Source organism: Pseudopipra pipra, chromosome Z (genome assembly GCF_036250125.1).
Source record: "Pseudopipra pipra isolate bDixPip1 chromosome Z, bDixPip1.hap1, whole genome shotgun sequence".
Lineage (NCBI taxonomy): Eukaryota > Metazoa > Chordata > Aves > Passeriformes > Pipridae > Pseudopipra > Pseudopipra pipra.
In genome coordinates, this window is record NC_087581.1 from 30,772,677 (window position 1) to 30,885,112 (window position 112,436).

A 112,436-nucleotide genomic window follows, 5' to 3' on the forward strand; every position below is an offset into this window, starting at 1 on the left:
AATTGTCCCACTGGTGATAGTCAGATGTCTTCCTATGTGAAGGGCTAACAACATTGAGGATAGAATTATAAATCAACATTTACCCCATAAGTCATGGCACACATTACAAATCATGCATCACACTATCAAAAAATCTGCCTCTAGTGAATTGGCAGTAAGGCTTGAAGAATAATTAATAAGAAGTCCAGATTTCCCAGGTTGTAATGATTTTGCTTTGATCAGTCTACCTTCCCATGACTTTAATGCTTGTATCATATGAACAATTGATCACTTGATTTTTATGGAAGTAGTTGCCAGCGGTTACATTTGTTGTGGTTCCCATCTATCACTATCATTATTCTTTGATGTGACTATTTTTTAAGCAATTACGTGTCTATTGAGTGCTGAGTTACTGTTGTAAAGCTAAATGTATCATATGAGTTATAAATAATTACTGGTATAGTTTGTCTTCCTACATACTTGGAACATATGTACATTTTTAAGGTTAACTGACATAATTTTGTCTTAGAGAAAGTACATACAAAAGTAATCAGGGGCAGTTTTAACAGTGGGACTGGAGAATTTTCATGTCACTGGATCAGTTTTGCAAATGATCAGTGTGAATGGTTAACCTTCAACAACTGGACAGGTACATGAATTATCAGTGGAGATGCTCTAGGAACCTGCAGTACCCAAAAACCAGAATCTCTTCTACTTAACCAGCAGTAGATACTGCAGGTGCCTATAGTGGAGTTTTTACTTTACGGAGTGCTGTCAAAATAGTGTGCAAGTCTTTACGTTCAATATACACGGTACACAGAAGCCACAATTGAGAGGAAGGGCCCCATTGATTTTTCCGGTAAGAATTCTTTTTTTTTTATTCTTAGCTCTCAGAGAAACAAGTTATTAGCTATCAGTAAAGGTTGCAGGATGTTTGAACTCTGCTTTTTAGTGGCAAGAAAGCGAGATTAATGGGAGTCTAGTATATCTCTGCTGACAAGAATCCCATTTCCATTTTTGCTTTTAAAGGAAAGCACCGCATTTCTCGTAATTTGCAGCACAGCCATCAGCTAGATACAAAGAAGAGAATATATATTCAGCACCCCTTCTGAGCTATGGCATCCTGGTTGTCACACTTAATGGTAACTGAGCATGCAAAAGCGCTGCACTGCTGTGTTTGTTGAGTAGTTAGATGCAGACTTCAGTATACTGGAACTTCATAAACCACCCACTCCACCCTCCAATTAACCCACATGTTGACTTTGCAATCTCTTCCTGGGCTTCTGTCTTGCATGTTTTTCCCCTGCTGCAGATAGTTTCACAGAAATCTCTGTTGAAAAAGGGTCAACCTCTGTGTCCTTGTTCAAACAGCTCCTCCCCAGTGAAGCTTGCCTTTGGGAGCTGTGGGCTGTGGGGAGGGAAACATTGCACAAACCATTCTGTGTCTCTACTGATTTGTGTGCACAGAGTGTAACACAGACTTCTATTTGCCCTGAAATCTTGTTTGCCACCTTTTGATTCATTGTGCAATGATTAATTTCCTCATTTTCTTTTCCCAGTCCACACTTACCAGCACTGATAAGAGACTGCACAAAGCCTTTTAGCCTATGTGTAAATTAGTGCTTAACTCCTAGGCTCCCATATTTTGTAGAATCATAGAAGATCTCAAGTTGGAAGGGACCCATAAGGATCACTGAGTCCAAATCCCTGCTCCTCACAGGACAACATAAAGCTAATCTGTGTCATCAAGAGCAGAATTCAGATGCTTTCTTGCGAACTGCAGAGGAGTTCCCGAGAACTAGTATAAGTTCTAGTAAGCAATTCTTGGACTGCCATACCTAGGAACAGAAAAGGTGGAATGGAAGGGAAGAATGTAATTGTTAGGAAGTGGATGAAGTGTGGTTCAGGCTAATTAAGGCTTACTGGTGCATTCATGGCCTCAACAGCCCTCTTAGGAGTATTGGAGTAGTAGTGGTGAGTGCTGCCAGGAGAAGGAAACATTTGAGACTGTTGTGGCAGTAAAAGCAAAGAGTTGGGAAGAAGTAAAGTGATGCATTTGGGAAGTGCTGTGGAAGGCAGGCAGTAGGAGATACGGATGGAAGACAACCTCATGCTGAGAGCCCGCAATCTTCAGTTGCTCAACTTCTTGTTATAAAAGAGCATCAGTGAGATACTAAATGAAACACCACCATAAAGTTTTTGGCTATTCCACACTGGACATCTCCTGTGCCTGACTTTGATCTGAAAAGATTATCCCTTTTCTGTGCCAGGGTATTCTGCAGAAATACAGTGTCTAGCAGGATGATCAAGGTCTAAAGCAAAGTTGACAGTTTCTGAACTTGTTTCACTGACAGCACAACACACAAGTTAAAAAAAAAAGAAAAAAGAAAATAAAAAAGAATCCATCTTCAGTCAGGTTTCCTTATTTCCATACATGTTTTCCACAGTCACCCTCTGCACTAATTTTAGACCCATAAAACAATGGAAGGAAAATTGTACATATTTACAAAGGAAATATTGTACATTGGGCAGTAGGCAAGCTTTTGCAGCCTCCCCAGATTCTGAGTCACAAAGGGGATATCCAAATTTGCCATTCTTCAGAACCCCCTTTGTTGTTTGAGTACAGCTTCCCTGACATTGCCTGAGCCTGAAATTTTACTCTCTCCTAAAATAGTGTTGTTGATACCACCTAATAAATCCCCACAGCTTGATATATCTGTGTGATCTGCTTAACGACTGTCTTGATATATCTGTGTGATCTGCTTAACGACTGTCTTGATAAAGCTTCTCTTACTGCATCTTTTAATGCAGTTACCTTTAATCAGAGAGTAAAATGGCCTCAGAGTACCAAACTTCTGGACTATTTTAATTTCCTGTTATAATTGAATAGGTATAACCCAAGCTCTTCAGGCCTTATTTATAGTAGTTATAGTGGTGCACTTCCTTCCGTGGGGAAAAGATACATACACTGGCAAAAGGGTTGTTTTGCTCTTACAGCCTTTACCAGTTCCTGGAATTCAATAGCTTTACTCACTTTTAGGCCAGTATGACCATGGCTTTAGACCCTGGGTCAACCTCAGTGAAAGAGAGCTAAGCTAATTCAAATTACTTTGCTTATGATGTGGATAGAGCATACACAGACAGCTACAGTTATCCTGCAGAAACTTGTTTTGTCTATCTAGGGACTCCTCTGTCTGCCAGCACAGTTGTCAGAGAGGTGTGTGATGTTTTTTCCCCATACTCTTAACCAGCATCTCTCTGCCAGTAAAACATCCAAGTTTAGACTAGCTGTAGTGTGAATGCAGCTGTATCAGTGAATGTTGTTTCTGTATTAGAAAAGAACAGTATTGTACCATTGTAAGTACCTTTATCGTCACACTTATATAAGGGACTGTATCAGCATAAGCACTTTGGTACAAGTGAGAATTAGGCCATTTATCTATTATACACCCCACTGCTGATGAAAGGGCCTGGTTACAATCAGCTCTGAACCTCTCAGGAAAAACTGCAGGATCTGGTGACTGAGACAAGTTTATATATCACTGGAGAGATTCACAGTGTCATGCAGTTTTAGTGGTGGTTTTGAAAAAATGCATAGGAGTGAAATACTTAAAAAAAAAATAAAAATCCAACCGTTACCACAGCAATCTGATGGGGCTAGTACATGTTTCCTGGCTGGTGGCATCACCCTTGTTTGCAGGGTTTGTTGGGCTGGCCAAGTTTTTTTGGTCTTGATAATCCATGCAGTTCTTAATAAGATATAATTCTGTGACCACTTCAAAGCTTGGGTTTTTTTAGCTGCAGACAAGGCTACACCTAGATTTCATGCATTTTATTTTGAATAAGATTATTCAAGAGAAAAAAGGGCTCAGTTTAGAAAACACTGGAGTGAAAGAAGAGCATGACAAAATGAAGAGACATGCATTAGAATTTTAATAGCTTGCTTATGAAATTATGGCCCTGTAGTGTCCGAATACCTTTTCATCTTATGTCCCTTACCAGTTGTTGAGGGGCACATCATGTATGTGTTTTTTATTCAGACTGTGAGAGATTGCATAGGATTTTACTAATCATTCTGTGTAGCCCACTGTTGAGTGGGAACTGTTTTCTCCATTTTCTGGGGAATTCCAGAAGTACATTTTCAGAATTGTTTCCTGTGCAAGACAGTTGAGACAAACATGCAGATATCTGCCAAGAACTAGAGTTGTCCAAGATTTTTCCTTTACCTAAGAACCTCAAGCCCTTGAGCTTGAAGAGTGTTCTGGCAAGGACATGACTTTGTATTTAGTCTGGTTTCAGTAAGATGTGGAGAAGCTAAAGGAGGCAATGTATCTGTGCGTGTCAACGCTCATAAGACAAACTATATAGAAAGAAGGTGCTTGCAGCAGTAGTACCTGCCACCCTCAGAACAAGATTTCTAAGCTTTTCCTACTACCTAATGTATAGACTCTAATGGTGATGCTTCTGCTACTGCCTGAGGCACCCCACCCTCCCCTATCCGTACACAAAAGATTGAAATACTACCTTTTATTGTTAGGAATCATCCATTCTTTTAATATAAATGCTTTGCAACATGCCAGTGTAGGCTTCTGGGAAAATGTTAAAACAGATTGACCCTTGTCTCTCTCAAGCAACAGTAAATTGTTCTGGATGGGCAATAACAGAGTTTAAAGGCAAAGACTGCCATTTATCTGAGCTGGCAAAATTTCTGTCATAGTCTGGGATGAAGCCAGACACATCCTAACCTGAAACAGGAGAAGCCTGAGAAAGCATTTACTTGTCTTTCCTGACTCTGACTATGGAAGTGCATGGCAGGCTCCCACCTCAGCACCCCACATCAGGCTGTGAGGTGGCCAGGCATGTTCTTGCTTTGCTCACAAAACTAACATAAAGCAAATCTACCAGGAGAGTTAAAGCAAAGTGAGAAGCTGAAATGGAATTACTAGTGTTTCAGTTGGGTTTTTTGCTGGTTTATTTTTATAAGAAAAATACAACTGTATAGTTCTCCTTCTTAGATGGACCAAAACCAAATGATGAAGCCTCTGTGATTCTTTTTCTCAGAAAAGAAACTCTGTCCAGCATGTACAACAGACTAAGCAAGTTGTCTCTGGATGTCTCTTCTCATGAATTCAAAACACTTCTGCCCTATGTTACATAAACTTGCTATGAAGCAAAGCCTAGGCTCTTCCTAGGCTTTGATAAGTGCATGAAGGAGCAGGACACCCTGTATTTCTGGTACTGTTCTTGGCACCCAGGTGGGTCTCAGCTCAAGCATATGCTGATAATCCATCACTAAAAAAAGGCAGGTAATAAAACACTGAGAGCAAGCTTCCATGTCTCCCTCTTCCACCTCCAGGTCTTTGCACAAATGGCTCTTTTTGTAGGAGCAGAGTTTTAGAGGCCGTGTTGTTCCAGCCTTTTGAATCTCAACATCCTGTATGTCCTTTGAAATGTTCTTTCTTACAGCTTCCAGCCTGTTTCTATCAGCAGATTTGGTGTCGGAATATGCTCTTTGAGTGTCAGTAAATATGACCTATCTGAACTTTCAAGATGAGTATTTGTTTTATCTTGAGTTCTCCAGTCAGCTTTTCTACTCTAAACCCATTTCTCAGGGGATGAAGTGAAAAAAGCAGCAGCTAGTTTCTGTAAATGTCTGCTGGAATTGGTTTGAGGAATTTGGAAAAATTTGGGGGATTTGAATATAAAGGGTACAGTGTGTTTTCTGCTTTTGATTTTTCTGCCTCTGCCTTCATCTATAATTTGTGGGATCACAGTTAAATCATGTTATGCCACTGACAATTTTGTATGGTGTAATCATTCCTGATTGCTGTCTCTGCCCTTTGGTAGCTGGTTTCTTTCTTCAGTACAGCTCCCTTGAGAAACCACAATAAAAATTAAAAAAAAAAAAAAAAAAAAGAGTATCAGCAAGACATTTTATTTTCATCTGTGAATGTTTGAGTAAAACAGGGGAACAGGTGTCCCATGAAAAATGAAGCTACATGATACTGAGACAAGTTTATATGTCACCTTGTCATCTTTTTTACTGATTTCTCCCAAAGCAACAGAAACTTGCCTTCATCAGCAAGTCTTAAGAAGCATTGGTTCCTGGAAGGGAAACAGTGTACATTCTAGTGAGGCTTTGCCTCACCATGAAGGACATGAAGGCATGATTCACATGAAATCTGTTCTGTTTCTGCGTTGTACCACATGAACCTCTCTTGAGCTCCTGCCAGGCCCTAGCACATGTGCCTTGCTGGTGCTAGTTGCTCTCAGTGTCCCTGAGTGGACAGGTTGTGAAGAAGCCTGTGCACCCCTACAGACAGTTCATTCTGCCAGTTCTGTCCTAGGGTCGCCTCAAACAGGCAACAAGGAAACTGTTCTCTGAACAGAATGTTGTTCACAGGGTTAATGAAAGTCCATGTTGTGGCCTGGCTCTGGAAATGTCAGTTGAGGCTAGCTGGCTTGGAAATATTGGGAAGCTCCCTCCACTCGGCCATAGGCCCTCAGACTCAACTGCATTGCACTCCTTATCCAGATACCTGCATCTTCAGGGACAGAAAATCAGTAGACAGTACCATCCCAGAGACATCAGTGTTTGCTACTTTAGAGGCATTGCTTAGAACACACAAGCAGTGTTGCAGTAGGGGTTTTACAAAGGCATAGTGTCAGGTAGGATTTCACTGCAGATGGGTTTTAACAATTAGTGCAGAACATCTGGCTCTGAGAGAACAAAACACAGCGTATGACATCTTTTTGGTTCAGTTTCTACAAAATGGTGAGCTGTGTGGGAGGTCTTTTCAACTGTACTTTTAAACAAAGTCATTCTGGCCAGTCAGCTTGGTGATACTATCACCTGGTTGATTCTTCCTGAGAGTAACCATCTCTTCAGGCTCAGCTGATTTAATCCAATAAGTCATTAGCTGACACATTTGTGAGACAGGACTGTGAGCAATGATGAGAGAGAACTGAATGATAGCTTACTGTTAGTAGCTTACAGGCACCGGCTTACAATCTTATGTAGTTCATTAACACAGAAAAAGGGAGCCAAAGCTGCTGAAGGTCACTATTACAGAGCATTTCTCAGCAGCTTTCTGTGTGGAATCTGTATGATTTTATTTCTTCCTACCCTCCTTCCAGTGCTATGATTGTGGTCCATAAAACAAATGGCAGAAGTATATTTTAAAAGCATTTGTTTCCAAGCATATATATTGATACCCACAAGCAAAGAAACAAGAAAAATGGAAGAAATTGAAGTAATAAACAAACATGAAAAGTTAGGTTAATTTTCACGTGTTTATAAGTCAGAATCATTACACAGCTTTTCCCTGTATGCCTTTGGGATCATTCGTGTAACGAAAAAAGCTGAGATGTCTCCTCATGAGCTTATTTCGAGATTTAGGTTTGGTTTGGTTTGGTTTTTTACTATGGAGGTTCTATATTCTTTGCATTTAACTTTTGAGCATTTTCAACCACAGTAAGTTCTTCTTGTAAATTGCATCTTGCATCCCTTCTCAGATCTATTAACTGTACTATAAGGCAATATGAATAACGAGTTTTTCAAAGAATGTGTTATCTAAATTAACCCCACACCATTAAATTTGTTTTATTATGCTAGTGCCTGTTACCATACACAAATTCTACTGTAAATGTAGGCCTTTACATATGACATATCTGATCATTAATATCTCTGTGCAGTAATTCCCATTTGTAGAAAGAATGAGATCTAACTGTCCTCTGTAATTTTTTTTTTATTAAGAGAATTAAAGTCTGAATAGGACTACAGTAATTACCCTAAAATCTGATATTTTGAAGATGACTGACTGATATATGAAGCTCTTATATCTAGAGACCATGGGGAATTTATTTTGATTCATACTGTTTAGAAGGATAAACCTTCTTTCTTGCAGTTGAACTGTACCTTATTTCTCAGAAAACACATTAGCGTAAAGACCTCAAAGGTGAAATTTGTTTTACATCTTTTCAGCTTTAGTGTCCAGTGTTTGTGTTGATTGCCTCTCCAGACAACAGAAAAATAGGCATTGCAGGCTGACATGTCTGAGAATGATGGGCTCTCTCACATCAAGGGCCATCTGTCTCCCCCCATTGACTATAGAGGGGACCTAAACAATTAGTTGAGAGAGAACAGATCTTTATAAAAAAATAATATTAAAGTAAATGCCACACCAAATGCTAGTGTGGAGATGTGCCATCAGCTCTCTAATGATTATTGCTTACATATCACATTTTAATTTTTTATAAGAATAGCTTGCCACCACAAACACTTGCCTGTACCCTTACTATATCAAATTGGCACTTAAGTAAATGAGAACTCTCCTCCTTGTGGTATATCCTAAAAGATAGTGACCCTGTGGAGTTCCTAATCTTTCACAATCTTACATCAACTTCTTTTAATCTCCTTAATAAGACAGATTTTCCAAGTCATCTGTCATCTCTGCTGAAATAGAAAGAATCTGAAAATAATCCTGCAGAAAGACCCTTAAAGATTGTTTGGACCTTCTTGGTTTTTTTCAGAGTATGTTCATCCCTTCCTCAAGACAGAGCGTTTGTCACTCCTAACAGAAATTTTCATTGCCTGTTAAAGTTTCTAGAGGTGGACACTTCTCCTTTGGATTCCATAACCAAGCCATACTAGAGCCTCACTGTTTTTCTTAGCAGAAAGTTTTCCTTAAGATTTACTCTTCCTTGTTGTGGCTGCACTTTAGAATCCATTGCTACAGCCTTTGTAGTCTTTCACTCCTGGGGTATGGAACAGTAGTGGTTTTCTCAACACCATATACAGTACAACCTTTACTTTTTCCCCCTTCCCTTGTTTCACAGAAGTGCAAAAAATCACGAGTATTTGGTCTCTTTGTGTTGTTGTTTGACTTTTTCTTAACCTCTATGCAGAGTATATGTGTTACCTGACAGTAAGTCTCCCTGTTAATCTGAAACTGAGGAAAAACCAAGGAATACACGGGTAAAACAATTCTCCTAACTTTGTGATAGATAAAGCAAGACTAAGGGTTCTTAATAAGAAAAGGGGTGCTGAAAAAGTAATCACCAGACTAAATATATAAATGAAAGGCATGGATATAGGAAAAGCATTCCGCTCATGGGTTGAAGTCTGATTTCTCCAGATTAGAAAAGATTGTAGCCGTTGACAGGCTATTGTTCTTTACAAATACGCAATCTGCTGAGACAGGAAGGTGAGGAGATGGATAGTTAAGTTTTAACTTGCATGCAAACCAGTGCCAGGACAAACAAGTTTTCTGGATCATTTCCTAACAAGGAATCAGGATATTATTTTTCTTCAGGGAAATATTAATAAGAGAAGACTGCTGAATTAATCTCAGCATGTTATACACAATGCCACAAACCTCCAGAGTTGACACAATCCACTGAAAATGATGTCTTATTCAGCAGAGAAAATGCTTGACTATAGCAAACTAACATGCATTTACACTATTAGGCTTATCTTTCTGCAGCTGCGTGTGGTATAAATGGAAATTAAATGTTTTATAGGGATTTAGGTGAGTATCCTTTTTACTGTGCTTCTTCTGAGCGGTCTACCAGCTGCAACTGAATATAGAAGAACATAGTAGCTCCTCAAGTCCAAAATTTATCTTGTGAAAAGAGATCTTATTGTAGTTATGAATCTGCAAGTTCTCCCATTCCCTTATACCTTCAGCCTACATGTATACTCTCATGGGACAGAGTCTTCCAGAGTGATGCTGGACACCCTGTGCATGTATCATACAAACACATAAATGAAAAAGGTGATGCTTGGTACAACTGGAAGCATCTTGAAGTGAACCTGTATGTTAATAAATATGAAATCTTTGTAACAGCTCTACAGTAAGACCCTACATTCTTGATACTCAGTTTAAATCTGAATGAGAATGCTGACTGTAAGTGCTCCTGTGAAATATTAGGTTTTTAATTATTTGGAGACTCAAACCAGACATGCTAGAAAGAACACAGGACCAAGTGTTATGAAGTTGTGTACACAGAAAGCCTGCTCTCAAATTCTTTCAAGTTTAGAGAAAGATAAAATAATCTTTTATTGCATTTTTGCTTCTTCTTCTGAGTCCTCATTTTCTTCTGTTTGTCCCTGCTGCAGTGTTATTTGTGAGTCTGTTTCATTACAAGGGTCATCATGATTGAATACCATCATAACCCCCTTCTTTAGAGCATGCAGAAAACACAGAGCCTGCAGTAGCCATGACCAGACATCTCTATTTCTGAAACAATTTTTGGCTGAAGCCTACATCCAAATATTCTCTGGTTGAAAAGCATTCTTATATGACAGATGACTGATTGACCATGAAGAGTCATACAGCAGATAGCTCAATCCACTGAAAACAATTGTACGGTCAAAGAACAAAGTTATAAGGGCATGGAGAAAAAATATTTTCTTTTGCTACTGAAAATGAATTTTATTCCAATAATATCAGTATGAGAGCAAATGAAGGCTGATGAGAAGGCAGAGAGCAGAAGTAGGTAAAGCTGCAGTACAAAATTAATTAATGAAAAATTAGGTCACACCTTTATTATGTTAGAATTATATATTTGTGTTATAAATGCACTTATAATACAAAAGTTTAAATATTAAAATTAGTTTATATTAAAAGGTCATACTAGCAAATGATGAATTTAGGTGGAACTGACTCCTCATACACGCAGGTTCCAGAGTTACAAACTCAGTTAATCCTCAATACTGTGGCTACCGACACTGGATTTTATCAGTCTCTTGAGTGCATTCATAGGCCTTAACTGCCTAGGCCAGCCTTACCTGGGGTCTCCACACACACTCTGCTCTTGCAGCTAGGTGCCTCTTTTAAGGCCATGTCAGAGATTTAGTCCCTGCTGCCATTAAGTTGCAGGAGCACTGATCTCTAACTCAGCCAAAGCCCAGCCTAGCAGTGGATCCCCCTGATCTTGATCTGCAAATTGTTAGACTTGTCTTGTTACTGTGGACTTGCTCCATTATTTTCTTGCCCTGGATTGCCCTCATCAAATCTGGTCCTGATCCTCATCTGTGCATTTACTTCCTGACTTGACCTCAGATCTGCTGTACCACCATGAACTCACCCAGTAATCTGGATCCTTTACTGACTTTGGCTACCACCTCTGAGTCTCTGCTGTTCATCTTGCTTGGGCAGTGTGGGGGCTGGGCTCTGAGACCCTGCCATTCTTGTACTGTGCTCAGTTCCTGGCTCCTCTTCCCTTAGGGTGCAGCCAGTCCTCACTGTACCTTGAGAGGTCTATCCAGAGCACTGTTACCACTGTTGCTTTTTCAAATAACTCTGTTCAAATTACAGGAAAATTCAAACTATCTACACTACATTTCAAAGACCTTCCAAAAGGAGGTGATTTCAATCTCATTTCTTCATAAAGTACTGTGTAGACTTTATTGCAGAATATTTTAGTGATTGGTAATAAATTGAAATACTCCAATACAGAATAATTCTGTATTCTTATTAGCTCATATGGGGCTTAAAACCAGTACATCCTAACTCTTGGGATGAGTATGCCGCTAGGTGATATGAAAACGGGAAATCTGTTTCCCAAAGTGGTTTTACGTGGTCCTGATGAATCAGTTTAATGGAATTACCTTAGATCTCTAGCAGTATGTTGTGTTGTGCAAACTTGACATCACAGGTCTTCCGTATTAATAAGGCTCTAGGTGTCAGCTCAGTATTTTAGTGTGAAGACCTCTCTATGCAGCTATATTAATGCGTGTGTTTACCAAAGGCAGTCACAGGGACCTGCTTGCTGAGATGTACGTTCTTCGCTAACAGGTCTGATGCAGAGAGTGGTACATGAAGGAGAGCTTCCTGTGGGAGCTCAAAGATCCTCATAAAGTCTGTCATGAGTGAATGCTCCTCATTCCCTCATCGTAAGTGAATAGAAGTTTTATTCATATGTCCCAAAGAATGTAGCTTTAGAGATAGTTTTCCTGTGTGACTTAAAAGTTAGATTTATTTGGTAAAACATTTCCAAAATATCCTGCAAGGACGGAAAGTTAAATAACTGAAGCAGAGGCCTGAACAAACTAAAATCCAGTTTGCCATTGTTTTAAGGAATGAATGAAAAAATAAAGGCCCTCTGAAGTTTTATTAGATCTCAAACAACTCTGGGATTGCAGACAGTTTGTCGTGGTTTGTTTTTTAAAAATAAAATTGGTTGAATTACTGTCTATGCAATTCCTCTACAGTCCATGGTTCAAGTTTCATTGAGCTAGAATTAGACTATGGAAGGACCCAAAAAAATGCATTAAATAAATGCAAATATATATGCATTACATAAATTCAATAAATACATTCAATAAATGCAATATATATTCATTCTTTGCCCATATTTGGCATTATTAAGGATGTAACTGGTATGTAAATACCTAAATTTGAGAAGCTGGGGTTTGGCTGCAAATTTTGTACTGATTAATAGCCCAAATATATAAATTTGTTTCTGCCTGTAATGCAGCCCAGTTCTTTTAGTTAGAGTCCTACAGCTTTATTCTTTCCTATACCTGTGATACCAAGAACTATGCTGGTAGGATGACACAAATTGCTCAAATGAAAAGAGGGAGATTAAACTGACAGCTGTCTACTGGGAAGTAGTTGAGCAAATGACTGACTGTAGTTGAAAAAGAAATTTTGATACAGAAACATGACAACGTAGTCAGTCTCTTTGAACAGGGAAAAAAAAGCTGGGCTGTTCCCTGAATAGTGTCTGACTATATTGCGAGTACTCAAGTATGACTCTGAAAGCTGTGGCTTCAGCAAGCACAAAGTGATCACAAAATAAATAAAGACATGAAAATTCCCACACACGCAGGCAGAGCAGGGAAAATAGAAAGGGATAAACACTGAATTCATTTAGTTGCTTGCAAATAAAAGTCAGTGTCACGGCTAAGAACAACATGAGCCTTGGATTGTTTTTTCAAGTAGGTGAGGTAGTTGTTTGGTTAGAACGAGAAGAGAAGTAGTGGTTGGAATCAACGTGTCTCAAGAAATAAGCTAGACTTTGAGAAAGCTTGTGCCTTACTTAAGTCTCCCTTCAGTCTGAAGCCTTAAGTCCTTATTTTATGGTCATTACTGGAAACTCCTAAATTTAAGTACTTGAGACTAGTAATTATCCAAATTCATTTAGGCCAATAGCAGTTCCATGGACTTCAGCAAGCTTGGGGTCGTGTCCTTAACGAGAATACTTAGTTGCTATGTATATGTACACAATAAATATGCAATACATATGTAAGGCATGCACTTCTACAGAATAAAGCTACATATTACATACAGACTTTCCCTGTCTACTAAGCATTACAAAAGGTGTTTGAGCATGCCATTTCTCTTTTTTATTTTTTTCCTAAGGCAACCTGTTTCAGATATGAATAATCACGTTTTTGCAAGTTAACGATTACACAGTGAGTTATTAACTTTAAACACCCTTCATTCCTGAAAGCTAGTGGTAGAGACTTTTTAGGTTGGGGCAACTCCTCTTACATAAGAGTTTTTCTGCCAAGTTATTGCCTCAGAGAGTCTTAACGTTGTAGGTGAATGCTTACAGAGGGATCTCTCCTCCTCACACAACAAGGGCTACTGGGGAGCTTAGATGCCCAGCATATGGAAAAGTAGGAAAAAGGCAGTCTTGCACTTGATAAAACCAAAGAAAAACATCTCCAAAAAGAACAGGGAAAAGGAAACCAAATGCTGACTGGTAATCCTGCCTCCTGTGGAGTCTTCCTCCCTCATACTGCTTCCAGCATAAGCAGAGATCTCTTGACACCTAAGCAGAAGCTTAGGAACACCTGGCTAGCTCTCAAGGGTAAGTCTCAACTTGTCTATGAGTTCACTAGAAAAACACTAGCATGTTGTTCTTTTTCCACCTGATTTTCCTTTGCAGTTTGCCTAGATAGGTTCTGGTCAGTGCAGTTTCTGCTTCTCAGACATTCTACCAAACGCTGATATGCTTGGCTTGCAACTTAAAGTGCCAAGTTAAGCAGCTGTCCTGAAGGTCTTGGGCTCCCTTGGGTGCCTGAGGTTTCTATGTCCTTGCAAAAAGAATAGAGAAAATTACATAAATACACACTTCTTTATTTTTCTCTTTTCACTGGTTTGCTGTGGACAGCATGTACTAGCTAACAAGTTCTGCCCTTTGCTATTGTTATCCTAAATTAGTACTCTTTGGTCAGGTAATTAGATCAGGCAACTAGAGGGTTCTGTTGTTAGGCTCCCATTTAATGTGTATTTAGATTATGGGCAGCCTAAAAAGACTACTGTGGGTGTTTGGTTAGATTCATACAATAGGGTTCAGAACTACTCAGTCAAATTAACTTTTTTCCCTCCAGGCAGGAAAAAATTTTAAGGATGTTCAAGAGAGAGGAAAGTGGGGGGTTTCTCACTACACTGTAGTCAGACTATTAAGGAGTGGTGTCTATGAATGAACTTAGAGAAAGGTGAGAATTATTACAGAAGAAAACTGCTTTGGCCCTAAAAAAGAGGTGTGAGCAAAAAAGCTTTCAGACATTGGCTTGCTTCTCGCTCCCACTGGAGTAAGTGAGAATGCCTGTAATTGATTTCAAAGGGAGAAAACCATGCCAGCATTTGCACAGAAATGCTATTTTTTATATACTTCAATACATGGGACCAAAGTTCTGGCCCTTCTGTAGCTTATGTAATGGAGTAATCTCCAAGGAAAGGGAAAATTGGCTGCTATATAGATGTGGAAACATTCATTAATCACTGGATCAGCACTCTAAACATTTCCTGTTTATATCCAGAGTGACACTTTAAATGACATTGCCAGCTTCAATTTGGCATCAATGTCTTATTTTGTAAAAACAAGCTGTTATCAAATTTAACAGAAATAGAACAGTTTCCATGAAGAAAAGGATTCTGAATGGCCTTTGGTTTAGATCTTGCTTTAGAAAACAAACCTTCTTCAAAAGTTGTGATCAACTCACCTCAAACTGAAAAACTGAAGGGAATCTCATTAAAAAAAAAAAAAAATTTGAATGTGTTCTCTATTGTCCACTTCATGAGGAAAACAAAAATGAATTATTATAGAAATTTGCAATTGACTGGCTCGGCTAACAGTAAATGAGCCTGTGATGGATGTCTCTCTAAAAAGAAACTGCAGCTGTACTGCTCACACACCCAGAAACATCCGTTCTGCTTCTCTCTGTTTGTCACTCATGTTCTTTCAGAATTGCCATGATCAACAGTTCTCTCTGTCTCCCACCCCACTCCACTCCCCACTCCCCTAGACCTAAACCTACCTCCTTTTTCTCATCAGGACCCAAATAACACACAGATTTTTCATGTATTTCGGACCACTGCATATAAACAGATTTTGTGGGAGACAGAGGGGCAGAAGGAATAGGGGAAGAAGAAAAAGCATCTGAAAGCCAAACCTTCTAAATATTCCATTTCTATCAGTTGTCTTCAGCATGACAGGGCCAGGCTTCTCAGGCTAAATGTGTACCAGGGGTTTTCTATATTAGGAAACAAAAAGCATTTTTGGCACCAAGTTTAACTGGTACAGGACTGTGTCTATGCTGTTAAGCAGTTTTGCCCTGCAAAACAGGTTGGCTGTATCCAGACCACTAGTTTGACTGATTCCTGGAAGCATACCCGGGAATTGTTTGGGAGAGCCCTACTTGGCTTCAAGCTAAAGCCATACCCCACTATGCAGCTGCTTGAACACTTGAATAGGGAAGGCAGTCGGTTGATAATGTGCACACAAGTTTCCTGGATCTGCTTAGTTTACTAGTATAAAGATAACCTAATTGTCCTCTGGACTGTAACCACTGAGGACACTACACCAAAAGAAAAAGTGCAATAAAGTGTAAATTATAAAATATTCTGGGTTCCAGGATCTCTCTGTGGTAATCAGAAAGTTTCATCTTTACAGTCTAATGTATGTCCTCTTCCCCATACACGACTAGCCAGGTAAGAACCTATATTGTAGGATGTTAGGGGGGTAGTGGAAAGCTCTGTATTCCCTAGGGCACATGTGGCTTATAAAGGAAGAAGAAAAAGCATTTATCAGAGAATATAGTGAAGCAATGCATCCAGCCTACAAATTTTTCCCTTGCCTATGTGTCTCAGCCATCACATCAACGCACAGAAATGCCACTCCCAAACGTCAGACTCCCATATCTCTCAGCCTTTGGAAAACAGGTGGATGAGTAATTTACCTAAGACACAGCTGGCTAAAATATAGTAAATACTAGAACACTATGTCTGTTCCTACTTCTTATCTATTCTGCTGTTTCAGCAGATGAAAGAAACAGGCTTTAAAGGCATATAAACTGCTGATGAAAGTGTGAGTTTCTTGTGATCTTTTGTGTGAAGCAATGGTGAATCTCAGAGTTTGGCTTGCAAGGTAAAAATCTCTAGCAATCTCAGCAGAAAATTATTGATGCTCCAATGTCTTGCATTTCTAGATAAGTCATAAACATTTCAATAAGGAAGGCTGGCTGTATTTTAACCCAGGAAATTCTATTCAGTGGGTTGTACCAAAAGAGGCTACAGAATAACCTAATCTAGTAATAACTTGTGAAGTGTTTTTAAGCTCAGGTCCCAGGATATGGCCAGCAGAAGAACTATGAGACTTTGGCTTTCTGTTTGAGCTGTCCTGACATACATTACCCACAACAAAACATTTGGCCTTTGCCTCTACAACACTGCCTTGTTCTGTGGCAGGGCCAAGAATGTAGGAATGTGGCTCCCAGCCAAGCTGGTGGGGAGAGAATGCCCTCGACCTGGAGGATTCCAGCTCTCTCCACGTCTGCATCTTTTATCCAGCCCTTTATGCCGTTTGAAGTGGGTGCTTCTCCGTGCTGCCCACAGCTGCTGTTCTCCCTCCCGCATCTGCCATTCTCACACTCCCAGCCTGGGTGGCCATGCTGGGTTTGTTCATTGCGGGCTGGCCAGGATGTGGCTATTGAAAGGGCAAATGTGGGGAAGGCCAGAGCTTGGCTATATGTGCATAATAGCAAGTCAGACAGTGTTCACAGGCTGAGAATACCACAGTGTTTGAGCTAAGGGAAGCTCTTTGTTTGCTTTTCCTTGCACTAGTGACTTGGTTACTGCAGCCTAATAGAAGGCTCTTTATTTTATTTTATGCTCTGTGAACCTGACCCATCACAAATCAATTGCAGAAAGCTTATAGGTTCTTCCTTCCTGATCCTCTCAGGAAGAGCAGCTGAGAATAATTCATGATGAATAAATCTGATAGTTCCCAGAAGACTGTATTCAGTGAGCTTGAAGTTCTTCCTTCTGCTTCTCAGTAAAAGAGAACTCTCACTAAAAGAGGGAGTCAAGTTTCAGATGAGTTAGTGGTAGTAGAAGAACAGAAGTTCTACACTTCATCTTCACCAGTGGATAATTTCTGACTGCTCCTCTGATGTACTCTGTAACTTTGGGAAGCATCATCACCAGGGTCCTTCCAAGAGGTAAAATAAATAATAGCTGCAATGCAGCAGGACTCTCGACTCCTGCTTGACACTGAACTTCACAGTGCTCCCTGGCATCTGAATGTACCAATTTCTAGAAAGTTTAGGATTAAAGAATTGAGTAGTTTATTCTGTTGTAAAGACAGGAACTATTGCAAATTTGTCCTGTGGCTCTGGGTCCAGATATTAAAATTGACTGAGGCTCACCTCTAATTCTAAACTCAGTAATAGTCTACAGAGAAATTAAATTAATCAGCAAGAATTTAAATTAAATCTTTTTCCAAATCCTGTTTATATTCTTTGCTGTAATCATATTTTCATTGGGCCAGCAAATGACAACATTGTAAGAACATTGTGCTAGATAAACCACTTCAAAATCAGAAAGAAATTGCAAACACTGAACTGGCAGAGAAGACAACACTGGAGATTGCCCAAATGGTGCCATAGTGTTTGCAGACTTTGCAGGGAGACAATAAGAGGCAATACAAGGGGATAGTTCTGGAGGCAGGGTGTTTGTTCAGGACACGGAGAATCACAGCCTCTGAGATTTCAGTTTCATGTGCTTTATTTAAGGCCATGTTTAACAAAGCACAGAAGTATCTAAAGAGTCAGGTTGATACCTTTGGGATTTCAGATGGGAGTTGGGGATGTGAGTGCTTTTGAGACCTAATTAGTCACCATTCTGCTATTTTGAATGCTGTAAGACTCGGGTTTCTCAAAAACACTTGTCTTCACAAAAGGGGTGAAACCATTAAACTTGAGGGATGCCCAAGTAGTCTCCATTCCCATTCACACTGGTGGGGGTATGGAGATCCTGTCCTCTGCCTCAGTGTTCCCTGGAGTCATTACTTAAAAACCCTATATCTGAAGGTAAACTTTGACCTACATGAGATTGCTCCAACAAGTGATGGTTTGTTGCCAGCTTTTTAATTTCCTTTCCCCCTTGCAAGGGTGTTGTGATGCATAATTTGAGTTTGAAAATTACTCTGTCAGGAAAGTACTCTGACAAGCAATATGTTGTGCACTGCAGAGTTTGGGTTTAGGCCAAAGAGACAGAAAAGAAGCAGGAAGAAGGCCATATTATATTTGCTCCTCTTTATTTCTGGATCCATGCAGAATGCAGCTGGATGGGCTCAGAAATCTCCATATGTTGGAGAACCTGGGAATAGGGTTCACTGGTGCTCGTGAAACTGTATTATAAATTTTTCTCATGCCATTGACTCTTGTAGGTCCAACACATTTAGTGCCTGCAAACAACAGTGAAGTTGAAGCTGAATAACACAAATTTAAGAGATGCCTCTAGGTATCAAGAGTGGCTAAGACCTAGCACCCTCACCTGTATAGATATATGTGGCTGAAATGAGTGGATTAATTTCCAAAGCACAGGAAATGGTAGTTAGTTCACTACGAACCACTGTTACCGTACAGCAGAGGAAATACGAACGTTTGTGTAAGGAGAATACACAGCAAACACAGTGTCCACAGCAAACAGCCCCTGACTCACTATATGGTTATTAGCTAACTTCTTTAACCTAAAATTTCCTCTTAGTAAAGGGAGAACGTTGGAAGTTTGGAGTTTGTACATTCTTGCATTGTTTATCAGGACTTATAAGGAGGTGTGCTACAATTCCCTATGGAGCATGGACATCCAAGGACTGGCTGCTTTTTGATGCTAATTGAAACACTTGGTCCTGCTTTGACTTTGTCCCTAGCCAGTCCCACTAACTGACTGCAAGGAGAGAGCTGCTGCTAGCAGTTGAACCTTCTGCTTTTGCTAGCAGGCATGAAGTTGGAGGGCTTGGGCAAGAGAGGGAAGCCTGATTTGTTGCCTTTTTTTCTCAGCTTTGAAGAACCCGTGCTATGATTTGTAGCACATATGGTCCCTTTATAAAGAAAAATCTTCTTCGGCAGCAAATCAGAGGGGAAAGGGTTTATACATGGGGACTAACACATACAGACATGTATGTTATCTCAGAATTAAATTGTGTGTGTGTATGGATGTGCATGTGTGTGACTATGTACACATAGAAAAGCAAGAGTGTGACATGCCTACACCAGGAAAAGCTGAGAGGAATTCATAGCTATCTATAATACAGATTTCCACAGCTGAGCTAGTCACTCCACACTTCCTTACTGTCAGTGGTGAGAAATAAGCACTTAGCAGAGCACAATTCATCTTATCATCTGAAATAAATCACCTTTTTAAAAGGCTGTTTCTCTCCATTATCTGTAAATAAGCATAGGGCAACATCTTCAGCTGCAGAGTTCTATGTTGCAGAGGTGTAGCATGAAGTGAGATTAATCCCACCTTTCCTGTCTGAGCTCTCCAGAGCATTCCACATGCAGTTTACCATATTATATATTGCTTACAGTGCTCTTTGTGTGACCCAACTGCTCACTTGGCAAAGTTAATGAGTAAACCTGATCTGAATCCAGCTGAGAATTATAACAGATTTTTCCAGACATTTTTTCCAGTATTTATTATAGTGGCTTGTGCTTTCTTAAATACAGTCTTCAGTCTAAGAAAACTTCAGGTTATGGAGGGTTCCTTTTAAATTATTTGTTTATTGAATTAGATTATAATAGATTATAATAGATTACACAAACAGTACTGTTGGCACAATAAAGAGGGCTCTGCACCATGCCATGGGACAAGAGGCAGGAATCTCTTAAGCCATTAGTTCTGCTAAAATTTGTGTTAAGAGAGAAAGCGTGAAGGACTGGTTTGGCAGATAGTTGTTACAAGGTGAATGAATTTACCTCATCTGTAAAATGGCCAGAGTGGATACCTGACTCCTGCATACACAGCTGGATAGAATGTTAGAGGGCACCCACTAGGAGGAATTAAATAAACTGTGTATTGTAAATGTTCACGCTTCAGTAGCATCTACATTAATCCTAGTTTTGCACGACATAATGGTTGCCCACGGCAGCATGGGCTTGGAACTAGATGGCCTTTAAGGTCTTTTCCAATCCAAACCATTCTGTGGTTCTGTGATTCTATAAGGTGATCTCTGAGATGCTTAGTTCGGGTTCAAATTATACAGAGAAAATGTCAAATGACACCAGCCTGGTTATACATGCTTTGTTTATTCATACATAGAGATAATGATATAAGTGAAACACAGGGATTTCCTAAGGTGTACCCAGATTCACTGTACCTAGCTTCAGATGCTGGGATGTTCAAGTCAAAAGTGTAACTGTTTTAGCTCACTGTGGAGTTAGTGGAGAAAGAGAAAGGGCACTTGCAGAGACTGACTCAGATTTGGATTTAAATTGCTCTCCATTTAAATTCTCTCCCCTGATGATAGAAGGATCGGAAAATAATTCACCTCATGTAGGTGCTCCGGTTAAAAGGATGAACATAGGTGCTACTTCCGTTAGCATCTTATCAGTCACTGTATGGCATTCATAGGGTCCACAGCAAGTCCATAATAAGATCTGCATTTAGTATGTCAAAGGAAGAGCATATTTTTCCCTGGTTACTCAAGCACAAGTTGTCAGTTGCTGCGTTTGCTAATAATCTCAAAATCTCGTGCCTGAGAGTGCTGACAGAGGCATACGTGGTGCAGATCTTGGACTGTACTAGAGAGAACAGTACTTACAAATAGTTCATTAACTCCACTTGCATTAGGTACTTACACAGCGGATGTTTACTGGCTGTCTTGGCTGGAGTTGTAATAGCAAGTGGTTGCTAGGAGGCAGGAATGGATTAATCCTAAACAGAGAGGAAGGCGAGAGAATCAGCTTTTGAAAGGACAAGAAAGATGACCTCCGGAAACCACAGGCCTGTCAGTTGCACTTCAGGACCTGGTAAAGTTATGGAGAAGATTATTCTAGGAGGTATTGAAAAGCACCTGAAGGACAGCACAGTCATCAGTCACAGCCAGCACAGCTTCATGAGACGAAAGTCTTGCTTTTGGAGAGCACTACTGTCTGCAGTGCTGGAGAGTAGACCACTGAATCAGAGACTGGAAGGCACTTTAACCATCCCTTCCACTACTGAAATTAACTAAGAGGGAATTCTAGAAACTCTACCTCTCTCACCCGATTTGTGACGGAAAGTAGGGTTTCAATGACACCATAGGGTGCTCTTTGCTATTCCTGAAAATAAAAAGCCCTGTGCAAGAGCTGTTAGAACCACTAAGGTGATTAAGGGATTAGAGCATCTCCCCTGTTAGGACAGGATGATAGAGCTGGGGGTGTTCAGCATGGAGAAAGGAAGGGTCAGGGAGGGATCTCATCAATGTGTATAAATACCTGAAGGGAGGCTGTAAAGAAGGCGGAGCCAGGCTCTTTCCAGGGGTACCCAGTGACAGGATGAGAGGCAATGGGCACAAACTGAAACATAGGAGTCTCCTGCTCAACATCAGGAATTATTTCACTGCTTTACTGTGAGGTTGGCTGAGCACAGGAACAGGTGCCCCAGAGAGGTGGTGGAGTTTTTAGCCTTGGAGACACTAACAGTCTGCATGGTCCATGTAATTCTACATGGTCAAACTGGTGACCTGCTTGAGCAGAGGAGTTGGACCAGATGACCAGGTCACTTCCAACCTCAGCCATTCTGAGATTTCATGTATGTTGGCCTGGAGAGCAACTGTGGGTCTGTGGTTGTCAAAGTTCAGGGAAAGGAAGCTGCCCCTGCATATATAAGAGGATGTTACTGGGGAAGATATCACCTCCATCTTATCTTTGGGTGTCACTGTCCTTGCAAGCAGTTGCAGAATTAACACAGAATGGCAGCAGTAATATTTGCAGGAGGATTTTGGGTCTGTGGACCAAGCTGAGCCATATGCTTCCTACGCCAAAAGCATAGCCGAGAAAAATCGTTTCATTGTTCTTGATACTTGTTTGCACACTAGGGAATAGGCTTACTTTGGCTTCTTTCCATCTCTGGGACCCAGCTGCCAGCAACCTGGTTTGGATCTAGCTGACCTACTGTTTATTTTTTATTTTAAATATCATAGACCCAGCAGATTAAAAAAAAGGAAAGAAGGCTAATTTCACTACAAGGATGAATGAGGGTTAAGTAAATTTTCTTTCATATGTGGTGTGTTCATACCATGTGTGTTTGATAAACGTCTGGCCTATATCTCCTTACAAAGTCAAAAAGAGAAATCCCGTGCATGTAAGTGCCTCCTCTTTCTCAGAAGTGGCAGCCTGTGACCCAGGACACATAGCAGTAAGAAGTCCTGCTGGCTTTTGCAAGGAACATTAGATCCTTTCCATAGCCTTTCCCTTGCAAATTCATCAGACAAATAATGAGCCATAATTCTGCTTACGTGATAGGAAAGAATAGCTTTCATGAAACTTTCAATTACATTGATGTTCTATTTGTTTAGACTCAACAGGGAAATTACCTAGGGATAAATCACTTTGGGGTTCCTGTTATGAGGGTGTAAGGGTTTTCTTACTAAGCAGAAGCAGAGTAAATGTGGTGGAACATCTCAGATGTCTAACTCTGCAAGCGGTGGACCCAAATGATCCTGGCACAGCACAGCATACTTCTCCTTTCACAGTCAGTTGCTCTCAGAAGTTACAGTTTTCATTCTCCTCAATCATAACTACATCCTTTGCTACAATAGGATCTTTTCAGCATGATACACGTGCGGCTTCCCAAATTGTATTCAAAGACCTTCCCAAGAGTTGTGGTAGGGTTCCCTAACATGGAAAGTGTGTTTGAAGAGTGGGTAGAAAATTAAAAACTTATGTGGTCCAGAGTCCTCTGTTTTCATACCTTATCCTGTTTATACATATATATATATATATAAAGTGTGCCAAATCTGGTCTCTCTGTATGAACTGACCACTATATAGTTACTACGACTTTTATAGGATAAACACTTCCTGTTGATATTTTAAAGAATACAAAGACAGGCTTAAAATAATGTACCAGCCCAACAAGTTCTTTAAATAGCACAGGAAATATTATGAACTCTGAGTCCGCCAGCAACAGCACAGGAAAAGGAGAGACAGAGATCAGATAAGACTTTGGTAACAGGAATGGTAGTGGGATAATTTATTCCTCCAGAGTTTATCACATGCTTGACTCTGATACAGGTAGACTATCACTAATAAAGAAGGTATTCTACCATGATGTGTTAGACTCTCTTAATTATGGAGTTGTTTCTGTGGCAACAGACAGAAACCATGTTTACCTTGGTTTTGATGGCTTGTATATTTTTAATGGTATGCTTCCAGAGAAATAAGGAGAAAATGAACAGTGACTTGTAGAAAAGAGCAAAGTGGGAAAATTGTCCTGCTGTCTTGCTTGAACACATTAACTGCTGGACAGAAAACCTCTTGCTATCAGCTGCCATGCTGGGGTACAGTTCTACAACTAGAATAGTATTCCACATTGGAGCGTCGGGGGGGGGAGGGGGGGAGGAAGGGATGGAGGAAGGGGTGGGGCTGAAGGAGGTGGTGGAGAGGTGAGAAGGGAGGGGGAACCTTAGTCTTATTGTTGGTACTTTGCTGCTATTAGCAGTTACTGCAGAGTTTGTCTCTCTCTCCTTTGTCTGCTGATTTATGTGGGTATGCTGCACAGAATTAGTTGATAATCTCATTATAGCTAATCCTGTTTACTACTACAAAGGAGACTGGCAGAGCTCTCTTGTTTTCTTATTTCTCTTTTCCTTTAGTTATTTCAGAGATACTCTCTAGAAAGCATGGACTTTCCGAGTGAATGCTTATCCAGTTTACTGGCCTTAACTCCAGACTCATCAAATTCAGTAAATTCTGCCCTATCCCTTTCGGTAAATATTTTCTTTGAGTTGAATATCATATAAATATTCACTATAGCTCTTCTTATGTTCAGTTCAAATAATTGCACTATTCTGAAGCAATTAAAGATTCTCAAATGATATTTTGGGTTTACATTATCTTTTATGCCTTTAAAAGGTGATCTCACAAGGTTTCTTTATGGGCAGTGAAGTAAAGAAGACTAAAAGCTGAAATTGCCTACACATATTTCAGTACTTGAATACTAAGGTGCTTAATAAGGTAAATTCATTTAGTTCAGGATATTTCTAAAGTGTAGGGAATGACAACTATATTTTTGGTGACTAGAAGCTCTTAATGAGGTTACTAAAAGCATGACATACAAGCATTAGAAGCATGGACACAGTAAACATAAATCTAAACAGCCATGGTAAAGCAAGATCAGAACCATAACTACATCTACCTATTTACCTTTTTAAGTGCTAAATGTAGTCAACAATTGACTTGAAGATTTGCACATATGGGCTTCATATTTTTTGTTTTACCTATTTAGTGCTAGTGAAAATTCCTAAGGAAAATGAAGACTTTATCCTCATTTCTATAGCCTAGACAGTGAATAAACCCACTTCCTGAGTTTGTTTTATTCAGATAATCCTATTCTGAAGTGATGACTTTTAAAAGTACTTCAGTTTTCACTATTTAGAATAATAGGTTTTGAAGGTAAAGAAGGCTCACAAAATTTCATAATGATTACATTTATAAAGTTTCAAAGCTATATTACAGTTAGTTATACTGTAATTCTTCATCATTAGTTGTCATAGAATTTCTGCGCTAAATGGGGCAAGAGTTGTAGGAGAAAGTAATGTCACATTTTGATTCAGCTTGGAAAAAGCAGATAAGCTTTCTGGGAATGAAACAAGAATAGTTCCACTCAAAAATCTTACCTTAAAAATGTTGGACAAAGAAATATGTAATAAGACTATTTGCAGTTTAAATACTACATGTGTCTTAGTTATATATTGTACATGAGAAAACAATTTCAGCATAATTACACACAAACTGCAGTTCCAGTAACTTTCAGCATCCGGTATCTCAAGACTGCCTACCCAGAACTGCCACACAAGGCAATAAGCATTGCTCATCATTATTTTTCACTCAGCAACATGTTGAGTCTTTGATCAGGATCCACTAAACAGATAATCTCCACCAGGAGAGTTCTCAGTTGAAACAGGAATGATCATAGAATTGTGACAATGCAGAATCTCACTGGCAGGGAGGAGGAAAAAAATCTCAACACAGCCTCTGAAGTCTCAGCACTTAAATTTATGAGAACAATGAACCCTATATATTGGGGTCTGGATTTCAGTACCATGATACCAATAGGAGCTTCCGAGTCAGTTGCTATGTAACTGTCTAGCTGCTTAAAATCGCTGTACTTGACTTCCTGCCTTTAAAATTTCTGAAATTTCTACCATTAGGCCTCTCCATTGGGCTTCATTCAGAAGTCAGACAACAAGAGGAGGTCCCTGTAAAGGGAAGAACTGGTTTTACATCCCTGGTCCAAATCATTTAAAGAAGAAAGAATTTAAATGGAGTCCTGCCATCCCCCAGCTGAGCTCTCCAGTCACAGCCCTCTGAAGTAGATATTTTAGACTGCTCAAGTTTTTCTTCTCATAAAATGCTGAAATATCTGTTTGGAGGAGGGACAGGAATCATAGAACTTCAAAATTTTGTCCTTAACATCAAGAGACAGAAGCAGTTCTCTCTTTCTTGCCCAAAGAGTATTTCAAAATTTTGTATGGAGAGGGTAACTTCTACAGGAGAAATGGAGGACAATTGCCCCATTTGACATAGGAAAAATCTCCTCTCATATTTGAAGCAGAAGAGATCCCTGATCACAGTCTGAGTGCTTTAATTAACAGGCTATTAAGTTACTAATGGAGACTTTTATTTTTTCATGAGAACAGCTGATCTGGACACAAATGGATCCAGATGTGATACTGATTTACAGAAATTGGAGGTACAGACACACAGACTCCCCAGTCATGTAATAGGGAACACATCCCACTAAATGGTGCCAGTGTGGGGAAGAGGGAGGCTGTGACCAATGCTGTCAATACTCTTACTCTGCCCCTCAGGCAGTTCCAAGCTCCAATACTCCTGACCCTCTGTCAAGTACTGGACCTCCAGTTCTTGGTTTGTCACATGCAAAAGATGTTGGTTGTTTAACCAAAGCCTGTTATTCTGTTTAGTTGAGGAAGGAATTACACATTTACAATGATGAGCATTGTAGTAGTATTGATCATCAGTGATATTCTCAAAAATTTACAGCTGTGGAAGCATATAAAACAGAGCCAAGACCTAATTTCTGTGCTAGTGTCTTGCTCTTTTTCTCTACTTGTCTGTTGCCCTATAGAAATGATTCTTAAACAGAGGCCAGATTTGCAATCAAGTATATCCTGTGGTTCTATTACAGTATAATAATTTCCAATAAGAATCCATTAGAAATGCACCTATTAAAATGGCATAGGAAGCATTCCGAGTACTTACCCATTTCAGAATTTTCCTCAGTTTCACTTGTTTCTCTCCTTTGAACTCTGAAAGCTTTTATATAGCAGAATGTGAGTAAAGCATGTTTTCTGTGTACTTCAGGATGTTGGCATGTCAGGTAAAGTGTTTTTGAGACAGCTGCTCTTCCTTCTGCTGCCCTCTTGCTAATACCAGCCTGTATACCCCATCTCTGTTTGCTTTTACCTGTAGCAGTCTTGCCAAACTCTTCACAGTTGGGCAGTTCAGGATTTGAGCCAAGGAAACACTTGAATATCCTCTGCAGTTCAAGCCTGGGAGACAAACAAATGGAGAAGCTCTTCATGTGCAACTTTGGAGTGTAACTTGGTTCAGGCTACTGAGTGCTCTGTAGCAGAACTTTGTAAAGTCTTCTACATTGCAGAGAACCATTATTAGTTTTGAGATAATGACTCAACAGAGCATTTCAGAATAAAGCTATCGTTTAACTTTATTCTTAAATCCATCTGTGTTCAACAGAGAAGCTAAATAGCCACTGTAGTTAAAATTTGCTTATATAATTTGCTGAATCAATCCTTTACAAGCAGCCTGATTTGACTTCACATTGCTTCACTTCCTACTCCATTGTAGCTATGATCCTGGCATCTCAATAGCAGGAAAATATGGCTGTACTCTAGTAATACAAACAAGGAAATTTGAGATGAAAACATTCTTAGGAGAAATTCTAAGTCACGGTTTCCTTTTATTAGTTAAATTGGACCTACAGTGGCAATACTACCATGCAGATATGCATAGTCAGACAGATATACAGAAAGATACCCAGAGAAAGGGCATTCATGCTTTTTGCTTAACAGGCCACATAGGGATTTTTTTGCTTTACAGGAATTCCCACAGACTTCTAGACGCGACATTGTTGAGAGCATGCTGTCTCTTGCCTAAACAATTTCAATTGATTTTATTAAGAAAAAGGAATATTGGAGTTACATCTGCTGTAAAAGACAATGTGCCTCTTTCTTATTCTGACATAATAAGCGCTGACAGAAAAGAGCGTGAAAATGTATCTTCTGTGATATGTCTCAAGGTCTCTGACAGATGCATTCAGTACTGTGTTTGGGCTGTAATTTTCAAGGAGAACAAGGGCACAGGTACTCAAATTCTCTGTGAATTATGGCCTTTGTTCTTTAGGTACCTTTGAAGCTTAAATTTACTGTTCCATTCTGAGCTGCAAGAAATATCCTCTGCTGCACGGTAATCCTAACCAGGCATACAAGGAACATTGTTCCCAGGATAGGAGTGCTCCAAACTCTGGTGCATCAAATATGGCATGACATGCATGGGATTTCCTGTTAATGAAGTTTATGAAATCCATGTTTGTTTACTCAAATAAGACAATCGACAGTTTAGTTGAAATAAACTTCATGGTGAGTGGTGCCATGGTCATGAAAAGAGGAGACATCATTTGGAGGTGGTCCTTAAGGGATCTACCAAATGGAGGGAAAGATGTCCACGACTTCTTAGGAAGGAGTGTCACTGTTTTTCCTAGCAATAAGGGTCAGAAAAAGGAATAAAGTCAAGGAGAATGAGATTATGCCTCTCCATATCTCAACTGATATATTATCAATTCACTAATACGATATTCTCAACTTTTATAGCTTTGAAGGAGAAACAAAGAAAACTGTCTGTATTTCAAACCAGTGGAGCATCCAGAACATTAGGAATGTAAAAATGTGTTCCCATCAAAGAAATACCTAACAACTTGTAAGATTAATTCTGCACTGATTGTGGTAATAGTCTTCAAGATTATTGCAAAGTGTAGTACCAAATTATGGTGGATGGCCCCAGTATGAAAGTAGTAAAGGAAGATGTTGAAGACAGTGAGAGGATCTAATGTTAATCGTGTAACAATTAACAATAACATAAGATTAATTGGTTTTGTTACAGTTGTTCTTAATAAAAATGTTCTCAAGCATATCCATTTATCTACCAAGCTGTTGCTAGTAATCAAATTGTGCATTTGGTTTCAAGAGGCAAACCAAAGATCAGAAGCATAAGAGTTGATCAGAGAGTGATAGCATAAAAGTGACAAGAAAAATCAGTAGACAAGTTACAGATATAACACAGCATCCTGGAGGTATCTGTAAGACAAACTGGAGTAGATAGGAATCAAAAATGGTCTTCAGGAGATATGATGGCAGACTGAATAAAAGAAGGTAATTTAGGAGAATTCTAAGTGTAAGGACAAAGGAGCATTGAAAGAGCTCATAGGAAAATAACTGGAGACAGGCATGCAACAATGAGAATACAACTCCCAGGCTGGTCCAAAAGGAGCAAGAGGAAAATGCATATAATATGGGAGTATTTTATGAGAGCTACAACACATGGAGACAAGAAGATCAACTGTAAGTATGATAGCACGAATGCAGTTAGGGACAGAGGGAGGAAGGGAGGTCTTTAATGGCTTTCTTACTATAGAGATGTTACAGATAGCTGCGCTGTTTGAGGAAGACAAACTTATAAGAGATTTAAAAGGGAGTTTGAACTGTCAGCAAGAACAAAGATCAAAATTTGGGGAATTTTAGAACTGCATTACTGAAACTAGAGAGATGACAGAAAAGACTGTGTGGGATAGTGGGATAGGATAGCTTAAAGACTATGCAAACTGACTTTTTTAGACTGCAAATAGTTTTTATCCAGCATTTTTTAATAAGTTTTGAAATAAATAAATAATAAGTATCACAAAACTTCCTGCTCATTATGCTTTATAAGTTCCCATTTGTGACATTGTATATACCCATCCCTTACACAGAAGATAGAACAGCTGAGTAGCAATGTGGTTTCTGGAAAACAGGAATGGGAGCACACAGAAAGACTGACTTTGTTTTCTTAAGATGTCCTGGGTGTCACAGCACAGCTATAAAATTTTCTGGAGAAGGGAAAATTGGGTGATCTTCACCAGTCCCCTCTGATGTTACTAGTAATTTTAGTGCTTATAGAAGAAAGAAAATAACATACAAATGATAATTGGACACTTAAGGAAGTAAAAAGAAAAATGAGACTTAAGATAAATCAAGATAAATCCAACTATTGTCTTTAATCTGAAAAGAGTATTTTAGACAAGCTTCTCTGCAGTTGATAACTGTAGATACCAAAACATTGGTAGCTGAAGTACCTCAGAGCACTGACAATCAGAATGTCAGTGAGAACACTGATATTAAAACCAGTCTGAAGAGGTAAATGTATTAGGAACATGTGTTTCTTCTTTAAAATCAGAAGACCAGAGTTCAGGATATACCAGACCATTTTTAATGTATTTTGTTTTACACAGAAGTGACACTTGGTCATTATCAAAAGGACAAACAAACTAAATAACTTAAAAAACAAAATACTGTTCAGGGATGTGCGGGTAAGATTTAATTACGAATGATGGGGGGGGGGCAATAAAAAACATGAATAGCAAATTAGTCTCCATAGCTTCTGTGGTCAAAGTGTGTGGTTAGAATGACACAAGACAGTCCAAGAAGCATCTGGGTAAAGTCCTTCCACTGCTGTTTGAGGCTGGTCAATCAAAAGGAAGCAAAGTGGAAACACCAAGTTGAAACTATGTTCTTAATACACATGACCAGCTACACGAAAAACATGAACTAACAGAAGGAGTTTGGGGCAAATTAAGAAGTCATGAGTCATTATGCTCTCTAAAGCCATGAAGCGGATAAGGAAGCAAGTATGTGAGAATGAAGTGGACCACCAGCAGAGCCTCACGCCTTGCAGGCGTACCCACATGCAATAAGAGACAGGCGTGTAACAGACGAGTACGTTGCGATTATGGTCTGCCAAATGGTGAGCAAACCAAACTGTAAGCCATATCACCATTTACATCATTCCCGAGTTTACTCATCTAGGTCTCAAAATAAACAAAAGAGAAGCCTTATCTTTTAAGCGGTTCTACTTCAGCTTAAACAGAAGTTTGAACATATTCCATGAGTCCAAAGAGATGCGGGGAATGTCCAGCTGCCGCTAATGCCGGTGCCTCTGAGGCAAAAGTGAGCTGGGCTGTAGGTGCTTATCATGCACACTGTACTGCTGGGCTGGCCACACACACGGTATTGAAAGTAACAACAAAAACTGAGATGCACCTCACTGCTCATTTGTAAAATGCTGCAGAACCTGCGTGAGGAGCTCATCTGCCCAGAATTATCAAGCAGCCTGTGGGTTTCAAGACAGATTTAACCGCCATTATGAAGGAAAAAATCTTTCCCACTTATTTTCTGGAGACTCTATCTTTTTGCCTAAGCACTTGAGAATACACATACTGCTGCCCTGAAATACACAGCAGAGAATAATAATGATCCTGGTTCCTGCATTTAAAACATTATCCCTGGACCCAAATGATACCTCAGTAGCAATATGAACTATTACAAAAGAAGTTACATTGAAGTTTTCCTAAAACAATCATGCCACATTCCTGAAATTGGGAAAAATGGGAATTTTTTTTCCTTGAAGAGCATGAGTAAATTTTGGATGCTCATGCTTAAGGATGCTTCCCAATGTATCTAAAGCAGGAATGCATAAACTGTCCTTATCCACTCCAACACAGCTAATCACTATGGATTACCAAGCCCTTTATTCTGTATTATTTCACGGAACCACTGAAGAAAGTGTCACCTTGGAAATCTAGAGAAGGGTATTTCCCTCCTCTAAATGATTTTATAAAAGAATTATTTTTAACTTAGCTTTCTGCTAAGTTCTATCTACAATTGAAAACAGAAGCAAAAGATACACTAATGCCTTCTGGAAAGAGTTGGAGGCACAGAGGGAAGAGAAATTATTTTACAAATATCTTTCAGATTTCAAGACAGAATGCATCTAATGTGACTATAAAAGCTGAAATGAAGTTAAATCCCTATTTTAAGAATACAAAACCAACTTGGGCTGAGTCACCAGGGACAAAAAAGTAACCACAAAGTTTGCGCACAGTCTATACAGTGAGCTTGACATGATTTCCAAAACCTTTAATTTCTGTTGGTTAGGGCAACTAAGCACATCCTTTAAACAAAATGCTGTGTTTTTGCAAAGTTTATGCTTTGCAAAAATGAAAAAGTCACTGAAGGCATTAACTCTTCAGTGCTGTACAAATGTGGGAAGGATGTGTACTGCTGAAAAGCTTGCACACAGATCACCTTGGAAATAAGTGTCTGAACTATGGACCTCGGCTGCAAAGAACCTTTTGAAGAGAAGGAATATTTCACAGAACAGTTGCTTTTATAGTTTAGAGCTTCTATTTTGGTTGTATTTCAAGATACAAAATGATGGAGTACATATTATGTTATTTATTTCATAAAAATTAGGTGCCTTATTTTTACCAGACAACCCTGAGCCCTGGTGGGAGCCATGGCCACAGACTGTTATCATCAATGAATCACTAAAATTTCTCTTTGTGCAACTTTTGTCACCTACTGTGAACACATCACGCTTACTATGCAGGTACTTATCCAAATTAATATATCTATATTAGTGAAGAAAGATTTCTGGCCTCAGAGTCCAAGCAGCTTATCTAAAGCTTACTGGATTCAAAGGGAGCTTTTCCATGATGAAGATTTGAACAAAGTCTTTGGAATTAACATGAAATCCTGAAGAGAATTGTTGCTGTTCTTAAAGACATATTTTATTGGTGTCAGTCTGGTGTCAATGCCTTCTGTGGAAGCAGACTGATGAGAAAGCCATCATTACATAAAATATTTTCTGAGTTACTCTGCATAAAAAGAAGAAAACAAAAAATCTACTATAATAGCCTTCTAAAAAGAATAAATTACACTTAAGTGGGTTTTGCTTTACATGTGATGATATGAACTTGCTTGTCAGAATGATAGAAATGAAAATGAATAAAAAGTGTAATAAAAAATCTGGTGCCTGTAAACATCAGTGGAAATTCTCATCAGATTCTCACCTAATTGCCTGAGCCATCAGTGTGTTATCCCTTCTCTTTACAAGGGGAATGAAAACCTTTTCCAGATATTGCAGGGAAGCCTGTATAAGTTTTTCTGCACAACTCAACAAGACAGTGCGAACTGAAAGTTATATTTCAGCATTTTTTAGTTGGAATTATTCAGAGTATACATTATATTTCCAGTGCCATAGTTACTTCAAAGTGTAAGTACAGCTCTCTCTTGTACAGACTGAAAAGAAAATAGTGATGTAAAATGTTCTACACATTTGGTAGGGAACTGTATATACATAAGGCAGGTAATTCCTGAAACATTGTGCATTACACAAGCAATAGATGTCTTTTTTTTTTTACCCCTTCTGTGAAAGCCAAGTCATTCTGTAGAAAGATTTCAGGTCTTATCAAGCAGGAAAAAGAAGCAGTAATTGAAGCACTTTCATAGACTAATGGGAACCTGGTTTCTGGTCATGCTTAGAGGGCTATTTATGTGGAACAGTAACTGGATTCAGTGCATGCACAGTCCTTGGAGCAGGGGTTAGTATTCAGATCTCCCCTTCTCTTGATTAGTACTCAACTTAAAACATTAAAAATGTCATTCTCATAATCTCCCTTTTTTTTTAGTAGGGATCTGGAGAAAACCGTGTTTTTCTTGTTTTGTGTTGGCTATCTTTAGGCATCTTTTGCAATGAGAACACTGACCTAAGGCAGTTCCTTGCACTCAGTGCTCAGAGAATCAGTTATGAAAGCCAAATGCTCAAGGGTGAGGCAATGTGTGACTTTGAAGTGCCTAAGAAAGAAGCAGATATTGGAAGCTGGACTTTCCAAAAGTTCGTTCAAAGTCTGTTCTAGCCTCAGTTCTGTTTATCTGTCAGTAGGCACGGGAAAATAGCTCACGGCATCTGGAACAGAGTAATTTCCTGCGAGCTAATATTCAAAATTGTAAACCTACATTCATACAATGTTATTACATGATGACTCGCTTACTTACAAAGTACTGTCTGTTAAGGATAAGACTGACAGAAAATTATACAGATGCTGTTTAGAGTGCAGGAGGAAATATGCTGAAATAAGTCATTATTTGGCCATTATCTGTGTAATGCAGAGGCCAAAAATGTTGAAAACAGATTATTTCTCCCTGTGTATATTGAGGAAGAAAAGGTTACTCGAGGTTTTCTATGCATTTGGCTCAAAGATGCTGCAATATGAGAACATGAGATTTGTTAGGGAAATCCTATGTGACTCCTCTACAGCATCTAACCAAGTAAACAAGAAGTGAGCTGGAACTTTCTGTACAAGGGCTTTTACTGGAATCATTTGGAAGCTTTTGAATATACTCAGGCTTCCTCAGAAGGTTCCCTCTTGTATTAGATGTACCGCTGTAGGCATTATCAAACAAATGAACTTTGAGCAACTTGAGATTTTGGACTTCAGAAAAGGTTTTTCATCCCCTCATGAGTTCAAGATCATGTTTGCATTGTGATTTCTTTGTGAGTTGATAGATTTTGCAAAATGTGCTCTACACTTCTATTTTTAAGAGTAAAGAAATATTATAAACATCATTTAATAAATCTTTGATCATAAAAAATCTTGCTGATACTCTTCATGTATGATATGAGTGTCTTTAAAAGGCTTCTTTTTGCTTATCTCCACATGTGGCTTTTCAGGCACTCAAACTAACATCTGTTTGTGTTACTAAATCTAAAATGACTCAAACCTTCCTATCGTATTCTAAGCCTTCATCTATGAAGATCACCAGTGTATTTCTATACTTGACTCCAATGAAAAGCACATGGGCTCACTGAATGCTGAATGCTCAAGTCTGTCACAATAAAATTATGTTTCTCAGGATAAGTCAGCGGTGATATGTTCTTAAAAATTCACAAGCAGAAGACGTAAAGAAAAGGATTACTGCTGAAAAAATAAAAAAGGTGACCAAAGCACATCAGCTCATTCTTATAAATGATTTTTAGCCTGCATTTTGCACTGAAATTTCCAGAGGTTCATCAAGATTTGCACAGTTTCTGTAACAGAATAGGGACATTAAATTATGTTTTTAGAGTAATTAAAAATACACATTCCTTGTTCCCACATGAGAGGGATTGTATTCAGAACTTGGTGACAGGTGCGTTTGGGTGGTTTTGCTCCTCTTTTGTTCTCTCTCTGTTTCTTCTCACTTAGTTTTCTCATGCAACCATTTCCACATTAAGATCCTCAGAGGGAGGATCTTAACCCAGAACTATTGGTTTTTGCCTGCAGAAACAAATATCAGCAGTGGGTACCCACCACCTTTAAAATTTATCTCCTTGTCTTTACGGTGATTATGCCTGTTTGGCTATGCTCAGTGACAAAAACATGCCAGAATTTGGTAACCACTGGGTTTGTAAATCTCTGGCCATTGTCCTCAGAGTAATCTTTCACCTTTACACTCAACCACTAGAGCTCCATGCTTTCCACTAATTTCTAATACAGAAATCACCTGTGAAAATTATTTCTCATGTCATATATGCTGACACTTCTAAATCGTTTAAGTGAAGCAGGGTAAACCCCAAACCACTTCAAATCTTCATACTTATACAAGACTTTTCTGTAGATGAAGACTTGACACTGTATTTAAGTTTTCAGGTTGGTTGCCTGCTCTTTAGGCTATGGTAGTAACCATTCCGGAAAAAAGTGAAACGTAACTTTGGACATTGAGCACCTTTTTAGTATTCAGTAGTTATATTTTGTAACCAAATGTTTCTATCTCGTATTGGCCTTTTTAGCCACCAGCGCGCCGGTAACAAACGCGGGTAGAGCCTTCCCCAAATCTGCCTTCACGAAGCCTAGCCGAGTTATATTTTATATCTAGGATATTCCTACAATGCACATATTCTATCATTCTGAGTAGTTTTTTATGAACCTTACAAGTAATACTTTCTCTTGTGTCCCCCATTTCATTTGAGCAACTAACAAAATGCAGGCTGTTGTAGATGATTCATATTCAGAGAAGAAGGTAGTGACAGAGTCAGACCTTTTGTGATGTATTCTAGTTTACTTGCAACGAACCTAGTAAGCCTGGATCCCTGAGCACATCAGCCTCTAAGAGCTGGATTCTATTCCACTGCTTGTAAGTGCCTGTTTTCAGCCAGAATGCACAGGATCTCTCATCTCACTTTCTATTGCTCATGACAAGTGCTTCTGCAGTGACATCTGCTATTTCCATGCTACTTTCTCTTCCTGCTTATTCATTTGTTTTTTGGCTATATAGACCTTCACAAATATGTATCAGAAGGATCTTCCTGACAAGAGTTTGGTGTAGAGAAAACATATCTTGGTTTAAACTACTTTCTGCTGGTTTTTTTCACAAAATACCATAAGATTCACATATTCCCTGGACAAATTTGGGTTTCAGTTCTGATATTCTGAACCAGTGAGAAAATGGTTAAATGTCTTAAGGATACTGGAATACCCCAAAACAGTCCTGTGACTTCACTTGGAAACAAAGAAGACAGTCTTTTATATGTCTTTTGCAAACCTGAGAGATCAATGCCAAAAGATGTGCTTTGTAGTGATTCCAAGCTCCTGTCATCAAAATCATGTCAAGAGGATCACACTCCAGAGAGCATCGGGGAGGTAGAGACTGCTGATGCCTAAGGCAGCTCTACTTACTTTCTTTTCCCTAGGTGTGGATCTGCACAACTTTTCTTGCTTTTCAGAAGCCATCAGGACCTCAGATTTTGCTGGATAAATAGTCATATAAAAATAGTGTAATGGAGGTCCTTTTCTGCTCATGGGATGCCACAGATTCTTCATTATCTAAATAATTTTGGATTATTTAAATGCTATAGATTCACTCTTCAGACCTGATTAGGCCTAAATAGATTGTGAAGATCACAAAAAACACAGACTGGAAAAGTAAAAATCTGTGGATTATACTCCCTTGATAGAGTATTTGTTGACTCTCTGAGTTTTGTAAAACCAAACTGAATAAGTTTATAATAATAAATCAAAAGAATACAGAAAATGTACCAGCCTGGAACAAATGAAAAACTAATTTTTATTAAAAAAATGACATGCAATTTGGATATTGATTGCACATAGATTAGTCAGCAATTAATACTAATTTATGAAGATTATTCAGGAGCTGCCCAATGTTTTGCCTAAAAAAAGTTTTCATGCACAAAATCATTCCTCAAGAAAAAGCAAAATGTATCAGTTTTGAAAGTTGTAAAGATTATTCAGTGTTGCATTAATTTCAAAAGCAAAATTGCAAAATCACAAATTGTGTTAATTACATTTGTTTGCAAGAGCAAGTATTAACACCCATCCTTTAAACATCATTAATTGGCTTTTAGGAATAAAATTATGGGGAAAGAATGAGTCATAGCGGTAAAGTATCAATCTTTCTAATGATAATGTCACTACAGTCATCCTCTCTGCTCCACTTCTTTTTCAGAAAGAGCTTTGTGAGGGCACAGGTCTTATGGTAGAGAGTTCAATTCTTTTCTCTCTAGAACTGACAGTAGAGGTTTGCACAGGCTTGATCTCCTCCTGCACACACCAAAGAGAAGGGATTCGTGCTCACTTTGCCAAGCCAGATTTGATATTAAACATTCATGCTAATAAATATGGAGCTGGCTTATGTCCTTTAATAAAACTTAACAGCTACATAGCTTTATCTTTTCAAAGTGCTGGAAGCTGCAAACGACTAGCTAAACACAAAGATAACCCTTCCCTTCTAATCTTTAGAGTCCCATGCTTCCCATTTGTTTCCAGTACAGAGATTTCCTGTGAAAGTTATTTCTCGGTACAGTGCTGCAATTAAAAGAGAAAATTTAAGGCATCTCTAGGAGGCTGTTTAGTGGGTTGGTTCTGCAGCTTGTGGTTTATCTTGAAAGATTAGAGTAGCATCACATCTGACCAGTGAATGCTGCAGTATGCAATGAGGGCTAGTTCTCTGGAAATTTCTGTGATACTTGGAGCCACAGACTGTAGCCCTTCATGAGAAAGTGCTGGAGTAATGTTTAACAAGGTTCAGAATAATAAACAAAAGAGCAAAGGAGAGGGGAAGGGAGAACAAAAAAAAAAAAAAAAAAAGAAAAAGAAAAAGAAAAAAACCCCACAACTAACCAGAATAAGGGGTTAGAGAGTCAAAAGCATTTGACTAGCTGTAGCAAGACATTTTTTAATGTTTGAGGTGAGACTTTTCCCCAGATTTTCTCTTCTAAAACTGAAATGCTTGTTTCTGGGTTTGTCTGAGACTGTGCTGAGTAGCTGCCATTGGAAGCAGACCTTATTTTTGTACTACTTCTTACCAGCTGTGGGAACCCATCCCACAGGTGAACTGGTACAAATTCTCCCCGAAGCCTTTGGTACACTCCCTCTTTCTGAAGTCAGAGCCAGCTTCACTACCAGGACAGACTTCACATCCAAATACAATAATAACAGCAGCTTGCAGTCTCTCTGGCAACCACTTCTTGCCAAAAAAAGCAATGATTTATGCAACCACTGTCATCTGTGGAGCACATAAGGTTATCTTCTAATACCAGAATCTCGCTCTGGAGCTGTGTGCATGGGAGCTGTGAGATGCTTGCTCTGGTATCGCTGCAGGACAGTGCTGCTCTGTACTCCCAGCTCAAAACAGTATAACCAGCACTTAATACCCGAGAGTCACCTTTTCTCACTGCTGCAAAGCTTTGTTTGGCACATACCAATGGCTGTAACTCCTGCCTCCTCTGAATGTGGAAAGCAAGGGACAAGTTTTTGCCACTTGGACCCCAGAGAAAAGCTTGTTACTGGCACAGCTTATGGTAAACTGTAGAAGCGGGAACTTCAGCAAGTCTTTCTGCCCAGGCTTTCTCTCCAGCGGGTGGGAGGAGTCAGGCTATTCTCAAGTAGCTCAACACAAAGAGTTGTGTTCCCGTGAAGTCCGGGAAAGCGGTAGGATTGCACAAGACAGTTGTCAAGGTTGCTGCTTATAATACGGGACAGGGTGAATCATAGTGTGACTGTCATGGGTAAATACAAATTTCTTCCCAACTTCCTCAGAAAGCCTCACTGTTGTGTGTGAAAAATGCATCGCTTCTGCACCTGAATACAACCAAAAAAAGCATGCCCTGGAGCAGGGACCAGAAGTTTGCTCCTCCTGCTCTCTACCCAGGCACTACTCCCCGCACACTCCTGCTCCAGCCTTTTCTGCCTCCTCAATATCCCCGTTGGTTTTCAAGTGATGTCATGCTTAAAATCAGAGTGGACAGCGCCCTCTGGCCTAAGGAGGTGGCCAGAGCACCCTGCGGGCAAGGAAAACAGCCTTTGGAGCATCCTTGCCCATTGAACCCCATCTCTTCCACTTCCCAGACAATCCTTTAAAGCCTGTATGTACATATATGATGGCATTTGTTGTTTCTACCATGAGTCTACAGAAAAAGAAATTTCCCTGGTGTTTAAATCCAAGAGAGGGTTTCAGGGCCACAGATGCCAGCTGGGGAGCCCTGAGTAGTACTGTTGAGTAGGTAGTGCAAGATGGAACACAAAAGATTGATGTTAATGCCATCAGGTTCAAAGTCAGGAGAGGCTCTATCTTAAAGTGCCTTCACGCAGTGTCTATATTCTTCATCTTACACATTGAGACTTTCAGTCTTCTTTGGTATCATTTTGCCTTATTACAGGCAAGAGAGGGAAGACTTGCATGTAAGGCCAGGGATCTGGAACAAGGCATGGTGGAATTGCTGCGCATTAAAAAATGTGAGGCAACAAAACCTCAGCTTACAGAGCTGTGTAGGAAAGCAAAAACTGAGAAAACAAATGAAACAACAGGAATTTCCTTTTGGCTCAGCAGGTTGCTTCCTGTGAGCCTTTTCCCCTGTTCACTAGATGCCTAAATGGATTTGTTATATATTTTAGGTTCAGCAAAGAGTGTGTCAGGGCCTTGACTTTAAAGTTCACAATTTTCCTGTAAGTGAAGAACTAGCAGCCTGTCCAAGTATGAGGAACATCAAAATGCTGAGTGCTGCAGTGCTCATAATTTATGCGTGTTCTGCTCCAGTCTGAATTCCATAGAAGCACCAGGTATAAAACAGGGAAAAGGCACAGGCTGAAGAGGCCTTCAGCACTTGGAGATTGCAACAGCTAGCATGCCAAATCCAAACACCCTTACTGGGGCTTCACTGAAGTACCTCTAAAATTGCAATTAGGAGCCTAATAAAAGCTTCTTGCAAGTATGTTCTCCTGAAAGCCAGACATTCCTCCCAGGGAAGACAGTTTCCTTGTTCCAGTGGATATCCAAATGACATAGTTATAGAGTTTTGGGGAGGCTGTGTGTTCCTCTCATGCTAAAATGTGGGCTCACAAAGAGCAGAGTCCAGATGATCTTTGGAATTAGGGACACAGCTCAGCTCCCACAACTGTCACTGTGTTGCTTCAGACAACGCACAGAAGGCGAATTCCCTCTTTTCCCTCAGGTTTCTACTGTCAGTTCATCCTGGCTATTGCAAGTGTGTTTGAGTCCCCAACTATGCCTGAAATACTCCAATACAGTGGCTAAGGCACATAGCCGAAGGTTGAACTCACCACATCTACCAGATTAAGGACAGCCTAGATCCCAGGACTGTGGTTTGACATACAGTAGGAGTGCTCCCCCTGGGATGTCTAATCCAGCCCTATAGCCCTTTAAACTTTGCCTTTAGCTGTTTATTCCTACCTCCTACCAGCCTTCCAGTGGCTCAATATTTGTATTCAGTGTAACTCACAGCAGGGAAACTATTCAGTCAAAAAATACCTTGAGGGGAGGTTAATTTTAAAAAAGAAAACAACCACCAAACCAAAAAGGAATTGTTTCCTCAATCTGTCTTACTGTGTGGATGTATGCAAAGATTTATATTAACACAATACAGGATCCTCTAGAATCACAGAGTAAGAGACTTGATGGAGGCTGAAGTTCATACTCATGAAAAGTACCTGCCAAACCTCATCTAGGCTAATACGTGCACTAATTCAGCCTCATGCACTCACAGAATCTGTCTCAAGAATGTGCTGTGCAGCCTCCCAGGTGTGCAGGGAGCACAGAATAGAGACAAGTGTGAATGTGAATCCGTTTCAGCTCAGTGCTGACAAATGAGGTTCTGTGACACCAGGATGATTGTTCTCTGCATCTCCTGTGACCCCAGTGGGGAATGAAGCTGCCTAGACATCCAGCTTGGTAAAGAATGGGAACAAGACAGAGCATGCTCAGTCGAACTATTTTCAGCGTGTACATACATTTCTGGTGTCTCCAGTGTCCATACGTGTTCTAAAAAGTGTTTTACAGAAAATTGTTTTCTGCTCGAAGAAACTTAAATTTACAGCCCCCATGGTAAAACAAATCATGCCCTCTGTGGGCAGCTCCTTTGGCTTTACCAGGCTTGTGCAAAGGCAAATTAAGATTGCCAACAGTCTTCAAACTACTGAAAGCAAAAGTGCTTGTTACACCAGAAGGGAGGATGTAAGGATGTAAGGATGTATGCCGATATGTAATTGAAACAATACTACACTGTTGGTAGACACATTTTTGTATAAAAATAAAAGCCAAACAGAGGACAAAAATAGATGCACCTTGATGGAAACTCCTGGAGTGGATACAGAATTTGCTGCAATATTTAACCTCATGCAAACAATCACCTGCTTTTATGAAAATGTCTTTCAACCTGACTTCCAAATATGCTAGAATTATCTGCTTTACTGGAGTTAGCATTTCTGTTTGTATATAAAGAGAGATCTTTTATCAGCCTACAAGAGAACTGTGGTTAACCAAGGCAAACGAAAAACACCCAAAACCAATATTTCTACAGGCAGGCCCAGAAAGGACAAAGTTGCTTCTAATAGCTGGATTTGCCCATCATATACTCCAAGGCCACACCTTGATGTATCTTATTTGCGTATTGTTTAATACTATAGCATCCCAATCTCTGATGCAGTGTGTTAAGCAGTATTGAAATTCACATATGAAAAATGAGATGGAAAGACTGACAGGAGGAATGCTATGAACCATGTAAATACAGAACTTCGTATGCTTCTGAAAAGCATTTGTTATATGTCCACCTCCTCTCTTATCTGAGCTGTCATTGTCTTACTGCTTCTATGCTGATGCACAGAAATTTGCTTCCAAGCAATGAGTGGGCTAACAGCTCTGCCCAGGGATAGTATGGGAGAAGTAATTTCATCCCTTGGATACAGTTCAGTGGGGAGAGAGGGTATTGCTGCCTGGAAACTTTGTGCAGTGAGAACTCTGAAAATTCTAGCCACTTATTCAGGATTCACTGAAACTGACAGCTCAGCTTGAGTTACATGAATTCTGGTTGAATGGCTCCTGCTGATGTGGAGATCAGCTCTGGAGTGCATGTGAAGTTCATAACAGCTTAGGGTACTTAAAATTCATCCAACATTCATCAGACATGTTCAGGCCTTGGACGGATACACAGAAAATCTGAAGCAACTTACTAAGCCCTGTAATACAGGGGACATTTCTTGGTGAGATCTCTTAGAAATAGATAAAGCATGGCAATATCTAGCTGATAAATTAGTGATCAGAGAAGTGTAACTGATGGGAATGGCACTGCATTGGAAAGAGCCAACACAGCAGTGGCAAAAGCTGTGAAATAAGGAGCATAGTTGAAAGTTGCACAGAACAGGGTAGTATGTTTGAATGTGATACACTGATGCTGGGGAGCCAATGGAGGGCCTTGCAATATTACGAGCATATGAATGCTCAAGATGTTCGCAGTATCTTTTATTTTCAGATTTCCATGTTTTTGTGGCTATTACAAAAACAAATGAGTTTCTGACTCTTGGAAATTCTCTTTTTTGTGATGCAATTTGGCTCTTTCACTATCGTACAAAGTAAGCCTCTTCAGCTTCATATCCATGAGTCAGACTTAGTTCTAGGACTGATTTCACTAACTCTTCCGCAATCAGCAGGCTTGTTACCATTTGTTGGTGTTTCTTCAGAAATGTGTATTTAGCTTCATTTCTTTCCAAGAACTACTCTGTATCTTATTTCACTGTCTCAAAGACTGACCTCTCATGCTACTGTATAAGACTTAGCAATGTGATGCATCCATCACATGATGATTAAGCATGTGCTGCCCTTTACACTGCCAGTTTAATCACCTGTGGGATGGCACAAGTGCCTAGGTTGAAAAATGGGCCTGCAGCTGTTAATCAGTTTACAACATGCAGATTGTTTTAGCAGAGGATCTTTAGCAGCAAGTCCCATTTCAGGCATTAGTTCACTGTAGCTACTGTAGACATTTGTAACTGAGATATTAAGACTCATCTGAATGAAATACAAATGAAAATGCCTCCTTGTGGTAGCATCAGAAGCCACACTAGAGCAAGGGTGGAAAGAATGAGCATTAATGGACATGATGGCCATGAACGATTGCAGTCAAATCAAGGAATGGTGAGGAGTGTGCTGTTTACATCAAGATCATAAGACAAGACCAAAAGTTCAGTTCCCTTGCTCTAAATAACCATAGCATAGGCAACTTGTCACCCCTCCAAAACCATGTCTGATAATATGGCCTCAGATAACATCTTCCCAAGACGAAGACAAACAGTAGCCATAAAGATGTGAAAATAAGCAAAAAAAGGCAACAGACAGAAATTTTTCCAAAGGTTCTGTAAGGCAAGGAAAGGTCAGAAGCAAAATCATTACATAACAACTACTTGTTTCAGGAAGATATAAAAGGCCTGTTCAAAAGAATTGTTTGTTGTTGCCAGTCAAGACAGACCCAATGCACTTTATGAAGACTTAACAGTTGGTACCCCTTGTCCTCTGTTTTACAGACAAATGACCCTGGTCAGACACAAATATCTTAACACTTGGCAATGTGTGGCAATGCAATCCATCTCCTATCATCTCTGTTCTGCCTGGGAAAAGCTTCACCTTCACTGTTGACCATAAGAGTCTTATTAGTGGTAGTGAATCCAGTATTTCAACATCATGCATTTCCCAGGCATCTGAGGTACGGTTTTTTTCCAGCGGAAGGATTGCAAGTGCCTTGAATTTAATTGGTTTTGGCAAGTAGTGTTTTTCTTTCCATTTATTTTTAAATTCATGGCACTATCAAAGTTAGTTCAGGTCAGTAGATCAAAGTCCTTCATCGCTTCTCCCTGCAAATGCAAAAACCACAATAGACAGCATGGTTTTCCTTCAGATGAGGGAGACCAGGCAAGTTTTTGAAGCCCTTTAGCAATATATTGCCAACCTGTCCCTGAGTTCACCAGCATAGGTCCCTAATGATGAAGAAAATTCTCTGTATTTGAAAAATATTAATTACCAAGAGTTTGTCTGGAGCCAGCAACCTCATTTCAAAGAAAAGCTCTGCACCAACTTGACAACACAGGGATGCTTCCAATGAGACTTTATAGGAAAGAACAGTTGTTTTGTGAGTACCAAAATACTTGCACTGTCCACAGTACTCAAGGTTATTCGTGGCATGAACGGAGGTTACTCCTGCGTTTATCACAGCCCATGTGAGTTTTGTTATTGGCTTTCTGAATACATTCAGTCAGAACAAAATTTGCTTTGTTGATTCTATTATATAATCCTTTTTTTTCTAAGAAAACAGGAATAGATAGTCCATAAAATCAACCATTGGCAGACCTTTGCTGGCACTACTACATATTCACAATCTCTGTTTTTTTGTAAATGCTGGTAGAAGTACTACCTTTCACACTTCTGGTTAAACTGTATGGTTTGTAAAATGTGCGCACAACTTCTCAGCAAAGGAAGTTCTCTAATATTCTTTATTGCCTGGAGGAAAGTGGGTGCCAAATACAACTGTGAAATGGGAAACAATGCACAAAGGAAAAGTTCCAGAACATCAACACATCCGTTCCTTTTCCCTGCCATAAATAACCAACACACCCTTAAATACAAGACTAAATGGCTCCAGGAAACACTCATTAATGAAAACGTCCTAGCTGGGCTTCTCACTTTCATTTGGAATTTACATGCCTCAAGAAGTTTTTTCTGACCTAGACAGCAGATCTGTTGTTCTCTAAGTAATACTAAGCCCTGAGACAGACTAAGATAAACTCAAGCTAGCCTACTCTCCGTAGAGATTAAAACCTTCCTCTTTCACTGTCCAAAATATTAATGCTGAAAGGCACAGCCCTGCTGCTGTTGACATCAACAACAAGATCCTACACTGAGTATATAAAGACACAGTTGTGCATTACAGACCTTCAGTTTTCTGGAAAACTGAGATAAGGCGGGAAGTAAAATAAATGGTCTGCATATATGTCCTATGTGCAGATAAATTTCATAATAAAGTAGAGCAGCTATGATATTTTATGGGGAAGGTGTCATGATTAGATTGGATGCATGGATAGCATACTTCCTGCAGATCAGAAGTAGTGGTGTAACTAGGCCAGTCTTTTGCCTAGTCTAGGGGATATTTATATTAAAATTAGCATATTTCACTGTATAAAAAAGAGATAACTGATACCACTTGTAGTCTTCTCACCTTGAAACTTGTGCTATATAGTCTTGTTTTAAACAGTATCAGATCTAAAAAGTTTCTTAACTTTCAACTGAGTCATTAAAAATTGAGTCATCAATACAATATCAAAATCTTAAAATAACTTCATGAACTACCCCTACCTCTGATTTCTCCTGGCAGCTTCTTCTAATTTCACAATCACGTTTTCCTGCTTAAAAAAAATGCAAACACCCCCAATTCCTGTATGGGATGTCTGTAAATCACAGGGAAGCTACCTTACTATTTAAAAAGAAAAAAATAGTAAAAATGCTTAAGTTTGTGATCCAGAAAATTTTCCAAATCTTCCACAACTACTGATGGCACCATATACATGATGGTACCATATATAGGGCCTTCTAACAAGTACAATGTCTGTGAGCCTTTACTAAAGTTGAAATAACAGGAGCTGCAGAAAAGAAAGGTGATACAATTTCATGTAATGTTTTCAATGCCTTTGAAAAAAGTCCTTGTATCATCTGTGGGTCTATAATCCACGGCACATGTGCATTCTGCATCTCCTGAGCCTTGGACGCAGACTCTAGGGAAGGCAACAGGCTTCAGTTAGTGAGATCTGGAAATGGAGAAAGGCAGAGGCAGTCCTCTCTTGGACAAGGGTGTACAATGCAATGTCCACTTTCTTCCCAAGCTTCATGGTGCCATGAGTATTCCCAGTTTCATTGTGATCTGGCTGCTGTGGCATGGAAATAGGGTAGGAGGCCTTCTAGGCTTGAATGGGAACTAAATAGAAAGATTTTCTTAGGTAACTGGCATATCAAACCTCTTTGTGCCTGGAGTGAAGTCTAGACCACAAAATTAGCCATCCAGCAGACCTTTTCAGGGGTGAGAGATTTGGCATTGTGAAATGCTGACTGATGTGCTGGAAAGGCAACTGCTTAAACCTACTAAATAGAAGATGCCTAATAGGATCTTCTCTTAAAGTCTGTCCATCAGTGGAGTTAAGAGTGTTTCAATGTGCATCAAGAGAAGACACCACGTTGTGCTCGGGATTCACAGCCTAGGGCTTTTCTTCAAATCATGTTTAAAAAAATCCAAGAATGGTATGTGGATAAGGAGACTCAATCCTTCTTGAGGTGATGCAGGCCAACCCAAAGACAAGTCTCAGCGTTCAAGGTCTGAAGTCAAGAGTGTCCTTGAGCCAGAACAGATCTGAAGTCACATATCTTGATGTATGACCCAACCACAAGGTTCATAAGATGCAATTCTGTTTGCACAAGCAAAAACACTGGAAAGAGGAGGAAACGGGGGCAGATTTCTTCTCTACAAAATAAACTGTATTCACTTAGACCAGGCCAGCTATATGCAGGACAGCAGGACAATGTGGATTTGGGGACCTGTAATCATCTACTGATCCAAGATGGAACGCAAGTCTGGCCCAGGATTTTCATACAATGCAGTTCCCTGTAATATGGGTTCTGAGACAATCAATCTGCAGCAACTTGGAAGCCACAGCAGGAAAACCTAGGCAGAAAAACGCAAGGAAAATCCAGCAGTTACTTTTTCTCCCCATTCTCCTGTGGTTGACTCGGGCACAAGAGAGGAGCCACAAGCTTGCCAACTGTACTGATTTTATGGGTCTCGTGGCATATTTTTTTTTTAATTGCTAGACTCTTGAGACTGTGGGATTGTGAAGATTTCAAGTTTAATTTAAAAGAGAGGCTGGCATGCAACTGTTGTGGCTTCCATGAAATGCTGGAGGTCAAGCCCTAGACCTCAAAAACTAGAGGCAAATACAAAAATAAAATTAGTCAAGAAGGGCCTGGGTCTGAAGGGCTAGGCCCACTGCGTCAAACCCTGGAGGGCTGGCAGCGCTGGAGGCATTCAAGACACTTTTCTAAGAATAATATCTGACCGTGTCACAGAGAGAACCTGAAAGGCTCAGATCATATCCGTGACTTCACCTTCCCCCGCAGGGCGCTCGCCACAGCCCGCCGGGGACCCAGCCACGCCACCGAGTGTCCCCAGCAGCTCAGTCCCCACCACACCCCGGCGACACGACTAACGGGGCCCTGCAGCCCAGGGCAGCTCCGACCCGGCAGCACCGGGGCTGCAGCAACGACAGGGCCGGGCCGGGCCGGGCCAGGCGACGGGAGCCGGCGGTGCCCGGGGCAGGGCCGGGGGCGGCGGCGGGCGGTGCACAGCGCAGGCTCCGCCCGCGGGCAGCCCGCCAGCCCCGCTCCTCTATCCCTCACTCCCTCCCTCCCTCCTTCTCCTTCCCTCCTTCCCTCCCTCCCTCCCTCCGCGGCTGCATCCCTCCTTCCTGTCGGCGCTGCGCACTGCTGCCCGCCGGAGCTGGGCCGCCGGGAACGCGCACAGCCCCCGCACCCCGCGGAATGCGGCCGCCACAGGGCACGGCGAGGTGGCGGCGGGTGAGTGCCAGGACCCGCTTGCACCTGGGAGGGGGCGGCCCGAGGGGCGCAGTGATGGATGTTCCCTCCATCCCTCCCTCCCTCTGCCCGCCCCGGGGAGGTGCCAGCCGGGAGGGGCGGCGGGGGGTATCTGGCGGCGGGGATTTTCGGAGACCCTGAGCTCGCCTTGCTGGTGTCCTGCGGCTCGGGACTCGGTCGGGGCTGGGGACAGGTGGGGGCGGGGGCGGGGGCGCGGTCGGAGCCGGTGCGGGCGCGGAGCGGGGCAGACCCTCCCCCGAGGGCGCCGAGGGCGCCGGGAGAGACCGGCGGCTCCTCTCCGCCGCTGCTCAGAGCCTGCGACTTAAATAGAGGCTGTGTTTTGTCAACAGCTCATTCTGCTGGCCGGCAGGTTGGCTGGTTCAAGGACTGAGCGGCGGGTAAATACTATTTATGCCTCTTTCTGTGATTTTATTTTATTTTATTCTATTTTATTTTATTTTGAATAAGCAGCACCCTTTTGAAAAATGGGACCTTGGGAGGACAATCCAGAGTCCCTTCTGCGTTTGGGGAGCATCCAGACATGCTGGGCGCCTCGCTGCGCACTGGCTGTGCAAGGACTCCGACGCAGTGGAGACACAGCTTGCTGTGTCTGTTTTGAGTGATTGAATTTCTGATGTGTGCAGAGATCGTGTTTGAAAACGGATCTCTCAAAGCCTCTGAGGTAGTTCTGAAAAGAACGTTATTCCCTTGTTAAATTTCAACGTGTGTAAGTATATTTGGATGAGGCATATTGTGCTCGCATGCTGTGTTTTGCTTTGGTAGGAATTGGTTATATGCATGGTTTGTTTTTTAATTGTAGTCAGTGGTGAGTGTCTGGGAAGTTTGCTATCAGTGGGAGTAAAGCTCTGGATAGATATTATAATCATCTAGTACTGGGGAAACTTGGACCATGAGCTGTTGTTTAGGAGTTGTCACTTTGATTCTTTTCCACAGACTTTCGCACTTAAAATCACCACTGAAAAAATAGTCAAATATTCATATTCAGTAATCAATCCATGCCCTGACAAATTCCCTTCAGAGAAGCATGGGCGTGGGGTAGATTTCTGCTGTCTTTGAAACCCAGCTTGATCTAAGTAAGGCACTGTGACTTGCCTTTGACATCTCACCTGGCAGTCCGTTCTGCCTTTTCTCCTTAATGTAGAAGAATTCTTCAGATTCTTCTCAAACCCTTAGTTCAACCCCACAGCATGAATCCAGAGTGTTAATCAGACTTAGGAAGTTTAGTAGCTGTGGGAAAGATTAAAGTCTATGTCATGCCATGTTCCCTCTCAAATCAGCATGTGGCAATGCCAACTGAGACAGTATGTTGCTTGATGTAGATCCATCAGTGTCCACGTGCTTTATATATAAAGCTTAGCACATCCTGTAGGGAAGAATGCATGAATGCCTTGATCTGCAAAAAGTCTGTGCTTGTACTTAGCTTGTCAACCATTGTATGCTGTATACTTTTGGTGATAAAGATAAGCTTTGATTTTTGTTGAACTCTGTACATAAAGCTAAGCATAGACATAGAAGTCATTTGGATTTGACCACAATGTGAATTAAGATCAAAACAAAAATCATTTATTTTTGGGGGAAGGATTTGGATGTGGAAGAGGCAGAAGCAAATGCCATAAGTTGACTCACAGAATGAGTAGTGCCATATCTGCAGTTGGTTGGTATTTCTTGGCATGAGTTGCCTGTCATTACCTGGAGACAGGACTGCAGATTACTCCTGAGAGGTCTAAGGAATGACAGCCTAGTGTCAGTAGACTGCAGGTCTATGATCTAAGCTGGAAAATGTTGCAGAAATGGAAGGCTTAAAAATCCCTGAGTTGGAGCTGATTTGGAATATAACTTTTAGGGAGTCACCTTATTTTGTTTATTTTCTGTTTACCAAGTCTTTGCATCCTTTCATCTTATTGCTGTTTCACCTATTCAAAACTTTAATCAGTGTTATTAACTGATAACAGTTTCCATTGTGCACTCTCCAAACACACGGCTTTAGTCACCTAGAGCAACCCATGGCAAGCACTATCTATGAGTAAGATTGTGCAAAATCCCTTTACAGGTGTGCTGTGGAAAGGGAGAGACTTAACCTTTAGGTGAGGGCATTCTCAGAGAGTTGCCAAAGGCAAATAAGGAATACATGGGAACAGCAATTTGGGTGGAGATGCTCTTCTGAAAGAGAGGAAGACTTTTTTGCAGGTGGCAAAGCTGTTGCTGGTATTTTAGCAGGTATTCATAAGGCTTTAATTTTCAAGTGCTTATTGAGTTACAGTCTATGGCTATAAGGTCACATGTATTTCAACATCATGCAGCTCAGGGCTTTAGTAAATGTTGAAAAAATATCTGAATTTATTAACATCCGTAGGTAATGCTAGAACAGAGTTTCTCAATGTATTAGAAACAGCTCTCTTAGAGTATGAATGTTGGATTGTTTAAAGCAGTCTGTGACTGACAGCAAATTTTGTGCCTTATGAAGATATATTTAAACTTCATGCGTTGGTAAGAATTCCACCTGGCAGTCTTAAGCAGTCTAGATGTGATGTGTGTAAATACCAGCTCTGTCTTGCAGAATGCAGTGCATCACAGGGCTGATGAAGATGGATTACGTTTTTCTGCAAATGACTTAGTCGATGATGTGACCAGGTGAATGAGGTTCTTTTCCAGTTAAGCTGTGTGCTAGTGCTCAAAGAAATGCAGAGAAAATTCGGCAGTCAGTATCAGTGTTGATACATTAGTTGGATGAAAGCAAAAGTGATCTGATATAGTTTTAAATGACAGTAAGTATTACCTTGCAATGTTTTTATTTGAGCTGTTGAAAGGCAGGTTTTGGACAACGGAAGGGAAATCTGAAAAAAGAAACCAGAAAACTTCTTGGAATTAGTTTTGTTTCATTTTCAATAGTACATACTGATCTAGGATGCAGTACTAATTGAAACACTGGGATCTTAGATTCAGACGTGTTGAAATACAGAGAGGATTCAAGTGAAGGCATGTTAGCAGTAGAAGAAAAGGTCTGCTGAAGGAGATTTAAAGATACTTGAATAGGTGGGAGGATTGAGAATGCAAACAGAATACTGATGGCTCTTTGAGAGGGGATGCTGTTCCTCTGAGTTAGACGTTTATTCATTTGCAGGAAGATGTGGAGAATGGGTATGAAAGGCAGTTTTACTCTGTTTACCATAACTAGCTAGAATTAGTTGAAATTATTCATGTTTTGGTGTCTCTCCCCCTGAGATTTACTTATGACTACTTTTTGACTGCCAGGCATCAAATTTCTGTCTAAAAATAAGAAAAATAAATTACTTCTAGGTAGGACTTAAGAGGTGGTTGTGCTCTGTACTCCCAAGCTGTTGGATGCAATTTGTTCCATTACCAATTAAATGTAAAAGACCAAAATAATCCTTGGAAGCAGGACCTAGAGTCCATAGTCCCTGGCTTCCAGTGAGTGCCTTCTCACAAGGACATGGAGTCCTGCTCTGAGACAGTGGTTACTTAAGCCTCAGAGAGAAATGCCATTGACAGAAAGGCTAGAGAAGTCTTCATCCTGACATCTGTCACTTTGAGTAGTCTCTGGACGTGGTCAGAGGTGTTTGCCATACCCCAGGGAGTGCTACAGTGTCTCAGGTGCCTTAGGATAGGGAACAGTCCTGCTGCTTTCTTTTTCTGTGACTTAATACAAAAAGCTTCTCATTTTTCTGTGGAACCTGATTCTGTGGTTCTGTGCACTTTTTATCAGCAGATACAGGCAAGGAGTAATTTCTTTGTGAATCTTGAGTGTCTAAGCATCAGGTGGGTGGTGTGGCCCTGTCAAACATGAGACTGCATCTGTGCATGCTGATGCCTACAAAATTTATCATCACCTCTCCTTTTATTTTCTTTTCCACCTCTCCAATACTTAGCTGCAGTTAAGTGGGATTTTTGAACATTTCTTTTGGTTGAAGCATCAAAAGTGCAGGGTTTATAGGTGCTTAAATGTCACCAGGGCTTATCTTCCAGAGTCTTATAGGTTTCTTCCAGAATTATTAGCATGGCAATGATGAGGGCCATATAAGTTCCTAGATGAACAGATCTCTTTTCTTACCTACCTTTTGAGGGCTTTAGGGGCAGCTAGGATACAGAAAATGCAGAGGTTCCCTGTGTTCTTTGCTTTCCTTCCTTACTGACTTATTTGTTTTAGAATGAATGATGTCTGGAGGTTCTTATTGCTCGCTGAGAAAAAAATCTGGAGACTGTTTTTCATATGTACAATCAGTTTTTTGCTGATCATTGCTATCCTCCTTTCTCTGGAACATTTGCAGTGCCTATATTTACAGACTGCGGGAGCCCTCCTGCACTGTGTCTGTAAGGTCCTTGCACTCCTGCAAGCACCAGAAATTCTCAGCAGGGGGTTTTGCCACTTTGCTGCTGTCTGCCTTTCCCTGCTGCTGTCTCTTGGAATCACTCCTAGTAGCAGGTTTCACTGCAAGCAGAAAGTGCTTGAACTAAAAATAACTCCTAAGCCATTGGTATGAATGTTGGTCAGGGTGTAAGGTTTTGAAGGGCATATGTCTGCCCTCCTTTCCGTGCACTGTCTGGAGCTGGCACTGGAGTGGGGTCAACTGTTGCTACAACAGAACCAGCTTTCCCTTATCCCACAGGCAGAGAACTGCTGAGTTGTCAGCTGTTGAGTCCAAATTATGCCTTTTACCTCGGGGAGCACAAGTTATAAAAGCACGTGTCATGGAAACAAGGACAGCAGTGTAGCAATTCCCTGCTCCTTCTGCCTCACTTCCTACCCTGCGAAAAATCAGACTCTCAGCACAGCCCACAGCAGAGGATGGACTACCTCTGTTGTCAGCTTGCTGTTAGTACCAGCTTCCCACTCTCTTGGGCTATATGTTGTCAGGGAGCAGAGTCTCCTTTCTCTCCTGTAAACCCAGCAATTCAGGGGCAGTTTCCTGCAAAAACAAAAGCACAGTCTTTCAGCCAGCCTCAGTCTCCTGGTGTTAATCCTTAAATACATAAAGTAGCACTTTCTTGAGGTTGATTTTTATGCTGCAGCATCTTCCTTGCCAGTAGGCTGCTTGTGGTGATACAGTAACGTTGGTTGGAATATTATTGTGAGGGGTTTTTTATTTTTTTTCTTTTGTGTTTGTTTGTTCGTTTGTTTTGGTTTGGGCTGGGTTTTTCTGGGGGGAGGGCAGGGGACAAGGGAAATGATTCCATATTGATGAATAACGTTATACCAGTGTTCTCTGCCAGTATTGCTTACTGCGTTTTGATCATCAGTCAAGAGTACTTTCTTTTGGAACATACACATATTCCAAAATTAGAGGTATATATTTTTGCTTGCTTTATACCTACAGTTGCACTGATAACAGCTTTGTAATATTGACTGAACCTTGATAGTTTCATCTCAAGGTTGCCTGGTAGTTCGTAGTGCCTAATGATGGAATTTAAATAAAGCAATGTGTTTAGGTGATAAACACTGTCTGAAAAGTATTCTGGAATGCTTCTTATGCTTGCATAATTTTGTCATTATTGCACAAGTTGCTTAAAGGTACAATAAAAGTACGAGTAACAGGGATGATTGAAGGTGGTTTACACTGTCAGTCTGGCTCAGAAATTGTCCCTGTTTTACTTCTGGGCCACAGCCAGCCATTTAAGCTAGTTTTGCTCACTGAATAAATCTGTTACTTCCCTCCAAGAGGAAATACAAGCTCAGTTGACTAGATAGCATAGTTAAGGATAGTTAAGCATTTATTCTGGATGGCGTGGATATGGCCTATGGCAAGCTTGGCTAGGGTGGTGAGCAGAGCAAGCCAGCTCTATTCAAGCTGTCTTTATGCCCTTGAATGCCCCCCACATTGAGCCCTTGGGCATGACACACATTTCAGCCTAAAGCTTTAAAAACTTTTTTCTTTTCACTTCAAGGACTTTGAACTCAGAAGCGCAAGAAAAGCTCTTTTGGAGCCAGATGGTGACCCAGGCCACTTGCTGCAAAGATGTGAACATGGTGGTCTCAAATAGTGTGAAGGTGAGCCCATCTACAGCATTTAGGCTGTGGGTGAAGACACCTCCACACTGCTGTCCATCAGGGTGGTCTGAGCATCTTTAATATTCATGTTTACTGTAACTTTATAAGCTGCATTTCAAATTACTTGCATAATTGAGAGTTGCATCCCACATGCCTTGGAGAACCCAGATGAGAGGGAAATTTGGACAAGGAGAGCAAGAGCCATGACTCTGCTCAGCATGTGGCTGGTCTGGGTAGGCAGTTTCCTTTTGGGGTTGTTTGGTGGTATCTGCCTTAGCCTGGCAACCCTTCTCCCTTCCAAACAGGACTTAGCATGGTCATCCAGAAGCTCTTGTGCCAAGACAGCAGTGCTGCTCATCCTGTTATGTAACTGTTTGGATGGCAGATCATGGTTTTGCACTTCTTGAACTGAGTGATCTAATGGCCTCTCTTAACTGTAAAATCAGTGAGGACAGAGCTTAAAAATATCTTTCTTAAATAATTGGTTTTAATATTACTGCCGGGCAAAAAGGCTTCTTAAATCAAATAAATTTCAGAAGAAAATTATAGTGGTCAGTATTATAGGTGGAGCTTCTGCAGATTCTGAAGCCCAAAGATGAATGTAAGTTATAAGTGTTCCAATTGCAGCTAATTTTTACAATAATTCATGTTTTGGATCAAGTTCAGCACTTGCGGCAAAAGATATGTTTGACCTTTGAGGTTTTACAGCTAGTCTGGAGCTAAAACCAAGGAGATAAGCTTTCAAAGTTTAATTCTAGGCAGAAAAAAAGTAAGGAGGAGAGAGAGAAAAAACAAAACAAAAATGAGATTTATATTCTAGACGTCAGTGTTGTCTTGAGTTGTGTACAACAAGATCTGAAGTACTGTGTGTGTGAGGTGACTGTAAATGTCAAGCAAACTCTTTTACTCCTCATAGGGTTTCTTCTGGTTGTGAGGATAATAATATCTGTTCCCTGGAGTCTACCTGTTCCTCTTCCTTTTCCCCTTCTTCCCCCTGCTCTAAATGCTTCCAAAGGTCATGGCTCTGGGAAATCTTTTAGTGCACAGGTCTCAAGGCACGTAACTCATAATTCATCTGCTAGAACAGCATTGTCACAATTCCCAATATAGAACAGCCTTCTGCTCCAAGTTAAATGTGACTGACCTGTCTCTTTTTTCAAGATGATGGGAAATTTTTGGAAGAAAGTATTTTTGACCACATGTTGCCACATATTTCAAATGAATCAGAATCAGTCTGGGTGTAAATCCAGCAAGGTGTCATGTGACCCTTATTTTAAATCTTACTTCAAAGTCTGTAGTTTGTCCCTTGTATATTGTATTTCTTCACCATTAAGATGCATATTTATGTGAGATCTCTTCATGATTTCTGCTATTCTAGTCTGACATTGGTGTAATATGAACTAAAGGCTTTAATATAGGAAGCCCTATATTTGTAGTGAACCCATATTTAGAAGGTTTTTTAGGAATGCATCCAGTCTTATTTTTTGTTAATCAGTTCCCCCCTCCCTTGGAGAGTTTTGCCAATGCTTAGTTAGTTTTACTTTTTGCAATGTTCACTTTTCAGTGGAGGTCTACTACGTGGCATTTCCTCTGGTGTCTTATGTGGTGGGTTAAGTTTAAATCCTTTCTCTGTGCACGTAATTGAGAGCTGTGACCAAGCAACCTCACTGAACTAAATAGTTGCATTGTTTTAGCCTTTGCAACAACAAATGATCTCTTAGACCCAAACTGCTCAAAGTAATCATTTGATCCTTTTTATAAATCAACTTTGTACTGAATGAAACTACTTCCACTGCTAATGAATGACTAGTTTTTCTCTTGTGCTGTTGGATCAAGTGCTTTTGTAAGGTAACCTGATCCATACAGAATAAGTTGTGAGGACTTTTATTTTTGCTTGAACTATGATAACTGATAGTTTGAAAATTGAATGTTTTCCGGTTGCTTCCTCATATTTCAACTAATGAGTGGTGCAGCTGGTGTTAATATGTGAAGAACATGTACTTGAAAACGTTAGATTCTTATCTGTTATCCTTTTGCCCTGCTGTATGCATGCTTGCTAATCAGTAGGTAACTCTGGGTTGGAATTTGGGCAGTGATTGCTGCAGACAAAAATGGGAGCAAACACTCAGCATCACAATAGCTGCCCATAGAATTAGGTCACTAACGGGCTTTCAGCAAAATAATGTTAATTTTTCTCTCCACAGACTCAAACACTGAAGGTATATTTTGTAATTCCACATCTTTTCTGAGTGATCCTCTAGTGTAGCATTCTTAGCAAGACATTATATATGAGTCTTTTAATTTCAGGTACCTCATGTGACTGTCCAGTTCAGCATTCAGTTCTCCCAAACTGAAGACTAAGGACTGAGCCTGTCACAGGCTCCTGCAGTTGGGCTCCTGCCAACAGTACAAATGTAAGTTTATGCATGCCTTTATTCATAAGCTAGAATTAGTCATCTACTTATGTGTTTGCAAATTCAAGAGCAATATGTGTGTATATGTGGTTACTGAGGCTTCTTATCTTGCATAAATCTGCAGTAAGTCAGTCAGGGGCAGCACTCTATGGCTTTGAAATACCCTCTCATCAGAGGGCACAGGTGATCTCTGATGGCATTTAGCTGCTTGTTTCATGGGGCTTAAGAATTAAGATGAGTAAGGTGCTGCAATATAAACCCAGCTGTCTGATGAACTGACTCTTTAATAACGGTTTAGCAGGTATTGGTAATAATTGCCCTGAGTCTATCTCTTCTTTTGAAATAATGTACATTAATTTTTTTGCCATTTTTAATGATAGTCAGTTGGTTTGGTTTGGTGTTTTTTTAATTCTCTTATTTGGAAAAAAAAAGGATACTTGTTATTTGCATTCCTAGTACTTACATGTATCTCTGATCTTTTTAAGCCCTTCTCCTGTGGCTTGCAAATATTTCCTGCATATATATTGTTTTAAAGTCAAATACTTATGTCCCTGAGGCATATGCATTTTTACCTAAATATGTTTTGCATATATGATCCTTGTACAGATTTAGTGAGTAGCACTTTAGTATGGAAAGTTGCAGAAATGGGAAAGCATAGAACTCTCCAAAGTTATCTTAGGTGGTGTTATTCTTATAATACTGTGTGAGTTCTAATGACTTGCTTCATGGTGAGATTGGCACAAGCTTTTGTAGAAGAGGTTTTCATAAAAGAAAGAAAAAGTAAGATGTTGGTGTTTCATACCATGAAATTTACATTAAAGGTTTTTCAGGTCTCTGGATTTAGACAGGTAAACTTATAAGAATGTGCTTGGCCTTGTGCCTCATGTATCATGTATCTGGATGGGCCTGTTTTAGGTGCATGAAGAGCAGAATTTTTCCTAAGGAAATTCTGTTCCTACTGGAATAGAAGCTAAAAATAAACTGAAGCAGAACATGTCATTCATGTGCTTACACCAAAAGGTTAGTTCTCCAGTTGATGCTCTCTTCAGGTTCCCCTTGCACCCATGTTCTCTTCCTCATGTCTGGGCACCTCAATCTGCAACCACCAGAGAGACCATTGAGAATTGCTGCACGTCTCTCATTCCCACAGTTGAACTTGCTCAGCACTTTGGAAACAATAGCTGTTTCATTGCTGAGTTGTGAAACAAAAAGTTAAACTTATCAGCAACAATGCATGAAAAATGTGATGAACAGCCTTCCACAGGAAGAGATTTTTCCATTCTGCTGTGTAGGTATACAGAACTTATTGGTGTCAGAAGCTAATAAGTAAGAAATCCTTCTTCTTTTGTACGTTATCTGCCAGCTCAATGCTGAGAGAAGTAAACTGTAAGATTTACTAATAATAGCAGGAAGGAAGAACCCTGTTAAGCAAAGATAGAAAACTTGGACTGACTTGTGTGTGTAAAATGCAAGGTTGTTTTTTCCTCTCCTCAGCCTTTTTTTATAGTCAACCTTCAGAAGCTAAAAAAAAGGAACTTCAGGAGGTGAATCTCGCTTTCAAGGGAGGATTGAGGGAGTAGGAGCAGATGCAAGTTACAGATGCTGTAGTGATGGTCATGTGAAAGTGATGTGAGATATGACCCTGAAAATTTCTGTTTTGTTTTCTCATTCGAAGTGTGAATCACCTCAGGAGAGACTTGTGGAACTGAATCACTCTATGTTCTATTAGTAGCAGTCTCAATTTTGTATGAGCTGCTTTCAGTTTTAAATGGGGTGCAGCAGACGCTGCTGTCTAAGCTCTTGCTGGTGGATTATACCTTCAGCAAGGCCTTTGACACTGTCTCCCATAATATACTCCTGGAAAAGCTGGTAGCCCATGGCTTGGACAAGTGTACCCTCTCCTGGATTAGGAACTGGCTGGAGGGTCGGGCCCAGAGAGTGCTGGTGAATGGAGCTGCATCCAGCTGGCGGCCGGTCACCAGTGGTGTTCCCCAGGGGTCTGTGTTGGGTCCAGTCCTGTTTAACATCTTTATTGATGATTTAGATGAGGGGATTGAGTGTATCGGCAAATTTGCTGATGACACCAAATTGGGAGGCAGTGTCGACCTGCTGGAAGGCAGGAGGGCTCTGCAGAGGGATCTGGATAGACTTGAGAGATGGGCTGATTCCAATGGGATGAAGTTCAATAAAGCCAAGTGCCGGGTCCTGCACTTTGGCCACAACAACCCCCTGCAGCGCTACAGGCTGGGCACAGAGTGGCTGGAGAGCAGCCAGGCAGAAAGGGACCTGGGGGTACTAATTGAAGCTCAACATGAGCCAACAGTGTGCCCAGGTGGCCAAGAAGGCGAATGGGATCTTGTCCTGTATCAAAAATAGTGTGGCCAGCAGGAGCAGGGAAGTGATCCTTCCCCTGTACTCTGCGTTGGTGAGGCCACACCTTGAGTATTGTGTTCAGTTCTGGGCCCCTCAGTTCAGAAAGGATATTGAGGTGCTGGAGCGGGTCCAGAGAAGAGCAACAAGGCTGGTGAAGGGACTGGAGCATAAGTCCTATGGGTAGAGGCTGAGGGAGCTGGGGTTGTTTAGCCTGGAGAAGAGGAGGCTCAGAGGTGACCTCATCACCGTCTATAACTACCTGAAGGGAAGTTCTGGCCAGGTGGGGGTTGGTCTCTTCTCTCAGGCACTCAGCAATAGGACAAGGGGGCACGGGCTTAAGCTGCGCCAGGGGAAATTTAAGTTGGATATCAGGAGAAAATTCTTTACAGAGAGAGTGATCAGGCACTGGAATGGGCTGCCCAGAGAGGTGGTGGATTCACCATCCCTGGAGATTTTTAAACGCAGATTGGACGTGGCACTGAGTGCCATGATCTAGTAAATGGACTGGATTTGGACCAAGGGTTGGACTCGATGATCTCGGAGGTCTTTTCCAACCCAATCGATTCTATGATTCTATGATTCTATACACAGGTACTCGATTTACTGCCCTTCCTAAGCTCTAAAAGAGACAGCAAAACATTGCTTTATTTTACAGCAATAAAAATTATGGGTCCTAACCATCTTGCATATTATTTTAAAATGTTCATATCTTCATTGCTTTGTTTCTTTCACTGAGCATTATTTTAATGATTCAGTTTGATCTAGCAGAGTACTTTTATAACAGTCCATTCTGAGACCCTCCATGAAACACCTGAAGAGCTTTGAGGAAAATAAAGAAACTTCCTAATATAAGAAAACTCCACCGGCAGACAAAACGTAAACTTTTCATTTAGATTATTCTGAATATACTTAGGAAGTTTTTTGCATCTCTTTTTTAGTGGAACTTAGAGATCTCAGTCTATGTTTGAACCCTATTTGAAATAATTTAGCAGAAATTGAAAAGAAAATTTGAACTTTATGTTTTCTTTTTATGCAATGCTCTTCCTAAACTGAATGATCAGTCTAATTTATTTGACATGGAAAGTCAGGTGTTAATTTAATTGTAAAACAACTACATCTTGTGCCTTTGGCATTACAGTAAATTATTTATTTCGATTAGGGCAATACAGTTAAGGAAGTGCTGCATGTTTGTAGAGGGGATAACATCAAGGAGCACACTAAAACTGAGATGAAATTCCGTGTTTTTTAGCAGCATCTGAGTGTATTAGAGGGGTAGAAAGGATAAAATGAATGAATCAGTTTATATTGAGATACTGGGTTGCTAGCTGTGCTGCTACAAGATACACAAGTGCACCATAAATCCTTTGCAGGGATCTGGGGACCTCTGTGAGAGGAGCAGAGTGGACAAGGAGGAGTAATATTAGCTTCAGACAGCTGAATTAGGTGTGCCTGCATGACTTTTGGGTCCATAGTTCCAGTGAAGGCTGTGAACAGCTAGAGGATGAGGGGGTACTGGTACCATGAGCAACTGTGCATTCTGAGTACTTAAGATTAATTTCTACACTTTGATGCCTTAAAAGGAGGATATGCATGTGTATGCATAAGAGAAAAACTTGAGGGGAGTAAGGTACAACTAAAACAGCCTGTAAAAGAAATAAAGAAGTTCAACTTCTATCTAATTACACATGGACAGGCTTGTTCTGATAATGTCATATTATATTGTAGACCTTCCTTCTTTGTCTTTGGGAAGGGAATAGCAGCATTCAGGGCCACTTGGGAGTGGAGCAGAGAGTAAAGCATTTGCCCACCCCAGTCGAAGGGTAGTCTACACATAATAACATTTCTGCAGTATGTCGTCATGTGATATGTCACATACTTACTAAGAGTGGAAATACAGCAGGGCATGAGAGCTTTTAAAGTCTCAACAAAGATTACTACAATGGGAATTTATCAGAAAATATAGATCTATAGTTTCAGGGATTGCCCATTTCCTTGATTAGTAAAAGAAATCAATTTATTTCTCGTAAGTGACTCTCATTCCTTGCATTCACTCTAAAAGGATATCACATAACTATTGCTCCTTTTTCTCAATATATTATTTAGTGTGAAAGCCGCATTTCAGCATTCAGTCTATTTATATGCTGTTTGTACACGTGGAGCCAGACTTTCTTTGGATTTGGTTCATTGTACCTTAAAAATAATTTGAATACCACAGGTTTCCTTGTAAACAATGAAGGATTGCAACCCTTGGGTCATTGCCAGTTGTTTAAAAAAATTCGCACTTGGAATTACTTCAATAATTATCAGTGTTCTCTTATAAAACTAATTAGGCTTTTCCTGTGATGGAAAAAAGATTAAAGGTCATATAGTCCAAAATAAGTTTTTGGACATTGCCAGATTAAGGAAAATAAATTCTTTCATTAATTAGGTCAATGTATGTAATGTTTTATTAGTTCATAAGGATGTATAAGCTGAAAAGAACTGGCAGGGACAGAGTTCTGGAGATAACATGACTGATAAGGAACAGCAATTTTATTGTGCAGTCCTCTTTGTAAAATCTGAGTGATATGGTCTGGCCCTTGAACCTCACATGGAGTAAAGCGCTGTTGACATTGTGGGCAAATGACATTTGCCTCTGAAGACTTGCTGTCTTGAGACCTACCTAGAGGCTAACAGTACACCCCCTCCCAAAACTGAAATGTGCTTTGGAATAATTGGTTTTGAGTTTTGCTTCAGTTCTGTGTCGGTAAAATGCAGTAAGCACTGGAGAAGTGGGAAACATTCTCTGTGGGTTTTCTTTGGATTCTTGGTTTATATACTGCAAAAAAATGTGGATGCATTTGTTTCTATGCTCTGCACCTGTATTAAGTACTAAAAAGGCAGAGTGGGTAGCCATCACAGTCATGATAAGAGGCATTTTTTATGTATGTAAAGTCAGACTTGTGTGCCTTTGCTCACTGTGCTTATTCCATGCTGTGTTGCAGAGCACAAGAATTCAAGGAAATGTGTCGACCATGAGGTCACCAAATTCAAGCGTATCAGGAAATATGTGTAGCTGTATCAGATTTACACAAATACATCCTTCACCTCCAAGCAATATTAGTTTGTCAGTTGTAGTAAGTATCAAGAAAGTTTTTTGAATGGGTTAAAACACGAGTGTGTAAATGACTCTGAGCCGTTTCCTTATTCTGCACAGCACAATAGCCTAGGAGATCAAAAGTTTTCTTTTGGCCAGCAGTGTCCCCTAACCTTCACCCTTTGCTTTGTTCTTTGTTGAGATGATTAGGTGGTTTCCATCTGCACCTCGATGGGAGAAGAATCTGTGCTTGTTGATTTGAGCTGACTTCCTAAGGAAGTTGGACTTATCTGATCATGTGTTTTCTGTCCCTTTTACCCCTGCAATAACCTTTGGACACGCTGCTTAGGTTCAGTTCACTCAGGATGAGGAGATGAGGTCTCAGCATACCGTGTCCTAACAAGCTTGGTGAAACCCTGCAGCTGGATGGAGAAACCGTGCTGAGGAAATGGCTGCAGAGTGAAGTCAACCTTTACTGAACTGAAATCCAGACTTCTCTAGCGTGCCTTCTCTTATCTCTAATAAGCCTTAGGGGTAATCTATAATAACATTGGCCTAATATGTAATAACAATAAATCACGAACAGGCTTGCAGATATCCCAAAACATATTTAATCTATTTTTGGTAGTATTCGGGTTCACTGTGTTTCTCAGAAGAGTTTGTTTTTTTGTTGTTACCATCTGGAGAGCAGTGCTTGTGTTCTTAGTAGTGATGGATATGCATGTATTTAACTACGTGCTTGATGGCTAATTGATATGGCAAGGACTTCCAGACTTGGGAGTTAGACACACAGTTTTCCTTTGAAAGTGCCTTTGTTCTTCTGAAAATCTCACACTAGGAGATCATGCAACATCTGACTTGGAGACCACTCTTCGTGGGATATGCTGAGCAGTGTGTGAAACAGTTACTCTGGTAGGACTAAGGGTTTCTAAATTAACATATGGTTTAATTGGAGACAGGCATAATTCAGTGAGGCCACAAGGCAAAGTGTGAAAAATGTGCCTATTGCTTGAAAAAGACAAAAAAATGTCATCTGCTAAGTTACCTTTTAGTTATGGTAAAAATAAACTTTCAGTTCCTAGAGTGTCTCTTTGCTTGTTTTGCCCTTTCAGTCCCCTGGTCTGCCTGACTGCTCCACCTCTTGAGTATCACTGGTTTTTTCTCTCCAGATCATCTGTTCTCATCTCCTAGCAAGGTGAGGGTGCTTCTCATGCTGATTGCTACCTGGAAGCAGCCAACAGCTCTCCCAGTCTGCAGCTTGCTTACTTGTATTTCCAGTGTCTAACTGTCCTGGGATCAGGGAAAAAAAGGAAGAACTGAAATTACTGGAAAGCAAGGACAGCTGCAAGTTGACCTTAGAACCTGAGAAAGTTGAAACACTTACTGCATCTGGGGTGCACCTTTACTCTTATTGGTAAAATTTCTTGCCAAAAGGCTTGCCTCTGTAGATGGTGCTTGTGACCAGGAAAATGCGTTGTTGAAGTGTTGATCCTTACACTGTGTGTTGTGTCGCGACTTCTCACTTCACCTTGCAGAGCAGAGGCAGGCTGAGGTGGCTGCAAGATAACTGCAGTGACTTCCCAGTATCTCAGAGGTGATGCTGCTGTTTGGCAGCTAGAGGAAGCAGTGAGGAGGGAATTTTTCTCCTTGTGCTTGACGGGAAAAAAACCCGGCAAAACAAATGTCTCATAGGACTGAAAATTTGGCCTTGTGTACTCCTGCACATTTACTGAATAATATATTAACACCCTGTCTTTGTTTCCTTTCTTCCGCTGCAGATTAGGGGAGAGCATGCAGATAGGCAACTTGAATTATTTTATCAGCTTTTAGATAGAGAAATAGCAGATTCTTACATTAATTCCTCAGAACTGGGGAAAGCCAGATTCCCAAATGGGATTCAGGTTTCATTTATAAACGAGTTTTAGTGATTCATGTCCTGTGAATCTTTTATAAAGCGGAATGGTGCCATGTTATAAAACAGAGAGGGAAAGCCTGCATTTAGATTACTGAAGATTTTTGTCTCAACTTCGGAAATTTTTTAAAGGATGTGGAAGAATGTACTCTGTTGAAAAACAGCCAAGCTCCCTCAAATAAATCTTATTAATTCTACTTTCATTTTTTTTATTACTCAGATAGCTTTAAAGTCAAAGAATGAAGGCTGTGGGATCAGCAAAGCTGTTCTAAAGGAAACCAGTTCATCTTCTGTTTCTGTGTCCATTGCCTTTACTGTCAGCTGTATTGGCAGTTTGCTTGGTTTCCCAGAAATGTGTATTTCTGGCATGATTTTTCAGATAGGGGAATTTTTTTTTTGGAAGCTTTCTGTTGGCAAAAGTAGGATGTGTAATTTGATATATGCATTTTTGTCTGCATGTAAGTGTGTTTTCTTTCACTTTGAATGTTGAATTAGTATCTTTGGGCAGACACAAGTAAAATGAGCTTTCTCCACCTGCTAAACAGAGTAATTTTTCTTCTAGCAATAAGGTTTGATCTAGGCATAGACTTAGCACCTGCATTTCTGCTTGATTATTTGGGATTATGGCTGCTCAGTATTGCCAAAAATGCAGCCTCTCATCAATCTCTACAACATTTTGGTGGTGTGCTATGTAATTTTCCTTGAGACCTTTTAATGTTCCGCTTGGTGGCAAATTATTGTGATGATACCTTTAATTATGGAGAAAAAAAAATTGCAACTTGAGAAAATTTATGGACAAGCAGATCTCTCCTATTATGTTTAATACATATATTTTTACTGATTTTGACTACTATTCTCCACTTACAGGTTCCCTAAACCTTTTGTATAAGGTGACTTTTTAATAATTTCTAGTGTCTGCTTGTGGAGCACAAACAGTTCTATGAAAACTGCGGCAACTAATCCTCAATTCGTAGACATTTTTAAAAAACAGATCTGGAGGCTTGTGACTGTCGGATCAGACTGCAGGCAGAAAGAAGGCCAGAAAGTTTATTGATTTTTTTTTTTTTTTTTTTTTTAGCTCTTCTGTTTGTTTGTTTTCAGAGTGGTTTCCAAGCACTTGACAATGAAATACACTCAGAGACCAGAAAACTCAATAGTAGAACAAAGCTTTGGAGAACTTTTGTGCTTAGAGAACTAATCTGTTGCAACTGACTAAAAAACCACTTTTTTTTCCCCTTTGAAGAAAATTGAGCATTTGGTCAGCTATGCTTTTAAAAAAGAAGATACTCAGAATCAGTTAAGCCAAGAAATATATAGTAAGAAGTGCAGTCAGTAGGAGACATACCAGTTACTTTCTGGTTTTCCCTTTAAGAGATTAAGTCTAAAGGGGCCTGGTAATGGCTTAAATGCTCCCCTTTTCTCAGGAGGTCACAGAATCTTTAACCTTCTTTACAGCTGACAAGATTTTGAAGCAAAGTTGTCCACAGATATTTTCCTAGGCACACATTATTGTCTTGGAGAACTGTTTCCTCTCTTATCTATCTGATCACCAGTAGATGCACTGTCTGCATCAAAACATCTTTAAAAGTAATTTAAAAGTCGGTGGGTATTGAGCTGTTTTAAATATCAGCCATCAACTGTTGGCTTCAATGAATAGGAGTGTGAATCTAATTGTTCCTTTGCTACTTTACCTGCATAAAAGGGAATTTAAGGGTAGTTCCATAAAGCTCTGTGCAGAAGTCATGACATCCCCATGTACTATAGCTTCCAAGTTATTATGGAATCCTGTTTTTAGTAGATTCTCTCAAGTATGAGCAGTTATATACTGAAGCCTGTCAAACCTTTGCTGTCAGTATGGCATGAATTTGCATGTGAATACTTTTTGCAGACACACGTGGTGTTGTTCCTTAGCATAGGTTTATGGGAGGCTCTTTCCTTATTTGAAAATTTCAAAAGTGAAAGACCATTTCAGGCAAGGCCATTAAGATGAATTTGCTGTGCAAATACACTCACGCTAAGTCAGGACGTTTGCAGTCCATTTGAGAATGAGATTGGAGTCTGAAGTACTTTTTTTTTTATTCATTCATGGCTAGGCTTTGCGAACGAAGATTTGGGAAGGCTCTATCCGCATTTGTTACAGGCACGCTGGTGGCTTATGAGGCCAATACGAGACAGACATATCCGATTGCAAAAGGCACAGCAGAAAGACTCCTTAGATGGTATATTCTGCAAGACACGGTTCTTTCTGCGTTGCTTTTTCTCCTTGAGAGTGATCCTGCGTGTGTTCTCAAAGGAGACAGCTCCGTTATGGATGGTGTGTCTCCAGGCCTCCTGATTCAAGGCCAGAGTAGACCAGTTATGGTGATCAATACGGCCAAGGCTGAGATGTTGTTTCAGGGAGTCCTTGTATCTTTTCTTCGGGACTCCTCTCATGTGGCAGCCAGTGGCAAGTTCACCATAAAGCAAGATCTTAGGAAGACGGTGGTCCTTCATCCTTGAGACGTGCCCTGCCCAACGCAGCTGTGTTCTCATCAACATGGCCTCAATACTTGTGACTGCTAGTCTGAAGTACTAAATAAACAGCTATGTGGCAGCTTTATACAGTATCCCGGGCTGGATCACACACTGAAATCAAGTCAACAAGGTCTGAATGTTGGGAGAAAGCAAACATGGCATGAACTGTGTAAACACATACTACGCATAGGTTTGCCATAGAAAAGTTCCTTCATTGTGCTTAATAATGCTCAGACCTCGGGGCAGAGATATTTCAAGGCTGTGGATACAGCAGCTTTGATTCACAGGGGAATATTTGTTCCAGGAATGATCAGAAATATAGAAACTGAGAGTGGGAAATGGTAAAAAAAAATTAAAAAAAAAATAAATAAAAAAAAATAAAAAAAAAAACTGGAGTTTTTAAGGGAGATATTAGAGATCTGATATCAGTCATCTATTCTGTAAGACGTTTCTGCAAGGCAGAGGTTAAACTGTTCTTTGCTGGAGATAAGACAAAGTAATGTGCTTAAAATGGAGCAAGAGATAGTTGTGGAGCACATTTGGAACACTGATGATAGTGCCAGTAAAGTGACACGAATATGTTGCCCAAGGAAATTAGATTGTTATGGGATGTGCTGTTGCTGGTATTATTTAAGATGAACAACTGTTAAAGGTGGTTTAGTTGCAATTTAGTCTGGTGGAGACAATTGGCTAACCCCCTTGGTACCATTTTTTAAAAATAAAGACTTGCAGTGTAAAGACGGTTGTGCTTAGTAGTAACTGCTCCTGTTGAGCTCCAGCCAGCCATGGTCAAGATTTTGCCTTCCTCTGACAATGTTGAGCTCTCTTATCCTAAATAACATCCTAAGAGTACATCTGCCTAGAGGATAATGTACTTCTCATGTCTTTTAGGCTAAGGAAAGACCTCCATGCCTTGTTTGATTTAGACTTGAACTGATGGGGGGCAGCTTTCATTCAAAGAAAGTGAACTTCCTATTTTTAATGTAACTCAATTATTTTGTAACTTTATAATTAAAACAAGCCTATAAATGGGGATCTTTTTTCCTGACTAATGGCATTTAATTATGTGACACGAGGCTTTTATTTGCCGACTTTTCAACAAGTTATAAAATGTTTGTAAGAAAACAAGAGCCAGGGAGTCTACACTTCTTACGAAAGACTGTGGTTTACAAGACACTCATCATGCCCTGCATAAGAGTACATAGGTTCCCTTCTGTACCTGACTCTGAAACAGAAATTAAAACTATGCTTGAGTTAGGAGAACTTGGTATGACTCAGATATCTTGTAATGCACTGCTGTGATGTACTCTTAAAACTTCTGCAGTAGGAGGACCACTCCATGTATTGAAGGAGGTGCGAAAAACCAGAAGATTTTCTTAAAACACGCACACGCATAGTTACTGAATGAACAGGTTTTGCATAAACCTACAAGGTTAATGTGTTTAGAGGGTTGAGATTAATGCTACAGGCTTGGGATTTAGTTAGCATCACAGAGCAATTTTTTCTCCTTCAAGTAGCATACGTGCTTTCCTTTTTTTATCCTTTCCTTGACTGCCAGAAGGCCAGCTGATAGAGGATTGTCAGGTGATTGTGATATAGAACTTTAAATTTTAATTTTAGACTTTTCTGGAAACCAGAAATGGTCTTTGAAGAAGTCCTCAGAAACATAAAATTTACATTTATATCACAAATAGAAATTAGTCCTTTTATTCATGTAACTCCCAGGTCTGTCTGAGAGGCCTTCAAATTTTTTATGAAGTTATTCCTTTATGAGCAAGGTTCAAACCTGGAGGTAACATCCCATTTTCTCATTAATAACATGGACAAGTACATGAAGACCCTGAGATACACCAAGATATGGTAGGGGACTTCAGGCAAAGAGATTATTATATTTTATGTGCTGGTGGATTCTTGATTCATCTTTGCCTGGATATAGATTTGTCAACCTCTGCTCTTGTTTTGGCTTTTAACAAGTTTTACAGCATGGATATTACAGATTACAAAAATATAAAAGAAGAACTGAGTGCATCTAGGGGAAGTATAGCTTACATTAGTGTGTTTTTAGTCAGGTTTTCAGGTGGTTTGACGACATGGTGAAATTAAAATAATTTTTAAGTGTTTTTCTTCCCTCCAGACACAACAGTGGTCTTTACCATGTCTCATCTCTTGTGTGCCTGGGACTTGCCTTCAGCCTGGTTATTGCAGACCAAGAGAAAGAAGGGAAGTGGCCCCTTGTGAGCAGCTCTGGATTGTTTGGCATAGTTCTGATATGTTTCTCCTCTCACAGTGCCAATTGGTGAGGGACAGAAGAACATTTCAGGCATCCCCAGCTGTCCCCTGCAGGAGGATTCCTTTAAAAAATTAATTTAAAATATATGGTTTTACTGCAGGGATGAGGAAGCATACTCCTGGTAGCACAGGGGACTTCAGTGAATAGAGCTTTCTTTCAAAATTTCATAGGCTTTTAGGCAAAGTCTGTTATTTTGACAATGATGTACATCTAGCTTTGGAAGAGATTTCAGAGACAACATCAGGACCCTTGGAGCCTGGACAAAATGGGAACAAAACTGCTCTCCAGGACAGGCAGGCTTGGCCATGTTCTAACATGAAAATGACCCAGCTCCTGCTGTTGGTTGCTGAGAGAAGGCCTCTTGTTACATGGGAGTTATGGTCTCTGAAAGGGTGCTCAAGTCTTCAGAGATTTCAGGTAGTGGGTAAATGATGCACCAGGAATTGGCTAAGCTTTAGGATAAGCTTTCCTGCAGTTTTTCTTTTTGAGAACATAAACTGATGGTTGTTGATGAGTGGGTGGAACTAAAAGTGTTCCCTGGGCCCCACTGAAGAGTTGAACTTCTCTTTATAAAACATGAAACCCCTTTATCTTCAAAGAGCACATTAAATATAATATTCTAGATAATTTTTTACCTTGAGGTGTCAGTTATAGTAACAAGTATCTCTTGATAAACAAATGGCTCATATTTTTTTTTTCCATTATTTTTCCTCCAGGCATTATTATTTAACACTGGATTGAAACAGTGATCCTGGGTGATCAGATCTGGTTCTGCAATGTCTCGGGCATCCCATAGGTTTGAATAGTAGCAATATGAAAAATGAGAAGAGGAAAGAAGAAAACAGATGGTCTATCCTGTCCCCTTAAATGCATAAATGAAGCAGGGGATGTTTCCATTCATGGTGTACAAGATCCTTTGTGAATGTGACATTTCATCTAAGTTGAAGAGGCTTGTTCCAGGGGGTGCCATGTCTGTTCTGTTCTGATATCAGATGGTCCTGAGTGATGCCTGTGGACCATTGAGTTTTACATGTCTATGATTCTTGAGGTTGTGTTTGAAATGTCTTACTGAAAATGTACGCATCAAGGAGTTGTTGGGATAGAGAAAAGGTTTGCATGACAGACAAAGGAAAAGGAGTTGCTATGCCTGGGAACAGTACTGAAGAAGAAAAGTAGATGGAACAAAATGTGGCATTTGTGGAGTACCAGCTCTACAATTTATACAGAGTTTTTTTATTATTTTTGTGTTTAATTTTAGAACTGACCAGCTTGTTGGAAGATGATGTTTATTCCTGCTTAAAGCTGCTGTTCTGAAAATAAACAGTAGAAGAATGTGGAAGAATTCAAGCCTCCGCTGCCTTTTAGCACTAGCTATTTTATGCCTAAGAAGCTTAGTATATAGCCAAGAGATAGGTGAGTTCATGGCAGTGTAATTCACTAATTACTTTTTTTTTTGGAGCTTCTGTACTGATGCCTTGTAATTACATTGCTTTCCTACTAAATGTATATTCAGAAACTGTCACCTCTGTGGCCCCACACCATGGGGAAATAATGCCAGGCCTGGTCTCTTCTTTTCAGCACCCATCAGCATCTTGTAAACCAGTGCAAAACTGGGTGTTAAATTCTCCATAACGCAACTGATAGTCTGCATATGCAGTTGATGTAAATGCCTGCATTGAAACCTTCTTGCTGTATACGCTGGCTGTCTTCAATAATTTCACACGTTATCATTAACTGCCCTTCTGTCATTAATTGCCTTCCCTGTGTAACAGTGGAGAAGAGCAAAAAACTCATTAAATTTATCATCAAAGATTGAGGTTTTGCCATTGGCCCAAAACCTGCTTATTAGACTAGGCAAGGAATGGATATTGTGGAAGGAGACAGCTGCCTGTGTTATGCACAGGAGTACAAGCCCAGATCTTAGGTAATTCTAGAAAGCTGAGAGTCTGTGGCTTTCTAATCAGACACACAAATCGTTCAACAGTTTTCAAATACTGACCAGACAGGCATGCAATAAAACTGTAAAAAGAAAGGCTACAGATGTGAACAATAGCAGTAGTTTTACAGTTGCTCACTTTTGACCTGCAGTTTTGAGACTGTATTTCTTCTATGATTTCAGGTTCTCTAGGGCACCCCCAGAATTTGAAATGTGTAACGCACAATTTACACGAAATGATCTGTACTTGGGATGTGTCTCCTAGAAGAAAACATGGACAAACTGACTTTTGCTATGCTGCCAAGTAAGTCCCACATATACCTGGTTGAAAAATAGCAAATTGTGATGAAAGTACAGTTTTTCCTTAGTCACTGCCCATGGAATTTGTGATGCTGTTTTTTCCCAGCATCTCCCCATCACTTTTCCTTGGGTGGTGCTCCCTCCAGGCCCTGTTAACTCAGGCAATGGCAGGGTTTCTGGCAAAGTTATTCCACGCTAACAATTTGCCTGCCAAAATCTGCTGCTCTTTTCAAAGGACTGGAAGATGCTCTTATTTACTCAGACTTCTCTGTGTGTCTGCCTATCCCTTGCTTAGAGTTTTCACGAGGGATATCTTCAAAACAGGTTCAGTCCAAAAGGAAATGAGAGTTGGAAGGAGCAAATCCTGATGTTATGGGCCAAAGCGGTAGAATATATGACATAAGTGTTGAGATTCACCTGCGGAAAAACAAGAAAAATCTCTTGGTGGCTGCCTTACAATCTTTATAAATTTTAAACTGTCTGAAGAGCATTGCATTAGAGGAAATGTACAAATTATTTCATAATTAAAATGGCTTTTGTGAAGTGAATGAGAGTGGAGAATTTTGAGAAAAGTTAAAAAACACCTTAAATCTTCTGTGTTTTTTTCACTAATGAGAACTACATGTTCAAATCCCCATGCAGTGGGTCTGCCAAATACTTATGTGCTAGGGATGAGTTCAAATCCATTCTGCATCTTGATCCTGCTCCTAGTCCAGATATTTATACAGTCTTTTTTCCTGTAAATTCTTCAGGCAGCCCAGACTTTTCCTTGGGGTCCTGGGGCTTGGCTGCACTTAGTCCACCTACATGCTTGATTCTCTGCGTCTCATTATTCCTTCTGCATTGCCAGCTATCATTTCTATTTTAAAAAAAATAATCCATATATGTGACATTGTGGCCAGAGTTCAGGAGTGCAGAGTTCAGGAGGTACTGCCCTCTAAACAGGAACAATCATGTAGCTGCTGCTGTTTCTCCTTAGCAAAGCAGAACAGGCTGGGGGCCCTGAAGCAAAGAGGATGAGAGCTGAGCTTAGTGCAAACATCCCTGAGGGAAAGAGGTTTTGTTTTTCGGTTGCCCGAACATCCTCTAATAATATCTCAGTACAGAAGAGGAATAGTCTTTCTGAGCACTCAAGTCTCAGCTGGCCTTTGCTAGCCCAGAGTCTTGCGTGAATCTTAAAGAGTTCAGCCCAAGCTCTTGACTCCAGCTGATGGGAGCTCTGGGGTCCCGTTCGAGTTCATAAGTGAGTAACAGTCCCTCAGCAGGAAGTCTGGCATTGTTCTCTCTGCTTTCCTTCCTCCCATCATTGCCCCAAGAGGAAGGTCTGGATTTTTCCAAACTTTCTGCCTTTCTAGTTGCATATCAGTGATAATGAGCAAAGGGACTTGACCCATCCATATTATTGTTTCCTCTATATATCTGCATCCCCAAGACAAAAGCCAGATCACATCATGCTGAGCACTGCACAAACATTAAGCACAAGTTGTATTTTCACCTGGGATCTTAGCAGTCCTCTCCCCTGCCCTCAGCTCTTTCCTCATGAGCTGAGCAGCAGAAGGGAGCTAAAAAATTTGTTCTAAGATGCAGACACAGGTGGTAAATCTGCTCCCATATGCCATTACTTTGAGAAGAAATGAAGGGAGAGGAAGTCAGGAAACATAAATGGTGGGGGAGATACTGTTAGGTTTGAGCTTTTGTTGGTTTTTTTGGGGGGTTCTTTGTTTATAATATTTTTTAATATTTTTATTTTATTTTGCTTATTTTTAAATATTGATTCATGATGACTGTAGGTTTCAAAAATGTATCTTTTGCTGGCCTCAAGTTGTGCTAGAGGAGATTTAGATTAGATATTAGGAAATTTTTTTCACAGAAAGGTTTGTAAAACATTGGAACAGACTATCCAGGGAAGTAAGGGAAGTCACGAGCCCTAGAAGTGTTCAAAAAACATGTGGATATAGCTTAGTGGACATGGTTTAGTGGTACTGGTGCTAGGTTGACAGTTGCATTTGTGTTGAATAATCTTAAAGGTCTTTTCCAAACTTAACAATTCTGTGATTTTCAATAAAAGATCAGGTTTTCACTTTGAACTGTTCTCTTAACAACTGGTAGTTGCATTATGCAGCTAGTGCACAGCCTATGGCTACAATGAAAGTGACTTGAAAGATGAGGAAATGCCTGTTAATCTGATACTAACCAAAGCCCGTGCAAGTCTCACTCCTTCACAAACTTGATATGGAGCTCTCTGTTTATTAGAGGGAATTTGTGTTTTATTAGTGTCCAAGAATAGGACTTAACTTGCCTTAGCTGCCTATCAGCTGAAATAACTGCTTAATTCTCTCTGTCTTTACAGTGACCTCCCCACTCCGGTGTGTTTTAAAACTAAGGAGAAAAGGGTTGAGATTCCAGTCCCACACAGCTCCAGCACAGTCACAATAACTACAAACAGCATCTCTGGAACTGCTTTGGCTACCAAAGAATTTAAAATTCACAAGAAAGATATCTGTAAGTATCAGGTTTTATGTGTGTATACAAAGCCTTTATACTGTGTTTAACAATTCTCCAGATGTGTATATGCTTGCAGTTTTCTTTGACAGTATTCCTGTAGGAATATGCTGAGTCCATATGAAGTTACCGTGCATCATAGGTTTTTTTTCTCTAATCCTTCAGAGGAAAGAAAACTCCCCTTACCCATAGCTCATAGTAGAGAAATCAAGGGCAGAATGTGACAAGGAAAGCAAAATACAACACTGTTACATCCCCAACTCTTTGCCCTTTTTTATCTTAGTTATGAGTTAGGAAGGATTTGTAAACAAATTCCTAATCTACATACTGAGGTACCTGCATGGGTTTTAAAGTGCTTTTGGTCAGACTTCGCTTGGGAAAGGCAGAATAAACTTCCTAGTGTCTCTTCTTCCGTTTTGGATGCTACAGAATGAAGTAGCTTACTCCTGCTATTTCAGAATACTTCAAGGGAAATTATATCATATGTCACTCCTGACAGGATCATATTGTCCTAATATATGCCCAACTTACCCGTTCTGTTCAGCTGTATATGAAACTGAGAAAATACGTTTATTCTTGGGAGATAGACTGCTTCATGTTGAAGTCATAAATAAGTCAGACTTTTTCCCACTTCTTTCCATACAAAGGAGGAAGTTGTAAACTGAAGATGGCACTGCCACCATCTTCCATGCTTGCTCTAGGCTTCAATTTTGGTTTGATTCCTTAGTCCTTTAGTGTAGTCAAATTCTAATGTCAGTAATATTCCTTATCCATGCTTCTGTTTACAGTTGAGAGCAGCTCAAGAACTTTAACAAAATGCAGCTCACAAATATTTGGGCAACACACTGGGTTCTCCAGGATATTGCTGACTCCAGGCAGGATGAGTCTCTCAGGTTCATCACAGGTTATCGTAGGCAGTGTTGAACTGTGCTGAACACTTTGCAGCTCTCAGATCCATGTTCAGGACTGAATTGGATGTATCACACATTTTAGAAATATGTTTTGTCTTGCAGCAGGCCAAATGAACTGCCATAACCCTTGTGTTACCATAATTCTTCCCTGCTTCTCAGTCTCTTGCTTCATCACTGCCCATTTGTAGAAGAGGTCTTCTGTTTAATCTCCCTGTCCTGTCCACATTATGATGTCATGCCTTTAGTATTTCTTCTAGCTTAAAATCACTTTACCCATGATCTTCTTCAGGCCCTCATGTGAGCTTCTTCCGTCCTCTGCTTCTGCTCTCCTTTCTCCCTGCTATCATTTCTGTTGCAAACCCCCACTTCCTTACTGGTATCCAAAACTTACTTCTTTTGGGGATGGTTTTCCATCATCTTCCCTAGAAGTGTTCTTATGCATACTTCAAAGACTGTCACCATGTTTCCTTTGCCTCTGCAGTATTGAATGAAGGTTGTAAAAGACAGGATACCTTTCTTCCTTAATATGCATTATGAAGAGTCATATTCATGACCAGTTAACTCGCATATCTGCATGCTGAGATATCCAGAGAAAATGCTACCTAGTGATTCATCAGCACCTGTGCTTTCCTGAGAACTTTCATGCTCAAGTAATGACAGAGCCTATCTCATTCTAATTACAGAGATTGAGTTACATGTTTATATGGCTACTAGCCAGTTCAGAGCAGAGAGATCTGGCTGTTGAACACCTGTAGGGCTGGTGTTGCTGACTAATGACTTGAGTATGGGTTTTTTTCTCCCTCTCTTTTTCAAGTGTTTATTCCTGTCGCTCCACGCATTCTTAGTTTAACGCCTGACTTTTCAACTTCCACATTAAATCTGAAGTGGAGTGATAATGGATCGGTCTTCCCAGATGGACTGGATGCTGTTTGGCAGATTCAGATACTCCGAAAAGAAACAATGGAAAAAGTCACACAAGTAAGTCCTTTTCTTCCCTTATGAAAAATACATATGCAGTTTTTGCCCTTGGTAATATTCTGAGGTCATTTGAAGAAAGCTGAGAATGATGAAGATTGTAGAGCTTTGTAGAACCTTCTAGTCATGCTTCTAGTATGTAATTTCTTTTTAAGTTTCAAAGTTTTGAGAAGACTGGCTACTATACTGTCAGTACTGAGTCACACCATTTTATTTTTTTTAATCTAGTACAGGGATTTTTTAATTAGAACTTGCTTGTAAATTTGGCAGATATTTTACGCCATTGTCTCTACTTCTCCAACAGTATGTCAAGTCTTGGTCTCTGAATGCTCAGCTTGCTTTTTTTCTTTTTCTTGTAACCACAGTTCTTCCAAACCAATTTGTAGCTCTGTTCTAAGCATTTCAGTAATGGAGAAAAGACAAAATGTGCAGCCTGGGACATTTTAGAAAATTTGGAACATTTCACTGTCTGGGAGTGGCCCAGGATACTGGGATGCAGTATATACCTATTTAAATGCTTGGTGAGCTTCCTGCTCTCTCTCAAATGTCTGCCCTCTGGTATTTCTTGCAGACAGTCTACCTGGCTGGTGGGCTTTTTAGTAAGTTAGGCTTTTGTCCAAGTAAATTCACTGTGCAACTGAAAGTTAGGTGGGACACTCCAATAATCTCTCAGGATATTATGCTTTAATTCATTTAATTTGCCATTCTGTTGACACCTGGTAGATTATAAGTCATTATGAGCAGGTGTTTATAAGCTCTATCTTTGTTATTTTTTTGCGTGTGAAAACTCTGCAGGTTACTTACCACTCAAAACTGACTCACGAAGACATCATTCTTTCTTGGAACTGGACATCAGATATGCCTTTGGAGTGCACATCGCACTATGTGAAGATTCGCTGTTATATTAATGTAACACAGTTTGTTGGCCTCAAGGAGTGGAGCGACTGGAGCCCAGTAGAAGTGATCCTTGGTATGTTTGTTCCCTTGCCACCACAGGGACTTTGATTTCTTTGTAAGAAGTGAGCCAAAATCAGAGAAAAAGCATTAGGCATTAATGGGCTGCTGGCTTTGAGGATGTTTTGATTGGAGAAATAATGCAATCACTAGTTAATGAAACCTAGTAAACATTTATTTGTATGCATTGGAGTGCTCCTCAGTCACATTTTAGCTGATCAGCACCATATTTATAGCAAATTGTTCATGTGGGATTTTTGTTTGTTTGTTTTCTTCTTTCTCTACTAGGAAAAGATACCGATCCCAGTGAGAGTGGAGTGTTTCCTCTGGATACTGTGGTGGCAGTAGGTTCAGATGTGACATTTTGTTGTATCCATGAAGAAGGTCAGAACATAACAAATATGAGTTATGGATCAAAGCCCTACCCAATGATACAGCTGAGCAGTCGGAGCCATGCAATCAGAGTACTAAATGCCAGTGCTTCGGATTCCAGTGGAACAAACGTTGTGTGCAGACTCAACAATGGAATGATGGAGGGAACTGTCCTGTTTGTAGGATGTAGGTATCATTATGTTTACTAACCTCAGGAAAATCAAAATCATTTTGAGACTCTTAGAGTTCTGCTAGGAAACAAATACTACTGTGGCTTTCCTCCCCTCCCTCCCCGGCCTTTGGTTTTGAGCATGAACTGGGATTGTAATTGTTTCACTGCGGAAACCCCAGCTCATGGAGAAGACACCAAGTTTGGAAGGATGAGAAGGTACCCATATAAGCCCTCTTCTTTTAGAACCTGGCCCAGTGCTTCTTTCATTGATCTCTTGTTCTAAGGTACTTTGTCATGATCTGGAATACTCAGTAGTTTATTGCCATATGAATATTCATCCCCGGTCTATATCACTGTAGGTTTACATCTGTTCTGGTTTAGTCCATGGCAAGGTGAGAGTAAGAGCAAGAATTGTAAATGCAAACATTTGTTTACCAATCAGTCAAATGAAGACAATAAAACAGTTAGACTTGCAACAAAACATGCTCATCCAGGACAGTAGCTTCTTGGGAGCTAATTACAGCAGAGGAAACCAGCCGACAATTCCTTTTTCCTGGACACTCTTCTAAAAAACACCCTTTCAGTATTTTCTTTAAAGGTACTGAATCACTGTGCATCTTCTCTGCCAGGATCAGAAATCTGTTCCAGAAACACATACCTGTTAAAACAAATGACTGAAAGTACCTCGTGGTTTTTTTCTCATAATTGGTCATTTTAGAGCTTTGTGTGTTTTCCCCACATGGATTTTGAGAGTTATAATCTTCCGATAGCTGTTCATTATAATCCCATTCCCCATTACAAATGCCTGCCTTGAAACTTAGAATCCTTGGGGTTGAGGAAAGGGATAGGAGAAACTGGACTCATTTTGAAAGTGTGCTCCCATCTCCAAGCTGTGCTCTCATTGACTTTGTCTATTAAGTTTGTGGTAGCGAATGCAAAACAGAATTCAGACTTTGATGTTTTCTCAGTGATATGTCATTTTTACATTATTTGCACTGTATTTACTTTTGTGGGAGAATCATCCAGGTAATTAAGTCAGTGATTCAAGAAAGAATGCCCTGACAATCCCATAGGTTTCTCCTATGCAGTGGTTTTCAAAGAGATGGGATTCCAAGTCTTGTTTCTTGTCAATATTTCTTCTAGTGGTGTCTACAGGGAGAGGACTTGTGAGGGTCCTCTTGCTGATGAGAGGCATTTGTGGAAGAAAAGGTAGAGGAAGGAAACATAATGCCTTGGTTAAGCCTAGGTCTGTGTTCCTTTTTGGCCCACTGCTCATAATTGGAACTAAACCTGCCACTGTCGCCTCTTGTGTTAGTGCCCCTTCTCTAGGGCAGCTATGTGGATATTATTGTGCTACCTTTGGCACACCTTTCCAGTCTCATACATCTCAAGTGTATGAGACCTGAAACAAGTGCTCTACTTACTCTCAAGTTAGCATGGTTGCCCTCTCTGTTGGGAACACTGCCCATCTTTTCCAGGAAGGCACTCAACACTGCCCTAGTAGGTCAGCAAAAAACAAGATTTAAAAGAAAAAGATTGGCACTTCCAAAGCCATGGGAAAGGGGATGAGCCATTCAGGCTTTGCTTTAACTTTCTGATTCAGTGTGGAATTCCTGCCAAAGGGACCATCTCCTTGACGTGACTTGTTTGGAGAATTCAAAACAGTGTTGGGGCTGGCATGTTAGAAAATGTGACGCACAGCCGACAGCTTTCCTGCATTGCTCAGCGGCTAAACTGATGCTAAGAATTTCAGAAAAGTCTTGGCAGAGTTTCAGTGAAACACTTCCAGGTCAGAGCCTGGAGCTTGTGAACATGTTTGCATGTGATTTACCAGGTTACCCACCCACTTAGAATCCTCGAGTCAAGTGTTAGTCAGATGGGGCTGATAATAATTATCCATCTGTTTTATTGTGACTTTTTAAAGGCATATTTTTGTGTGGTTGGAGTGTAACTGTTGCCATGTATTTGTGAAGCACGCAATCCAGACCCAGAAAAACCAAATGGTGATGTTTTCAGGAAGCCAGCGACCCAAATGTCACACTAGAATGCCAGAACATCAGCTAACTCTTCTGGTTTCCTTTCGTGCTACAGATGCTCCTGATATTCCCCAAAACCTGAGCTGTGAAACACCCAATTTCCAGATAATAAAATGCACCTGGAAACCAGGCAGACCCAGTGGATTGTATGGAAAACGAAGAACAAAGTACAGTTTATTTGAAAGGTAAAATTAATCAGCACTAAAAGGAGTAAAAGGGTACAACTGGAATACTTCCATTGCTGCCTGTGACTTACTGCTCCATGCCTATTTAAATGTGATAGTTTTCATTGTTTAGAGCCTAAAATACTTTCCAGGAGTTTCTGGAAGTTGTAACTAAACTTCGAAAACCCTTGTCTAGCTCTGCAAAATTCCAGTGGAAATTAAGGATGACTTTTCCCAGAGGTTTATGCCATTATGAACTCACAAGTAAATAAAGGGCATAGAGTATGAGGCTGCTGCCAACATACAGATAAGACCAATATGAAAATATAGGTAGATAATAAGTCAATCACTAATTTTTAATTTTTTTTTTTTTAATATGAAACTTGGGTCAGATTGTCTGTCAGACGTTTACTGAACTTCTGCTAGGCAAGATGGCAAGAAGCCCACTGAGAAAGAATTATAAAACAGGTCATGGTGCATTTCATATGCCACTAGGAAAAACAGCAATGAGCCTACAGCCATTCTCCTCTCAGCATTAAGGATTAGATAGTGTCGAGCAGGCAAAGTATACGTATTAACTGTATAACGTCGAAAGGGAAGAAAGCACTGATGTCATCCATGGAAAGTAGTTGAGTGATGTCCCACCACATTGTCTAACAGAGTAGGCCATATAAAGCCTTAAAAGTGAGGAATCATTGGTTGGAATAGCACTTGCAGTTGGGATTCCTTGGTAGTTGTGATTAGAAGTTAGTGAGGAGTTAACAAAATTCACATGGCGAGGAGGCTCCCATGTAATGCCAGAGGAGCAGTCAGGAGAGGCCTGAGTCACACAAACTGATGAGAAATGGAGTCTTGTGGTGGCTTTGAAGCAAGTCAGAGGCCATGAGGATTGAGTTACTGCCATAGATATCACCCAGGGTGCTAATGTTAAAGAAGTCATTGGGTAGGGTGCAAAGAGGTGGACAAAAGAGAGCAGGTATTCAAAGGAAAGGAGCTCCAGTCACTCGCTGCTGATATTCAGCTTATAAACAAGGATGTTGTCCAGTCTTGTTATGTTCAGCCCAAAGCTGTGAGATTGATGTGATGCATTTCAGCGTAAATATTCTCATTCTTGTTCTCAGCCCACACTGAACTATTGAAATAGAGAGTATGATGTGGAGAGAACTCAGAGCTAAGCTAGAACACAATAAAAATGCCTGAAGGAATAAGTTAATTAAATTTGTGCTACTGAATGAGAGGCTTACGGAGATTGTGATTAAAGCAAATATACATACAAATATACAGATACACACTCTAGATTTTACCCCCAGAGATGTACCACTGGTGTTGGCTGTTACCAGACTGCCTCTCCTGCTGTTGATTAAAAAATAACTGGGAATAACGGATGTGTTCCAGGTAACAAACTTTAGTTCAGATTTGACAGGACTTTTAGAAGGACAATATGTGTAGCATCTTACTAGTTCAGAAAGCAATTAAAAGAATTCTTTAAATGTAAATGTATGCTGATCTGAACAAAGATACTTTAAGTCAGAATCTTAGTCGTAACTTGTGAGGTGGTTTTACAGGACCTACCTGTTTTCAAGGCTTTTGAGAAGTGAGTGAATGGAAATGTTATGCTAGTAGAAGAGGAGAGTTTCACGTGAGAACAGGGCAAGTCATGACTGTTCCCACTTTAACCTGCGTTGTGGTGTTAGATATGCCTCTGCAATCAAATCATTCTGTAAGCTGTGTGAACTGAACCCATCATTCTGTACCGTGTTTTCAGTCTAGAGTTCTAACTGTTGCTAGAAATTAACTTATTCAAAAATTAACCTTTTCCCTCTCCTTTTTTACTTTTTAGAACATCTGGTAAAAATGTTTCATGCGAAGTCAGTGAAATGAACAGACAGCATGTCTGTGGCTTTCCAGTACTGCCTGATCAAAAAACCTATGATTTCATATTAGGTGTCTCCAATCCTATTGGGCAAGCAGAGTCATCTCTTTTGGTTGATATAACTCAAAGAGGTAATAGTAATGACTTAAAAAGGCAAAAAGATGTGTTTACTACATGCTAACCGTTTGGTGTTTGAAGAACTCTGACATGGTATACTTTTCATTATTTTGCTTTATTGTCACCAGCTTTTTTCTGTATTTAATAATTTGGACTTGAAAATAACTCAGGACATGTTTTGAGGCAGTGATGTGTACAGGGAGATGACAGTTCTCAATAGAAATGCTACCAGATTGTACACACTGCTAGTGTTGATATAAATGCTACTGGTGACCTAATAATTAGCTAGCTGCTGTTTATTGGGAATCATAGAATGGCTGGGGTTGGAAGGGACCTTAAAAATCATTTAGTTCCAACACACCACACACACACTCCTCACACCCCACTTCCTGCCATATCCCACCTACTAGATTAGGTTGCCCAGAGCCCCATCCAACCTGGCCTTGAACACTTCCAGGGATGGGGCCTTCACAACTTCTCTGGGCAAGTTTATATGTTGCTTCATATTTTATTACACATCAGTAATTTAAATTTAGGTGTAACTCTATGAAATGTGGATGACCTTGTATTTCAGTCTCTGTTTATAGAGCAAAATACCATACAGTTTTGCAGCATCAGGGTTTGGAGCATGAAAAAAGTAGCACAAACAGATAAAAAGTAATATCGGGACTATCACACGCTGTTGGTAATAGCCATGATCATCTGCTGTCATAGTTTGGAGAAAGAAATAACTTCTTTCATTAGACTTTCAGTTTAAACAAGGAAAGGGAGATGACCACCTTTTTAGCACTGTCTTCCTCACCCTTTTCCTTCTGTCTCCTCAACCACAGCTGAGATTTCAGACGTTCCTAATGGTTACAGTATTCTGCCATCCCCCAAAAAACTGAATTTAAACATGAAGATGGTGCATTTTTTTTTAATCCAGGTCCCAGATCAACTGTCTTAAGATTAGAATTCTCAGAGTACTTTTTTGATAAGGTCAGTAAGGGGGAAAATATTTATCTGTGTCTCCAAGTTTTTATCTTATGTCTGGTACACTCAGTGTTAAGTAAATCTATTTCGATGTTTGATAGCTGAGAAGAGTGTCAGGAATGAGACTGCTCGCAGGTGCCTTTCAGCACCAGTTTTCCCAGTTGCTGATTGGATCACTTATCCTTCTGATTCTCTTTGATCTTTTAAAATCAGATTTTTCTGAACTGAAATGAATATGGTTTTTTGACTTAGAACTGAAGGTTTTTTCTTTATTTTTTTAGTTCATCCAAAAACCCCAGAGAAGTTGACTGTTTCTGAAAACAACTCTACAAGCATTCATCTGCGTTGGTTTATAAATGGCAGCTTTGCTGAGATCAGGCTTCTGTGTCAAATTGAAATTAGCAGTGGTCACTCTGAGCATAAACTAGTAAGTGTTGCTTTTAAGGGATTATTTTTTGGCACAGATGTCAATCTTTTTCACTGAACTAATCACATTTCAAATTCTTTTCTCATGCTAAGAGCTTCATTCTGATAATCTTATTAAATGATTAATGTAGTAATGAGTAGAAGTTCCTTTACTAAAATCAGAAAACTTCCTGTTCACCTCAGTTGTTGCCTGGTTTCTCTCTCTTTTTCTTTCTTTCCTTTTTTTTTTTAGGGTTTTTTTGTTTGTTTTTTTGTTTTGTTTTAAACCGTTTAGAGCAAAGTCAAATTACACACCATGTTATTTGGTACTTGGAGACTGTGCATAGTGCTTTATGCTAATTCTTTGGGTAAACAGTCCTTGTGCTTTGTCCTTCTAGGTGCAAACTTAACATTAACTATTAATACACAGCTGTTCCAGGATGCACTGCTGCCTTGAAGACTTCCATGGTGGTTGTTTCAGATCTTGTAGTCTGCAGCTGAATTTCTCTTTTCTTTCCCCTCGGAGAATAGTTCATTTGTTTGCTGTCAGCAGTTGACATGCATGTGGCCATAACAGGCAGCTGCTAAACCTGCTTGTATGTCGGTGATGTAGAGACAGGATAGGGAAGGATTTTCCCGCTGGGTTTATCAGTAGGTAATCTCCCAGTGAGGAGAGAAGGTGGTATTTGTGGGCTGGGTTCAGATTTTCAGCCATTCAGGCTCCCAGCTGCTGCCCAGCTTGGTGCTCTGTGTCACTGACTGGAGCTGCATATTTACTCTGCTGACTGTCAGAGGAGCTTAGGATACTAATTTAGACACCAGCATCAGACACTGACTGTAGGTGGTGGGAATATATCCTCTTCTTAACTGCTTAACTTAGCGTGGTGTGACCTGTGTCACTGGGGAAGCCTAATGACAGCTGCATGTTCAGTTGGCTTGAGATTTACCCCCAATTTCTTTGTGCATTCAGATCTCTGAGCATTTTGGGTAGGCACATGCTGAATTGTCAGGTCTTGCTGCACCGAGTCTGAATTTGTAATTTTAGCACATTAACCTCAGAGGCTGTTTTTTACAGTGCTTGTTTGATTTTTAGCAGTATTCTATTACCCTCTGCATTTAGTTGCTAGTTGGGCACAGCGGTTGGGCACAGCCTTGAATAACTTAGGTCAAGCCACAGAAATTATACAGCTAAGACTGAAGATAATCATTATGTACATGCCTCTAAAATAATAGGGTAGTAGTTAATGCATGTTCTGTAAGACTATTTTTAAAATACTTTCAAAGCTCTTAATGAGTGTGTAAGCCTTAAGCTTTTATATTTTCTCTGTAATGACATGTGTTAACTAATACCAGAGATAAAGTACTGCAAAGGAACTCATAGGTATTTTTGGAATACAAAGCTCAAAGCCTGGGGCACGCACTCGTTTGTGAACTCTGCTAGCAAAGCAATCATCTGGGGCAGTGGGAGATAGTCAGGTCTTACACTTCCACAGAAGTTTGATTCCCGGCACCTGTATCAGAGCCCACAGCTACAGATATTTTGTAATGCAGCAAAGAGCTCCCTAGAAGCTTTTAGAGCTTGTTACATTGTCGCTGGTTGCTTAATAAAAAAACTCCAGGAGTTCTTCCTAACAAACAAAAGTAGTTGTGAAATTGTTATGGAGTTTTACATGGCATTTTGAGGATGTTTTCAGAAGCTTTTCCATCCGTATGAGAGATTGTTGGCTTTTCCAGTATTTTTGAAGTTGTCATTTGGCTTTAGAAGTGCACAATTTGTTGCATCTTAAAGTCACTTGGAATCCAGTTTTTGGCAGCTGTGGTGCAGATGTGTTATAATTAGATTCAGTAAAAAATATTCCCAGGCTTAGGATTTCCTTAAGTAATCATGCAACTGAAATGCTTCCTAGACTCACATCATTTTAAGAATAATAGGAGAGACTAGTCCTCTCATAAGAGCTGTGAACTGAGGTCACCTAGGTTAGATTTGGATACTATCTTTTGAAGGAAAAATGAAGGAAGCAAACTACGATAAACATCTTGCTCTAACAAGCTGTCTTTAGTGTACTTCTGTGCATGTCTCTTAGGAAAAAAGCCTCTTTTGCTGACAATCTGATGTGCATGTGCTCAGGGGAAGTGCAGGTTCTGAATACCAGAGGTGAAATCCTGGCCTGCCTCATGTGAGCAGTTTTGCTGCATATAGGAGAGCAGGGGACTGGATGGGATAGATGGGAAGCAACAGCCTGCTACTGTGTGCGGAGCTCCTCCTGTTGAAGGCTCATCAGTGTTCCCTCTCCTTTTCATGCTTTACAACTCTAAAGGTGCTATCTACTGTCATATTTCAATTTCTGTGCTATATATGACTTTATTTGGGTGGACCTCTGAAAATTTTTCCTTTGTTTAGGGTGTCTGCATAGGAAGTATTTTTCTTTTTCATTATTTTCTTCATAGGGCTTGACTGCAGCTTTCACACTGTGAGCATTCTTGGGGAAAAATATCACCTTTTTAGGTGCTGACTTGCAGCATAATCTAGGAGGAAAAAAATATATCATGTCAATTTCTGTAAATTTTTAACAGCACAATATCTCCATGCCTGGTGGGAAATCCTCAGCTTACACAGCTCATGTGAATGCATTGCACCCATATACCAAATACCAGTTCAGGGTGCGCTGTTCAGCTGCTGACCATTTCTGGAGGTGGAGTGACTGGAGCCGGGTAGAGGAGTACACAACATCAGAAGCCCGTAAGTTTATCTGACTCTTTGATGAGAAAATGTTGGACTTGTGAGGCCATATATTTTAGAATTAGTAGTCTAAAAACCTAACTTTTCAATTGATGGTAAATTGTCTACTGTGCAACTTGAGAAAATAAACTACCACTCTTATGTTTTTCTAAGCTCCTGCAAGAGGACCAGACATCTGGAGAGAGAGAAGTTCTTCTGGAGAAAGTCTAAAAATCTTCTGGAAGGTAGATAGGACACTTGAACTTTTAAATATTATGTATATTATTTAAAATATTATGTAATGTAACTGTATAAAAAAATATTTTCTTACACATTTATAAATTAGTGAACTGTATAGTCAGTAAACCAGACTGCTGTTCTTAGCTTTTTTTTTTTGGAACCATCCATTGAGACAAATATTTTTCCCCAAATGAAAATATTATTGAAATTTTATAATTTAAACATTGCATTGAGAAGCATTTCACAGGAAGAATTAAACTTTTTATGCATCCCAGTTGAAAAGTAAAAACTTGGAAACTTATGTGCTAATTCTTACTTGCATAACTTTTTTGGCTCATACTCTTATACAGACATCAGACTAGATCAGGAACATTAAATTCATATTTTCCTGTGTCTTCTTTTGTATATTGCATTTTGGTTTTAATGGTTTTTCTTTGTCTGTTCATAGCCCTTACCCCTTTCTGAAGCCAATGGGAGAATAATGTCTCACGAAGTGTCCTGCTACCTGCTAGAGACACCACTGGAGCATAAAGTAGTCACTGAACCCACAAACAGCACAGAGATAAAACTTGGAAAAAATGACTGTGTAATTAGCGTTGTAGCCAAAAACCAAGCAGGCTCGTCTCCTCCTTCAAGGATAACAAGCATGGAACTTCCAAATGGTGAGTGCTCCCAGCCATGAGTTAAACACCTTCAAAGCCAGAACGAGTTTGTTGATTGAAAAATAATGATTTGTTTGTTTGTGTTTATTTCCCCACCCAAATCTACTGGGTAGGGGAAAAAAATGCTTCTTTGCTTTCAGTGTAGTGTCTTGCCAATGAATCATCATCATGGCTAGGCTTTGCGAATGAAGATTTAGGAAGGCTCTATCCACCAATGAATCGTACTCTCTACATAAAGGAAGGGTGATAGTGTGCACTCTTTGCAGCTATTTGCACTTTCTGGAGACCTCCCAGGAACAAAATGAATGAGGCTTTAAAGCATTGGTGTGGATATTTAGGGAGCTGAGTTTATTTCTGTGTGTTCTTTTTGAGACACTGAGAAGTGTTATATGCTAAAGGGAATCAGAATAAAGTTTTGGGGGTGTTGTGTGCCTTTTTGAGGTGCGAATTGTCAGTTCAATGCCTCTGAGCTCTGCAGGAGAATATTAATTGGGCTGGTTGGTAAAGTGTTGGCATCCTCGTGCTAGGCAGACAGTGTTTGAAAAGGAGGTAGGGCTTTAGCTTCCCAATTAAAGCACTGCTGCTCTTGCTGAGGGCTTTTGTAAAGGGAGATAGCTGAGCCAGATAATGATTTTCTGCTCATAACGCTGAACCTGGGGAGAAGATAATATTGCACAAGGTTGTTGAGAGTCGGTGTTTCCTTGGCTGCCAGGAAGAGTATAATCTCCCAAAGCCCAAACCTCTAGCTCCAGATCTGGCTGATACTCTGCAGGGGGGACAGATTTACACAGCAAGGCCTCTCTCTGCTTGTTTGCCAGGAGCATGCATGGATCTGCTTCTCCTTGCCCACCTCATCATCATGGCTAGGCTTCGCGAACGAAGATTTAGGAAGGCTCTATCCATGTTTGTTACAGGCACGCTGATGGCTTATGAGGCCAATAAGAGATAGACATATCCAATTGCAAAAGTTACAGCAGAAAGACTCCTTAGGTAGTGTATTCAGCAAGAAACGATTCTTTCTGCATTGTCTTTTCTCCTCAAGAGTGATCCTGCGTACATTCTCAAAGGAAACGGCAGCGTTGTAGATGATGTGTCTCCAGGCCTCTCGATTGGAGGCCAAAGTAGACCAGTTATGGTGATCAATATGGCCAAGGCTGAGATGTTGTTTCAGGGAGTCCTTGTATCTTTTCTTCGGGGCTCCTCTCATGCGGCAGCCAGTGGCAAGTTCACCATAAAGCAAGATCTTAGGGAGGCGGTGGTCCTTCATCCTTGAGACGGGCCCTGCCCAGCGCAGCTGTGTTCTCATCAACATGGCCTCAATGCTTGTGACTGCTGCTTGTTCTAGAACAGATGTGTTGGTCACATGATCTGACCAGTGGATGTTTAGGATTGTTTAGGAGGCAGTGTTGATGGAAGCGTTCTAGGAGACGCAGGTGGTGGCAGTAGACGACCCATGCTTCGGAACCATATAAGAGAGTAGACAACACTATGGCTTTGTAAACACTGATCTTGGTACTTTTCTTCAAGTGTTTATTATGCCATACTCTTTTATGGAGTTTTCCAAAAGCACTATATGCCTTTGCTAACCTGTTGTCAATCTCCCCATCAATCTTACCATCTCAGGAGATGAGGCTACCCAGGTAATTAAACTGCTGGACTGATTTGAGCTCTGATTGGCCAATGGTGATGTGGGGATGATGGAAGGCTTCCTGAGGTGCAGGTTGATAGAGAACTTCCATCTTCTTTAAGCTGACTTCCAGCCCAAAGAGCTCAGCAGCATCTGCAAAGCAGGATGTTAAACGCTGCAGAGCTGCTTCTGTGTGGGCAACAAGGGCGGCGTCATCAGCATAAAGCAGCTCCCGGACAAGATGGTTTAAGGTCTTAGTGTGGTCCTTCAGTCGCCTCAGGTTGAAAAGGCTTCCATCAGTACGGTATCGAATGTAGATACCGTCCTGATCATCGAGGTCTGCCATGGCCCTTTGGAGCATCATGCTGAAAAAGATTGTGAAAAGGGTTGGAGCAAGAACGCAGCCTTGTTTCACACCATTCTTTATTAGAAAGGGCTCAGAAAGTGCACTGTCATATCTGACTTGGCCATGCTGATCCTCATGGAGTGAGATGATCATTTTAAGGAACTTGGGGGGACAACCTAAACATTCCAAAATCTGCCATAGACCTTTTCTGCTCACAGTATCGAAAGCCTTGGTGAGATCAACAAAGGTTACATAAAAACCTTTGTTCTGTTCCCTACACTTCTCCTGCAGTTGTCTGAGGACAAATACCATGTCTGTAGTACTCCTGTTGGCTCTGAAACCACACTGACTTTCAGGAAGAATTCCTTCTGCAATAGCGGATGTTAGTCTGTTCAAGAGTATTCTTGCCAGGATTTTGTCAGCAATGGAGAGCAGAGTAATGCCACGGTAATTTGAGTAATCAGGTTTAATTCCTTCTTATACAAAGTGATAATGACTGCATCTCAAAGGTCTGATGGTAGCTCGCCTAGTTCCCAGCAGCGCACCACAAACTCATGAAATTTAGCAGGGAGTGCAAGGCCCCCATGTTTCCAGACTTCGGGTGGAATTCCATCAACCCCAGCTGCCTTGCCGATTTTCACCTGCTGAATGGCCTTGAGGGTTTCTCCTAAAGTGGAGGCGGTATCCAATTCGTATTTCACCAGTTGTTGTGTGATGGACTGAATTACTGAGTCTTGGACTACACGGTTGGTACTGAAGAGAGTCTGAAAGTGTTCAGACCATCAATTCAGAATGGAGGTTTTATCTGTTAGAAGTGTTTGACCATCAGCGCTGAGTAGAGGGCTTTGGACCTGGTATGTAGGCCCGTATGCTGTTTTCAGGGCCTCATAGAATCCTTTGTGATCTCCCGTATCTGTGCATAATTGAGTTTTTTCAGCTAGGTCAATCCACCACTTGTTCTGGATGTCACGGAGTTTCTGCTGGAGCTTGCTGCATGCGAGACGAAAGGCCATTTTTCTTGCATGACAGGATGGCAGTGCAAGGTGTGCTTAGTGGGTGGTTCTCTTCTTCCTCAACAAATCCTGGATTTCTTGATTGTTTTCATCAAACCAGTCCTTGTTCTTCTTGAGGGAGAACCCTAAGGATTCTTCAGAGGACTGCAGGATGCTGTTTTTAATATGGTGCCAAATTGTTTCAGGAGAGGAATCTGCAGAATCTGTGGAATGGTTTTGGAGCCTGGTTTGAAGGTTTACCTGGAATCTGTCTCTTACTGTGGGTGATTGGAGATTGTTAACTTGGAGTCTTCTCCTTGGGATGCTGGCCCTTTTAGGTTTGAATTTGAGATTGAAGTTGAGTTTACAGCACACAAGCCGATGGTCTGTTTGGCATTCTACGCTGGGCATCACGCAGGTATGGTGGACATCGCGAACATCTCTCCATCGCACCAAGACATAATCAATGAGGTGCCAATGCTTAGATCGGGGGTGCATCCAGGTTGTCTTCAGACTATCTTTCTACTGAAAGATAGTATTAGTGATGGTGAGCTGTTGCTCCACACAGAATTCTAGCAGAAGTCGACCATTATCGTTGCAGTTTCCAACACCATACTTGCCTAATACTCCTTTCCATGTTTCAAAATTCTTACCTACTCTGGTGTTAAAATCACCAAGGATAATGATCTTATCATCTGCAGGCACCTTTTGGGTAAGGCTGTGCAGGTCAGTGTAGAATTTATCTTTTTCAGCAGGGTCAGCTTGGAGAGTTGGGGCATATACACTAAAGATGACAACATGTTGCTTGTTGTTTAGTGGAAGGTGTAGGGAGATAATGCAGTCAGAATGACCTGTCGGCAGATTTGGAACAGATTTCGAGTTTTGGAACAATAGAGTTTTTGATCATGAAGCCGACTCCTGAGAGATGTTTTTCAGTTCTGGGCTTACCTGACCAAAAGAGTGTGTAACCGGCACCATGTTCTCTGAGGCTGCCTTCCTCATGAAGGCGAACTTCACTGAGAGCAGCAATGTCGATGTTGAGACGAGCCAGTTCATGGGCAATTAGGGCGGAACGTCGCTCAGGACGTCCGCTATCCACAGAATCGAGCATGGTTCTGATGTTCCAACATGCTAGAGTTAATTTAGGTACACCTTTGGAGGCAGATGCGTGCCTTTGTCTTTTGATCTTTGTGTGACCGCGTTGGAAGAAGATGCCCGTTGGCCTGCAGTTGACCAGCCAGGTGAAGGTGGAGATGAGCTTTGTTTAGGCCACCTTTTCTAGGCCCCTCTCCGAGTGGAGCAAGCAGTGCTGTCTTTGAAAAGGCTGCTTGGTCGTTCAGGGTGCTGCCCCAAGAGACTGTCATCTCTGGTCAGTCTCAAATGACCAATATCCTGAACTGCCTGCATGCAGGGTTGGGTCTGTGGCTTCCAGTGCACCTTTCACCTGCCGTTTCGACCCTTGCCCGTCACTACAGGGCTTTTTGCATGTGGGTAAAGCCTTCAAGCCTGCGCAGTGAATATTTTAGGTGAGATGCAGTATGCGCTGAACTGGACCCACCCTTTAATCCTAAGGTTCATCTGCCAGGGCCGAGCGAGCTTGGACGGTGGCAGCGAGGTCCTCAGGACATAGGTTTGATTAGAGTGACCTTCTCTTAGATGGATGGCCTTACAGGGCTAAGCGAGCTCCATCTGCCCGGGTTTGGGATTAGAGTTGTCCTTCTCCTAGGATGACTGCCAGAAGGCTAACGAGCTCATCCTGCCCAAGGATGTATTGTATCTGACCCTGCGGTTTTGACCCGTCTGGCATGGGCGACCCTACCAAAGGCATGTACCATCGCCAGCATAGCTCGCAACCATATAGGGGTACACAGGCTACGTTCCTGTTAGAACGATTTGGGCAAGTCTTTCATTTCCTACTTTCCTATCACCTATCTATAAACAATCTGAAGGAGATACCCAGGAACAACCCTTTGTCCTGTCCACCATTCCAGGATGTAACAGAGCAAAGCAAATATATCCAGAACATGCCAAACCTGGGCAGTAGCCACAGGTGAACCAAAAACAAACAGACAAACAAACAAAGCAACCGTTCTGGCCCCAGTACCCATCCAAGGCAAGGGTGCCTTTCAAGGCCCCAGCCTGGCCAGGACCCCCATTATTTTAAAAGAACCCACTATCCACCCTGACCTTATCCTTCACCCACTGTGTTACCATATATCTTCAGGCGCACTGCTCACCTGCGACATTTCATACGGGATTGTCCCGCTCTCTCTCCTGCCAGTCGGAGGACCCCCTCGGCCTGCTCGACACCCTACTCTAATCCTTCCCCCCCCCACCCTTCCACCCCAAACCTGGAACAGCAAACCTCTGTGTGCTCGGAAGCTCCCCTCTCCTCTTTCATGAGGGCGCAGTACCCACCGGCAAGGCTCCCCTTCTCTCTCCTTTCTCCTGCCGCGGGGGCTGAACCGTGCGCGTGGTGCAGGAAGGTCCCGGCAGCCTGGGGTCCTGCCCGCGTGGCACGGGAAGGTCCCGGCAGCCTGGGGTCCTGCCCGCGTGGCACGGGAAGGTCCCAGCAGCCTGGGGTCCTGCCCGCGTGGCACGGGAAGGTCCCGGCAGTCTGGGGTTCCACCCGCGTGGCACGGGAAGGTCCCAGCAGCCCATTGCCCACCTAGAGAACAGGTATAACAGCTGCTGTCTTGCAGCTGAGCTTCTGATAAAACAGGCGCATCTCTCACAGGAAGAAGAGGGGTTTGGGTGAGATTCAGAGTGAGATGAAGAAACAATTTTTTTTCTATGTGAAGGAAAACCATTGTATGTAATGTTTCTTGAGCTTCTCCGAGAAACAAGTCACAGAATCACAGAATGGGTCAGGTTGGAAGGGACCACAATGGGTCAGCGGGTTCAACCTCCCTGCTCAATCAGGGTCATCCCAGAGCACATGGCACAGGATTCTGTCCTGATGGTTCTTGAATATCACTGGTGAGGGAGGGAGACTCCACAGCCTCTCTGGGAAGCCTGTTCAAGTGCACAGTCACCTGCACAGTAAAGAAGGTCTTCATCATATTGAGATGGAACTTCCTGTGCTCCAGTTTCTACCCATTGCCACTTGTCCTATTGCTTGGCACCACTAGGCAAAGCCTGGCTCCATCCTATTGGCACCTTCTCTTCAGATATTGATAGACATTGATGAGGTCCCCTCTCAGTCTTCTATTCTTGAGTCTGAACGGGCCCAACTCCCTCAGTTTTTCCTTCATAAGAGAGATGCTCCATTTCCTTAATCATCTTCGTTGCCCCCCACTGTACCCGCTCCAGAACCTCCACATCTTTCTTCTCCTGAGGAGCCCAGAACTGGACATGGCACCAACACCAGTACCTTAGAGTATGTTCTTAGTCTACTTGTTGGAGGGAAAAGTAATTGTATGGGACAGTTGATTGAAAGTGCTTGTAGAGCTCTCCTTGAGCAGGAAAAGAACAAAACTCTGGGAATCGGAGAGGTCTTGTAATAGGTTTGTGCTGTGGGATAGTTGATGGCAGCTAGAGGTTTGCATTCATTTATAGCTTTCACTCAAATATCTGAGGTCCCCTTTGGTGTTACCCAACTTGTACTCATTAAAGATTTGCTCCCAAGTTGGTATAGGAATTATCTGAGTCACTGACTGGAGTCATGAAAGATGACTCATTCACTGAACTGGATGACATTTTTGCCCAAACATCTTTTCTGTCTGCTTCCTGTGTACAGTCTGTAAGTGCTTTTAATGTCCATAAGAGAGCAGTGGCTCTGAAGCTGGAGATCTGCTGAGGTTGTCTGAAAACTGAAAACACAAACAAAGGATATTCTGCCTTAATTAATTTGTCGCTGTCTCTGCAAAGTGCTCTGAAGAGAGTCGGGGCATATAATCTGGTTGTTCCAGGCACTCCTACCACAGTAGTACTCTAGTCTAGTAGTTCGTTTCTCCTAGTCTACTTTGCAGCTATAAATGCATCAAAATGAGCAGTACTGCCCATGGTGAATTTCTAGTCATCCAGCTCAGGAAATGAAATTGAGTGTCGTGTATTTAAGCATTTTTCAGAGCACGTGGTCACAGTCAGTAAAACCTCTTTTCTGTAAATAGGAAAATTAAAGCCAGCTAATTAGAAATATTGTCTTTTCCAGCATCATAAAAGTGTAGTTTCACTGGATACATAGTAGTTTTTTTGGAAAAAATATGGAACCACTTGTGGAGTTGACTTGGTTTTTTAATCATATGTCTTTTTCTTGCCATGAGCAAGCTAGAAAAGGATTGTACACTTAGCTGTATGTTAAGATTATTTAAAAATAGACATTCTTCAACATTCACAGCATGTCTGTGAGAGCAAAGTTTTCATAGCACTGATTCCTAAAAGCTGTCCTTGCCCCTCAGCCTTCCATAGTTTATAGCTTTAATAAAATGAAATAATAGACTCAATAGAGAGCGTAAATGAGAACACTGAAAAAGGAAAACTAAAACCCTGAGATTGTTTTTGCAGATCTGTCATGGGGCCACTGCTTTTTTGGTGGCCTTTGGAAACCATCCCTTAGCTCTGCAGGGTCCCAGCTGATGGACAGCCATGGAAGGAAGCTGCAGGAATCAAAAGCTGTTCCCAGATCTGATCACTTCAAGGGAAGCTAAACCTTTGGTAATCAGAAACAAGAAAAATAGACAAAAGGCAAAGCTTGTTTGCTTTTGTTTTGTTTTGTCTGTTTGTTTGTTTAATTTACCCTTGGTAGACTGAAGCCTCCATAAAGATTGCCAGGGATGTGATTATTGCTGTTGATTCTTGGTGAAAAATGGTTGTCTGTGGTTGAGCGAGTGACAGCAAGACACTCTGAAAGAAACACAAAGCAAACCATTTGATGAAATGACAGCAGGAATTTATAGCTGGAGGCTCCTGCCAAATTGGTGTCAATTCATATTTGAATTTGACATCTGCTGTAAATCCTTACCTTGAAAAAGTGGTTTTTAAGCCAGTCCTGAGTTGCTGCATTTCTCGTCACCATACTTAAGGCTGGCTGAGGGATTTGCTGCAGGCTACGTCTGATTTTGAGCACTCCAGAAAGCACAGCTGAGTGCAACACAGTTGCACAGTTGTTGGATTTCACAGTTCATGCACACCTCTCGTTCTTAGAGATGACTGCCGTTTATAAAGCCATTGTGCTGTGTCTGGAAGGCTTTTTTCATCTTGGCCTATAGACAAGTGTCTGCCCTCTGATTGATTTTTGCGTCACCTTTGTTGCAGACAATATCATAACAGGACAGGCCATGGCAATGGGGAATGGAATTAATGTTTCTTGGGATTCTTACCCCAACATGACCTGTGGCTACGTAGTAAAATGGTGTCGTTCATCTGGGTCTGAACCCTGTATTGTGGACTGGCAGAAATTTCCTTCAAACACAACAAATGCAGTGATAAAATCTGGTAAGTCAAAAATAATTTCTTACTGGTCTTTCTGGAAACCCTGAGGAGCGAGTGGAGTGGGAGCAGTACCAATGCTATAGGTTGAAGATTGTTTCATTGCTGCATACTTGTGTAAATAAATGAAATCCTTCTTGGTACTATGTTTATTTTAATTTTTTACACAGTCTTGCCAAATCCAAATACCAGTCTTGAGTTAACTTTTATCATCCTGTGTTTATTAACTGTTTTGAAATTACCTCTTCTAGCTATACCCAACAATTTCCTAACTCAGCCTAATGCATAATGTTTAATCTAGGGTTTGGGGTTTTATTTGGATTCCAAACATAAACAGTGCTGCTCAGGATGGGGGAAGACTAATCCGTTGTTTTTACATGAGGCAGATTTTTTTAAGTGTGACCTCCATGTGTTGGCTTGCTGTCAACAATTGAAATTTCCTGGAACAGGGCACATTCCAGGTCTCTAGATGCTGGTGGGCAGATCAGGGAAATGAAACTCAGCTGTGGTGCGACTAGGAGGAGCAGAAGAGGAAAGAGAGGACCCATGAAAGATATAGGATTTTTTTCTCTGCTGTCTCAAACGGTGTATATTTGCTTTTTAGAAGAGTTTAGTATAAAAGTCTCCATTCAGGAAAACAACTTGAAGCTGTGTACGTAGGAAAGTTGAGGGGGAGTGAGACCCAGGAGGGTGGGGGCAATATGCTTTTCTGTCTGTAATTACAACACTGTGTCCATGTTGTTTTGTTTTGTGCTATCTAGAGCTTGCTTTTTTCAAGCAGACAATACCATGTCTGTCCAACAATGCACTGCCCTACTCCTGAGCTTTTCCCTGGAATGGTTCTTGCAGCACATTGTGGGAGTTATCAAGCTGCTAGGGCTGGGCTCAAGTGGGCAAATCCACCTCTGTGCTTAATCCAGTCAGGAGAATCTCTCAAACTGGACCTGGATGCTTTACCCACTTTACTTCTGTGTAGTTTCACACTGGCATCTTGTTTAGAAAAAATCTTGAAAGTATAGTACAGCCCTGACTTGAAAAAAGCCCAGAAAGTGGTGAATTATTTACATGTTGTAGCATCAAACACCTATGTCTTCATCAAACACATGCGAAGCGTAATTTTTAAGACTGTTTGTTTTTTAAAGTCAATTCAGGACTGAAGTTCATTGCTAGGGTGCTTCAGTATCACTTTTGAGCGTTATTTCCATATCTTTCATACTGTTGCTCCAATAAGACTGGTTATTTCAAATTGTATTTGTATTTCTGAGGAGGAGGCAGGATCTACATGGTTGCTGTGGGAGGAAAGGAAGAGGATTATTTCTGGTAACTTCAGTTTGTGTTTACCTATGGAAAGAGCAATTTATGCAATTTGAGTAGCTTGTTTTGAATCCTCTTTGTTTAGTACTAAATTTTCTCCGGGAGCCAGATTAGGTTACTGCTTCTGAACCACATCTGATGGCATGGCTTTTGTAGGAATTACAAGTAAAGATGGTATTTATGCCATTACACTTTGTAATTTTTTAATACATATTTATTTAATAGTCATATGGAACTTAAAAGCATCATTCTTCAGAAGTGAAATATTCTTACAGCAATTTTCTCTTGCAGCTCTGTTTAAACCTGGCGTGAGATACAACTTTTCAGTGTATGGCTGCAAATCCACTGGATATCAGTTGTTGAAAAACATAACTGGCTATATGAAAGAGCTGCGTAAGTGCACTTTATCATTCAGGATCTCTACAGAGTGAATTTAGACTGTTTTTAGCTCAGTGTTGGCAGAAGAAGATTAAGACCAGAATCACCATGCAGTACTACTGACTTGTGTTTGTTCTCTGTGTATAACTGTAATATATTTCTCCAGCCAGTTCCAAGCATGCAATAACCCCATGTTCTCCAGCTTGTGTGGTGGCACAGAGGTTCACTCTGAAGACAGTGGTCTTCACAATTGGAGGCACAGGCATAATTTGAAACACATGGCTGACATCACTTCTGCAGGAGAGGAGGCAACTTCTTTGATTCATCAAGTCAAAGTAAACTTTTGAGCACATTTGGTACAGCTCAGCAAATATAAAAAGTGTCCATAACATTTCTGTTTGAAAACGCTTCTTAGACCAAAACTAGAACTCAGAGCACAAGCCACTTTGGGAATTGTGCTTGTATTCTGTCTCATACCAATCCTGTCTGGGTAACTGGGGTTTGACCCAGGGCTGAACTTCGCTGGCCTGGAGATACATTAGTGTCTGAATGCTTTCTGTTCCCAGGTGTCTGAACATGACTTTACCCTTTAAGACCACAGCTGTATTGTATTGTATTGTATTGTAATTACAACACCCATTTTGCTTTGAAGTTCAATGTGTGATCTGCTAGAATAGTTTGCCTGGAAAACTGAATTGCTGACATAATCTGAGCCCTTGGAAAGGCAGTTGTTTATTTCATTGCTAAGGTTGAAGGTGAGGTTAAGGCAATATTACCAGAAACTCAACTTTCAATCATTTGTATATCTGTAAAAATTCTGAACAGTTTCCCAGAAGAGTTTTCCATATGTGTTCTGACCAGATCAGGAGTTTTCAAGGTATAAAGAGTTTGGGGGACTAAAAATGCATTGAACGTGCGGAGGAAACTTATTAGGAACTGAGAATGTATTCATGTTGCACAAGAGCACAGATTCATTGTAAAACTTCAGATTCACTTTTGGACAGATAACCAAGAGAAAAATGGATGCATTCTTAAGCATGCTTTTAGCATTGGTAGATCAAAGCCGAATGTCAGGCTAAGTCCTGGTGCATGTGACCTTTCAGTAGGCTTCAGTTATTGGAATAAGGACTTGCAAAGACTGCTAAGAGTAGCTCTTTTAAGCTAAGATAGATTTCCATGATAGGAATGTGGAGTTTGTTTAATTTTAGGAAAAGCTATGAAGTTAAAGCCTTTAAAAGCTAAGTCATTTGTATCCTCTGAATGTTTATAGAATCTTTCAGGGCTTGTTGCAGGAAGAAGGGTATTTACATGTATGAGTCTGTAAGAAGGCTGACTGAAAGAAATTTTTATTTCAGCATCTGTTAGTAGATAATACTGGAGTAAATAATAACAATGAGACCAAGGTAGTTGTACTTCTGTAGCATTACCTATTAAGTCTTTTCACATGTTCTTAACAGCGAGAGAAAAAGTGTTGAGGAAAAGGTTGGAAATGCTAACCCTGAAATAAAACTGATTAAACACTTACATGGTTTCAGCGTTTAATGTTAAGGTGATTTCTTACTAGTTTCTTTCTTCATAATTCTCCCTACAGCTCCAAAAAGTGCACCAAATTTTACTGTCGAAGAAACTTCTTCAGATTCTATATTGGTAAGATGGGAAGATATTCCTATTGAAGAATGCCGAGGGTTTTTAAAAGGATATCTTCTTTCCTTTGCAAAAGGTGAAAAAGATGCTTTAAAGCCTAGACTTACAGAATCAGGTAAATGGATTATATAGATTACAACTTCCTTGCTTATTTTGTCTTCCTTTTTTTCTTTTTTTTTCCTTTTTTAAAAAAAAATAATTTCACTTTAATAAAAAAGATGCTTTAATAATAATTCATTTGCATTACTCATTGGCATAACTGGCCCCTGATATGTGACAAAGGCATTTAAAATAACCAGCTCCTTGTGTGGTTAGCACAGTTGTTTTTTAATATAAAGCAAAAGTTGGAGAAAACCCTGGCTCAGTCAGGCCATAAAGTTGTGCAGTGACTAAGCAGCAATGTGTCACACTGTCCTGTGCACAGATACCCTGAGTAGATGAGACAGGAGGAGGTTACATGGCTGTATTTAATAGGGTATATTCTTTCAGTGCCCATTTTGTACAGAACTGAAGCCTGACTCACACTGACATAAGAGGACAAGCAGGAGTGTAAGGAAATGAGGTCACTCTGCAGTGGCAACACCACACTCCTGTGCTGTTTGGTGCTGTATAAGCAACCAGCATTGATAGGATTCCTTATTTCAGTTTTCCTTTACACAGACTGTTCTTCAGGTTTCATATGCTGGCTTCAAGAAAGTTTTGCTAAAGCTCAGGCTGTCTTTGTGAATCCTTTCTTACACAGTTATGCTTTTCTGACTGCTTCCAAAAAAACAGGGAATCCAGAACTTAAAGTTAACAACATCACTAACTTAACACAGAAGTCTATGAAAATACTTGATCTTCAAGGGAAAACAAGTTACCAGCTGGAGCTACAAGCCTACACTGCTGGTGGGTTGAGCCCTCCAAACAGCCTCTATGTGGTGACAAAGGAGGACTGTAAGTTGATTATCCCTGTTCATTAATAGTCTTAAGTACAGGAGCTGTACAATGTATATAAAGCTGAGCTTATTTCGTTGGATTTTTTCTGGTCTCCTTAGGTAGTTTGGGCCTATAGTCTGATATTTCCTTTATTTAGTTGGTTATTTATAAATACAAAAATTGATACAGTTCAGGGTGAGGGAAAGATCCTTTCTTATTGCAGCTACTTTGTAGTTCATGGTAACGTATGCAAGAAAAATAACTTCTAAGCTACTACTAAATATGGTGCAGTCTGAGCTTAGTCTTCTCAAGCAGCTAGTTGTTCTGTCAGGTTTCCCATGATGAATATCTGCTACTAGATGGTGGGAAGAAAGACATTGTGGAAATATTTATCATTTTCAGAATTGTAAACAGATGCCTCTCTGCTTTGAATTCAGTTTTATTGATCCCCTGACAGAAACAAACACAAAAAGGCAATTAGAAAAAAAAGAGATTGACTTTGGGGAATGAGAGAAAAAGAAAAGTATTTCTAATAAAAGACACTGTAGTGCAACTGAAATACATGAAAAATCAAATTTGGGACACTTAATATCAATGGAGGAAGGCAGTGGGAATGTGTTGGAGCTAAAACCTGGGGATTAGAAGCCTTGTAAACCATATAAGAGACAGTGCAGTTAGTGCAATGAGTTGTTGGCCTATAAGAGCCATTACCAAAGGCTTGGCCAGCTCAGGTAGCATGAAAGTGCAATTCCGGTGCTTAATGAGAACAGAATCACAGTGGGATTGGTCTTGTGCAGCACATGAAGCCTTTTGCGATTAAGCAATCAGATAGAAGTATCTGCTGATTCCTGTAGTTGTCACTGAATCAGCTCTGTTTATTGGGTGGACTTTTGCCCTTCCAGCCCAGAGGAAGGGTAATGGTATAGGTCACACTTTGCAGTCCGCTGTTACATAAGTTTGATGAAATGGTCTTTAATCATCGTGGATGTTGCAAAAGGCCTAAAACTTGCTGATAACTTTGGATATATATTTACTGTCCTTCCCTTTTTTATCCCCCAGCTGTAGGATTAATCATTGCAATTCTCATCCCCGTGGCAGTGGTGGTGCTGCTTGGAGTGGTGGCCAGCATCTTCTGCTACCGAAAGAGGGAATGGTGAGTGCCTGCATTCAGTTCTCATCTTTTCCTGGAAGGGTTGGTTTCAGTGCTAGGGTATTCCACCATTGTAGTCATTCTTTGTTGTCTCTAAGTACCCAAAGATGTCAGTGGGCTTTGTTCAAAGTTGGATGGCAAAAACACCTTGTAGAAGGAGACACATTAGAGAGAGGTCAGAGTGAGGAATGCAAAAAGGTTTTTCAGGAGCCTGTCTCCCAGTGAGCACTGTTTATAAATGGTTCCCAGATGGAAATAAACTGGCAACATACTGTAATTTGTGCCATCCACAAACACTCAGGTAAACATCTCATCTTTACTTTTAGTAAATGTGACATATCAAGTTTCCGTACTTAAAAAAAAAAAGAAAGTTGCTGTTTTTTCCATTATGCTCAGGGAAAGTTCAATGCACTAAATCTTTGCACCAGATGTCTTCAGTATTCTGAATTAAAGAGAAACGTCCTGACTCCTTTTGTGTATTTGCAATCTGTTTCAAGCCTTGCTAACTTATAGAAGTTTATTCTTTCATCTTTAAAGGATTAAAGAAACATTTTATCCAGAGATCCCGAATCCTGAGAACAGTAAGGCACTGCAGTTTCAGAGGAACATCTGCGAGGTAACTCTGATTTTAAATCTAGTATTTTAAACTCTTGAAAGATATTGCAAGTTAAAGAATTCTTTTGCAAACCTTGACTCATCTGTTCCAATTGCAGAAAAAACCCTGTGGCAGGGGGAAACAAGCCAGTTTACTGAGTAACTTCGGTCAGGTTGTTTTTAGTGTAGTTATTTGTAATGTTTGCAATAGGAAAGGACTGCTGCATTTCTCTTTTCCTGAACTAATGAGAAGTGTCAGTATGTGATAACGATGTGGGAGTAACACACCGGTCTTCGTGACAGTGTTAGCAGAAGTAGAAAGTATGGGGATGTGTATATGCCATATCCTAACCTCCTGGTAATTACATTAGATGGAAGTGGGCATTTAAACAGCCTTCTGGAATGGGTTATACAAAGCTGAGATTTGGAGAAAGAGATCTCAAACACTTACTGCAAGATCTCAAGTCTCTTTAGTTTGTGTAAAATACTTTTAACATTAACAGGAATATGTGAAGAGCCAAAAAATCATAACCAGTTTTTGTGGTTATAGTGTATAAATGGCTGTGGGATGAGTACAATCCACAAGTGACATACTGGTGTAATTTGGGCGAGTTGTTGCTTTCATGTTTTCCAGATTTTTTAGCTAAGTCTTTCCCCCTTCTCCTTTTTCTCACTTCAGGGGAATAAGACACTTAAAACACTGGAAATGAACCCATGCACCCCCAATAGTGTTGAAGTGGTGGAAACACAGTCTGCAGCTCCCAAGATTGAAGACACGGAGATGATGTCCCCAGCAGCAGACACCACCGTGCCTGAAGATGGCTCTGACTCAGAAATGGAGAACCATGTTGTTGTGTCCTACTGCCCCCCTATCATTGAGGAGGAGATCTCAAATCCCCCTACTGATGAACCTGGGGGGTCATCTCAGGTGGTTTACATTGACATCCAATCCATGTATCAGCCTCAAATTAAATCAGAGGAGGAGCCAGAAATAGACGTAGTGACTACAGCAGGCTATAAGCCACAAATGCAGCTGTCCGTCAATGCTATGAATACAGAGAGTCGCTCACCTGTGGAGGAAGAATTGGATAAAACTGCAGGTTACAGACCTCAAGCAAACACAAATGCCTGGAACATGGACACTCCAGACTCTCCTGGATCAGTTGAAAGCAACAATGAAAATGCATCCTTTGGGAGCCCGTGCTCCATTAATTCCCGACAGTTTCTTCTTCCCCCAAAGGATGATGAAGACTCTCCTAAACCCATTAACATAGGGTGGTCCTTCACACATTTTTTTCAGAACAAACCAAATGATTAACAGTGAGTCCTTGTTGCTCCTGAACCAGCCTTCTAAATAAGCTTTTATTCCCAATGTTGTAAAGAAAGCAAGAAGAAAAGTGCAAAAAGCATGAATTATTCTTGGAGACAGTCAGCAGAAGTTCTAGTGAGCTGAACGTTACCATGTTTGAGTTAGTGAAAGTGTTAATATTCCATTGTAATAGAGGCCGAAAGGCAAAAATTATAGCAATTTAATTATTACTCTAGTAAAATATATTGGATATACGGGGTACTGAGTTTAGAGCCCCTATAATCATAGTCAAAGAACTCTGCCTGCCTTCACATAGTGCTCCAAGATTAACATAGTCTCATGCAACTTATAACTTGGAAAGATTGCTTTGCTTTGTTGTAGTTGTTCTCAACCATGCAGACTCAAATGATGCAGCCCCAACAGGTTTCCTTACTGAAGGTTTCATTTATCACAAATGTCAGCCTAATACACAGAAACAGTGTAGTTGGAAACTGTTGAGATCTTTTACCTAGTTATAAACTAAGAGCAAATGAGAGTGCTATTTTTTCCTTCTCTTATATGGAGAGTTATTGTCACTGTTTAACACTTCTGAAGCAATGGCCATTCAAACCTGTTGCTTTTTAACTAGACACTAGTTTCTGTACCTACTGTACAATGTTTATTCAATGTTTGACTCAGGGGTACAAACTTGGGGGGAAAAAGTGTAACACTGATTGAAACCTCAATAAGAACTGCATAAAGTTTAAAATTTCCTTTTTTTTTTTTTTTAACTTAGAATGCTCTATATTTTTTCTATCATTTGGTTAAGGAGTTAATCTTTCCTAAGGTATTGCACTAATGCATTTTGTATTTAATAGCTTCTGCTCCAGACCTCCTGCTTCAAAGTGGTACAGTACTCCATTCACCCTTAGTGTCCAGCAGTCTTTGCACTATGCGGTAATTTAAGCCATGAGGAAATCTCTGTCTGCTCACATTAGCTGTCCAAGCTGCTTGGCATGCGAAATTAGAGGTAGTAGTACTAGCTCCTTGAGAAGAAATTGCTCTTTGGATGGTCTTTATTGTATTAGCTTTGTATTGCCTGCTGCCTGGCTGATCTCAAGTGTCTACCCCACAGGACCTTCTCTACAAATCCTACCTGGGACTACAGAGTAGGATTTCTCTAGTGGCAGGGAGAAACCCAAGGAGGTTTTAATGTGGCTATTTCTACCTCTCCTTTACCAGATATGCGATGCAAAGAAAGCTTAAATTATGTACATTTTTGTGCTTAAAGGAGTGTTCAGAACAATCATCTTTTAACATGCTTGTTTTCACTTATGCATCTCTAGACAGTTGTAACTGTAAACTGTAACTGTAAACTATTTCACTGTGTAAACTTCAGACTGTGGCATACATGGATTTCACTAGCATACAGGAGAAACTTTCTAACTTACCTGTTTGTTACTGTAAAACACAGTGGTGAGGTGTCATATGTTAAACAGCGTGATCAAAAAGGGTCTCCATAAAGCCCTAACCATTTTTTTTTTTAGACCTCCATTTCGTTAGTTACTTTGTGGTAATTGCAGCAATGGATGGTGCAGTTTCAACTGTTGGCATGTCTCTGCCTTCTCTGTAGAATGAAAATACAAAGGTATTTCAAAACTGACAAAAACGCACAACACTAAATAGTATCCAAATCATCATCAGTAACAACTGCTCATGTGTGCCTTCTGGAAGACTGAACTGTGAAGAAGTGAAAAATAGTTCAGTCTGCAGATCTGGCAGGGGTGGCAAAGTGTCTCTGAAAAGACGTAAAGCACAGATAGGATTCGGCTTTTGAGGTTGAGTCTTGGAGTATTAAGGCTGCGAATGAAAAGACAGGCAGTGAAAAGAGTGATGTCCATTTGTCATCAGACATCAGCACAAGAGAAAGTTTCATGGCCTCTTATTCAGAACACTAATACATGAAAGGAAGCAGTTCTACCCATTGTGCTTAATAGTTGACAAGTGGCTAAATCCTGATAGTAACAAACCTTTTTCACAATACCTCTTTATTAGAGCATTTCTTTTCGCTAGTGTAGATTTGGCCTAATGTGTTTATCTCCTAAGAGGAATTTTAGCTTGTGCTGTCATATGCTTTTAATTGAAAGCAGAAGATGTCATGGACAGTGTATGAGTAGTGGTTTGCATTTTTTCATAGAGCAGTTTCAAAATGCAGAGGAGCAATCAGTATTGTATGGTGATCCAAATGAAAAAACCCTCTGTAGCAGAACAGTTGATCATGAAGAATAACTGTGCTTTTCATATGCCTGTGTATTGCAAGAAACAAAATCAAACTGAAGTTTGAGAGTACTAGCAATTTTTAATTGAGCAGACTGGAAGTCAGGGCGGCTGCAGAGGACACACTGAGCTCATAGGCAGCAGCCTAAGACCATTTGCAGTGCTCCCATGGTGAATCACTTACACACAAGCATCACATACTCAGGTTTCTCCATGTGCTGCTCTTCCTATTCAGTAAAGGCAACAACATTTTAAATTGGTCCATTTCTAAGTGACTAGGTAGGGGAAAGCTCCACAAATACATGGTTTGCCTTGATACTCTCTCATCTAATTATTAATTTTTTTTTTTTTTTTTTAAACTCTGACCATACCTTTTATTTGACTGATGTTCTTACTTCCAGGATGCGGGGCAGAAGAGTCCTGTTGACAGCAACAGCTTCAGTAAGAGAAGAGTAGGGCAAATGCAGGAGAGACATAGGCTTGTGCAGTATCTGTAGCATCATTATTGCTTAATAGTTATGAACCAGCAAGCAGTTGTCATTCTAGCACTTGGAAGCTCAGCTGCTTCACGTCTGTGGTTTCCTTTGAGCCTATTCAGTGCTGCCAATGTCTATCTCAGATTTTCAGCAGTGAATCCAAATGCTAGATGCGTAGTGAGAGGTTGAGTGCTAATGTTGTGATCATGTGAAGACACCTCTAGGTGCATGGAGCTGTAAGGAAGAATGACAAGGACTGTCAGGGAATGGACTTGCTTTCTGAGCCCAAGTGCCATGTTAAACTAGTAAAACATCTTTAGGAATGTCTTTGTACCAAATTCACTTTCAAAGCATGGTGCTCTTTAGCCTCTAAATGCTTTGATAATAATTGTAAGCTTCAGAGGGGATCAGACTTCTTGTACTAGTGCCTTTGGGCTTCCTGGTGAGCCTCTTCAGACAATTTTTTTCTGAAAAATACCTTAGGAAGCTTGAAGTACTGCATTTCCTTACCATCACTTTCTGAAAGATCTTGTTCCTTTATAGATGATCTATTTTGTTTTAGTTCTTTTGGTTTTTTGTTTCTCTTTCTAGAAGAATAGAAAGTGCAGCTTTTAAAAAATTTAAAAAAAAAAAAAAAAACACAAACAAACCAACCAACCAACAAACAAACAAAAAAAATAAAACCACAAAAAACCAACAGCAGACTTCCAGAAGGGATATGACCAGAAGGGATTATGTCCAAAACACTATTATGCCTAACTCCGTGCATCAATCCTCAAGTTGGATCAGTATTCAGAGATGTAGGGTATTAATGCCAAGCAGTTGCTTTCTGAAGAAAATCATCAGTTCTGCTGCTTTTTATTTTTGAGCCATGCCTGTCATATGTGACAATTTGGGGTTTGTAATGGGTTTTTTGTACTGTTCACTGTATGCATGGAACATCAGTCACATTTGATGTAATGTTGTGCACTTTCCTATTTGACACATTCATTATTTTTGTTGTTCTGACATGCAGTGAGATCTGGGATCACAGGTTTGTGTGTTAAATTTTGGGATGGTAGATCTGCATGTGATATACCTCACAGAATTACTAGTTAATATATCAACAAAATAGTAAGCTAATATTACAGGCAGGCAGTGAATTACCTCCCCTGCTATGCAGTGGCTGTATAGGCAGACTTCGAACCTGAAAACTGATGTTTGCTGTGGTAAGCTGTCTTTATTATCCCTAGCTGCTGCTTTCATGGGTAAACCATTTCCAAAGGGAACCAGTGGCCGTGTTGTCTGTCACGGCACAATTGGCAAATGCGCCGTGTTTCTTCGTCTTGGATTGATGTGGGGGACCAGAACTTTCCTTGGCTAAGAACACGGCAGCAGCACACTCCTGCTGACCTCAAGTTTTAGGCTGCTCTGAAAAGGCATATTCAGGCTGCCTTTTTGTTGTTGTTGTTGTTGTTGACAGGTTCAGCAGGGTAAAGCTTAGGGCTGTGGTGTTTCCTGTGATTGTGTCCTCCAGGACACTTAGTTGAACATGAATAGTAGCAAAAATGAAGGCAGTTGGATGCAGTGGAGAGAGAAGGCATTTAGACATCACTCTGAAAAGGCAATGAGAAATTGTTTGCTCTGTTTTTAAATAAATACTGCTTTGCAAATAGAATACTTATATCCCTACAAGTAGATAGAAATGTAGTAAAAGAATTTTGAATACATAAGGAAAATGTAACATTCAGAGAATCAGGTTGCTGCCGAGGCTCTGTGTACCATGAACCTATGGAGAGCTTCCCATGTAAGTAGCATCTTCAGTTCCACCACAGACTTTGATGAAGATTTCAGTGCAAAAGACATTAATATTTTTAACACTACGTCCTAACCCCTTATGGACACGTGTGCCTGCATCGTTATGTATCTAGGTGCATATGGCAGAGGAATTTGGCTTGCAATTGCCAGAGTGATTTATTTTTGGAGCCCTCTGCATGAATATATGCCTTCTGAGATGCAGTTTCACCTTGAGGAAGCAGCTGCCATCTGCACTCCTCCCAACACACTACACAGTGCTCGTGATGCTGTGCATTAAGTGGTGCCCTCTGTGGCTGATGCTCAGAGATACTGTTGGCACTTCACAATATTTGGTTTTGGCTTTTTCATTCCGTTTTCCTTAGCAAACCTGGAAACACAGTCCAAGAGCCCAAATGCTAGACAAGGATTCAGAAATGCTGGAGTGTTTAAAAACTAATTTCATTATGTTTAGAACTGATTAAAATTATTAAATATCTCCTTAGAAGCTGGAAAAGTTTATTCCATAAAGATTTTCTTTCCCCTCCCCCATTTATATAACTTTGGATTTTCCCCAGAGTTTCTAAGATAGCCAGTGTTTGTTTCCTCTCTGCATGTTATGCAAACAAACCTCAGATGGTATTGGCAGGGTTTCTGTAACTTTGCAAGTTGTCCCAGGGTGCATGACAATACTTTTCCCCTACAAAAATTCTATTAATTCCTTCTGCTTTTACAATAATAAAAATATCTCAGAGAACTTCTGCATTTTGGAGGGCAGGGATTCAGTGTCCCTGTGCAGGTGAGCTGTTCTGGCAGAGTGTTTCATGAGAGGACAGGAATAATCCCTCTCTCTTCTTGAGACAGCACTGCCCAGGTGACTTTTTGCAGCAGAACAGTTGAAATCCTTATTTTTTAATGTGACATCTAACAAAATCTCTAGGTAGGTTTTTGGACAGTCCCAAATCTGCACTTTGACTGTTGCTACAGGAGTGGAGGTGTATGCACAACTTCCACAAGAAGCTTCAATATCTTTGCAACTCATTTGGTCTCATGTTGTGCAAAATGTAGCGAGTAAAACTGACCCAGGGACGAAGCAAAAAATTAAATGCTCTCATTTTCATTATTTGGATTAAGAAAAACTTAAAAAATAAATAGCTCAAGCAGGGCAAGGTAAAATAGAAACTGGCAAGGTCGCACTCTTTAATAGTAATAAAAAAAAAAAAAGAATTCTTGAACATCACTTTGTCAGTGTTTCCTTAATGTGATTCAAGAGTGGCTTAGGATGAACAACAATTTTATGTTTCATAGGATGTCATAAAAGTTTGTGAAGCAGGGGATAGCAAAAAGAGAAGACAACTGAATCAACTCTTATCTGAAATCCTACTTGAAGGTAACAATAATTTGAACTTTGAGACTGTTGTGGTGCATAAAACAGCAGAACTGGTGGAATCATACAGGTCACCCCAAAAAAACACACAACATTGTATTATAATGCTGTAACATTAAAAATACATACTGTGAACAGGTTCAATTTTTTTTAGCTCTTTTTATACCATATTTTTTACAGCATAAATAATTTGTTTAGAGATGTTTTTATGTTCTGTTTTTACAAAGATTTTAATGGACTTTTGTTTAATACTAGTGAAGATATTACTTGCCAATTTGATATAGTCATCTGTAGAAATTAATTCTGAGAATATTTTGTCAGCTTGATGTACTGATTTAGTCTTCATAACACACTAAATGTAATCAGTCATTCAACGTCTTTTTGTTGCTGAATGATACTGAAGTTTTCCAGCTTCCAAATCCGCTATTGAAAAAGTACTTTTACAATTTTAGGAAAATCATCACAAGGCACTTTAATGAAGGTGTAGCATGCCAAGTAAAATACTGATTCAACAAAGTATATCAATATGAAAATTTATCAGCTAAGCAGTTAAACAAATGCATGCTTGAAAAAGGAAGCATGGGATCATGTTGGGGATATAATATTTCAGTGTGGCAGTTGACATTTAAGACTAACCTAACATTAAGATGTAACTTTGCCTATGTTTTAAACCTAGTTTGCTTGCTTGTTGTAATTCCTGTTGTATTGCTTGGGTGTCTAAAAGTACGCATGTATTTAACAATTTTTGCCATACAATTGCCATGAAATTTAATAAATATATTTTCTTACACTCTTAAATGTATTCATATTCCTTGCTCTCATGTTTGTTTTTTAGGTAAGAGTTAAATTCTGCTCATGCTCCAGTACAAACAGAGTTATTCTAATTTTGTGCCAGAGTAAATAACCACAGGATCTGGCAAGCACAGCCTTGGCTTCCTGATAGGCAGAGTGGGTAGTAACACAGATACTCCCCAAGCAGCTTCTCCTGGGCACAACATGCTGTAGCATGTGCATACAAGGTTCACTGAAGCCCTCCTGCTCTATGATGCAGTGATAAGAAGAAGGCCAGTTCACTTACCTGTGTCTTCCTGAGCTTATGGCTCTAAGGCAGCTGACATCTGAGATGTGATTTCCCTGTACACTCGGGCTGTCTGTTTGCAGAGAGGAGCTACCGGAGGCTCTCCGTGGTGGACAGGTCTGCACAGGGACATCCCTACTCCAAGTGTAGCAGCAGGATGAATGGGCCTGGGCTGTGCACTGTAGGGTTGGTTTGGGTGGCACTTCTAAGTGTATTTTAGTGGAATGAAAAAACTGAAAGTCATAGAGCTGTGGAAACAAGGAAAGGCTTCAGTTGTTCCAAAGATGAAACCCACAGCTGGCCTCTCAAGCCCTGATACTGCTTTGGTCAGTGCAGGCACAGCAGGCTGGAGTTCCAGACCGATCTCACTCCATCTTCTGGTTCTCAGAGCTAAAAGAACCCTGTTGGGTTTGATATTTAACACAGCTCACAGCTGGGAATCCCATCAATCGGCATGGATATACTCATGTGACAGCTGCACCAGAGAACCATGAAAGCAAGCGGCTTCTTCCCAGGGACCATGAACTGTCCCATTTTTCACCACTGTGATGAGGATGGGGAGATGGAGTCAAACCATCTGTGTTCTCTGTCCCTGTGTCACCCTGTTCCAGCACACATCCTTACCTTCTGATTGACTCTCACTGTGCTGTCCATGCTGGTTGCTCCTAATGTGGCACTTGCTGTAGCGTCAGAGTAAAGCATTCCCCTGGATTTGCAACCACAAAAAGTTTCTCTCAACACATAAATAAAGCTTACAGAGTCCCTGTGCGTGGATAATGTGTTAGTTATAAAAAAATATGTTTTGGTAAGAACAATCAGTTAAAATGAAAACTGCCTAAACGTGATGATAAATTGGTGATTTCATTTTTGAATTCTGCTTTGCCAATGCCAACTTTAAAAGCTGTAGAGAGGGAAAAAAAATGGAAGCAAGAGAAATGGTAAAGAAAATGTTGAATATTGCTCCTTCAATGTTTACAAAAGACAGAAAAAATTAGGAAAATTCCACTATGTCCACAAAAAGTGATGGCATATGCTGTCACTACTGCCACTAGAAACTATTTAAAGGTCTGCAAAACAAAAAATAAGTTAGAAAGCTGTTGTTTTTGACCCTGAACATGGGGTGTCTGTGCTGTGCAGCTCCATTTCTTCCTCACTTCTCCACCTATCTCAGTAACATAAGGTGCTGGAAAACATGCCCTGTGGGGACAGTGTTGAAAGGACCAGCACTGTTGTTTTCCTAGAAAGGAAGACTGAGGGAAGCTTTAAAAAGAAATAGCAGGAGGAGAGGAACAATATCGTCTTTGTCCTGTGCACAATGAACAAAGAAAAATGCTCTGACAGTGAATGGATATTCAAGAGAAATCAGGGCAGTCGGTCAAAGCACTGCCAGGCAGTCCCCATTGCAGGGGGTTTGGCAAGAGGGCACTTTCAGATAAGCTGAGTCCTGTCCATAGGGACAGAAAGCCAGGACCTTGCAGAGCTGCAGTGACAATCTGGTGCCAGTGCCAGGCTGTTATCCATGTGTGAAATGCCCAAGTGCAGAGTCAGGGACACTTCAACACCTGACACACAGTGCCCACAGTGACTCAAACAAATGAAAAAATGGACTGGGAGAGAGGGATGCACTTGCTGGAGCAGGCAGTGCCCCGACTGACTCAGACATCAGAGTAAGGTGTTGCTTTGGAGAAGGGAAAACCCCCCACACACCACTCAAGAAATAAAATGCTGGTAAAAAGATACATCTGTCTGACAGGATCTGACTGCTGCTCTCCATGAGTAAATCACAACTGTACTTTATCCAGTCCTCTAAAGTGAGGAGATCTTCCCCGTGAGAGGTTATACTGCCATGGAGGGAGATGAACGTGCAGAGCTGGAACAGTGCATTTCCCACTGGGCTTATTTGCTGTATGAACAGAATGAAAACATTCTCTAAAAAGCAAAGTCTGGCTGACAAAATAGTAACAGGCACAAAATTTTAACAGGCACCTACCGCAGGCCAATGCTCCACTGGGGAATGGGCAGCTTCCCAACACTGGCAGCCCCCTCCTTCTCCTCCTCCTCCTTCTCCTCTTTGTTTCTTTGCTCCCGGGGGCCAGGCTGGGAGGACTGGGATGGAAACAAGCTCCTGGTCCCTCATCTTTGATCACCCAGAACACACCAGTGCAGCAAGGATTTGCCTACCATAGAGATCATTGCTAAATCTCATCTGGCTTTAGTTTCCCTTGACTTCCCTTTTGTTTATTTTTTTTCTTTTTTCCTTATTTTCCTCTAGGATGACCAGATTAAACCTAACTGCTGATTCCCAAGTGGTTCCCATGGAGATGGAGGAGTGATGGAGAGCAGCAAGACACTCTTTGCCCTGGGCAGGGCAAGGGGCAGCCAGGAGGCAGCTATGCCCAGCAGCCAGTGCCCAGCACAAAGCCTGATTCAGTCCACCAAGGCTGGCATGGTGGCAGGTGTGGAGCCCTAGTAAATGGAAAGTTGCATATTTTGGGATTAGTGTGGAAAACTAGGAAGAAATCCAAGAACTGGAGTTTAAGGAAGGGGATTAAACTGTAAAGAGAGACACAAGCACCTGTGACTGCTGCCTTCACTGCTGGTTTGCACAGGTACCTGTGGCAAAAGAGACATGCTCTGTCAATGGGCAGGAGCTCATCCCGTTCAGCACCAGAATCATGCCTAGCATCTGAGTCAGCCCAAGCAATAAATAATGTGACTAATAAACATTCTTGGAGACAGCAAGCAGCACATTCAGGCCAGTTCCTGAGAAAATGACTAATCACTCTGCCATGCACTGTCCACCTTTCTTTCCCCTTCCCTGCCCCAGCCAGCATCAGAGGGAGGGTGGTTGAGGGCGGAGGGGCGAGCTCCTACTTGTGGTCAGATGTTCCTGAATTTCTGGCACCTACCTCCTGCTCGTCCCCTGGAGTGGAAACCGCAGCCTCTCTCCCAGCCCCAAGCTTCACCAGGGAGAGTGGAGACGTGGATGAGGGATGTTTCTCTGATTATCTTTAAAAGGATGCAGAAAGAACTTTTTTTTTTCTTAAATTATTCAAACCACTTAGCATCTTTGCTATCCTACTCTCCCCCCCGCGCCTGGCCAGCACCACACAGCTGTGCTGCTCGTGCTCAGCCTGCACCACTGTAGGGTGATGTGTCGCCAGCTCTGAATTCTCGCGCGGTGATATGCATAGTTGGAAACAGGCATTTGGGGAGCTGCCGTTTGCTGCTCTTCTTTTTCCACAACAACAACAACAGAGGTATTTCCTACCCGCTCCCCTCCCTACCCTCCATCTCAAAGAACAGCTTTTGTTTTGGAGAAGTACCGCCTTGTACTAAAACACCCCTGTATTCTGCAGTAAATTATCTTAAAATAGAGAGAGACCTCTCCCACCAGATGTTTGTCTTGGAACTGATCTCCAAACCCTGCGACAAAAATGAAAGGGTGGGAAAGGCGAGGCACATAAGACAGAGCAGAGGGTGATGCTGTTTGTGGACTGTTGTAGTCCCCCATCACTGGCAGCACAAGAGGTCCCCAGGATTAGGGGTAGAGCTAGTCAAATCTCACTACTCTGTGCCAGCTCAGGACAGGTCATTAGCATCTGGGAAACCCTTTGAGTTCTTTAAATGTGAGTTTTCCCTCTCAGAGAGCCGGCAGCTGAGACACAACCCAAGCACAGGCTGTGTCTGTCCACCGCCACAGGGCTGCAGTGAGCAACCAGAAAGACCTTCAACCTCCAGAGGTTTCGGCTTTCACCCTTTTTCAAACTGAACAATTCTCCTTTACATCCCAAGGCATCAAATTCCATTTGCTTTCATTTTAAAGACACACCTTGATCTTGTATACTTTATCCTGCTTTTTCCTGACCATGCACAGGTTTCTCCCTCCCCAAGCCAAACAAAACTTTACTTCTCCTGGCAGGAGAACCATGAATGTCTTTGCTTCTCCTGGCAGGAAAACCATGAGTGTTTCCAACTCCTCTGCAAGCTGCCCATGTCTTCTACAAACCTTTTTTTAACAAAGTGCCATTTGACCAGGGGGCAGAGCACAGGTACACATTATGTGCTGGCATCACCATGTATTTTTGTCTTACTTTCTGTTTCTAAAGAAGTGCCTGCACTTGTTTTTACCACTCCTACCATTTCTACAAGGAGCACAAGATCTTTCACCTAAGCGATCTGAGTATCCCTTTCATCATGCAGGGCAGAGCTGGGGTCTCCTTAGTAGGATTTTGCATGTGCCATTATCCAGGTCAGCTACAGTTAGGATGAGTCTAGGGAATATCTTTGAGCACCCAAGGACCTAGGGACACTCTGAGACC

The 112,436-nt window shown here is 40.7% G+C and overlaps 1 protein-coding gene and 1 long non-coding RNA gene across 9 annotated transcripts; one reads left to right on the forward strand and one right to left on the reverse strand.

The window, feature by feature from the left end:
• Positions 1-13,596: 13,596 nt before the first annotated feature.
• Positions 13,597-107,834, forward strand: LIFR (LIF receptor subunit alpha). 8 transcript variants are annotated; one of them, XM_064641733.1, is made up of 23 exons: positions 47,333-47,510; positions 48,000-48,255; positions 53,451-53,553; positions 55,861-55,967; positions 69,391-69,545; positions 70,252-70,372; positions 72,719-72,870; positions 74,596-74,759; positions 75,552-75,726; positions 75,999-76,268; positions 78,346-78,475; positions 80,295-80,458; positions 81,698-81,843; positions 84,396-84,561; positions 84,715-84,785; positions 85,229-85,442; positions 93,664-93,843; positions 95,443-95,544; positions 97,121-97,288; positions 97,948-98,109; positions 99,151-99,244; positions 99,779-99,857; positions 100,515-107,834. In XM_064641733.1, exons 5-23 carry the CDS (start codon positions 69,464-69,466, stop codon positions 101,151-101,153), a joined length of 3,279 nt encoding a protein of 1,092 aa, XP_064497803.1. In that variant the 5' UTR covers positions 47,333-47,510; positions 48,000-48,255; positions 53,451-53,553; positions 55,861-55,967; positions 69,391-69,463; the 3' UTR covers positions 101,154-107,834. The 8 variants fall into 8 exon arrangements, with proteins under 8 accessions (XP_064497808.1, XP_064497803.1, XP_064497807.1 ...); XM_064641737.1 differs by lacking the exon at positions 53,451-53,553; XM_064641735.1 differs by lacking the exons at positions 47,333-47,510; positions 48,000-48,255 and adding an exon at positions 47,807-47,926.
• On the reverse strand, positions 44,369-47,336 carry LOC135407044 (uncharacterized). The gene is made up of 2 exons (XR_010426659.1): positions 47,043-47,336; positions 44,369-46,602 (listed from the first exon to the last, which is right to left on the reverse strand). It is a non-coding gene; the product is annotated as an uncharacterized LOC135407044 (long non-coding RNA).
• Positions 107,835-112,436: the final 4,602 nt, after the last annotated feature.

Bases quoted from the DNA above. Each gene is read 5' to 3' on its own strand.
- LIFR (XM_064641738.1), top strand. From the start codon at position 69,464: ATGTGGAAGAATTCAAGCCTCCGCTGCCTTTTAGCACTAGCTATTTTA. The intron at 80,459-81,697 runs GTAATAGTAATG...TTATTTTTTTAG, and splicing joins GGTTGATATAACTCAAAGAG to TTCATCCAAAAACCCCAGAG. The intron at 84,562-84,714 runs GTAAGTTTATCT...TGTTTTTCTAAG, and splicing joins GTACACAACATCAGAAGCCC to CTCCTGCAAGAGGACCAGAC.